The sequence below is a fragment of the Lacerta agilis genome, chromosome 12 (genome assembly GCF_009819535.1).
Source record: "Lacerta agilis isolate rLacAgi1 chromosome 12, rLacAgi1.pri, whole genome shotgun sequence".
Lineage (NCBI taxonomy): Eukaryota > Metazoa > Chordata > Lepidosauria > Squamata > Lacertidae > Lacerta > Lacerta agilis.
Window position 1 is genome coordinate 45,153,600 of NC_046323.1, and position 144,179 is coordinate 45,297,778.

Below are 144,179 nucleotides of genomic sequence, written 5' to 3' on the forward strand. Positions count from 1 at the left end.
GCTGGTTTTCTAAAGAGTTTTTTCCCCAGGGGTTTCCAGAGGTTTAGAAGATGTTTACAAGCTTCATATGTGATGTCCGTCCCCTCCAATATACACAATTTCACATATACACACAGTACCCGGGGACATAACCCCTGCGTTAAGTGGGGAGACGCCTGTATAACATCCATGGGACTATGAGCCTATCCAGGAAAGTCGAGGGTTAAGGAAGCACATCTCATTCCCTTTCCACATGCTAGCGAATAGATTCTTGGGAAGTGCTGGCAAGTTACAAGGTTCTCCAGATGAAGAATATAATGGTGGAATTTGGAAAGGAAGAGCAGCAAAAAAAATAATTAAGCTAAATTATTTAGTACTGAGCTAGTATCTAAAGTGTACCCCATGGGTCTAAGTCAATCTGACTGCCATCTGATGCCAGCTAAAAATGTCAGGCTAGATCAGGCATCCTCAAACTTGACCCTCCAGATGTTTTGGGACCACAGTTCCCATCATCCCTGACCACTGGTCCTGTTAGCTAGGGATGATGGGATCTGTAGTCCCAAACATCTGGAGGGCCAAGTTTGGGGATGCCTGGGCTAGATCTTTGGGAAACTGGCTGTCAAGGCTGATTAAGCTGCGGATAAAAGCCACAAGTAAAATGTGGTGAAACTAGAAAGAGCAAGTTTTCAGTAGCAATTCTTACCGGGAAAAGTATCACCACAAGGTGACATTAGCTCTTCATTTCTTTAGCGTTTTGGTACATGTTCCCATGGTAATGACACATAGTACCATGAAAGATGAGCTGCAAACAATGTGCTCCCTCCTGATTTCCCCATGTGGGGTCATGATAAGAACAAACAACCAATAAAGAATGAAGGGGAAATGTCATCTCATGCCAATATTTCTCCATATAAATGATCATATAAACTCACCCTAGTATTCTTCGTTAGTGATTGAGACTTGCCATATATTTTGTGGTATTATACCACCAAGGGCAAGGATTGGGACCCTGGGGCCTGCCAGATGTTGTTTTGACTCCAACTCCCATTGGCCTCAGCCAGCATGGCTAATGGTGAGGGATGATGGGAGTTGTAGTCCAGCAACATACGGAGAAACAAAGATTCCTCATCCCTGACCAAGAGGATGGAAGTCAGGGGCCAGTTATTCCTCCTTATTCTTTGTGATCCATGGGACATTAGAACTATTAAAAAAATCTATTGTGGTGTGGGGGTTGTAGACTGCAGCAACATATATTTTATATATTGTTCCCTAGCTAATTAAACTTTATGTTTAGCCTCTATAGTTCAAGGTCCTAGCATTGGGGGGACGGGACGCTATTTATAAACTCACTTAAGTTAAGCATATCTCCTTTATGCTCAACATTATAACAAAAACTCTTTTGATAGTTTGAAGGAGTGTTAAAACACAATACTGATACAGGGAGGATTGGTGCAAGTTCCCATGACTCGTCTACATCATGAGAATGAAGTAAACAACCTCCATTTCACAGTCTTGATAGAAACACTATTATTCAGCAGGTAAATATATTTCATAAATTAAGGTTACCAAACCTAAAAAGCTCCCTTGCCCAAATTAAAAACACACAAACCCCTGTAAAAACGACAGATACTGTATTTCCCATTTAGCTATAAAACCATTATTTCTATTCCAGTATCACATGTAAATTGGCTGCACCTTTTTGTTAGCAAGGACATGAGCTGAAGTATACTAGGAAATGTTGCAAATTTAAGTGAAAAGGGGGGGGGGAAACGAGGGGGGGAAATATTCCACTGATAGTATTCACTGGCTAACTATCCATTCCAGGTTTCTGAAAGTTTATGGACAAATAATACACAGGTCAGGATATATGTATTGACTTACTAGCATCTTTATAAAAAAAAAAGTTGAAGAGTTACACCAAAAAAAGAACATTTATGAAACTTCTTCCACTCAACTTTGATAAGACAACATCGCCCCCTTCCCACCAAATAAGCTTCGATGTGGCTGAATTTGCAAGCGCAGGAAGAGGTTCATTTACATTTTGTTTAAAAGTCCCTTATTTACATAATACATTAAATGCAATTCTTGCATTTCACATCTTATTTCAAATGCATGATACAGAAAGAACAAGATAATGGTTGCAACAGATCTTCTACAAAAATTAAAACTGGGGAAACATTGTACAAAGGACAGGGCCTCCTGTTCTTAACTGGGATTTTGCTTTTGTGGATAGCACGTCAAAAAACAGAAAAGAAAAGGGGGGGGGGGAGAGAAAAGAAAAGCCACACTGTGATCCTGCCAACACATCCGGTTCCAAGTGAGCATTAATATATATCAATCAAGATATATTATTACACTATCTTAATGATAATTCAACCCAGAGGCTGGGTGCCTGCCACCCAGATCACAGATTTTTCGCTGCTAGGGAAAGAACTGCACGCTTCTCCATCTTTCTATAACCAAACAGGAATGTTCCTGTGTTGAAATGCTGTGTACACACACACACACACACACAGACACACACTGCATACACTATCGCCTGTAACAGATGAGGTCAGACAAATGTGTCTAGACTTTACTCACACAAAAGCACAAACCGCATTAAGTGCCATACCACTGTCTATTTCCCATGGACAGTGAGGTTTGAAACCTGTAGACAGTTGAACAACAAAACCTCACAATTTCCTTAAGCGCAAGTCCCGTTGACACCAGCAGATCTGAACTGTAAGCTTGCTCCTTAGGCACCACGAACGCCACACATTTACAAAGCCAAACCAACAAAGTCTTGCTCACTACGGGCCTCAAGCTCATTACAGTTGCCCACATCCCATGCTGTTCAACCACCACCTTGACCAATCCGGGTTTTTTGTTTTTGCGAAGTCTATTATTTGTTACTGAGAAGCTGTAGCTGCACAGTGGGGTGAAGATCCAAGCTTTGTGAATAATTTTAAAATCATCCCTAAAAGGCAGGCTTAGCATCTGCACATGGACCTGCGATGACTTGGGAGGTTAAGTACAGTCCGTTCAGTTATGATCAATGCTTGATGCCTGTAAACCTTTGAAGTGCTCTTGAGCAGAGGGAAACTAAGCCATCCATCACGAACTAAGACTAAGAAGCAAAAACGAAAGGCATAAGACAGCAAAGGAAAACAAAACTCACCCCCCACAGCATGGCTCTGTGGAGCACTTCACAAGGAGCAGGAGGGTGCTTACTAGCTAGTCATTAAAAACACAATTAAAATGATCAAACTTTTACTACTGCAGCACCCTAATTAAGCTACTCCTGCAATATTTCCAGAGGGGAAAGAAAGCAATTTTGCCATTAAACGACATGACAATATTTATAGCTTAATTGCTTCATCTTAGTTCAGAATTTGGTTTAAAAAAAAAGTTCATAATTTCACATAAAATGCAAGCCTCAAATAATATTTTAAAATGGTAATTCTTTCTCCTGCTCTAACATTTTTATTCTAGCCGACACGGACGGACACACACACACACACACACACACACACAACGCTTGTAGTTGCTTTCTAATTACAGATTATTATCTGTAATTTTGCCATTCTGGCAGTTGCCTAATATATTAGCACTGAAAAATATTTCTAGAATTAAGGAAGCTCTCTCTCTCCCCAAAAGACACCTGGGTACAAAGGAGCTTTTGGTAACAAAAAGATCCCTACCTTTGGAAGAAACAAGCAGGATACAATGCAAAGCTTTACTTCCTACATAAAACACAGTTTCCTTGAAGTCTGCACTTAATTTCCATCCCATGGAAGAAAAAAGTCTTTGTAAGTTCAACTTGTACAGTTCGACAACCTCTGCCATTATGCAGCCTTTGCTGAAAATTATTATACCAAGAAAATCTCAAGGAAAGATGCTAATCAAAATAATGGTACCATTCATAACAACCTGCCACGAATGAATCTTGTTTCGTTGAATACTACTAGTAGTGTTACATTGAATGTAAACATGTACAGGTTCCCACCCCCACCCTGACGTCCTGCAATCGCCTTTGAAGGCAATCTAAGATATAATAAAAGAATGCTAATAGTCCTGCCTTTCAGATACTCTGGGAAGGAGAGACTTGTTATCCCAGGAGAAGAAAAGGGGAAGGTTATTCCTACAAGGTGATGTTGGAAAGGGGAAAAGGTTGAGAGCATGCACAGTACTTCATATTGTTGGCTTCACCTCACTGGGAATAAAAGCTTTCTGGAATGAACTCTTGGAAAAATACCAACAAATTACACATCCCATGTTTTATTCTATCTACTTAGCTAAAAAATATATATATTAAAAAAATCCAGATAGGTATGGACACCATCTCATTCCAACACCCCACATGGAAGATAAGAGCAACCATTATCAAATATTCTTTGCTATGAAGAAGCATAAATTTTTTCAAAGTTAGTGTTCTTTCAATCTGAGTCACTGTGATCACATAGTACATTTCTTGAAAAAACACCTGTGTACACACATTTGTGCACAAGGACACGAGACCTATAGCTCCATGTGTCAACACAGTAAAAGAAAGCCAATACAAAACTCTCCGTTTCTGGATCCTTGTTAACTCTAGCTTCCACTGCAGTAACGCTGCTGCTGTCTGTAGTGTCACAGAGTAGTCTTAAGTTTCAGGGGGGGCACTGCAAAGCTGGCATTGGAGATCACGAGGAGATCCTGCCTCGCGACTTCCTTCAAAGGAAGCCACATGTAGAAGAACAGACCAGTTGCGTTCAGCAGGTCACTCCACTATCAGTGCCACGTTGATGTGGGACAAATCTATCATATGCCTAAGAAGAAGGTCAACAGACAACGGTCAAGGGACACGCTTTCTACAAAGAGCACAATAGCTTATACCATTAAGTGAAACTAAGGAACCGTACTTTCTGCACATTTCTATCACAAGTCCAAGACTTGTTTCAGACATAACCATGTCTGTCTAATAATCCATGGTTTGCTGAATGACATGCAAGCCAGGCCCTCCCTCCTTGCCCCCCATTTAGGTGCCTGACTTCAGGGCTTGTTAATCAAGTTTCCTGTGACATCCAAACAGGGAAACTGTGGTTTAAGTGCTGCTTGTACTATAGGTTTCCAGGCCAGACATCATGGGAAACTGGTTTAGCTGTGTGGAAGGCCCACAAAGAGAAGAAACAGAGGATTAAATATTTATGATCATAAATGTAACATTAGAACAGCCCTACTGGATCAGACTAAAGGCCTACCTAATTCAGTATCCTGTGCCTCACAACAGCCTATTGGAAGTTCCCAAGGTGGACATGGCTTAAGTGAAAAAAAATATCATCTCTTAAGAAGGCAAAAGGGTCTTGTATAGTGGCTTGAGTAGAATGCATCTAGGGTATTTTAGATATGGCAAAATTAGAATTAATATTTACCTGTGAAACTTCTGTTGAAATTTCAAAGCATCAGAGGGCTCTTTAAATTTTGCTATGGCCTTCCGCTGTTGAGGAAGCATCTGTAAACTCTATGGAAGACAAGAAGAAAATCACCTTATATTGCTTGCCTTTTAAAAGAACATCAGAGCTTTGAGTTATTTCCCTTCTCTAAAAGGTGGAATCAGGCTGCTACAGAGAATCTGAACATCATGGCTGGAATCTTACCACCACTGCCTCCAGCCAACAAGCTCACCAGCCATGCACTCTCAGGCTTGCTGGTTGATTGAGAAATCCCATCCCTTATTCCCCTGGCCTGCCCCTGGCCGTCCAAACATGCAGCAAAAACAGGCAATTTATTGAGGCCTTTAGCCTGAATGATCATATAAAGCAGGGGTAGATATGTCAAAGGCACTGGTAGTCTCTAAAAATCTGATGCTGGAACTGAAGACCAGAGTCCCAACAAAAGCCTGTTTACACATACTCAGGTTTCTTGCACATACATACTCAACAGCTTCTCATGCCAAGTTTAAAGGGTGTTCCTGAAGTTGTACTGAATTTTGGTGACCTGTTGTGTTGCATGGGGTACTTACAAAGAGGCAACTTTGGAAGCCTTTGAATGCGGGTCTAAGAAATTGTATATTTTATGAGTTTTGCCCAGACTTGGATTCTAATCATTTGAAATACTTATGCAGTCTCTATATAAAGCCACCCTAATCAAGCTTCTGGGATGGGGAGAGGGCAGCTGTTTCAGAGAGAATCAGGGTAGATTCACACTATCCCACCCTCCAACTTGCAGAAGCAGTTTAAATATATTATATAAAAAACAGTAAAATTAATGAATATAAAACAAACAAGGCCCAAAGGTATCATTTTATCTGCTATTCTTGAAATGAATAAACATACAGTTCTCCCCAAAAATGGACAGTTGGCGGCCTCCTTCAATGAACCTGAACCCAGTGGGTTTATTTAGGTGTTATGACAATATCCCCGATTCTGTGGCTGGAAATTTTTGTGGTGTTAACGATAATCCAAGTGCATCCCAATCTGTTAATGACTGTATTTAGAGTAGGCTGGATCTAAATACTAACCCCTCTTCTTTACAACAGAGTAAACAGGCTTAAGAAACTGCAGAAACACAGATACACCATAGTGGAGGTTCAATTTTGGTGGAACTCCTACACCAGAGCTTTCCAAACTGTGTGTTGGGACACTTTAATGTGTCAGTTGCAGCTTGTAGGTGTGTCGCACAAACGCTCCCTGTGCTCCTCCCGGGGCTGGAAAGGGGTTAGTTTAACCTCCGGTTTGCTAGTAAAACTGAATTACCATGTCGCGAAAAGATGCAGGTCTAAAAAATGTGTCACCAACATGAAAAGTTTGGAAAGCTCCGCCCTACACTACAGAATAATTAGCCTTATAATTAATCCTCCACCACTCAAATCATTCTAGACACCAGTTCTCCATCTTTCTGTGGAACAGTCAAAAGAGAGCTACTGCAGAATTCTGCTAGTTTTGAAATCTGGGCTATACATCTTGTAAGAATAGTCCTGTTTTCAGAAGGCGACTTGCAGGTTCTCCTAATTATTACTATACTGTAAGTAGCAGACACAATATTGCTTGCATTAGCAGCAAGTCCTATGTCTTTGGAGGATGCATAATGCTACTGTTTCAACCTTTTCCTTTGCTAATTTCAAGTTCTCAGAGGACACTGACAACCCATCAAAGTCAGGTAACCAATGGCTGCTTAGTTAACATGTTCAGAACATGTTGAACCCAAGACCAATTACTGCAAGTACCGTTTCTTTACTACGGACATAAAACAGAGAGTGTACACCCAGGTTTTAATACACTATGGCCAAAGCTGGACTACAAACAAAAAAGGCAGAAATCTTTAACATCTCTAACACCCATCTTGAATACCAGTCTGGAAAGCAGCTATTTATTAACAGGACTACCAGCCATCAGTTGATTACAAGAAGCAAACTATGACTCAAAAAGTATCAGCAAAAAACTTACCGGTACATAAATATTTGCATTTAAAAATAACTACCCAATTGTCTCAGGGCTTAAAGAACTTGAAAAATATTCTGCACAGAAACACATTTGTTCCTTCAAATGGTGTGATTGAGCATAATTTCTCTTTGCTACTCAGAAATAATGAGGAATACAGGGCTAATGAAATTCAATTTTCAATTAACTTTCTTTGAAGTGGGCTTACACTCATCAAAATCAAGTAAGCAATTATTTGTCAGGCACCAAGACTAGTTGCAAATGTTCTACTCATCCATGTAAAGGTAGATTTACAGGATTACTTCATGAAATAGCACACTGCAACTTGGTGTTTGAATGATCAGCTGGCCACTTGAATATTTGAAAACCACCACCACATTTCTAATATGCGAAATAATCTGGCATGTCCATTTATTGCTAAATAATGATAGACAAACAGGGATGAAAACAATAGCTTTAGACATTCTAGTATACAAACAACAATTCAGGAAAACAGTGCAGCATACAACCAGTTACACATATTAAGTGAAATAAAAACAATTGAATTTGCTTGTATTCTTTTGTACAGTGTCAAGAAAACTAGGCAATAGTTTTGGTAATATGTGGATTTGGTAATATGTGGATTCTGCACTGCTATCTTTAAACAAGTTCTGGACAATGACTGTGTTCAGGTGTAACAATAAACCATAATATAACATGACATGCATTAACTGCTTCCCTCACCCCTCTTTCATTTGCAACTAACCAAGGTTTGTGCTATGTCCAAACTGGGAACTGTGATTAGTTTTAAATGCAGCTTATCTGAACAAGCCAGGATTTTGAACCACAGTTTGGAAGTTCAATTGTTTCATAAAACCATGGTTAAACAAACCACAGTTCTGTTCTGAACATAACAATAAACTGCAGGAACTGGAAAAGGTAAGGCAATGCTTCCAATCTCCTCACAGCTGCCTTGCAGAAGGAGAAGGGACGGTATGAGAACCATTCATGTGGCAATAAACTATAGTTTAGTGTTATGTCAAAACACAACCATTCTCTCAAAATATGCATTTCTGCTGAGTTCAGAGAGCAAGTGACAGCGTTTTGGAGTGAAAAGAAACCAGTCAATTAGTTGTTTATTTTGCAACACCATTATCTGAAATGTCTGCTCCCAATGGGCAAAATTCCTACAGGATGAACTGATGTTCCAGAAGGTGAATGAAATGTAAAGATATTTCAGTTCACACTGCAATTATATCAACTTCTAAAGCTCCTCCCAAGTGGTTCTATCAGCTCTTCCTGATGCTGGCTATGGGGTGCTTGTTTTAACTCTTAACATGATACAGAAATGTTTATTTCCCCCACTGCAAGTAACCTGTAAATTGGTCCTGAGAGACAAGGGTTTTTTGTGTGTGTGTGTGTGTTTTTACACAACCAACACTCACTTCTACCTGAACACTTCTGGAATGAATACAAGTTTCTTTATGAACCCATTCATAAACAAATGATCACACATTTTCATGGGAATCAAAAACATGGAAATCACAATCAATAATGAGTGTGTGAAAAGAACATGTAATCTGTGACCTAAATACATATCATAAGAAAAATCAAAAAATCAAATACCAGTAGTATCCATTGGTCTTCATAGATAAATGAAAAATGCCTTTTATCTTATTAGGATTTTTAAAAAGCTCTTAAGTAATAAATTTATCAAAAGCCAACAAAGCTTCAACTTTATAACTGAATAAGGCTTCTGAAGCTTGCCATGAATCCTTACAGAAAGTTTAATGAGCACAAAACAAACTGAAACCCCCCTTTTTTAAACTCTTAGACACCCACTTTAGCTTAGCAACTCTGGTAGAGGGGTTCTCTTAACATCCTTATAAAATGTATTGATGGTCCTTGTGTTCCTTTATGTAACAAAAAATAGACCGCAGCTTGAACACTGCAACAATGGGCATTAGCTTATTCTTATTCTTATTAATGAACACCTCCAAATCCTGGTACTTTTATAGCAAACACTGTTTAATCTTAAATTTTTACAACAGGAACCTGAGTAAACAAAGTTGTGGCGTTCGGCATCATGACTGAAGCTGGGCGGGAAATCTCAGCAATAACTCGTGGAAAACTGATCGTGGGGGGGGGGCAAAAGCTGTTTCCCCAAGTCTGCACTCTTTCACCCCCCTACCCTTTTTTTCCAGGTACGTTCCCCATTTTTACCAGCAGGAACACTATTCAGTACGCTAGGCCATTTCCCCATCGCCAACATATAACTAGATGAATGAAATTCTTTGTAAAGTCAATGCTCGCCACTGTACACCAAGTTAAAGAACATGCTTACAAAAGGAGAAGCCATTTGCATTTAGTCAAAGTATCTAGGTTGGGATTTTGTCTCCCACAGAACAGTCACTTATGGTGGAGAATTCCTTCTTCTCCCTGAAGGGAATGGCATGCTTAAAGGTCCACGTAAGTCAACAGGAGGGACAAGTAACCATAGGAGGTCATTTCCTCGTCAGCGACATGCAGCAATTCCTCCTGTGTCAACTGGCGCTCTCCCCTCTCCTGAAACTTCTTCGGCCCTGCTAATAACTGATTCTCACAACCAAGTTGGGTGTCTCTCTCTCAACTACTGCAGGATATCCTCCCAAAGCTTTAGCCTCCAGCCTCCTGTGACAGCCAATTAAGGGGGGAAAGAAGAAGCTATATTTAGCTGTTGCACCATTTTCCAAGTCAACATTCTATATAAAACTCTCTGTACAGACAGAGCTGGTAATATTATGGATTAAACCAGGGGTGAAGAACCTCTGATTGGGGGCAGGCCATATGCGGAGGTCAAACCTATTTGGCTACTGGGGCTCTCCTCCAACACATTACTTCATGGTCAACCCAGGGCCACTTTGCACAAAACTGCTTTGCACAAAACCACCCCAAAATCAGAAAGCCAAGCTGAGTGTACAGTGGCACATACTTCCATGTTTTGAGTGCCTGGGGTCTCAGGAGAGGGAAAGATAAGTCCTAGTCTTGGGACTGCTGGAGGGCATGAGGAGCCAAGTATGTAAGCTGGCCATCCCACTCAACTCTGGATCTGTTTTGTTCAACTATGGTATCCAAACACTTTAAGGGGAGCTGCCAGTGAATTTTCACTTCAGGCTCCCTGCCTCTTCCATCTCATGATCCTTGCACCATACTGCCCATTGTGTTAATTATTTGGGGTTTTTAATTAACTTTGCCAAGTTTCTCAATGACATTAGCTAACAAGACTTAGAATGGTTTCCAAGTCAGAGGCTGAAGTGTTTAGTGCTAAGCACTTCTGATAAGAAATGTATTATTCTTTCAGATTTTTGTTTAAAGCTCATTCGTTGTTAAGTGAACATTTGATTCCTTGCACAGATTCTCTCTCATTTACCTCTTGCTGCCTGAAGGAGCATTCTCTTTCCTATGCATTTTGAGCTTTGTTTTAAACAGTGCAACTTGCACAAACAATGTTTATTTTCTTTATTTTAACTCAAGTCTCCTTATGATTTAAAGCAGGGGTTGGCAAACTATGGTCGGCAGGCTGGATCCGGCCCACGGACGTTGCGTGGATCGGCGATTCTGTTTGTTAATTTTTTTCCGTTAATTTTTTTCCCTGGCAACATCCCCCTTCCCTCTCACACATCACAATGCCTCCCCCCCCTCCCTCCTGGCTTCTCCCCACCCTTCTCCCTGCCCTGCGTAGTGGAGAAAGGGGGCTGGGCTGAGCTGGCTGAGGACCATTTCAGGCAGCGCCTTTCTGGAGCCAGCCAGCCCTTTCAGGCTGCTCGTCCCTCTGCCACCACTGACAGCCTCTACCGCTCACAAGGGCAGGCACAGGAGCCGCGGTTGGCAGAGCGCAGAGCCGACTGGCTGCAGCATAGGTAGGCAGGGGGAGGGGAGGGGCTGGGGGGGGTCGCGTGCCCGGTCCAGCCTGCCACAAGGTCTGGGGGACAGTGAACCGGCCACCTCCAAAAAAAGTTTGCTGACCCCTGATTTAAAGGAAGAGTGTACCATATCAATTACTTTTTAACACTCATTTATTACTTTCTTTTCCAGGAGACTCTGCTGCGAGTTCCTGTGGTCATAAGCCTGGCAAATTCAAACAGGAAAATTAGCAATGTTTTGAGTAGAATGCTTTGTTTTGCATGATGGAGAAATTAAGATAAAGTTCTTATACTAAGTAACTTGATCCAACTATTAGCTAATAACTTACTGTACCAGCGTCTGCTTTGGGGCTTCCAAATACAGGTGCTAGGAAAACATATAAAATGGAGTTAAGTCTGCATAGCTTGGTTACATTATTATAGACTGTTCAAATTCCACTTGTGGGATACTGTTCAAGAAGCATCATTTTAACCTTCAAGCACTAACCAAAATAGTTGTTCTCCTAACATTCCATAGAATACAGAGATGTACAGTATTTTGTATATATAGCACCGTGTTTCAAAATGACTCCACAAGAGTCACTGGTGTAGGTTTCAGCTACCTGTGAATTGCACACTTCCCTTCAAAGTGTTCTCTCCTAAAGTTTCTTTTCAGCTTTAAGTATTTGTGTACATCTTTTTAGCAGAAACCTCCATCTATAAAGCCAGTTTCAAACAGTCATTCACCCACTAGCACAGCCAACCAACTTTGGCTATCAGCTGCTTGGGGTCATCATGGGCCTGGACCTGGCCAGCCCTATTCTGTTGGCAACCGTCTGCCTCAGGAGACTTTAGGCATAAAGTCAAATAGCTGAAGAGTTGCAGTACCTGCTGTGGCTGTAGAGACCAATACAGGAGAGACATGTTTTATTGCAGGTGGCACAAATGAAGGCGTCTGGTTTTGCTGCTACGGGTGCAGTGTGGAGTTTCACTGGTCAGCCTTAAGACCAATGGTATTCACCCCTTCACTCTCCCTATTTGTTGAACTTGCAACCTTTTCATGGAAAGCATGTGTTCTACCACTGAGCTATAACCCCTCCTGATACAGGATTGCCTGGCCCTGACTGAGAAGGATCCTGCAATGGGCCTGTGCACAGACCCAGAAATTTCTGCATTGTAAAGTCTTCCCTCCTCATATCCACAGAATAATGAAGAATATCCTACTGTAGTGTGACAGAATGGAAGGGCAGAGCAATGCAGATAGGAGCTGGCTTGAGTCTCAAAGCAGGCAACACCCATGGTTTCTATGGTTTCCCCTGCACCAGCCACAATGGAAGAAGGTTGGTTGTTGGCAGCATGTCTAGTGGGGGGCTGCACTCCAGCAACTATACTAGGAATCCAGAAAAGGCTGGAGTGGATATCTGGGGAAAGAGATGCCCCCTGTTAAGCCAAGAAAATTGGCGGCCACATTCTCTCCCCCAGTCCTCTGACTGTTAGTCCTGCCCACCTCTGCTGTCGCTTTCCACCTTGGTAGTTCTACCATTCTTCCAAAGCCCCACTCTGTCCTTTATTTTTTTAAATAACCATTTATTAATTTTCAAAAAGCAAAATTCAAAAAAACCCCACAATATAAAAAGAGTATAGAAACAAAACAAAACAAAACAATTATAGCAATTCATATCATAAATCTTAACTCGATTGACTACCCTCCACTCCCCCTCTTGGTTCCTTGTGAGCGGTAGAGGCTGTCCATGAAGAAGTGTGCATGCACACGAAAGCTCATACCAACAACAAACTAAGTTGGTCTCTAAGGTGCTACTGGAAAGAATTTTTTATTTTTATTTTATTTTTTATTTTGTTTTGACTATGGCAGACCAACACAGCTACCCACCTGTAACTGCCATCATATTAGCTTATTCATGCACGTTCCTAGAGCCTTATATTCTTAATAATCCAGTCTTAAAACCTTAAAAGCCCTACTCTGTCCTGGTCTTCTGCTGAAGGCCAAGAACAAGCTATCGCTTCTCCACCCCCACCCCCAGAAAGCTTCTGTCCAAGAATACAAACTGAAAGCTCCACACACCAAATTACCCCCAGTCATTCTTTCTATCATATTCAGGAGCTGATTTCAAAGAAAGGCAGAGGGAGAGTTCTTGTAAGGACTGGAATGGACTTCTGTGGAAGGTTGGATTTTGCTTACTGGTCTTTTGTTCAGGTACTGAATATTCCTGCTGGACTGAGCACAAACCTTGTGTAGGAGTGGGGGGGGGAATACAGAGTCCACCAACACATGGGAATTGTGTTTTTATCTTGTATTTTTATACCATGAACCACCCAGAGATCTGCAGATGAAGGGTGGTATACAAATTTATTTAATTTATTAATTAACAAACAAACAATGCAGGGGCGGGGGGAGATGAGGCAATCTGTGTTTTAAGTTGCTTCCAGGCAACCTGCAAGGGAGCTGGGAACAGTTTTTCCATTTCTAAAAAGTAAGGTGTAAAGACTCAGGTTTGTAGGGATGCCAGGCCACTTGTTGTGCGGCCCCTTTTTCACTTGAGTAGGAGGTGTCAGGCAACACTTCCTCAATGGAGGACAAAAGCACTCTGCGTGTAGTCAGAAGCACTTTTTGTATATTCCAGTTGGACAGGACCAGCTGGGTTATTTGTGGATTGCACTCTCAACTGCAACCAGTTTACTCCTAGCTCAATGCATTCTGGAAACCAAAGGATAAAATGCAGGAGAGATGACAAGGCACTCAGCATCGTCAGCATTCACCACCCCAAACTTCTGGCCCATCTTAATTCCTGCAATAGACTTAATTATCTGAAGCATTTTTACTAAGCACTTGCACCTAGAAAAGGCTTTCAGGGCGGATATGATACTCCTCACCGTTAAGTTGAGAATCTAGAAGCCACTACAGAAAAGGAAAAAGGATTTGGAGGGAGTAGGGTAAAAAGAAAAGTCAAGTACTAGTTTTCAGTTACAAAGTTCTTTAACGACCAACTGGAATGGGAAGTTAGGAACAGACTTTGAGAGACTAACATAAAGCTGATGTGGAAAGCAGTTATAAAAACATGGCTAAACCGACTCAGGATGAAAACCAGTCTCTTTGGCAACAGAGGAAATGCAGAAACACACAATAAGTGTGTGTGTGTGTGTGTGTGTGTGTGTGTGTGTGTGGAAAACATGCAGGGACTCTTCACTGTTGCACAGAATACAAAGAAATGTAGAAGTCTCCAAAGTAAGATTGTTCATCAGTTCAAATGCAATCTTACTCTCATGCCAACGTAAGGTTCCCTACAGCATGTGATGATACATCAATTTTGATTCAAACCCATTTTTAATTTACAAGCTGCTCACTTTAAAACAAACAATCCTTACATTACCCTAAGTGAGCACTAGGTTGTGCCATCACTCTAAGAATGCCAAATGGGACACATTGAAAAAAGCACCGTCAGTTTTTCTCCCCTTCCTCAAGCCACAAGGAGTCACCTTTAATTACATTCTTAAAGCATACCTGTCATGTTTAAAACATTGTTCTCTTTAAACACACTTCAACACAAAGTTTGGAAAAATAACTAAGCCACTTACAAAGAATCAATGATTAATGCATCAATCTATGATGGTGTCGTGTATTCTCTACTCTAGCATGTCATATTAAGCAGTACATTAGTATTTTAGGGAGTGAAAAGGTGGAATATTTAACATGAAACTGGATTTCCACCTTTACAAAGCTAGTTTTATAACAGTATTGGGGGGGGGGGGGGATACTGTTTCCAAAGAATGGAGGAGTGGTTTTCACAAACATGACACTGTGATGATAATCTCATAATATTCCCTGGCAGTGCTGCTGCAAAAAGCTGTCAGCCTTGAATTCCAGAGATTCCAGAGAGGTAACTAATGTTTCAGGTCAGAGGAACCTTCCCCAACCTGGTCACTCCCAGGTATTTGGGCTCCAATTCACATCAGACTCAGCTGATGCTAGTTGGGCTGATGGGAGGGAGTTGCAGTTCAAAAGGCCTGAAAGTAACTGGTTGGGGAAGGCTGGGGTGGAGTTTACTGAGTCAGCATAACACTGTAACAACAGGCTACTATGCCAGTACTCATCTTTCGGATTAAGGTGGAGAGGCTCAAGAAATCTTTAAATGGATGGTCCATGAGAACCTAGAAGGGGAACAGTCATATTACCTCAACATTATAAGGAGTTTAGTACACAGCAGAGGATTCTGAGAGTAGTAGCAGATTATTTCCCTAGGGCAAAACCATGTGATTTGAAAAAAATCTATCCAGACACTTTGCATTATAAACTGCACTGCACTGCACTGATATAGTGTTAAACGAGCAGACGCTATGAACTGGTGCACTCATTCATTGGTGTGGGGAACATGTGGCCCCCTAGGTGTTGCTGGACTATAACTTCCATCATTACTGACCGCTGGTGTATGGGAAATCCACCCAGAAGACAAAATGTATATCAAGGAGAATCTGAAGAAGTGTGCATGCACACGAAAGTTCATACCAAGAACAAACACAGTTGGTCTCTAAGGTGCTACTGAAAAGAATTTTCTATTTTGTTTTGTATATCAAGGAGTTAGTGATTCTAATATGGTTACCCTTCCTGCCTCTGTTCCTTCCCCCTCCCTTGCAGCTGTTAAGTTTTTGAAGGTGTGAGAACCTTCTCTGATATCCTAACGAGTTGGGAGGAGGCTGCCTTAATCAGTCTGGGAGGATAGTGCTGGGAACCTTCTTTGATGTTGGAAATTGTTATTGGAAAGTGAGGCATGGTTTGGGCAGAGTTTTTTTGGGGGGAAAGCTCGTGCATGGACTTATTGGCCGCCAGGCCGTGCAAACTGAGGCTACCTGGGGGAGTCACTTTGCCACTTCTTGAGGACTTCCAAGTGGCAGATAGAAGTGCATGCCTGATATGTATATATTGCTTGCTGTTTAGGAATAACACCATCTTCTCACTCACTTGTGTTTTGTATTGCTTCTGAATCTCTTTTAAAAGAACCACCTTGCATTTGGCAAGACAGCTGCTCATGTTTGCTGTGCCTGATGGGAGTGGAGTCCAAACAATACCTGGAGGGCCAGAGGTTCCCCATTCTGGTTTTTTGCCCGTACTTTCCTCCATCACAATGCAAACTTGAAAGTCTACTCTCCTAAATACACTTACCTGGGAAAAGTCCCATTTAATTCACTGAAAAATGTTTCTGAGTAGACATGCATAGGATCACACTGTAAATTGTGCAAAGTTGTGCAAAAGGCCATAACAAAGCTTACTACAAAAAGAAATAGCTGTATGGATTGATCATGTTCCCAATGGGTTTCAAAAATATTTTTTAAAGGGGAAGCTGTTTGTATTTTGAAATGCATTGCTGGAATCTGCAACTGTGCTGGAGTACAAGTTATTTTATTATCCCTCCACCAACAACCTTGATGAGCTTTGGGAGAATTTTTCATCTGGCAGCAAAGGAACCTCTATAGGGTTGAGGCAGAAGGTACAAACCATGGCAACTATTAGGGGTGTGAATCAGCCCCATGTACTTCCTGAGGTGTGTAAAAGGTGAACAAAGATTATTTGGGTGATGCTTTCACAATCCTGAGGCAGAATGCCATTAACAAGGTATCAGGAGTGGGTGATCACAACTGCAAATTGAAGCATTTTCCATTGCAACAAAATGTGAAGTGTAATGCCTCAGAACTACAGAGCTGGTCCTTTCTATACAACTTTCTTCTGTAAGGAACAATCCTAATCTCCTAGTATCAACTAGGGCTGTTACCTGGTTTGGCGATTGAGGAAGATGAAGAAAATTTCTCCCCACCCCTCCTGATTTTGGGGGGTGGGAGCAAAAAAAAGAGAAAAGGCTGTGCTGCTTTTCTTGCCTCCCCCAAAATCTGATGATATAGTGCAACAAAGCAGCTCCTCCTTAATTCCCTCGCTTCCTTGGATGGCCAAGTGGGTGGCTAGCTAGCACATCTTGCTCAGTCCACACACAGAGACAAGGAAGGGGAGAATAAGAAGTTGCTGCTCCCCTACACTACACCATAAGGTTGGAAAAACCCTCCTCCTCTATGAAACAATCTGAACATACACCCCACCCCTCCACCAAATACTGACCAAATGCTCTGCTCCCAATTCCACTTGCAATTGTGGAAGGCACAACCAAATTCTCCATTTCCCAATCTGACCAGGGGAAGAATTTCTTTCCAGGTAGACAATATGACTACCAGCGAGATGCAGAGTGGGAATAAAATGGAGGGGGAGGGGGAGGGGGACATTTTCTTCAGTAAAGGGAATTCTGACTTTACTGAAAGCAGGACCCAGCCTTATGCTCTTCTTTCCTGCTCCCTTCATGGCATGTAGGTGAACTTCTGATCTTGAAGATCCCTTGCAGGATCATCTTCAGCCCTGCCTGATGAAACTACTTTCTTTAGCAATTTCACTGTCCATGCTTAGAGGATATACTGCAAATCAAACAACAGGACTTTCCTGGTTTCGGTGTCTACTTCGAGTGGTGGGGAAGTGGTAAAACCTAAGTACCACTTATGATCCTGCCACATATGGGGGTGAGGGAAGAAGTCGTATCCAAAAAGTTTCTCTTTAATGCTAAATCTTGTTCATGATAAAGCAGCAGAGCCCACCATCAGCCAAAAGATGTGTTATCTAACTGAGCACCCTCTTTTCTCTGTTAAAAGACTATTTTCTCTGCACTTTTTGAGGACGCAGCATTTTCCTGCGAGTACGCTGAACCCTTAGCAAGAGCAGCTCTGGAACAACCATGAAAGGCATTTGTGTGACACTGCATTGAGATGAACGACACTCTGCTTGCTGCATCACAGTTGAAATCATTCTTTTATCTAGATGCCTTTTCCTTTCAGACACACAGGGTGGGGGGGGGAGAGGCATCCTTAAATATATGTAATTAACTGCTAAAAGCTTCCTCCTCCTCCTCCTCCTCCTCCTCCTCCTCCTCCTCCTCCTCCCATCAAAGACATTGAGCTTTGTAAGATGAAAGATTTCTGGCACAAGTAACACAAGCCCAGGGTGATTTACCTGAATAGGTCCTACCGACATCAGCAGGTTTTTCAGTTGGACATCCGTGGTTGATGAAGAAAGCCCTTCAACTGACACAATGCAGGGCTGTGGTTTGCACTCTACCACTCGCAGATTCTGTTTATTTGGCATCAAGCGTCCTCGGCCCATCTGGCCCGCAATGCCTCTGCCTCTCCCGTGCGTAATGACCTGCCAAGAACAAAAGTAAGCTGCATTTTTTGATTTACTTGCTTTCGCCTAACTGAATCTGACAGATAACGCGGAAGTTAGTAATTCACTTAGAAGGAGATGATGAAAGCAGAGACCGATTAAAAGGTGTCATGTTGCTGCTGGCAAATTGTACACACACAAGCTTGTTCATTGGACTGACAGCCAAACGGTTCAGATTCCCTGCGTGCTATAAATGTGCAAATATGGAGACATGTCAATGTAACAAGGATTTCCTCTCTGGGGAGAAGCCACAGCACCAGAAAAGTTATGCCACTGTTTCCCTTAAGTTTTCATTCGCCTCCCTGGCTTTCTGATTTCCAGAGGTGCCACCAGCCCTCCAAATTCAGAGCTTGCAAAGACAAGTCCAATGCTAAGAGGGCAACACCCTGATGCACAAAATGGCAACAAAGTTATATAGGTTTGCATAGCGGAGGAAATGAGCTCTATACTAACATGATGGGTGCTCATTGTGGCAAAGATCATGTTACGTTCTCCTTAGAACCACCATGAAGATTAAGACAGTTCCAGGTGATATAAGTCTACTTTAACACTAAAATGACAATACAAAAAGTTGCAAATACTTGACACGCCAACTCTCTCTTTACTACTTCTCTAACAGCTGGCATGTTTCAACTGGTTCAGCATCTGAATAACCGTGGGAATTCATTCCTGGCTATTCTTTCAAACAAATTGCAAAGGTGATTTTAATACAAATTGTGAATCCATACCTTCTTTGCCTGATGTATCCCCGGGATGTTTTTCAGCCCCTGGGGAAGTGAGTGGATCTGTGCCAGCTGGTGCTGATGCGGTTGCTGTATTGTTCCTTTGGTCAAGGTGACCTTCCGCACAGGCTGATGTCTTTGATCCAGGGGCTGCTGTAGCCGGTGATGTGGCACTTCTGAGTGAGAAAAGCCAACGTTCTCACCACCCTGTGGGAAACAACACCACACTGGTTCAGGCTCCACAAAATGCAGCACACATTTTCTGCAAAGCTACTACAGCGTTGAGTGTGATTAGTCTGCACAGGCACCATATTCTGCTAAAAACAGAAACTGGCTCAAAATTTTGGGTTATGCCGAGTGGAAATAGAATTATGAAATGGGGAGTTGGCAAAAAGCCACCACTGCCCCCCCCACCCCACCCCCGGCATGATGACAGGTTACTAGCTACAATGGATGTCCAGGGATGTCCAACAGGTCGATCGCTATCTACTGGTAGATCCCCGGGAGGTTTTGGTAGATCACGGTCGATTGCTGGTTCTCTTTCCACAGTTAAAAACCCCCTCGCCCCATCCTCCATTGTTGCCTGGTCTACAGAACGGAAGACAGAGCTTTTGCAGTGAGGCCGATTGTTTCCTTAGTGATCTTTTGGTGAGCGACTTTTCCCCTTTCCCCCTAAAAAAGCTGAGCAACTTTTCCCTGAACCCCTAAAAAAAGAGAGCTTTCTTTCATTTCTAAAAAAAGTTCAACTGTGACCTGAACCCCTAAAAAAGGAACTTTCCCCCCAACAACTTTCACCTGAACCCCCCCCCCCAAAAGGGGCAGATCACTGCCAGTTTTTTATTCTGAGAGTAGATCGCAGTCTCTTAGGAGTTGGCCGTCCCTGATCTAAGCTGTGACTTGCATGGATAAAACAGAATCACATCCACATGCCAGATTAGTTTGATGACAGTGGGGGCTGCCTACTGCATGCCTCTTAGGCTATATCCTCTATCTAGGCTCATAGTTGCTTTCTCTGGGTAACACTCGCCAATTTTAGCTTCCCAAATGCAGAAAGGGACATTTAAAATTAAAAAAGTAGTTACGATTAAAGGTACAATGCTGAGGAAAGAAATCATGTTGGCATGTATTTATGGTTCACATAATTCACTTGGGAAATTTAGTAAAAAAAATTGCTGCTCAATTAGGTAAATTCTGTAAAGGAGAAATAATTATGGCAGAAAATTATATTTACAAAAAAAATCAAATGAGTACCAGAAACAAAAACTAGAAGCCCCATTTACAATACCAGAAGAATGAAAATAACGGTAATTAATTAAAAATGGCAAATTTCCTAGCCCAGGTGGTTTATCTGCTGAGCATAATATTGATCAGACTGTTGTTGTTTTTGAGAAACAGTAAATTATCTACCATCATAAAAAGGTCAAGCAGTATGATAGAGAGAGCTCTAGATAAGAACCTAAAGTCTATATTGTTATTTCTAAGTGCCAAAAGGGGATTTGATAGACTAGAGTGGTGATATCTGTTAAGAGAGTTTGAATTGTTTTAATCTGGGTAGAAATTTCAGATCCTGATTCAACTTCTATATCAAAAACTGCCAGCACAAGGACAGCTTATCTCTTGGGTCAATTTTTACTGTCTACAGCAGGAATGGGGAACATTTTTTGCTCCACAGGCCAGATCCTTATCAGAACTAGACTTGCAGGCCAAATCTGCACTGTTATAGGATGATGTTGGTTATACTATGTATGTGTCTGTATAAATATAATTTATATTACAAAATGTAAAAAAAAATTATGGGGTATATATTTATAAGATAAGAAAATAAAAGAAAATATTGCTTAAAAAAGAAAGAAAGCAATTTAAGATTAAGTGGGCTATCGTGTTTTTCCTATAAGGAAAAGCTAAAAGCTTTTGTGACTTTTTAGTTTACAAAAGGGGAGACATGATGGTGGCTTACAAAGCTGCAAATGATATGGAGAAAATGGCTAGAGAATTCCACTCCATTCAAAACAGAAGAATTCAGATGTCCAATAAAACCGGCTGGCTGTTGATTCAGGTCAGGCAAAATAAAGTCAAATTCACTTCTACAGGATTAGTGATAGCCACTAGCTTTGCTGGCTTTAAAAGGAGTTTAGGCAAGTTTATGGAAAATCAGTAACTACTAGCCAGGTTCAGGGGCATACTGAGCACCAAATATTGCAGGGCACACGGCTAGGGGGGTTGTGCTCTGCTTTTGAGATCTCCAGGAGCATCTGAATTGCCTCTGATGGAAGCAGAATGTTGGACTATCCAAACATCTATTATTTTCTCATTATGGTGTGTGCAAATCTTTTTTTGCCATGGCACTAGATGATTCACAGAAATCCATCTGTCATCAAGTCCAAGCTAGGTGAATTCACCAAAGGAACTACTTGAGAAGGGTGTCATTCTGTTGCATGTAGATTAAAGTATCATTCCAAATATTGGGAATCAATTAAAACCAGTGTTGTCCTAGAGGGGATGCAAACCTTTCTAATGATGGTGATTTATTGAGTTTATATACCGCCCTATACCTGGAGGTCTCAGGGCGGTTCTAAGAGTTATGTTTATGTACATTTAACTCTGCCAAGTAGACTTGAAACTTTTGCTTAGCCTTTCACTTACTTAAGCCTTTACCAGTATATTAACATGTTTTATGTAGCCTCTGGCAACGACAGTGCCAAGGCTGCATTTGCACAGAACCAGATAGTTCCCATCCTCAACCATTATCTGCTAACAGAGCAAGCCTTAGAACTGAGCCAATAACCAAGTAATACATTAGCACTATTTTGGTAGATTTGCTGATCTTCAAACCTTGAAAGCCAACTTTCATTTTGAATCAAGACCAGTATTTTCAGATGACCTTTAATATATTCTTATTCTTCATATGCAAAGTGATGAACAGAATTAGGTGTGAGACAGTACAGCTAAAAGGGCAAGCGTTCTAGTCACAGCCAATTCTTAAACTGTTGATCCGCAAAATACCAGATCCTACAGATTTAAAATGCGAACAATGGGAAGTCAAGAAACATATTTTCATCCCATTATTATATCAAACAGTATTGTATCACAAGTAATTTACAAAAAAACAAACAAAAAACACCACGATCCTTGCCAATTTTCAGTCATGGGTATAAGACATTCCTAAGCTAAAGATGTTACACACTGACATATAGCTTAATATTATTAACTTTCTATTATCATTTGATTCTTAGAAGTCACCTTGAAAGTCCAGCTGGATTGTACAAGAAAGAACATAAAAGAATGAGGTCCAACCTTCTCTAGATCAATGGTTTATTTGCAGAAATCTAAACTAATTACCTCCAGAAACTTAAGAGACCATGCATTATTGTAGAGACCATGCATTCTTTAATAAATAAGACCTATGAAGGAGTACCAGAATTTTGTATGCTGTGCACTCTGCCATGGATACCCTGACAGTTTCACAATGAAGATGAAGTTTGTTTGCCACTAATATTAGCCAGACAAATTTATTTATAACAAATGCTTCGAGGATGTCCTGATAAAAAACTGCCCCATTGATACTGTCAGAGCTTCTTGCAATTTGACAGATCAAATCTTATTTTAATTCTTAAAACCCCACGAATGAGCGATATCACCAGCAAGCATTCTGTAGTGAGCAAATTGATTAATCCCCTTCTATAGAAATCTCAACTCTTGATTACACCTATCAGGCGTTAAGCAGCATTATTCCAGAGTGACAACACTTGACAAATTCCCCAACCATCTCTCTCAGCCTTTGTGGCCCTTCTAGCTTGTATTAACCCTGATGAAAAATTAATTTTCCTTATCTTTGACTAAAACCCAAAATCCAAATCCGCCAAACTGGCAACTCTTTCTGTAAAGGTATTATGAAAACCTCCAAAAGATTAATTGCATGTCTTCAGGTGACATTAAATTAATTTCTATACTCATGACAGACATTTGATACTCCGTACTGAGAGGACAGATAACATTGTAAGGATACACAGAAGGACAGTAGTGGAGTGTCCCAGGGCAGCCTCTTATGAATTCTCCTTTCGATAAGGCCATACCTCACTGTCATTGGCACTGTTACCGATCTTGCAGCCCATAGACCTCACTGCACAGGTTTCTATTAACGACGACAATGCTGTGTTTATCCATGTAATCTTTTCTAAAGCTAATTCAAAAATCACCCAACAGTGAGGGGGATGTGTTTGCCGGATAAAGCATTTAAAGGAAATAAACTTGGGTCGATTTGTGAAGAGTCACATTGCAGGGACACAGGCAGCAAAAAACTGCTCTGCAGACGTATTTTGTGAAGATGAGCGAAACAGGAAACCTTACACCACAGGACCCTCAAACGCCCGCATTGAGAGAAAAAGTCCTTTTTCAACAAGAGCCTGTTTATAAACATTTAAAAACGTCCATTTCTCAGCCTTTGCGCCCTCTCTCTCTCTCTCTCTCTCTCTCTCTCTCTCTCTCTTACCGAGGGGTAAAATACTCTAAAACCAACTTGTTGAGCAAGTTCATTAGCAACTATATTTACCAATTGGCAGCTCTATAATCAATGGCAACACTGGCATGAAATGGGGCAGTATGCTCAAGTGGACTTGTCTTCAGACATTCAGTTAAATGGGGTACGGAAGATGGAATTCAAAACCGAATGGAAGTTCTGGGTAGAAGTGAAGTTGTACGTCCGCCCTCAATAACTTTGCATATTGCACTGAATCTTGGTCTCCTGTTTGACTGCTTAATTTGCAAAAAGAAACTAATCGTACAGTGAATGAAAAACTAGGGATTGTTTCCAATGACAGAAAGTGCTTAAGCCCAGTGAAGGTTTCCATCAGAGGAACAGAGAGGTAAACCATTTCCTGTGATTCCCCCTCTCCCATGCTACTGTGCATGCTGTTTCAAAGCTCCCCCATACCCCACAAAAGTCTCTTGAGCAGATTTTTTCGGGGGTGGGGGCATCAGCAAGTATAATCTCCCTTTCCATTCTGTTGACAGAAGCCTCCACTGTATCATTGTGTCTTCCATCAGCAGAGGGACACCACCGCAAAGAATTAAAAAGTTTAGAGAGACCAGAGTCTTAGAAACAGACAACACATACTGTATTTTTTGCTCCATAAGACGCACTTTCTTCCTCCTAAAAGTTAAGGGGAAATACCTGTGCGTCTTATGGAGCAAATGGTGGTCCCTGGAGCTGAATTGCCCAGGGGCCAAAAGAGGATCATGCTTTTTATTTTACAAAGAGAAAAGGGGGTGTTGAAAGGACCCCGCTCAGCAGCTGATCAGCAAGAGATCGGGAGAGAGATAAGAGTCCCGGCTCCCTTTCAGCCCCGCCCTCCTTTGTTGTATGTGCTGCAGAGGGAGGTTGTTTGTTTCCCCAGCGACATGTGACTGGCTGAATAGATTATCTGTCTGGAAACTGTAGAAAAGGTTCCCTGCAGAAATGTGAGTTCAACCCCATAAAAATGGGGTTTTTCCTCTTTGCTTTTCCCCCTTTGGAAAAGGAGCTGCAAAACCTTTAGCTGATCCTCAAAAAACCAGGGCTTTTCCCTTTGCAAAAAAAGCCACAAAACTTTTAGCTGATCCTCAAAAAAAACAAAACAAAAAAACCAGGGCTTTTAGAGGAGGAAAACCAGAAAAAAAAAAATTTCTTGTTTCCTCCTCTAAAAATGGGGTGCGCCCTATGGTCCGGTGCGCCCTATGGAGCAAAAAATACGGTACTATTTTTACTGCCGGGGCAGGGGGAGGGATTGCAACCTTTTTGTAAACCACTTTGAGAGGGGGAGGTTGCAATCAGCGTATGAATTTTATGAAATAAATAATAAAGAAACCAAGTTTATATGGGGACATGGTCATGATACCCAATTCCTAGGAGGTCTAAATGCAGAGAGAGACAGGAGCTGTGGCTCCATTCCAGCTTTTTTCTTCTGCCTGCAGCTCTCTATGCCTCTCTCCTCTCTCCTCTCTCTTTCTCCTTCCTCTGTCTGCTTGCCTATGTTGCTTCCCTGCTTGTTTTGGAGCCATCTTCTCTGCTGCAACCATCGCCAGGAAGGCCACCACCACCAGAGCCAAGCACATATGATTGAACTCACGCAAGTAAAATGCATGTGTGCTGTGGTCGTACTGTATACATAATGGTGGGTAACAACATTCAATTATTTGAATTATAATGACTTTCTGGTTTATTTCTCATGCCAATGCCCCTAGAACACCTATGGGGAATTCACTAGCAAGACTCGTGTATTCCATACTTTACCTGGGCTCACATACACTCACAATTCTTATTTCCTATAGGATGGCTGAAGCAGGAGAAGATAGAAGCAGGAAAACATAGAGTGACTTGTTTTTCTTTTCTATTTTCTGGTAATGTTCACAATAGCATTCAATTTAAGCGTACTACTGGAAATTAATGTTTTGTTGTTGATGTACTTGTATGCTGTGAGCAACACCATGCACACAAAGCCCAGTGCAGCTCAGGGCACTTACATGAATGCACAAAGGTGCTATACAGACTGTTTTACACATGTTCCTGGTATTTCATAGAATCATAGAGTTGGAAGAGACCACAAGGGCCATCCAGTCCAACCCCCTGCCAAGCAGGAAACACCATCAAAGCATTCCTGACAGATGGCTGTCAAGCCTCCGCTTAAAGACCTCCAAAGAAGGAGACTCCACCACACTCCTTGGCAGCAAATTCCACTGTCGGACAGCTCTTACTGTCAGGAAGTATTTCCAGCATAATCATCCATATTTTTCCTTTCTGAAGAGAATTCATGCATGTGAAAAACATGCCCTTCAAAGGTTACAGATATAAGGTTACACTGATGAGCTGTGAAAACCACAAAGATGGTCCTTGCTACAATATGTTATCTTGCCTTAGGAGGACTTTAAACGTTTAGCAGCACAAAACACAATAATTTATAAAACGCAAACATGCATGCAGCATTAGTGACAGGTGAAATGTTAATTTAAAATTGACCAAATTCACCGGTTTCTATCTAGCAACATAATGGGCAGAATAATGATGACCCAAACCCCTGCAATACCTTGATTGCACAAAAAATGGACGATAAGGATTGCCTCATATTTTGCTTGAAATATTTGTCATGCACCCCAAGAATCTGTATATAAAGGAATGGGGAGAGCTAATGAAGTGATGATTTCTTAATACATAACTCAGTACAGTGGTACCTCAGGTTACAGACGCTTCAGGTTACATACTCCGCTAACCCAGAAATAACGCTTCAGGTTAAGAACTTTGCTTCAGGGTAAAAACAGAAATCGTGCTCTGGCGGTGCAGCAGCAGCGGGAGGCCCCATTAGCTAAAGTGATGCTTCAGGTTAAGAACAGTTTCAGGTTAAGAATGGACCTCCAGAACGAATTATGTTCTTAACCCGAGGTACCACTGTATCTTATTTTTATAACTGAAACAATTAACTCATAATTTGGGGAACACTGAAAACTATCACTGAGAAATATTAATACCTTCAGAGTTTCAACAACAGTTTACATTTGCCTTGGGAAACAGATTGTGTATGGTAAAAAATAATAAAACTCCAACTGGAATGGTGGTGGTGGTGGGGGGACACACACCCCTGACTTCTGTGAGGGCAAAATGAAATGGCTAAGCGCCTGTAGTTCAGAAGTTATGATGACAGACACTTCCTCTTAACTAAAAAGGTTAGCAAATTATACTATGCAGGAAGCAAAAAAGAAGTACGATTCTAGAATCTAACAGTTTCTAACCAACTTTGCTGAGATGTAAATGTTTAGCAAAGACTAGGAAGTCAGCAGTTATATTTGTACGCATAATTTAAAGCTGAGGTTGGGTACGAGGTTGATTTTTTCCCCTATAAAACATGACAAATCAGTTGTGACTTAAATGCTTGGCATGCAATCACAAATGCATTTCTAAAAAAGATACCAAAAGTGTAGCCGGCCTTTCCCATCCCTGCCCTGCCCTCTTTCCCAACCTCTTCTGGTATCCTCTGTGATAGAACGGTTTTTTGGATATTCTGAGGTGTTTTCCAGCTGGGACCAGGATAGACTCTGCTTTCCTTTCCTGTGATGATGGAACGGCTGCTAGGCCATGGAGTTGCATGAAATTTCTAGGCAGGAGCTCTCCTCACCTGGCTACATAGCAAGAAAGACAATTTGGCAGAGACCCTACTGTAGGTTATGCAGCATGATGGTTAATCCGGCCCAGACAAAAGATGCCAGTAATCTATAGCCCTCTAGCCCACAATGCATTTCCCAATACTGAAGTGCCCGCCAACTTGATATTTTATTTTCTTCCATACACACACATTCTCAAGTTATAATTAAAGTTTGTGGAGATGAAAACACCTGGGGAGGTTGGGGGGGGAGGAAATTGAGATGATGCATGGTTTCAGTATTACCCTTTTCAAAGGCCTATCCTAATAGGCCACTGTACTTTAAAGAAGCCATCTCTCTACTTGATTCAAGTGTAGCATTACTACAGTGGTACCTTGGTTTGCATACATCTTGGATTACAAACATGTCAAACCTGGAAGTGCATGTCCCGGTATGCAACCTTTTTTTGGATTATGGACAATTTTTTTTTTAGGCCCCATTGGCAAATGCATGCCTTGGGTTACAACCTGTTTTGGTTTACAAATGGACCTCCGGAATGGATTATGGTTATAAACCAAGGTACCACTGTACTTTCTCTAAGAAGTTGGTCAATTTTATGGGGAAAAAATTAGTTCTCCTTGCAATTGCTATTAATTGATCTATATCGGGGTGGCCAACTCCCAAGAGACTGTGATCTACTTACATAATTAAAAACTGGCAGTGATCTACCCCCTTTTGGTTGTTGAGCTTTTTTGGGGGAGGAGGAAAGCCCCATTTTGGGAGGAGGAAGGCCCCTTTTTTAGGCATTGTTGAGCTTTTTTTAGGGAGAAGGAAAGCCCTGTTTATTGGGGTTGCGGGGCAAAAAAATATTGCAGGTGTTCTGGGAGGTAATACCAAGCATGCAGGGCAGCAAGGGACAAAAGGAAAGTATTTTGAGGGAACAGACCTTCGGATGGCACAGCTGGAGGAGCAAAGTTCTGGCAGGAATGTATGAGTGGAGAGGTATGAGTGGGCAAGACCATGGAAGCCCTCTGAAGTAAACAGCACAGGGCTTGGATAGGATACAGTTATCTAGGCTTACAGTAGTAGGAGCTGAAAAATACCTTGAAGCTCTTAAGTAGCACAGTTTCAATTAATGGAAGTAAGGTAGGTCCTGAGTACAACTGCAAAATACAAAGTCTGAATGAAATCACAGCTAAGCTGTAGTCCTCCCCTCACTAACAGAAATGTGAGTTGTCTCCAATATTGTTGTGGATTTCTGTATAATAGAATTGATGTTATGATCTATGAGATCACAATAAAAGGGCTATAAAAGTACACATTATTTAAACATTTTTATTGCATGAGATGAGCAATACAGATGCAAAAAAAGCCAAAGTATACAATAATTGAACTTTTTTGAACAGTTCTCATTTTTAGAAAGCAATGCTTGCTACCCAACTGAAGCAAATTTCTCTCTCCTCCCCCCCATCCCTTCCACTCTTTTCACTCCTAATATAAATGTCGATAGCTCATGTAGAGTGGAATGAATAGTTGTGCTGTTTCAGCCTTTGGAGACAGTATGACTACCAACAGTTGAAACAAAGCAGAGTTTCCATATACGAAAGACCCACTAGTGCAGTTCTCCACAGAGACTAAGATGTGTTTCTTGGTCCAGTATAAGACTCAGCATTTTCAGACGACAGAGGACTAGACATATCACTCTGAGCAAGGGAGGTCAGTCTTTGGCTAAGGAGAAATCACCCAACAACAACATAAGATGGTTGAACAGCAGTTAATGTTAAGCATTATGTAATTCCACAGTAGTCAATGGGTATCATCCAACATGTACACATTAAATTCCATCACCAAAAACGAATATAGGGAACAATAACCACAAACCTGCTTCATAAGACCGTCATCACTACTCCGCCATACTAGTTTATACTGTCACAATTAGTACTAAAACCTCAAATCTTAGTGCTTGCTATTCCACAAGCTAATGGATTTATTTATAGTGAAGGAAATACTAGAAGAACTGCCCGTAAGTCAGCCATCACTAGCCCACGATGTAAAAATATGCCCCTCAAACCCTTTAACTGCCATCACATCTAGGCACTATGATGACAGAAGCTTCCTCTTCCATACATGATCCTTTAAGTTTAAGAAGCAGAGGAAGAAATAATTATTAATAGCATCAGTCCACCTAATTCAAGGAATGGGCAAGTAACTTCATATTGGCTAGAGTAATTCCCTGGGATCAGCTCTCATCCCCAAACATCAAAGCTTCTGCCAGTTAAGAGTCTTTCTCTCTTGCAGTGACCTATTTCTACAGGATCCCCCATTTGCCCATGTGGGGTTCAATTCTGAAGCACAAGCTTGTCACAAGTGCTTCCTTTTGCATGTGTTGTGTTTTAGTATCACTGAAAAAAATGTTAAGCGGGTACTAGATCTACCATTTTCATGATTTATGAGGATGCATTTATGGGGATGCAGGGGAGAAGCCAGGCAGAGAATAAATGCCATCTGCATGTACAAAGGGGATTTCGGTAGCAAGGTGATCAAAGAGTCAGTGTGATGTAGAGGTTGGAGTGTTCAACTAGGACCAGAGACATGCAAGTTCAAATTCCTACTATGCCATGAAGCTCACCTACGGCCAGTCACTTTCTCCACAAGGATGCTGCAAGGATAAAACTGGGGACTGCGGGGAAAAGCAAGACCAGGCACCCAGAGTCCCTTGGAAGAAAGGTATAATAAAAATTGCTAATATGTAATTTTGTTGTGCTGTCACTTGTGTGCAAATCATGTGAACCCCTTTTCTGTCAAGTGCTGCTCCAAAGGAATGATGCCAGCAGCACACATTACAACTTCTCTAAGTTTAAAGGAAAGACCAGTATGGCTGAGAGGGAAAAATACAGAGTCTAAGGACAGAAGAACTGCACAATGAAAGCAGAAGGAAGGGGGGGGGAGCGGATACTGAGCCTAAGGATGTTTAGTCAAAGAGGATCTGGAAAGTAGGCGGAGCTGAGAGACAGAGGCAAAGGTTTGACAAGACTAGGCTCTGTTAAATACAACTCAACACAACTCTGTTAAATACAGCTCAAATGAATAGTATTTAACTTCTTTCATGGGTTTTAGTGGGACTTGGGCCCAACCTAGACAGACAGTAGAATGAGATGGTAAAAGTGGTTGACAAGAATTCAGACTGCAGGTGGGGGATATCTATTGTTGAATGTTCCCTCCTATTGAAACTCAAATAATATAAATATAAATATAAATATAAATATAAATATAAATATAAATATAAATATAAATATAAATATAAATATAAATATAAATATAAATATAAATATAAATATAAATATAAATATAAATATAAATATAAATATAAATGTATATCAGGGAGAAAGTTTCTAGCACAGCCGATGTTGTTGAGCTAGTTTTTTACTTGCATAGTGTTTTATGTATGGGCAGATTCATGATTCTACACTTGCAGTCTGAAGTGGTTCTATACATTCTACTAAGTTAGGCCTCTTTCACCTTAACTCCATTGCATGTGCCCATCAGGCTTCAATTACAAATAAATTCTTTTAGAAGGGGGACAGAGTAGTTGGTAGAAAAATAGGCAGGCATTGTAACAGGCTGAGTTAAGCAGGAAAAGAGTTGGGGAACAACCCAGGGATGTGAGGTTGTTTCTTGTTTAAAGAAAGCAGCCTGTGCATTGTCTATTTCACCTATTTTAATACCCACCTAAACATTCAGCTGCAAAATCATTTAGTACAAAGGGGGGGGGATGCAACAGCACAACCCAGCTCTGAAAAAATATCCACTGCATACCAGGTACAGTATGCAATTAAAACTGACGCAGACCAAACATTGGTAACTCCCGAGTGATGAGGCTGGGCATTTACCCTAACCCTGAATACTTGCAAAGGGCTCACCAGTCCAAAAATACTGCCACTCTCACATTGCACGCAAGAAGTTCAGAGGTCATGAGAGATTTCCTGAGTTGCATACTCTACATCTGCTAGATTAACGGGGGTCCCCTACTGAGAAGACCTTACCAAAGAGGCTCCAAAATAATACAGTTGCACTGAAGACCAAAAACAGTCCCTAGCAGACAATGCAACAAGCCTGAAAAGGAAGCAGCAAAAGCAGTGAGTCATAGCAGCCATTCAGCCAAATAGTAGCCCAATTCTGAATGGGCATTATCTAAAATCTTCTTCCTTGGCAAAGACTTCCTACTAAAAACCTGTTGCCAGCCCAAAAGGCAAGTGGCATGATATGAACACTCCTCTGAAGAATGAGTCACAGCGACTGAAGAGCATAGTTTCTTATTTATCAAATCAACAAATAGTAGTATGAATGCAAATTTAACACCACAAATTCTCTTTAATTTATGGTTACTCTGGAAACTTCAATGTATGCCAGACAAAGAGGATGACACACACAAAGATATTTCGGAGAGAGCTTTTACTACAACATTGATATATGCACCCAAGAAGCAGAGGCAAAGCAGAAGCATTGTTCTGAGCAACCAACAGCGAGTTGGGAAGTTGACTTCCTAGCGTAAACTTAACCCAGTGTTATCCCACCATATTCTTAGCAAGTGTCGGCAAATCTTGTGTGTCAAAAGTCAATCTGAAAGTGTCCGTGTTGTGTCACTGATGTCACAATGTATTAAAAAAAATATTCCACTGTGAATGACAGCATGAATTTGCTAAGATTAATTATGCTTTTAAATTTACTTGTGCTCTGCTAAGTCAGTATCTATATTATATATGTTTTATGTATACTAACAGCTATGTCCTATCCCATGGGTAGGCAAACTAAGGCCCGGGGGCTGAATCTGGCCCAATTGCCTTCTAAATCCGGCACACAGACAGTCTGGGAATCAGCGTGTTATTACAAGAGTATAATGTGTCCTTCTATTTAAAATGCATCTCTGGGTTATTTGTGGGGCATAGGAATTCGTTCATTCCCCCCCCCCAAAAAAAAATATAGTCCGGCCCCCCACAAGGTCTAAGGGACAGCTTATAGATTTGAGTATTCATTACCTAGGCAAAACAAAGAAGTTCGTTAATGATCATATTGTACAAGTCTTCATCAAGTTTGTATAAATCTGCATATGCACAGAACCAATAATTCTGAGGAAGAGAACATGATGCTTTCTGTAACAATCTATCCAGAAGTAAGATTTACTGATTTCAGTGGCGCTCACTCCACAGCAAATCTGCAGAACTGGAGCTTTACAACCTGTCTAGAAGTGCCCAGTGTCTTGGTGGAATGGGAGGTGGGGGTAGAATAATGTCCTTTTTCCTTGCCACACCAACTCCCTCCAGAGACAAAGGTGCTGGCAGCCCAAGGATCTGCAAGTCTCCATCAACATCTCTCCATCTGATGTCCACAAGGACACCAGTTTAGAAGGCGAGAGAGTGGAAAAGGGGCTCTCTCTTCTAAAATGGCACCTAATTAATCAGGGGCACTTTTTTAATGGTCTGGAAGGTTAATAGATGAACCTATTTGATTAAACACTGCAGCCCTCTTTTAAAAAAAAACCTTCTAATACACAGTGTAAAAATGTAAATGTAAGTGTATATTTTGTGCTTAGCTTCCATGGCAAGTCATCTTTGGGCCCAAAATGCAGTAAGGAAAGAGGTTCTCCATTTCTATATTTCTGTTTGAAATGTTAAAAGCATCCTGCAGATCAATGACTAAGTGATCAGCAGAATTTCTGCTATGTGTGCAATTTGCATAATAGCTCTTTCCTCAAGGCAGGAAAAACTGACTTTTGACTTGCAGGGAACAAGTATCCCTAACCAAATAAGAAATAAGAAAATTCCTACATAGAGAATATGGTTACAGGGGACAGCAAACACAGGTGGGATTGCGCACACTTGTGTTTTGCCTCATTCTCATTTGCTACAACAGGGGTAGGGTACTGGAATTACACAGCAAACCAGACCTTTATCTCCCCTATCCTGCACAGGCCAAATATGACAGGCGGGTGGGAACACCACCTGTTAATCACCCAATGTCACAATGATGACAGGTGATGGAGTGCTTTGATGTACCACTGATCAGCTGATCACTGGCAATTCAAAGTGCTGAGCAGGGATCTTTGCAAGCCCATTCAAGGACTGGCTGGCTACAGAATTACCCAGTGGGAACTCAGTAGTGCAGCCAACCCAACTGGCATGCTCTAACTGCCAATCAGTAACATCTCTACCCGTCCCTCAACCATAGCTGTCAAATTTTTCCCTTTTCTTGCGAGGAATCCTATTCGGAATAAGGGAATTTCCCTTAAAAAAAGGGAAAAGTTGACAGCTATGCCCTCAACTGACATCACATATGATGTCAAGTGTGCGACTGGGGCAAGTGGTTTGGAGAAAACAGCCTTATGGGCCAAATTGGGATCTGTCCCCAGCTTAATTAAACCCATAACTTGGGGGTCCCCACCCCTGTGCTACACAATAGGAAGCTTTGGTGAGCTGAATGGTCATTTCCCATGAATATCTGTGTGCCCCAATTGTGCCACCTGACAGTTTATATGTTGCATGCCAATCTACCACCTTATACATAGGCTTTCTATGTGAAAAATAGGGAAGCTGATATAAATAATATGTTTCATGACCAAACGTGAGAAGGGTAGTGCTTTCATAATACACTTCTAAAGGAGAAGATAGCTGAATAATTATGACTTTCTTCAAACTTCTGAAAACAATGGATTAAAGATCACAACATCCAGCAAATGCTGCAGTTGGCTTTGCAATAACATGCAACGCCACAGCTGTGCTGAAAGCACCAACATCAATATTCTTGTCAATGAGTTTGAACAAAAGCAAAAATGGAAACACGCCTTCAACAGGCTGGTAGTTCTCAACACTTTCAGAAGTGCTGCAATACCAGAAGATCAATTTACTGTTCAGCCAGAACATAATATAGCTGACCTAGATGAGTTCAGATTTTGATGGAACACTTACATTCAAAACCTTGACCCAAAGGAAGAATACATGGATGCCTCAAAGGGAAATCACCAAAACATGCTCTAGGCAGGACTCAGAACTAGACACTCAGCAGGATTTGGGGTGTTTACCTTACAGAGCGCTCTGACAGACTTAATCTTTGTGTAAGCTTAGACTAGCAAAATTGTCCAGACTGTCTCCCTTGCTGCCAATAACTCCCCCTTTCTCTGTGCAGCATGTGGAACAAAGTAACATGGTTGTAACTTTCTGACAAACTATTGAAAATTTAATCAAGCATCTTGATCTGAGTTTTCATGCTTAGTATCAATTTTCTGTACAAAGGAATGTAGCTACACACCTGCCTGCACTGGAAAATTGGCTCACACCTATTTAGAAGTTTAGAGGAAGATACAGCAAGTCCCTTAGGAACTCTGCAAAGCGAAACATGTCTGTGTATTGCAACAAGAGGAAATATATCACCCAAATATCTGTGTAGCTAGATACCTAGCCAGATAAATTAGTCCTGGTAATATCCTGCACTCACCTGCTTTTTACTCACAAGAGTAGCTAGTGGAGAATAAGCAAAGCACTCCATTCTTCATTTCCCAGCCTCTCTTGTGACTAAAAAACAGACTAGCAAAACACTGTACTAACTAGAAATGAGCACTCTCTGCCCCTTTCCCAATGGTCTAGTGTTTTATGCTAGTTATGCAGGAGACAAAGCCTGTCCTGCATGTCAAGGCTCCACCATTAACCTGCTGTGTTTCTGTGCTGGACAACTAAGTGGTGATACTCCTTCCTGTGGATCTAACAGGTTGTCAGCAGCACCACCAATTGTTCCAGATCTACCCGCAGCCTCCCATGTGCCCATGCAAGAAATGTAGGAGTTTTACCTGCTCAGTAACTAATCACAGCAGTTGGAAACCTCCAGCCCATGAGCCTACCGGTAATTAGGCCCACCTCTGAATTTGGCACAGGAAGCCATTTTGGGCAAACCATGCCCACCTGGGCTTTTCCAATCTCTTATTTCTGAACTTAGTGTTGTAGTCCCACAGTATTTAAGATCAGAGATAAGTGTGGCACTGTGGTGCTTAAGATTAAGATTGAAGATAAGCACCTGCTTCTAACTTTTACCCTCAAGGGGCATGCAGAGGCCTATCTCCAATCTTAGAACTGTGGGACAGCACTAAGATAGGATCTATGTCTGTGCTGATCCACTGACGTTAAATTTGCCATCCTATGAGGTTTGGTAATTAGTAGGTTGGTGGCCCTGACCACCCTTCAAAACTGCCTGCAGGTGGTGGGCTTTGCCATCCTTGGTCTACCATAAAAACCCAGAAGGAGGAGAGAAGGAGCACTCTACTCTGCTGCCAGCTCTCTCAGTTGCAATGATGGATGCATAAGAGAGAGCTTCACTTCCTGTGCACCCAGTATAGAAACCCAGCAGGCTGCTGGAGAAGGAATGAAGCACTCCATGCCTCTGCACTGCTTTCTATGTCAAGTGGGGAACGGAGTGCTTCCTACCCTACAACCCTATAATGGGTTGTCAGCAGAAGGGCCAAACACTGGGTTGTTACCCACGCTGGAAGGAGGGAAGGTGAATAACCCCCTACTGTCCACCAAATAAATGCAGAAGGTTGCTAAAAGAGGGGCTGAACACTCTGTTTCCTTTCTGCAACCTCATGCACCTATGTGAAATTTCTAGTTGCCTATGGCGACCAGGCAAGTGGTTGAAAAAAGATTGTATATATCTTTTACACTGAATAACTGCAACAATTTGTTATGGAGACTTCTTGCACTGGTATATATGATTTCAACAATCCTTTAGTTTCTACCAGTTGGAATTAAGATTGCCTAGCTATTACTATTGATAAAGAAAATAAGCCTGTCAAAATCTTGTAAACGAAAGTGATTCCTCAAAGGATCACTATAATCTGAGCTGGAAGAGATTCCCATCTGATACTTTAAGGCAGGATATGTTGGCCTCAATCCAAAGCAGCTCTATGCACGTGAAGGCTAGGACCATGCATACTCAGCTGGAGCTCTCTTTGAAGTTCTTGCCACAGCATCTCACACTGCCAAGGAGGCATGCCAATCTGCAGTTTAAAAAGCAACTTGCCTCTTTAGCAGTGGGAGATGTTGCAGCAAAACATTTCGAAGAAAGCACTGCTTTCAGGCAGATGCCTCTCCTGTGCACAAAGCTTCTTTGTATTTCAACCTCCATACATAAACCGTCCCTCAAATGCCTGTCCAGCCTTTACAGGACAATCTCCAAGGAAATTCTACAGCCTCTCTGGGCTTCTTACTCCCCTGCTGAACTGATCTTACAACTAAGCTGTACTTAATAAGGAACATCTTAAAACAACTTCTCTGCACTCTGAACTATTTCAGTCTGAATCCTAACAATTTAACCATAGTGGTTAAAAAAGGTGGAAAATACAGCTAATTATTTTTCTGGAAGAAAAACAACACCACTACATGAAACAAACTAAACTAATTTCAGCTCACTCCTTATGTTATTTCCAATGCTGTCCAACTCCACAAAACTGGATGAACCTTTACTAAAGGCTTGGCACTAAATAATATCCCAAAGAATATTTCTGCAACAGGAGCAGGTAACTTGTTTTGGCCAGTAGGCTGTTTGGCATATCCCTGCCTGTGAGTGGACTAGAAGTCATGTTTGCTATGAAAAGGACTGCACTACAGAGTCTCATTTTTTCTGTTCAGCATTTGATACACACATTAAAAAAGCCTTAGCTCAGTTCTACTTAGTCTTGTGCTGAGGTTGTTTGCTGACGCACAAAACAGGACAGCACAACCTACTTGGGGAGGGGTGGAGAACTCCATAGTGAAAGCTTTCCTGGCTACTATCCTGTGTATTGCAATACCAGCAAAATCTGAGTCAGGGCAGAAGCCTGAATGTAATTTTATTGTGAACTAGTTCTCTGCTACTTGAAAAACAATGCACACAAACTTTGCTATTCTTGTCATTAGGAGACAGGGAGGGAGGGTGAGGGGAGAGAATATGGTTAAACATAAACATAACTTCCCTTCAACTTAAATCCATTTCCTCATTTCTCACATTTCAAAGTCCTTCAACAAAGTTTCTTATTTTCTTTCTAGGAGATATACACAGCTCTTACGCTTTATTCCTGAAAAATGCTGCATAAACCGCAATTTATAACTCACTATTTCCTGGCCTAAAGGGGGACTTTACATATTTGCTCCTTTCCCAAATGGAAATTATTCCTCAATTAATTGTCACTTTCCCTAAGGTCTGGCATCCTGTTACATAGTAATCAGGTAGTGACCTAAGTACAACTAAGTAGAGAGAAACAGCCCATAATAGGCTTCTGTTAAAGGAACAAAGGAGGGAAGATCTTCTGGCCATAACCACAAATTGTTAGTGTTCGGTTCATCATCCACTGCCCTTTTTTGGCTGTGGTTAGTCACCAAATGTTTTTGATTTGGATCAAAATCAAATGAGAACATTCTATTAAGTCACCAGCATGTGGTCTGCCTCCTTTATGCTACTTGTGCTTACCCTGATCACTTGATCATTTGGCGATCAGTTCAGAAAGATCATTCAACATTACAATAAGGGGAAACGTACATGTAGGATATTGGGGGAAATGATTTAAAATAGCTATACACAGCTGTGACGGTTCAAAATTAACAGGAATATTTGAAAGGTGGGTCGTCATCCCTCAAGCCTGTGCTTATCAATCTCCATTTTCTTTGGGCCTTTGCAAATAACACCAACAGGACAGACAGGGACCACAAAAAACACAAGAAAACAAAAGACAGACAAGCCTGGTAACTTACCCCTCCTGACAATTTAATCACCCTGACTTTGGTGCCGACATGGGGCCCATCTCCACTACCACTGTTTGCCCGCTGCATGACAGTTCTTTTCACCCCAGGCTTCAGTTCCTGAGGCTGGCCTTGTACTGATGCCACACGAGCAATCTGGGATGGGTTCAAGTGGGCTGCAGGAGGCTTTGTTTGCAACCCTTTATATGGCAGCTGGAGCTCATTTTCAGGCATTGTCCTAGTCTGTCTTAGCTGCTTTACTGTTTTTATTTGCTGTCCTTGAAATTGTGCATTATCTCCAGCCTGCAGAATATTTGGGGGCTTAGGCTGAAAAGCAGGGGGGGTTGGAGCTACTGGGTCTTGCTTTTTAACCATCAGCCTGCATTTCACATTTTGGCGTGGCTGTGCACCAGGAAGGGGAAGTAATGCATTTCCATTGGTGGGCAACTGTGAAGTTTCTTCCTCCTGTTGTTGTGTTGAAGACTGCTGCTGCTGCTGTGCAAGCCTTTCAAGCAACTCTCTTTTTCTAGCTCCAGCCTGAAGTTGCCGCCTGAGCTCCTTTTGTTTCAAGATCTCTTCTCTTAGGCGTTTCTGTTCTTCTATCTTCAAACGGTAGAGTCTGGTTTCTTCATCTTCATCAGGAAACTACAGAACATCAAAGAAAACAAGTCAAATTTGGTTTTGCTTTTAAAAGAGAGAGTGCATTGATGGCATACATCCCCAGGAGCATTTTAAATCAACTGAAATATGGTGCTAAAGCTTTTAAATGGCATAGCTACCAATGCAAGTTTATTACTAGGCAACCTATGAAGAGTCAAAAAATACATGACTCTAGTTTGGACTTTACTGAATGGAAAAAAAATCAGAATGCTGAAACTGAAGCCTTCTAAATCGGAACTCATTTAGAAGTTGCTGAAACCAATTAAACTATTAATATAATTCAAGATCTCAAAATATTGTTTCAAATGGAAGCTGTAACAATACAGAGGCAGCCCACTGTCACATGGGTTTTATCTTGCTCTTTTCTGACAAACTAACAAAAGGTAGGGTGGTAAATGACCTGAAAGGCCCTGATTAGAACTATTGATTTTTCTTACAGAATTTTCAGCCTGATCTGAAACTCATTTGTCACACAATAATTGGTTATAATGAACAGCACAAGTCAATCTCTCTGACCTTGAACTCATGCACTCTCTTCAGAATTAAAATGTTGCCAAATGCAGTGTTGGAATATTAATGGTATATCAGGAATGCCTTTAATATTCTAGCCTTAAGCTTTTCTGAAAGTATTATACCCTTTGTGCATCAAATAACCTTTCTAAGGGGCCTAAAATTCTGGCAGAAAACACATTCTTATAGGAAGCTACAGGGAAATCAAGAACATCAAAAGAAAAGCTGCTTCCAAGTGTTGCTCCTGAGTTTGCAAGTTTCAACAGGACAAACGTTAAAGGATAATATAATAGGCTAAGAACTGTTCCTTATTAAACACTACAATAGTTCAACCCCCTAAAGCACCAACCCAATATGCTTTATTTAGTATACATCTTGAAGAAACCTCATTCGGCACACAGCAGCTTAGATCACCAGCACTAGGAAGCAGTGAAAAAGTGGAAGATCCTGCACCATGGAATAAATGTAACATTACTTGAACTAGTTTCACTCACATATAATAATAATAATAATAATAATAATAATAATAATAATAATAATAATAATAATAATAATTTATTATTTATACCCCGCCCATCTGGCCGGGTCTCCCCAGCCACTCTGGGCGGCCTCCAACAATCAAAATACAATACAGAGTCACAAATTAAAAACTTCCCTAAACAGGGCTGCCTTTACTTTCACAAAGATTCTCTTATGCAATGTTCATGTTTAATTGGCAGGTAAGATGTTCAAAAACTCATCAGCTGAAAGTGTATGCAGGAGAAACTGGAACCTATCAGTTACAATTTGCTAGACTCGTCTTAATATCTAAGTTCCCCTAACAATCTGAGCAAATAGGTCCCCATTCCCATTTACCATATTTCTAACTCAGATTAAGATTCTACATGACTCCATGGCAAAGTTGGCATTGAACCCAAGGGTACCAGATCTAACTCTCTGCCCACTGGACCACACTGACTTTGACCATCTGAAACAAACTGAGAACATTGAAGATAGCCATCCATTCAAAATGCAATTAGCAAGCTTCCCATCTCGCAGGGTAAAGTACTTTAGTCTAAGTTTTACGGGCCAATTCAACCTAAAGTGATCTATTTCACTGAGTACAGTTACTCTATATTCTGTAACAACTGATCAGAAAAAAAACATCTGCATTCAGTAGTTAGCATTTACAGTGACAAACCATTGATATTCATCATTCAAGCCTATCTGTAAGGGATAATAACAGGAATTAGCGGCTATATAGTTCTTTAGAATATTCAAAGCATTGTCTCAGTAATTTTTACAACAATCCTGCAAGGTAGGCTCAGTATTATGTCTATACTACAGGAGAGTGACTGAGGATAAGACACCGTGTCTCATTTAAAGCGAAAAAGCTCAGTTTGCGCATTATGCTAAGTCAAACCATGGCTTAGCATAAACAGTTGAATGTGCAGGCCTCACAGATTGTGGCCACTCTGCTCCTCTTACTGTTACTGCATTGAGCTCAGCATGTCTAATGAACCCAAGTTCATGGTTTAGCTCTCTCCATACAAACTATGAATTGTAACCAAGATTTGTCATGTGGGTTACAGCTAGTGCTTGGTTTGGTACAGCTAACCATGAGCCTAGGTTCATTTAATCTGCTAAGCCAAAGCATGACTTAGTCTGGTCCAGCACAGCAGAACCAGCAGATGAGCAAAGTAGTCACAATCTCCTCTCAGGGAGCCTGCACAATTGCTCTGTGCTAAGCTATGGTTTGGCTTAGAGTTACATGCAACTGAGCTTCTAGCAAGTTCATTGCAGATTCCCCCTAGGGACTTTTAATAGTACTTTCATAGTAACTTGGTTCTCCAAAATCACTCAAGTTAATGGTATTCAAGAGCTAAATAAAAATAGGCAAATGACTGCAGATTCTTGTTTCCACAAAAACAGAACTTCATTATTTAATATTATCACTGCATCTTGCCAACAGACAGGATAACATCGGGGATGGGTTATCCCATGACCTGTGGTCCACATCTGGGTGGCTGAGGGTAAGAGTTTCCCATATACCCCATTCCAAATGGACTTCTCCTTTAGGCTCCATCTTCTCATTCCAGTAAAGTGCACACTTGACTCTCAAGACTGGTGACAGTGAGCTCCAATTCCTGATCATGGCTTACAATAAGAGAATTTTGCTGTAACAGATGTAAGTGTAAGTAACAGATGTGCCTTATGTTTTCAGTAGATGAGGGAATCACCAACATATAAGTGAATTGTGTGTGCTGGTAGAGGCGTTTCTTCTATCTCTCCAGTTTACTCATCTGTGCCTGCCTGGAAACTAGTATAGATGCAGAAAACTATGTTACATAGACAGACAGAGGAGAGGCCTTACCTCTGGCTCAGATTTGATCTCCGCTTTAGGCTGTGCCACTGGAATAACTGCTCTAGGCTTTGTCTCAGTCCTTCCCTGTTGGTTCTTCACACCAGCAACAGGCCTTGCTGTAGGCATGGTACTGGTAATGGGTTTTACTTGAGCAGCAGGTGCTGAGGTTCTTCGGTTGTTAGCAGCCTCAATTGCATGCAAAGGTGCTATTGGCAATTCCCGCAAGTTACTGTTCCTTGGAGCAGGTGACTGGAGTTGCTGATTTGGACGCTTCACAATGTTTTGTGTTGGTGTGTTCTGAAAAAAATAAATCAACATGAGTTCTTTAGCGTGCAGATTGTCCTGTAGCTTAACTGATAACATATGGAGATTCTGAATCACCTTTCTTTGTACAGTCATTTCAATAGCAAATGCAAATTAGTACCCTCTGCCATGCTAATGGTACTAACAGCCTTTGATAAGCTTTGAGGAATGGAATCTTCCAAAGGAAGAGCAGACAAAGCGACAGAACAACTAGTCAGGTGTTCTGCGAAATTATATTTTCCCCCAGAACTGAATTTTCTGTGGCAGTGAAGGTATCAACCCTGCTGAGGGCCTCAAGAAACACAGGTGAACACAAACAGAGGGACAAAGCAGTGCTAAGTGGTTTGAAAATTCTTTAGCACAGCAAAGGAAAAAGTCAACCATGGGTTGACAAAACTGCAAGATTTGTGACTAGAAGTGAACAAATGTGGCCAACTTCACCTTCAGACACAGCCTTCCTTAAATAATGTTTCTAAGCGTGTGTGTGTTCGTGCACACACACACACACACACACACAGCCAGTCCTACACATCCTTGCCTTCTTTTCTTTCAAAACCTTGCAGGCAAACTACATGGCAAAGCCTCTCCTGAACTGTCATCACTTCTTTGCTACACTCTCTACTGCCAGTTAACCTGCTCAACACCATCACTGCAGTTTGGAAGCCAATCCTTGTCCCTTTCCTGTCTCACTTTGCCCCCATGTGTCTTAACTTCATTGAAGCATTGACAGGACTATTTCTGCTTTCTATCTATCACTGCTATTACTAAAGAAGTATCACAGGTATGGCTGCAATGAATCATTTGCCTGCTAACTACTGGAATCTTCAAATTGCCCTCCCTTGGAAGGGGAGAAAGAAAGAACCCTTAACATGGCCTTGTGAAAGCTGCCCATGGAAATCTCTTTTCCTCTGTGCTGTTTTGCACAGCCCAATAGTAATAAGATTACTTGGCCTCTCAAGCTCAAGATAACAATCTCAAGACACTGTCCAAATAAGAATGTTCTTTTTTTTATCCTAATACTAACCAAGGGGTGGAGTGGGGTTAATGGGTTGTTTTTATTTTGATTATATATTTTGTGGTTTTATATTCTGATTTTGTTCTGTGAACCACCCTGAGACCTCTGGGTATAGGGGGGTATATAAATTGAATAATAATAATAATAATAATAATAATAATGCCAAGGCAGCCAAATTTAGCACAGGGGAAGCGTCATAGAGGCTGTTCAAGAGATAAGCAACAACACTAATAGTGTTACACCATACAACAGGGGTATCTAATCCACAGACCTGCAGGTAGCTCTTCAAGAGGTTTGTATTCGCCCTCAAAACACACACACACACACACACACACCAGACCTCATTTTTTAGAAAACTACTAGGGTTTTTGTTATTTTTTATTACAGGCAACAACTGGGGTTTGCATTCCAGGTTATCACACACGTCAGTGGAGTGCACATAAGCCCGCCCCGCCCCCTTCTGGGTCCGAAAACAGCCTGCAGGTGCACAGCCATGTGTTCTTTGACCATGCGCCAAACGGGAGTTGTCTGCACTGTATTTACATGTAACTTACATGCCTGGCCTTTACCAGACCTTGTCGCTGCTGACACTGCATCCGATTGCTGCTTGACTGCTGCTGCTGCGCCTGCATGTGAGGTCTAAACTGGGATGGGGCAACAGAAATCAGAGGCTGGGGGGGCACTGCAAGGAGGTGGTGCTGCTGCTGGTGGTGTGGTTGATGCTGCTGGTGGTGTGGTTGATGCTGCTGGTGGTGCTGCTGGGCTGTTTGTGGATGCTGCTGATGTGACTGCGGATGCTGCTGATGCGACTGTTGATGCGGCTGCGGGTGGTGTTGTTGCGGCGGCTGTGGGTGCTGCTGATGCTGTGGCTGCAAAGGAGGGTGCAAGGGACCCTGCACATTTTAAAGGAAAGCACACATGAGCTGCAAACTCAAAAAAGGCCTGCTCCTAAACATTCAAGATCTAAGTAACTACTAGGACATAACCAGCACTCTGTATATAACAATTACTATGACCAGCAAAGAAAAGGCCTTTATTAATAAGCACACCACCACCCAATTTGAGTCTAAAGTTAAGTTAGGCTAAGTTAAAGTGTTGTACTGAACATAAGCATTATGTTTCAGCTGTTCCTTTTTAAAAAAAACAAAAAATGAAGAAGTCTAACTGGAGTCTGAACATTTTCTACAATTACTAAAGCACAATGCTTAAACTTTAAAGAAAGCTTAATAAGTGAAAGGAATGCACGATACCAGGCATTGTGTACTTATTAGTATCCTCAAATGAAGAACAATTGTACCAGCAGAGGGTGCTCTAACCTTTGTGGTAAGCTAATATGGCGGTTTTCTAGATGCATGCTTAATCTATTCACTGTACAGGAACTTGTTTTTAAACAATAGATTATTTTCATATTTCTTCTGGAATAAATCAATTTAGGGAACCATAGAATATTGAACAAAATGTTGCATTACAAACTTTTCTAATCTCATTAGCTGTGAACAGCCTTGCAAAAATCAAAGCAGTTTAATATCTTCACTTTGAAGCACTATGCCAATACAAAGTTGCCACTAAACCTTGTAATTCAATTAGCACTGGGCACAGGGGGATAAATATGTTTTCATGCTTGGCACAGCAATAAAAAGGCACATTTAAATTTCATCTATATTTTGTACCATCAATTCAAACATTAAACATTCAACTCTGTGCACAGGAGAACTTCTCAAAGGTTTCCACACTTTCCTGCATAAGCAACAAACGGTTTGAGGCTCTTAAGGACTAGCTAAGATGAAAAAAGTAAGCACCTGCACAAACTCACTTTATTCTTAGGCCCACAGCTAAAAAGATCAAGAGGGAGGAGGTGGTCAACTAAATGTGTTTGTTACATGCTTTAAAAGTCTCTAAAGGAGGGGGAAAGGATACTGCAAAAAAAACAACAACCTGGAGATTAATTTCCAAGCACTCATCAATACAGTTACCATACTTTTTGCAGCACTTAGGGAACGGCAGGTCTAGGTTCTGCCCTGCTGATCAAAGCGACGTAAAAAGGGTGCTCGAGTAACAACTTTTGGGCAGCTTTGGAGGCATTGCACTTTTGGGAACTTAGGTTAAAGCTGCCACAATATTTCTAAATGCAGATGCCTAGGAACTCTTGCTTTCATTTCATACCTGCATGTTGGGCTGTGTGAGAGTTGTCAAAAACGGCTGCCCTGGCACCTGCATGAACGACTGCCTGGGAGGGAGGAAAGGTCGTGCATTTGCTGCTCCAGGCTGGTTGAAGTGAAGGACTCCCACGGGGCCCTGCGGATGAATGTTTGGCCTCACCATCCTCTCTCTGGGAAACATGTGCTGCTGCCCCTGCTGGTTAAAACCTGGTCCAGGCTGACTGAAAGGGTGCGGGTTTTGGTTGGGAATTTGGTGGGCGCTGTTGAGGAGTGGGGGTGGTAGTGGAGGAGGAGGGCTCCGCTGCTCAAACAAGTGATGGCTGGGAAATCTTGGCTCTGTCAGAAACAAAACATAGTCATAAAACCAATCTATCCATGGAGCAAACTGAACAGCTGTCCTAGTCCTCACACCTCTGCTTTAGGTAACACTCACATAGGAAGCTACAGTATTAGTTTAAACCAGTGTCCCCCAACCTAGTGCCCTCCAGATGTTTTGCAGTACAACTCCTATCAGTCCCAGCCAGCACAGGATGATACAGCAGAATGGTGGGAACTTGAACACAAAACATATGGAAGGCACCAAGTTGGGTAAAGCCAGGTTAGATTACTGGGTCCATCTAACCCAATATTCTCCTTCATGGATCACTGCCTTGTTGTGGCGAAGGGGCTTGAATAACTCAGGGAAGCTATGAGGTATGCCATGCAGGGCCTCCCAAGATGGACAGGTCATAGTGGAGAGTTTAGACTAAATGTGATCCACCTGGAGGAGGAACCGGCAAGCCACTCCAGTATCCCTGCCAAGAAAACTCCATGGACAAAGACAACAGGCAGTGAAAGATAGGCATGTCTGGCGTGCTCTGGTCCATGGGGTCACGAAGTGTCGGACACGACTGAACGACTGAACAACAACAACAAACCCAATATTGTCTGCACGAACTGCCAATGGCTCCTCAGGATTACACGAAGAGGTTCCTTTAGCATTATCTGCTCCTTTTCATTGGAACTGTGCCACCTTCCGCATTCAAAGCATGTGATTTGCCACTAAACTAAGATCCTTTCCTCCCAAAACAGTCTAGACTGCACAGGTGTTACAAAGGGGGCGGGGAGAGATACATACTTTTGCTTCTTTTATCACTCTGTAAGAGCCTTAAGATACCTGGAGTGGATACCTGGGTTAGAGAGGACCCACTAGGTCCCTATAGTTCAAAACCCTTCTCCAAAACAGGAGGAACACTCTCACCCCAATCAACCCACAAAATCCAGGTAAGTCCTGCAAGCAGAACTATTCATGTCTTCATGGGAAATCAATAGTTAGAAGTCCTGTTGTTTAACTGAAAGCAGCCATCAACAACAGCTAACACAATTAAGGGTTGTACAATGAGTTACAATGGAAGAGAAATCCAAGTTGCGTCTGTGAAAGTTTTCACCACTTTTTCAGTTGACATCTTAGAAGTTTTCTTCTTACATATATGTTACAATAATATATAAGCCAGTAATCATGACTATGTTAAGAATTTACAGGAGACAATCAGATAAGTGATATTGTGGTACCTAACTGCTAAATCCCAAGCTCCAGATATAGGAGGATTTGCCAGCTTCAACAATGGCCTAGAAGTGACAGGTGGGAAAGTGACCGCGTGTAAGTGTGACAATGGGAAATAATTAAATAATTAAATTCAAATTGAGAAATGGCAGGAGGAACCTGGAGAGTCCTCGTGGTTTCTGAGGACACTCTTCCTGGAGCCTGAAGAGGGCATTAGTGAGGGCAGAGGACGCCCCAAAGAGATCGGATAAGCAGCGGGAATTTGTTTATGCTGCTCAGCCTCCCTGCCTAACAGCTGGTGTGTGGGGCAGCGCAGCAGTAGCAGCCGCTTTCCTGTGTGTCTTCCAGCCTCCTGCCAGTGCCAGAGCTTCAATTCTAGTAGTGGATATTTTTGGAATACAGTATTTTTGATATGGTTTGAAGAGAGCAGCAGAAAGGGTGCTCCCCGCTTTATCCAATTTCACTTTTACACACGGGGACCCAGAACGTAACCCCCATGTAAGTGGGGGGAATGCCTGTAGTTAAGACAACAAGCTGCCGCTTCTGATGCTAGACAGGACATTACCTCCCATGAAGAAAGGCTCTCTATCCTGTGGAGGCGGTGGTGGCAGAGGCGGTGGTGGTCCTCTCCATTGATCCTGGAGGGAGAGTCTTGGGGCTTGATTGAAGTTGGTAGGAACAGGTCCAGGGGGATTCTGCTGAAACTCTGGAGGACCCTGAATAATACAAGGGGACACACGAACATAAATGGAGGTTAAAATAATCCCGAAGCATTTCTTCTATAACTCATTTATTAGACTAATTTTATTCCTTTATCATCCTTCCTCTCAACTGGAAGCCCAAAGTAATGTACATTATCTGTAAAATAGAGTAAGTACAAAGTATTACATGAAACCCTATAAAAACTTCTTGCATAGCCTAACTATTGAGAATATTTATTTATTTTATAGGAAAAGATTAAAATACCTTTCTGTAATCTGTATAAATTGGCAACCCTACTGAGTCATATCTTTCACTGTGGCAGTGAACATGGAACCTAAGCACAATATCTTTACAATGAATTCAAAATGTTTTAATAATCACAGCAGCACCACAGGAATGCCATCTCTTTTCAAGCTTAGTGAAATCCATGCAATTATTGACCTTCTATCCCATTAATCCAAAAGTCTGAATGTCTACTTTAGAAAATGCTCCTGACATTTATCTCTTTAAACCATGCTATTCTTTGCTATCTATTTAGTACAACCTAAGCAACCAAAATGAAGCTACTTTAATTTTCTGGATGTCATAAATTGATTCTCTCCCCCCCCCCCCATTTCTGAAGTAAAGAAATCATATTTCCAGAATAACAGGGAATCAACATTTCACAAAGCACATAACCCTAAATACTTAAGCATCTGAAGCATTCGTTACAGACAGGATACAGAAAAATTAACATAGATTTGCCACCCTTGGTTTCAAATAAATGCTTCAGACTGATATTCAGCTATTTCACAATCAGCAAAGGAAGGAGCCATTTAAAATATAAGCTCAGTAATTGATTTTCCCCCTTTTGATTCTATGAACGAACATGCCATATCATCTACTAAAAAGACAAGGACCATTTATGACACAAACACCCATTAACTAAATTAGTGGGAAGTAATATTATGTTGTCACATCTCTTCTTACAGCACATTAAACAGTCGAGAGTATTCTCAACTCAGCAGTGTTTTCAGGTAAGCATCTAAAAATCAGTATTACCCACAATCGGTATGTTTCCTTACTATTACCGTACAGGCTTAAAAACAACAAGAAAGATTCCTGGACAAATTTAAGGGCTGCAAGGAATACAGTACAATTAAATCCCACTTCAACACACACAAAGTTAGCAGGGAAAATTGTTCTGCATATGAGTAAGAACTGGACTATTAAAATTCTAGTGCATAATTTGTGTGCCAGCTTTTACTCTGGTTCCCCTACATTTCAAGGAGCCACGTTCTACACTGGATGCTGCTCCAGCACACAGGATGGTGACAGCTCCCATTACAGAGCTCGAAGGTGGTGGCATCCCCTGCTCTGAAATCTACACTTCTGTTCCCGTGCTTAGCTGCCCTTTATAAATGTACGCATACAATTGTCCATAAATTAGTCCTGTTAGCCCAACTACAATTTTTCATTTTACGGGGTTTTTTTTTAAGGGAGCTACATTTTTAAATGAACTAAACACAGACCTAAGTTACAGAAAAACAGACTTCAACTACCTACACACGTACACACAACCTGTCTCTCATGCGCTAATCATTTATTTACTTGTACCATTAAATCTTCTCCTATCTCTTTCTGAAAACCTGAAGCACAGTATACACCACTAGGAAGTCTGCAGCACACATTAGCTACAGATGTGTTGCATTAATAGGGGGAAAATACAAGTACAGTACAATTCTGTGGACTGTGAAACGTTTAAGTAGCATTGGGTCCATGGATATACCATGCACAATTCTACAGTCACAGTTAAGGACACCAACAAATATAATATCAAAATAGCTTACTTCTTTCAGAATCTGAACCAAGGTTCTTTGATAGGTATTTAACTGCTAACATTTTACACTCATGTTAAATTTAGAAGTCAGAATGCTATTTTTTGTGCTCAGCAACATATGTACCGCAAATCAAAAGAAAACAAGCATACGGGAAACATAATAAATTCTGATATGCACAGTAGTTTCTCCTTTTCGTGGCCTCACATAGGCAGTTTCAAAGAGCCACAAGGTGCTAAAAGTAACATTCATTTGTAAGCGGATAAAATCGATCTTGATTTTTTTATATGGCCTAAATCGTAACACTGCAAGAATGTGCTTTGGGATAATGCATTTTGGGCATTTGATGCTGTTTATTTGTGTCTTTTTGGGTTTTTTTTTCAAACCTACCAAGTAAACTGAAGAGGGTCATGGCTTTGCAGAATACATATGGTTGTGATCTTAACCAGGGAGAAAGCCAGGTACTCCCGGCACTGCTGCTACCCTACCGCACTCATAATCAAAAGCACAGTCCAGCTGCACAATCCCACAGGTCTGGCTTTCTGGACTGAGAGTTCAAAACATTACATTCAACAGTGTTTGCTACAGGATATTCACTTAGAAAACTTTAGAGCTTGAAGGCTGCAAGCACCTTATGCTCATTTAAACAATGGCTCATTTCAAAGCATCTGACATTTTATAGTAAAAGCATTTATAGACTACCACACATTAGTATTTAAAAGGCCTCACTTTACTGCCTTGGGTTCCATAATGGAAAATAGCCAGGATATAAATGTAATGAAATGAGTAAAAGCATATACAGTCTCAATCATCCTTAAACCAACCCTGCAAAGTAGATTAGTTTGTCCCCATACTGTAAGTGGGTCGGCTACAAGAAGACATAGTAGATTGCCCAAGGCCATGCAGTGAGTTTATGGCAGAGGCAAAGTAAGCCAGACAAATCAGACCTAGAGCTCAATCTCATAGCCACAAACTGTTTGTAGATAACAGCTTTCAAACCTTGAAGTTGTGAAATTAGGGCTGTCACCTTCTTAGTTGGTTGGTTGAGGCTTTTTAAATTGATTAAATCTGTTTATGAATGAATCAATAATTTCTTGCAGGAGGGAAGCACATATTTTAGTTGATACATGTAGTGATCAGAGCAGGCATCATCCTAGAAAAGGCACAAAGAAGATGTGTGCTATCTAAGGTTTTCGTACAAACATGCATTCTTAATAATCCGTGTGTATTGCCCAACTGATCAGGGACAACATTTCAGTCAATCAAAGAGTTTATTGTTGCTTAAGAATTGACTAGAATCTGCAGCCTTGCGTGACATTTAATAATGCCAGCCTTTGCCTATCACTAATTAGGTGTTGCAAGTTATGGCTAACCAATGCCTATAAAAACGATTCATCAAGCATTGTTCAGCCATTCTTCTTTGCATATGTACTTCCATTCTGCATCATATCAAAGGCTTAACCAGAATGTTATTGATTACTTTTGCAAAACCTCAACACTAGCTAACTTCTGTCTACAGTTTGTTATAGAGATCTGAATGGCTCATTGAGCATGACTTCCACATATGCAGGCAATCCTACTTTCTGAAAGAACATGAGATAAGGTTACCCTAATCCTGTCAAAGAATTACACTATTTTGCTTTCCTTTTTATCCTCTCAAATATCCCCCCTAGTTAAGAAATTAACATTCTCTCTCATACAATTCTTACAGAAATTGTACTTTTACTTTTCAGCATCTCTTGTTAATTACATGATGTTATCTGTTATAATCTATTCATGAACCACAGATAACTTTGGCTACCAATAGAAGAGAAAACTTAGCATAAATTGCTTAGCACAAAGTTAATCTTATAAAGCAAGGCATAAAGAGGATCTAACAGCTATTATATGACTTATCAGCTTTCCTAAAAGGGTCACTCTATACTTTTTTTCAAAGAGACTAATTAAATACCTTAACAATGTCATTGAAACTTCATGAATCTTTCAATAAATTACACCCTGTCTCTACAACATGTTTTCATTTATTAATCTCACTTAACATGCAAAGAGGCTAGAAGAAATGCCACTGACACCAAAGTAGGGATACTCTGTTAATTCTTATTAAAAATTGTATAAATGCAAAGAATCAGTGACTATAACCTATGACATGATTAAAACTATAGTCATCTGTCACAAAATGTTAATCCTCTTACTTTAGCATCCACTGGACTTTGGCTTTTCTTGAGTAAATGACCTTAGTTCAATTCAATCACCATGGGGTAAGATGCATGCAGAAATGTAACACGCAGATCCTTTCAATGTAAGATTGGCTCCACAGCCATCATGTTCTCAGCAAACCACCATGCCCAAATGTGTGGTGCCTTCGGGCTTCATCAGAAGCTTAATTTTTTTTTCATTTGACTGAGTTCTGCACCAATTAGATGCATGTTGACAACAAAAAGGAAGCAGGGTCCAGTCTCTGGTTCTTATACCCAAGGGTGACATATGTGGAGGAAGAAGCATTTTAAAGTAGGTGAAATTCTAGATTGCTTTTTGGGATGACAAGCATTCCCATTTCTGGAGGGGAAATGACTAAAACCAACCACCTTCAGAGATATGCCATCTGAAGATTTGGAGCATGGAGTCATTAATATTTAGATGAATTTGAGCGCAGTCTCTACACACAAACTGAATCAGGGGAGGTTGTACAAGTGCTGGAATCTGGAGGCAGCGATGCGCTGGATAAAGCCCAATAAACTGAGGCTGAATCCTTACAAGACTGTGGGTAAGATGGCTTTGGGGTCTTGGAATTAAATAGCAGCCAGTTTGGATGGGGTAGCTCTCCCCATAAAATGACATGTGTGCAGTCTGTGGGTATGCCTAGATCCTAAGTTGTTACTGGAGACACAGGGTTGCCTCAGTGGCAAGGAGTGGCAATGCCCAGCTCTGACTGGTTAGCCAGCTCAGGTCATTCTTTAACCAAGATAATCTAGGTACAGTAGTTCCCAGCTAGAGCATTGCAATGGGCTCTATGTGAGGTTCTCCTGCTCAGAAGCTGCAGCTGATGCAGAATGGTGCTGCCTATTTGTTACCTGGAGCAGTAAGATGGGATCACATTACACTAATCCTGAGCGCAGTGCAGTGTTGGTACTAATACACAAAGCTTAGGATCTGAAGAAGTGCCTTCTCTAGTACTAGTCATCTTGGATCTTGAGATCTGCTCAGGTGGCCTTGCTTACTGTACCCTTCATGAGTATGGCCCAGGGGGACACTACATGAAGCTAGGCCTCCCCCAATGGCCAGTTGTCCCCATATTATTTTACTTCTGTGACAGCTTAAGACTTGTTTTTGCTAGCCTTTGGAGCATAGTATGAGAAGCCCTACTGTATAACTATATTACTGTTATACGGTACTGTACACTGTATTTTATTTTAGAGTTGTGGTTTTAACCTGGAGGAGGTGAGTATAAGGAGGTTAAAAAGCTGGAACTGGCTATAACTTTTAAAATTATTACAATGCAATAATAATGTATAATGAAGAGCTCAGCTATCATTTTTTTTAAAGAAATGTTTCTGAAGTTGGGCACTTTTTGGTGTTGCATTTCAGGAATACTGTTAGCCATTCTGGGATTGTGTGGTAGGAATAAATAAAATATTAATACCAGCAAACATTTTTGCTGAAACTATGCATTGGGGGAAATGGAAAGATTATATATTAGACCTCACTAGAATTTGAAACCAGGAGTTTGTTGGATGGTGGAGGGGAACAAGAGAACAGAAAATATACTTCTATCCAGGATTCACCAAGCACAATGATGTGTCTCTTCTTTTGTTGCCAGCACTTCTTACTCATAAGGTATACTATTTCCAAATATGGAGGTTCTCAGGGCAAACATCCACTAAAAGGTATCCTACATAAATTTGTATTCTTTTTTAAAGGCATCTTATAGTAATAATAGTGGTAGTAGTGGTGGTGGTGGCAGTAATGCTTCCTGTTTCACTGTACAGTCATACCTCTGGTTGCGAACGGGATCAGTTCCAGAGTCCTGTTTGCAACATGAGCAGTGCGCAATCTGAAGCGCCGCATCTGCGCATGTGCACCTCACGATTCGGCGCATGCGCAGACCACCAAACCCAGAAGTAACCCGTTCCGGTACTTCCGGGTTCGGCGCGTTCGTAACCCGTGACGAACGCAACACGCAGTGTTCATATCTAGAGGTATGACTGTACAAGAAATTTGTACATGAATCATTACCCTTAGCAGTTTAGGGTCCTGCACTGTTCCTGCTTAAATTCTATTTAAAAAACCCACACAAACCCACAAGCTAAACATGCCTTTTCACAACATCCTATTCCATACTGAACTACATTTTTCCTCAAATCATTAGCAAACATTCCTGCATACTGAAAGCAAAGATCCCACCCCCCTGCAAAAAAATGCATGGTATATTACGGGATCTTGATCATCAGGGACCCCTATTATATTGCTGGGGAGGTTTATAATCCACCCCCAGCACCTGACTATTTTAGACACACTGTAGATTGTAGGGCAAAAGTGAGGTCACATTTATTTCAATACTTCTGTAGCATAGTGCTTTTGTGAATTTTGATGTTCTGGGATTTGTTTTTGTGTGTGTTTGTAATGGTTGCATCTATCACGTGAAAGAATGGACAACTGTTAATTCAGCTTCATTTTACCGTTTGTAAGATCAATAAACTGTTGAAAAAAAACACAACAAGGGAAAGGGTTGCTTCATTTTAGAAGTCTTCTTTGCCGCTCTTGTTTAATAGCTGTTACCATCATATTTCGCTTCTGCTGCTCCTCCTGCAGATGGGAATTCACTGATATGATTAAATTTGATGGTATGATAATGTATGGTAATAGTGATTAATCAGAAGCCCACTAGCAAATGGAGGGTGTTTGTTATTATGTCACCTGCATTTTAAATTGCATTTTCCCTCTGCCAGCCTGACACTGTTTGACAGCGTATAGAGTGGGGGTGGGGCTGGAAATCTTGCACTACATCTGCTTGCTACTACTTATAGATTTGATAAGAGAAAACACTCATCACTCTGTCACTATTGTAAGTGTTGCAATTATAGGGCTGCGCAGACAAGTTGTGAAAATGGCAAGTCCTCATAAGGAAAGCTTGCCAGTAGATGCTGAGGAAGCTCAGTTGCACATCTGTAGGGGCTATAATAGGAGAGAAATGTAATTTGATTCAGCAGTCTCATTCAAACATGATTTGCATGAAATGCTGTATAAAGCTCTATCCAAGAAATGTCAATCACGACCACCTGATACCTTGTATCATGTTAAAAAGAAAACAAAATGCTTTCCAGACTATGTGGGATTCGCCACCGCTGCTGCACAGTAATAGAGTGAAAATTTCATTTACTGCTGCTCTTCTAACAACACCGCCATAGCAAAAGCACAATCATTGCTGCAGCAGCAGCGCAGAAGGGTGTTCTCCCCCCACCCCACCCCCATTTGATATCTAACATCTAAACAAATATTATTGCTACAATCGCATAATCAGTAATCTCTCAAATGCTCAAAATAATGCTGGTCACAAGACACTCTTGAAAACTTACTTATTATAAAGACCTATTCACAAATTATATTTTATCGGAACATCTGTATGTGTAAAACAGCATTCCCCAATTCTGTATTCTCCTGGTGTTTTGTACTACAACTCTCATCTACCCCAGTCAACACAGCTGCATACTGAACCAAATACAGGCTTGGCTCTTGGCTTCCATAATGTGTGGAAAAGGTTCTTAGACAAGTGAAAAAGCAAGCCCCTCAACTACTAGAATGAATGATTTATTAAGTCTGTGGTCTTTCCCAAGAGGAATTTATCTTGATCAACCATTTCTAAGGGGGCTAGGGAGGAACATACTGCTAGTCATTTTGGATAAGGTCAAGAACTTCTTGTTTTATTATACTACAAGAATTAAAGGTGACATAGAAGAAAAACCCCTAATTTAAACAACTATGTAAACATATGCTTATATGATGTAATGAAGAGACACGTATGTGGCACTGGGAATGCAAACATGCAAAAAAACAAAATAGTATTGAAATATGAACAATCTACATAATTTCTGTGAATTGCAGTAACTTGGGCTTCCTAAAATTTTCTAAATGTACTGAAAGCGGCTAGTGTCAGAACTGTGCTCATGGAGTTTGAAAGAAAGTTCTACCAGTCTAAAGGCAAACACACGTCCAATTGGCTGGTCACTATGACATGTTATCCAAAATTAACAGATCATTGTTATGGACCCAGTTCAGGAGATCATCTAAGCTGCAAAAGAAATCCTCTAAGCTACGTCCTGAGGCTCTCTTTCTGTGGAATGAAGAAGGAAAGCTTCTACTCCCATTTTGGAAGAAAAACTGCAATTCTGCACTTTGTATGAATTCGGGGAGCTGTTATTTATTCTAACAAAAGTTGGTCCACAAACCAGCAGGCGGAACAGACAGGGACGACTACAATTTCATGAGAGAAACATGGAATCCTGACTTCCAAACTAGTAAGCTATTTGCTATTAGAATTCAATCCATAATTGACAGGCTACAGAAAGGAAGGACTTTTTTCTACTTTTCTTCAGTTTAGGCTCAGGAATGATGCCACTTTACTCCTCCCTCTCCCCTCAACTTCCGGCAGCAGTGCATGTCAGGAATAGCAAAATGGCAGTCCACAGATTAAGGCCGGCCTCTCAAGCACCTTCTGGCCTCCAAAGGACCAACCAAATGTATTCAATGTGTGATTAAACAACACATTCTACTAGTTTTACAATGTCACCTGCAATCTGGAAAAACAAAAATCACCATACCACCAGCCTGACGTTTCAGGAGATCTTTCAGGAACTACATTCGTTCCACAGCACTTGTTTCCTCTCAATAGCATCATATCAGCAAAGCTCATGTGCTCTGCATCTGAATACCCTACAAGGCAATGCCAACTCAATTATAGAACTGGATTGTCCATGGGTCACTGTTTGCACCTCTGAACAAAATACGAGCAGCAACCGAGAATATGAACTAGTCATCCTTGGTCCCCCACAATAATTTATTCTATAGGCATTATGCAGTTCATCTAATAATGGCTATACATATATTATATTCTTTAAAAAAAACCTTTCAAGTTTTGTTGACTGACATTATCTCCAACTTGAGTGTTTTTTCAGAATGAAATAAGACTGATGTGTAACAGCTATCAAGTTCCTATTTCAAATGAGCAGTTGCTCTATGAAAACATTGCCTTAGTTTAGTAAAAAGTAAGGCTGACTCATTCCTCATATGCATCTATTTTCTGTAAAATTAGATAAATGAAAAGATTTCAACCACAGGATTCAAAGCATTTTTGGCATGGTGTAATACAGATTTATGCAGTAATTGCAATGACTATTAGCAATCCCTCACAGAAAAAAAAACAGACACAGTAATTGATTATGTAAGGAAAAATAATCATCCTATTAAAAGACCATGGATGGTACAAATCCACTCTCACATTTTGAGATGTACATTTTCTACTTTCAACTATTGTTTTGTCTTAGAATCTACAGTCAAGCAGACAGGCTCTGTGTATATTGACAATTATTTATAGCTAGTTTTCCTAAAGCTTCTTTAAATATTCAAAGGGAACTCAAAACACGTGGTCCTTCCACAGTCTGGTAACAATACCCAACTGGGAATTTAAGAGCATGGCATCAATACACAACTGACACCCAGCAAGATCTCTCCATACCATCATAACCAGGAAAGCTTGTGCAAATGCAGTACAGAAGGCAGGGATGGACTGGGTGAATCAATAAACTGACTTCCTGGCATTATGTGAATGGCTGGTTCTTGGATCCATTAATTAGTAGCCAGTCAGTTTAGCATGGAGTAGCAGTCCCCATGAAAGAACAGGTGAGCAGTCTAGGGATACTCCAAGATACCAAGCCATCACTGGAGGCCCAAGTAGTCACAGTGGTGAGGAGTGCCTATGCCCAGCTTCAGCTATTGCACTACCTTCAACCATTCTTGGATCAGGACAACCTTGATACTATAGCCCACATTATTCAGTAATCCAAACCGGTTGGATTATCAATATGCTCTACATGGGGATATCCCTGAAGATGTCAAGGACTGGCAAGGTGGGATTATATGACATTGATCCTGAGGAGTAAGAAGAAGAACTAATGTAAGAGAAGTAAATCAATCAAGGAGAAAGAGAAAGTGTATTTTAGAAGCCAAAAATAAGAAAAGGGGGTAGAAATAGCCAGTGTCAACTCAACATCTGCTATTAAATGCTTAAAATAAGAACAAAACTAGTACAGATCTTTATATTTTCCAAGCACAACACATTTAAGTATGACCTTTTTATTAAATTAGCATTCCTCCTATTTGTATTGAAAAGACTGTAATGAACAGGAAAATCATTTTTTTTAAAAAAAATCATTGCACTTTTCTATTTTAACACTCCCCATTGGAGAGAGTGGCTCGACAATTTTACAATTAAACAAAATTAATTCTGCTCTCAGAAATTCATTGATCTTAAGCTTCTAACAAACATTTTCTACTGCACAGATCATTGTCAATATTTACAAAACCTTAAAATTATATTTCACTGGCACCACTTTTATTTGCCATATTAATATTTCTTTGCAAATGTATGCTTATCCATATCAGAGAAGAAAAAACAGCTGCTACTCACAGGAAATCTCTGGGGTCCTACAGCAGGTCTTGGCTGGTTTGGGACTGGCAGCAAGGGCACTAAAAACAAGGAGCACACCTTTTAAATCAATTTGTTTTAGCCAAGACTCTAGGCCATTTTTATAAGCAGTCATATTCATAGGCAGCTGCTTCCCCGTTCTTCCAAATAGCTGCAGGCAGGAAAAATTTACTAAGAGCATTCAACAGGGCAATTGGGATTCAGCTAGCATAGGCAGCACAAGAATTTTGTACAATTAAACAATATACATGTGAATGAATGATCAATAATAAAGGTAACTTGTCATGTTGGTTCTGAAGTAGGTGTTACCCAACGACTGGACTCAAAAGATCACAAATAAAACAAATAAAACAAATTGGTACCACTTCCAAGTATCAGATATTCAAAGAATCTGGATGATTTTGTAGTTCAAATACTGGAATGAAGGAGCGAAGCATGTTGACATTTTAAAGTCAGCATTCGATACACACACACTTGCTGGACTTGCCTGAATTAAAAATGTTTTGATTTAATGGAAATGTTTTCTATACGCTGGCAGTAAACGCCAAGGCAGTACAGTTGTACTTTGGATCTCCCGAACAAATCAGCTCCCCAAATGATTGCAACCCGGAAGTGAGTATTCCAATTTTCGAATGTTCTTCTGGAAGCCGAACATCTGACGGGGCCTCTGATTGGCTGCAGGAGCTTCCTTCCTGCAGCCAATCAGAAGCCATGCTTTGGTTTTGGAAGTCGATTGGACTTCAAAGAACAGATTCCATTCGACTTTCAAGGTACGACTGTATATATATGACTGAATAGACACCTTTCCCCTACTTCAGCAATGCCCCATCCCTTTCATACAAGCACACCCCTGCATAAATGAAGGCCGTAAAACATTACATGCAGAATAATCACAGAATTTTATTCTGGGAACCACCCTGAGACACACACCCCCCCAGGTATAGGGCAGTATATAAATTATAATCATCATCATCATCATCATCACATGTGAACTATACCTACAGAACTGGAGGGGGCTGCTCTAGGACAAAATTAAGTTAAGCGGCTGTTTATAGTGTTGCTTTCTGACAAAATCTCACCTTGTACAGGCGTTACTACAGTTCCTTTGAAGTGTGGGTTTATATGTATGTTTTTTGGCTGCTGAGATGTCACTGGAGGAGGAGTCATCAGCATTCTTGGTGTTTCTAGCTGGGGTGGCATATGCATCCCTTGAGGCGGAGGTGGTGTATGAAGCTGAGAGGGAATGGGTAACAGTCCCTGCATCTGTTGCTGTTGCTGTTGCTGTTGCTGTTGCTGTTGCTGTTGCTGTTGCTGCTGCTGCTGCTGCTGCTGCTGCTGGAAGAGATTCCTAATGGGCTGTTGATGACGAAATATCCTTTCCGAATGTGTCTAAAAATAAAACACAGAAAATCACGTTTGCTCAAAATTCTATCGCCTTAAAAATTTAAAGAAAATAGAAGGCATCCCCTGAGAATACTGACTACACTCATGGAAGTTTGATATTCACAGGCTTATGAGCCATGATAGCTAAATGGAAACTCCATGTACACAGGAAGCCCATCTTCGGATTCCAATGTGTGGGGAGGGAGAGGCACCAGCAGGAGACAAGCCATTGCCATCAAACTGTATTTAGCAGCTTCTCAGAAAGTGGTGGCTTTCAACATCATGGTTATAGTGGCTGCCAGTCCCATTCCTTTACGTTCTCCCACCAGAATGTTCTCCCACTTAAAATGCTACTACTGCAAACATACCCAGCCTCGTATCAACTCTTGATATAAAAGCTACAGCAGCTTTCTGCACTACATGGGAGCCTCACTGGAAACACAGCGAAGTTAAAAGCAGTTTCTGACATTGGTCCTTGGCTACTCCTAAAATAGCGCTCCACCCCCCCCCCCCAAGAACCTGGGGCACATGATCTCTCAGAAACCTCAGGATGAGGCAGTGGAGGAACCATGCTCATGTATATGCTCTGCCAACAGTGCTTGCATTCCCAACAATAAATGAACTATTGAATTCAACCTTAAGCAGCTTAATGCAGCCAGTATTTTCAACAATTTTGCTTAAATAACTAAAATTCACCAACCCTGACCACCATAATCATTGTGTTTGGATACCGTAACAGATGTCTGGGTCGACAGCAACGCAGGCCTGTGATCCTTCATTCTTCCCCTTTCATTGTTGTCTCTTCTTTGTTCTCCCATCCCACGACACATTAAAGGCCCTCCTCTCCTTCCTCCTCTTCTTGAGCCATAACGCCCCTGCTTCATTTGCCTTTCCCTCTCTTCAAATTCAAATAATGCTGCTTTGGCTTCTGCAGAAAGTTCTATCAGATGAAAGAAGGGGGCACTTTTAGATATTTACCAGGAGGATTAAAAGGACTAATTAAGTAATAATTTTCCCCCCTGCAGCCACAACAAAATTGCACAGCCACCCACCACCCTGATTATAGGGCACACACATTACTTTTACCAGATCTTTTAAATTTGCAAATAGAAATGCATCCTTTAATTTTAGCAAGAAAGAAACATTTTATTCTTGCAAGAGTGGCTTACAGCTATTGAATTTCTTAAAGCAGACTTCCACCAACATCTCAAATCAGATTGCAACTAAATTTGTTTTTTGGAATATAAGCACTTGCATGTCAGTTTGTTGCTCTTTCAAGATCCATCTGCGAAACTATTTTTATTTTTCCTGTCTCTCACAATAACCTTAATGTGGCATACTATAGATAGCAGAGATTGTACAGCTATTATCTGATCAGATTTCATTAAACATATCAATAAAAGGTGTGCTTTAAATAATATGGACACAATAGATTTCCAGAACAGGTTGGAAAATGTGTATAAATAAAATGCATCAGGGTGTATCATTGAAATGGATCTTATAATTGATCCCACTGCAACTTCCTGGATCAACATCAGTAACCACCACCTCTATTTCTTTAGATTTAGGTATCACTACAAGGTTTCCCTTCCAGTTGAAGCAAATCTTAAGAAATTTAATCAGAATTGCCTTAGCAGAAAGTCAAGCATTTGGTTTTCTTCATTTTCTCAGGCAAAAGGGTTGTGGGGTGCAAATCTCTGCAAGCAGTTTTAAATAACACACAAAATGTGTGTTACACACATAGCATAACTGTAGTATGCTTCCATTTTAGTTCCCAAATGTTGACAGCAGCCCTATACATGGTCTGCAGGACATCTCCAGCAGAAAAGAGCTCTACAGCTGTATAGAGAAACAATTTCTCTGGTTCCTCGGCAGAAGCTAAGAGAAAGGTCAAACATCTAATCTGCAATAGATGGTAGAAGACAAACCTGACCCTCAAGCTGTGAACATGATTTGATAGAACTAACACAGCTTCCTTGCCTGCCTGCAATTTCTTGTTGCCTACGGCTGCCTAGCAAATGTTTATATGGCCTGAAGGAAAATGAGGCCACCACCTTGCTGAAGGTCTGGGTCTGGACAGTGTCTGGATGGGGTAACTACCTGGGAACTACACATATAGCTTGAGGGATTCCATTACAGACAAAAGGCAGGATATAATTGTAAGAAAATTAATTAAATGCAAGGCTTTGCTAGTGCTATTTGAGCAAGTTAAATGCCTCAATTTTACCACCATGGAGGAAAATACTTTCCCCTTCATTCAAGGAAAAAAATAATTCAACTTACTTCAAGCATGCCTTTTTCTATAATCACAATAAAGGTTCCATTACATAGCAGACTGCAATGGAGCTCACGGCTTAATTTTTAATTTCATTTTGAAGTTGTTACTTAAGGCAACAGATTCAGAAATATATTTTGGGCTGTTAAATAAAGCAAAGTCTGGGCAATACTAATGCTCAGTTTCTAAACTCTCGCTGCTCATTCCAACACACACACACACACACACACACACACACACACAAAATGCTTAGAGGTTTTCTATTGAGTAAGCAGTGTAATAATTTTGTTAAATGCATATAAATAAAAATGGAGCTTGGCTATGGAACTCACAACTCTGTACTTCTCATACCTGAAAGCTTTCCCCTTTTGTTTTTTGTAGGAGGAAGTGGGCTTGACACCACAATTAATTGCTTCATGAAAGCTTGCTTTATGCAACCAAACTGGAGCAATCTGGTACAGTATTTACAACTGTGCTGTACAAGCACACTGACAACCTTGCTATGCAGTTCTATTACTTTTGTCTTTTGTATTTTACAGCCTTGACAAAGCACAAAATGCTCCAAATGTCACTCTCAACTCTGATCTGATCCTGTCCCACAGAATCAAAAAAGTAGGTTTTCCAATTCTAAGAGCAAGAAGGGTGTGCAGTTGAGTGCATAGCTCCCATGCACTTGTTACACAGCATACCTCCTCATTAAGCACTTCTCTCCCAATCAAGCTCACTTCTAACATCAGAGCACAGCTTAGAAAAGTGCCTGGGGAGACAGACTGCAGGGAGCCAGGCCACAAACAGAGAAGGGGACGACACCCCCTGTAAACTAAAATTGGAAATGTGTGTGATTGCAGTAGCTTCACAGCCCTCAGATCCATACAGTTAGATTTATGTCCTTCCCAATCCCAAGAAACGCAGATATACTACTATACAGCCCTATTCATTTATTTCAAAATAGTCTGTGAGGGTGTGGACAATAAGGATGCCCCAACTTGTAGGGGCACAGAACAGAAAACCTGCTCTGGTGTGAGATCTTCATATGTCAGAAGGACTGCCCATTGCTTCCCAACTCCCCCAAAATGATCTGATTAAATGTCTCCCTCAGGAGGTTGTGGACTCTCCTTTCTTGGAGGTTTTTTAACAGAGGTTGGATGGCCAGCTGAGATTCCTGCATTGCAGAGGGCTGGACTAGATGATCCTCCTGGTCCCTCTATGATTCTATGAGGATTGCTCGGGAGCAGTCCACATGTGCTAACACATCTCTGCTAGGGCAAGGAAGCAATTGCTTCAGGGGTGTAATGAAAGCCAGCTCTCCCCCCCCCCCAAAAAAGAACCATCCAGGAAGGAGGGAGAAAATGGGCCCTCCATTCAGAGTTTTTGTTTTGTTTCGTGTTTGTTTTTTTACACAAGTTGGAGAGAGAGGAGAAATCAATTCCTCAAGTATCTTTTATCCTCTGCCTTCCACCCATAATTCCTTATTCCTACTGGTGCCCTTCTCAACTGATATATACAAGTTTGCCTATGAGTATTCATTCATTAGAAGCCTTTATATTCAGCTTCTCCTGCACTTGGGGTATCTCACACCTTTGAAAGCAGGTACCTATAAAACCAAGGAAACATCCATCAACAGCAGGCATAGGCAAACTCAGCCCTCCAGATGTTTTGGGACTACAACTCCCATCATCCCTAGCTAACAGGACCAGTGGTCAGGGATGATGGGAGTTGTTGTCCCAAAACATCTGGAGGGCTGAGTTTGCCTATGCCTGATCAACAGCGTATCAGATATCCCTGTCCCAAGGTTCTGCTCCATGCTTTGCTTCCTGGTGCAAGATGGAGCATGAAGAAGAGTACCGGATGAAGATCTTAACTGGATTGGATCACATATGCGAAGTGGTATAAGACAAAGCTCTGTACCTAACATGAAAGAGTACTCTCAAAATAAATTGTTGAATTACTGAGAAATCTTACACCTTCCCATGAGAAATGAGAAGGGATCCAGAGGCCTTTATGTGATCCACTGCATGAGGACTTTTCAGCTACCATTCCCACTTCAGAGCCCATACGCTCTGATAAGATCCTAAGAGGAGGCTGTTGGATCAAGCATCCTGTTCTCACAATGGCCAACCAGATGCCCATGGGAAGCCTGAAAGCAGGACCTGAGTTCTCCCCACTTGTGATTTCCACCAAATGGCATTCAGTCATGCTGCCTCCAACCCTGGAGGTGAAACACAGCCGTCATAGCTGATATCGTCCACGAATCAGTCTAATCTTCTTTTAAAGCTATCCAAGTTGATGGCCACCACTACTTCTTGGGGGAGTGAATTCCAGAGCTATGTACTGTATGAACTACTTTCTTTTGTCTGTCCTGAACCTTCCAATATACAGCTTCATTGGATGTCCACAAATTCTACTGTTAAGACTTTTTTTAAAAAAAATCTGAGGTTCAGGGAACACTCCATAGCAGTGTTGCAAGTAGCTACTACTAGGAGGGGGCATGATCAGTAACACCCCCTCCCCCCTCATGCCCTCTTTGGGTCATAGTTCCCAAAACATATTTTATATGCAATACAATATGATCTACCCTCCTGAAAACACTTTCAAGCCAAGAGATTTCCCTTTTCATTTGCAAAAGCAGCACTTAGGAGATGCCTCTGCTCCATTCATGAGAGGAAATGTTTAACATATTTTTGCCAGCAGACACCCAATCTTGACTGTAGAATTCTTTCACATACACCTAATGCAGTGAATCAGCAATTATTTTTCTAGTGCCTCCAAATGTCAAGATTAATTTTGCTATCCTTGGTAATAAAATGGTTTCAAACGACATCTTTAATCAGCAAGTAAGAATGCTTCCCTCCAATAGAGACAAGCTGTCACGAAAGGTCACCAAAAAGTGACAGGATGGAAATTACGTTTGTAATTTCCACTGAAATATTAATTTCTCTTTTAAGTGTTTTTTCAACTTATGTCTAGATTTTAAAGTAAAGAAATGTAGCTATACAACCAAGTTTCATTTCTATACCCGTAATTCCTATTAAGAGCAATCAGTACTGAAAGGAAAGTAATATTTATTACGCCAGTTCTACTACATTTTTTAGTCCTATTAGGTTGATCCCTAATAGACATCAATTATTGCAGATCTTTTAATGGCTCCAGCTGACAGTGGTTTTTCAAAGAAAAACTTGGGTGTAAGATACAAAATTAACTGAAAGACTTGTGTAAAATACGTTATTTAGAACTCTTGGCAAACTGCTAATCAGTTTGTTTCATTTTTCATTCAACTTTTCATTTTTATTAGCTTTAACATTTTTATGCTATAGTTTACCGGAGAATATACATCAATTAAATGACTATATATATTTCTATGTATACTAAATAATCCTTCTAAGCAGGCACCACACAGGTAAGAAGCATTTACTAATCTCTCAACTACTTTTCAGATTAGAGGAAAGAAACTGAAGGGGCAATTGTGGATGTTTCTCAGCACAACTGATTTCTGCTAGTAAATATCGCAATAACCTCCTTTCCCAGCTGAATTATGCCTAGATAGCAGCACGAAAACACATACAAACACATACCCATTTCCACAATCAGAAAAATGATATATTTATCTACATTATCCACCTACCTGTTTCCTGAGATTAACTAAATGTGCTGGTTTTAGACAGACACCAAATGAGTCAGATTTCTACTAGGAACAAGATCTTTTTAGCTGTGGTGCAAACATCAGGGAGACCAACCAAATTCAAACACTCCACAAGTTTCAGGTGTCAGTCTACATCCTGGTTCTTTCAGTTCAACTCAAACTCTGCCTTTTGGTGGGCTGTATGCATTTTCATCTTTTATTATTGGGAGGAAGTGCTTATGTCATCTTGGGTTTTAGGATACAGAGGCAAGAGGAAGCTGAGTATAGTCAGACATCCACTCTGGACTTTAAGAAGGCTGATTTCAAAAAGCTGAAGGAACTACTAGGTGACACCCCATGATCACAAATACTCAAAGAGAAGGGAGTCAAAGATGGATGGAAGTTTCTTAAAGGTAAAATATGGGAGACACAAATGCAGACAATTCCAACAAGAAAGAAAAGTGGGAAGCATCTGAAGAAACAGCTGCCCCTGGCATACCAGTAGTACATGTGAAAAGCATTTAAGAGTTTGAGTGGACCATAACCTTAAAATGAATCAACAGTGTGATGCAGCAGCAAAAAAGCTAATACTATTCTAGGCTGCTTCAATAGAAATATATTGTCAGTTCCACTCTATTCTCCCTTAGTCAGACCACACCTGAGGTACTGAGTCCAGTTCTGGGTGCCACAATTTAAGAAAGATATTAAATCTGGGGTGTGTGCAGAGGAGGGCAACCAAGATGATCAATGGTTTGGAAACCAAGGCTGATGAGGAACGGTTGAGGAAGTTGGGCATGTTTAGCCTGGGAAGGAAGAGAAATCAAATTTATCAAACTATTTGATAAATCAGGACCAGATAATCCCATATGGTTCATAACCTAGAAACCTGATGTTATTCAGCCCAATGCAACACTCGTCTCTAAATCTGTATTATAACACCTATGAATATGAAACTTCAAGCCCTGGCTACCATATCCGCAATGATTCCTGATTCACGTACCAAACTCCTCTAATTGAGACTTGGTGAGTGCACATTTCCTTTCCTCAAAAGCACACTACTTTGTCCCACCTTAAATAGTTTTATTTAAATGGGAGCAGAGTATTGGTTTTGTTTGTTATTATGGTATGTATTTTTGTGTTTTTATACTGTAAACCACCCTATGGTCTTTGGGTGAAAGACGGTATAAAAATAATAAATAAATAAATAAATACTAAATATAGTAAGTAAAAATACAGAAATACCGTACAGGGGGCAATACTAATGCATACAACTGTTGACATGAATATGTGAACTATAGAGCTCCTTCCTGGAGACTCCTATTTGCATGTCTCCCTCCAATCAATCACTGTGTTTAAATGCCTATGTTACTTTCATAAGAGACCTGAGACAGTGATGCACCTTAAAGGGGTACATCTATTATTATTATTATTATTATTATTTATTAAATTTGTATACCGCCCTTCACCTGAAGATCACAGGGCAGCATGAAAACATAAATACATAATCAAACAAAAACAAACTAATAACCCGCCCTCCGACAAACATTTAAAAGGCCACAGAACAGTTAATCAGCCCAAGGCCTGACTGCAAAGAAACATTTTTTCCTGGCGCCTAAAAATACGTAATGATGGCACCAGGAAAGCCTCCCCAGCGACAGCATTCCACAAATGGAAAGGAAAGGCCCATGCTTGTGTTGCCAATCTCCAGACCTCTTGTAGACGGGGCACACAAGGAAGGCCTCAGATGATGATCACAGAGTCTGGGTTGGTTTATATGGGGAGAAGCAGTCCTTGAGATATGCAACAGAAAACACACTCCTGGGGTTGTCGCATCATGGGATATACCAGCATGTTCTGTTCTCAAACTACACAAGGCCTTTGTATTGATTCTGAAGCTGAGAGCATTTCAAAAGCAGACTTGTTTGCATGTACCTTTGCAAGATGGCACACTGAGACTGTAAATAATTCAGTAGCAATCCTGCCGGTTCCACCTCACTATGAATGACAGCATAAATGTGAGAGTTCTTTCAGGAACCATCTTTAATCAGCCAAACCTTCTAGAAAAGTGTGTTGGTGAAAAGACCTGCTCCCATGCTGAGCAGACATTGCGTGTCACCCTAGAGATAACACGTTTGTTCCCAAATTAGGAATGAGAGATACATCTAGACATAACCAAAAGTATATTCTTTTACTTATGTAATACTGACATGAGACCTATGGCTTATCAGACAGATATTCACTTTTCCAGGACATTTAAAAAAGTATTTTCCTTTTAATAACTTTGTTTCTTGGACACAGTAACAGTCTCAGTCACCATTACTAGAGTCATCCAGTCTATACCAAGGAATGAACAGCATATTCCAAAAAGAATTACACTTCTTGCAGTATTGTTTCCTATTAGGAGTTTTTATTTTTTATAATTTAGGCCTTCCTACCTTGTGCCTAGGGAAGCGGGTGGCGCTGTGGTCTAAACCACTGAGCGTAGGACTTGCCGATCGGAAGGTCGGCGGTTCGAATCCCCGCAACGGGGTTAGCTCCCGTTGCTTGGTCCCTGCTCCTGCCAACCTAGCAGTTCGAAAGCACATCAAAGTGCTAGTAGATAAATAGGTACCGCTCCGGTGGGAAGGTAAACAGAGTTTCCATGAGCTGCTCTGGTTCGCCAGAAGCGGCTTAGTCATGCTGGCTACATGACCCGGAAGCTGTACGCCGGCTCCCTCAGCCAATAAAGCAAGATGTGCACCGCAACCCCAGAGTCGTCCGCGACTGGACCTAATGGTCAGGGGTCCCTTTACCTTGTGCGTATTGCAGCAACCAGATAAAAACAATTATCAACCTAATAAAATATGGTAACACTCAACGTTAATTATAAGCATGACTGCCATGCAGACTTAAAATAGATCATGTAAAAATGGCAGATAATGGGAGCCTTTGGTGCAAAAGGTCAGTGCATCTGGCTATTAATCAGAAGGCTGATGGTTAGAGCCTACCCAGGAACTGCTGTTGGCAGGATTTCTTATTTGCAGGGGGTTGGACTAGATGACCCTTGGGGTCCCTTCCAACACTTTGAACAAATCACTTTTATATCTATGATAATACACGGCCTTTTGAAATTGGAAATATCAGTTATTTGCTCCAGAAGAATCTGGATTTTTTTAAATAGCTTCTGAATTAATGCAGTATTTTCCAACCTTTATGAAGTCACAACCTTCTCCTAAAAGCAAAGTAGTTTAAAGTGGGGAGGGAATAGAGGAAATAAAAAGAAAGCTCCAGCTGTTCTGCTATCAAACTCTGGGGCAGAATTACACGGCCAATAAACAGAATAAATTAATCCTGCAAAATTAGTAATGGATTTACGATAGCTGACACGTGCTTTCACCTAATGTCCAAACTTGAATTTCAGTTACATACACAGACAATGTGCAGCTATAGGCTACTGTTACATGAACAAGACTGCATGAGCCTCACTTTTAAAGTGACTATAGTTACCCACTGTGGCCAAACTTGGGGGGAACTGCAGTTTAATAAACCATAAGTTTGGGCATAATAGGGAGCCATGACTACTCAAAAACTAGAAGCATTATCTTCTGATATCCTCATGACTCAAGGCTCATGCAGGCTCATTCATACAAGTCTAAATTGGCATTAGAATTAAACAGGTCCATTGTGCATTTTTTAAAAGGCAACACAAAATTGAAATGGTCGCGAAAATATTTTTTGTTACTTGCCACTAAAACTCTATTACAGACCAACTTACCATCCACTTTGGTCTGTGTTTCTCTTTGGTCACTTTTAGAGTAATGCTTACAGATTCATATTAAACTGTACAAATAATGTGTTAGTTTGTTTAATTAAAAGCACCTAAATTCTAGTGCCATAACAATAATGTGTTAGTTTGTTTAATTAAAAGCACCTAAATTCTAGTGCCATAACAATAATGTGCTAGTTTGTTTAATTAAAAGCACCTAAATTCTAGTGCCATAACAATAATGTGTTAGTTTGTTTAATTAAAAGCACCTAAATTCTAGTGCCATAACCACTATCCCAAAATCTTACCCAAAGTTTCTGGAATGTTTCTTCGCTCTCTCGTTACATCTGAAAGTCTAATGATTGTTCCTTCTTTCCGTTCAGTTTTGAAACGTAATCGACCAGATTCTTCATCATCTTCCTCTTCTTCATCAGACTCTTCTTTGGTTTCTTCTTGAAGCTCTAAGTTTTCAATAACTGCCTATTATCACAGGAGGATAAGTGTAAATTATTGGCTGGGTAGGTTTTCAATATACCGGTACTAGAGTGAAGTTACTTTACAGTGGCTATCTTTGCACATAGCACTAAATCATGATTTAGTGTTAAGTGTTTGACATTAACCCGAGCAAAGTCTGAGACTCACATGCTTCCTCCTCCCACATGTTCCAATTTCCCTTTCACATAAACTTTACTTGTTCTGTCATGTGAGTCCACAGATTGCTGCTTAAAAACCCAACTCTGGTCAATTTAAAAGCAAGCCAACTTATGAAGACAGTGTGTATAACTAACTAGTTTGTTTTAAGCTACCGTCTCTGGTTCGTACAACACATGATGATATTTGCTTATTCTGATCCTGATCCTACTTCTTGATGTGCTGCAAGAAAGCTCAGTACCCTATAAAACAGAAGATTTAACACCATGAACGGAATCCTAGCTGCCTGGTGTTCCTAAGCACTTTGTGAACACCCACCACCATTATTTGATTACAATATTTCTAGACCAGAAAAAACAAAAGGGGAAGATGTTTAGTATTAGGTGTGTACAGTTAGGAAATTCAAGACAATATCCAATGCCTTATTGGACAGTTTTTGCCACATGCTCAAAAATGAAAAAGGAAAACTAATATTACAGGCAAAAATAGTTAGATCTTGGGACTCGAAAATTCAGAAAGGATGGGACTCTGGAGCTGTTTAACCCACTGAAAGAAATGGAGAGATATAAATGCACTGTAACACAACATGTAGGAAGGGAGGAGGTGCTTATTACATACACAGTACATTCATTCACCATATGGAGTTGAAATGATTTTAAAATGATAAAAAAATAGTGGCATATTCAAATGCTGTATTATTCTATTATTTGGACTCAACCAGATGCCTCAGCACCTTAAGTTCAGTCACTTTACTTTCTAGGCAGTTTTCAAGCCCTTGTAATTCTATTTTCTACCATTGTAACACAAGTATAGCATGCTGCATTTTGTGATACAGGAAATGCTTTAAGCACACTTAAGAAAATACAACTCACCATGGGCTTTAAATGCCAAGTGAGCCAGTGGGTTCTGAGGAAAACACTAACTTGGGTGATGAGCCTTTATTTAAGATCATGAAGAAAAAAGCTAACTGCCTGTCAAACCATCTAGCTAAAGCTCCAACTTCCTAGTTTAAAAGAAACTGAGAACTAGGATGAAGAACCTTAAATCCAAAAGGATAATATAATCCCCTGCCTCAAATACTGGCGGAGAAAGCTAAGAGTGGCAGCTAGTCTCTTGCAGAAGAGGGGGAGAAATAAAATGCGTCAAACAAAAATGAACTTATTGCTCAGGTAATAATTGGTCTTCTCATGGACGGCTGCCCTAAGTCATTCTGAATTTCTTGTCTCCATCTGCTGGCAAGATGTCTGTTCATCCAAAGTTCTTGAAGTGTCAAGTGTCAGAATTCTTGTGGCATATAGTATATGGCATTTTTATTAAAGGTTTGGCCTTGCTTAAGGCATCAAAACCCCTTGCCTCCATGGCCCCTCCAACTCTGAAGTGGATAAAATAGGTCAGGAAAAGAGAACTTTCTAATGACAACTCTTTAGAAGACTGGCTAACTAAAATCTTGCTTTGTCAATACAGGTATTTCAACTGAAATAGGAACCACTAGTTTAAATTTAAACCACTTTACAAGCAGATGGCCAGTGATGTCTGTTCGATGCAGATAATTCCCTCCAATGTTTTGAGAGCCTGAAGAAAATTAAATTACAATTGTACATAAGTGGCTCTAGAGAGATGAGTCAGTTCCACCAAAAGAGGAAAAAGTAAACACAAATCAAGAGTTGTTATCACCATGTACAACTTATCAGTTGTGCAGCCCTGCTTGTAATTAGGCTTATTTAACTACAAAGTGATGCCAAACAGGTTTATTTTTGGCCAAGAGTATACTAGTTCGTGTTTCAAAGTCGCTTCAGGTGTTAATAAGAGAATAATGAAGAGAAAAAGCATAAACTACTCAAATCTCCAGGTCTTGTCTGCAGGGGAGAGGTGTGTGTTCCATCCTTTCCCTCCTCTACCCTGGCCTGCTGCCACAAACCCATACCACAGCTAGCTGCCAACACTCCTAAAGATAATGTTAACATACAAGCTAAGGAAACTCATATATGAGAAGAAAAAGTGGGGCTGGCCAGTGAGCGGTCCCATGCAGAACTACAAGTAGCTTTGAGATCTGCCAGAAGAGGAGAAACACACAACAGTAGGAGTAGCAGATGAGGAGGAGCTGAGCATTCCAGGCGCACTGTATACATGTCCCAAGGCCCTCAATGATAATGGCAACTGCTGTCTGTAGCTTAGAAATGTTGGCCATCCTGACAAACAGAGCTGCTCATAGCTTAGACAAAAGAACATGTTTCAAAAGGCAAGGCTAACAAAGAATCATTGAACAGCTTCTCCTCCTATCTTTTCCAAAAAAGATTCACATGAGGACTGTCAAGAACAGACGCAACCCAGACAAAACCACTGACAATTCCTGAAATACTTTAAAACCCCTTGTGCTAAACAGTATTTTGCCTTTAGGATTTCACTTCTTCAAAAGTACCTCTTCCGGCTCATTTGGCGGTGTCTGGGTGTCAGCAACCTCCTCCAATTCTCCTTCAGCTACATATTCTTGCTGTTCAATTGCTTGCTGCTCACTGTAGGACTGCATATAATCTTCATCCTGAAATACCGGTAATTGCATGATGAAAATGTTTTAATCTTAAAATGCTTCTGCTTGTGGGAGGAAAAAAAAAATCCATCTGAAGCTACCTGGGTCTCTTGGTCACAACTGACTGTTCTGTCAGAGCCAGTCTTAACCAGGGTTCCTTCTTAACCAGAATTTAAAGCTGGTTACAAGGAAAACCGACTGTTAACCATGATTTTAATGTAGCACTGATGTGATTAGGCTGAATAAGGAAGGGAAGAGGGAATCTGAGCATGTTAGTTAAAGGGCAGGGTGAGGGAAGAGATTGGGAACATTTATGTTTGGTACTGGCTCAAAGTGGCATGCTCCAAGTTCTAATCCATGTTGTAGGTATTAACATCTCTTGCGCAAACAACTAGTTTAGGAGAGTATAAACTATGAGTGGGAAACCTGTGACTCTCCAGATTGGACTACAAACTCCATCATCCCTTACCATTGGCCATTCTGGCTGGGCTGAGTCTAACAGTTGCCACCAGCCCTAATTTCAACACAAATTGATGGTTTCAACACAGTAAGTTAGGGTTACTATAACTATTATAGCTATAAAACATTATGAACTAAATTAACAGTAAATAGCACCGATTCCTTAAGATGTTTTTCTTTTCCAATTTTAGAGAAGGCTCTACTCCATTCATAAGCAGTGCAGCACCACTATAATCCAACAGTTTTGCCAAGAAGTATACTTCTTTCTCTTTAATATCATAACATATGCCTACGGAGTAATTTCTAGTAACTCCCAACTAACTAGGTGCTTTACCACCTTGCACAACATTTTACTACATGTTTTACAAGAAATAAATGAAGCAAGTTTAAAATATCAATGAATCCGTTGCTTCTTTATAATTTTTTTGTACACAATATTTTGGACAAACAGATAGTTATATTATTTTCAACTCAAGTTGGGAAACCGCTTCAGCAACTTAAACTGAAACAATTATGCATATGACATTTGGTGAAGTAACCTCCAACCTCTTTATTCAGCTTTAGACAGTTCTCAGTTACAAAAAAAAGAGGAGGGGTGGAAAGGAGCAAGCAGGACATCAATCACTTTGGAATATTAGCACCTTAAAGATGTCTTTAGCAGGTCAATAATCTTTTCACCTTCGAAGGACTTTATCAGATCGTGTCTAAAGCCTGGATAAAAGCTTTTGCATTAAGTACTTCTAACAATTGGCACTGTCTCCCCACCACACAAAGCTGTTTTTTTCCTTAAGGATACAATCCTCAAGGTCATGATTCTCAACTGCCTTCCAGAATGACAAAGGAGCATTACCTACAGCCAAACAAGCTGTCAACACAAACTTTGTCACAGCCTAGATAAAGAAACTGGCAGACAGTGATAATAGGTCTAATTTTCCCCACATCCCTAGGGAGGTAAACAGATTTCAAATCAGTCTAAAAACCTAGGCATGTGGAGCAATGTTATCTCAGATAATACAATAGAAAGAAACTCACTGTAAAATCATCTAGAGGTTCATTGATTTCGAGATCTAGCACTCCATCATTATAAATCTCTTCTTCTCCCTGATCTTCCCCATATTCTATTTGGTCTTCTGTCAGCTCAGCCTCTTGGCCTTCATACTGCCCTTCTTCTGTGTATTCCCCAGAATACTCTTCAGGCACTTCTGATTTGCCATAGCCCAGTTCATCCTCCCCTTGTTCATACTCTGAATCTTGCTCAACCGACTGATCATTAGCATGCTCCGCGAGTTCAAAGGATGTACCTACTTCAGATGTAGCATTAAGACTAACTGTGACACCTTGAGTGCTATGGTAAGAGTAAAAAAAAAGGAAAGATGAAAAATCAATTTATTAACCACAGTATGACAGCAGGATGTGTGCATGTACATTCTATACAAGATGCACATAGATCATACAGTGTCTGCATTCAATAGCAAAGTGCATAGCTCACACATCGACTTGACTCTATGCCACAAACTCATAATATGCATACTTATACCACAGCTTATCATCAGCTGCAGGCTATTTGACCAGAGGGATCAAACCAACCAGATGGTCTAACAGGTTAGGCTGACAAGAAGTACAAGGTAGCCAAGCAAGCTGCAGTTCATGTTAATTCCCAGACTACCGCACACTATCACAACACTCGCTATTCATCAGCCTGAGCTACATTAATGCTGCCAGACATCAATTTGGACTTTCATTCACTTTTATTTCTTACAATGAAACAATGCTTTTAAAGGGGTAGGGCTGTTTGAATAGACTTTGAACTGTAATTTGCATTGTCTGCAAAAGTTCTATTTTAAATGTGTCCCCAAAGTGTCTTATCTAGAATTTGAGGATTCAGAAGAAGTTAACCAACAAATTCTGCAGTAAAAGCCAATGACTTAATTTAGCCAACTATAGGATCTCCCCCCACCTTAAAATGCCCTTAACTGTCCAGAAGTAACAATCCTCTAGTTTTCTTGCCTATCTTTCAAAAAACTATGACACGTTAAAGACATAGAGATGAACAAATTAATGCAGAAGATTGTATGGGACTGAATGCTGAAGTTGTGCACCAATGCAAATTATTAGGATTTCCATCCAATTAAAAGAAAACCTAGTTGACCAGTTAACTCTACAGATTAACTGTAATCCAGTCAAATTGTTAGGTTTGTGTATGAATAAAAACAACCTTTCTTAGGCAACAATCATATAATATGTAATATCCAATGTTAGCCACTCAGAATAGACCCAATGAAATCAATGGACTTAAGTTCATTATTTTCAATGGGTCTATTCTGATTATTCACACTTCACTGGATATCTCTCTAGGTGTTTAAAATTATGCACGTTACCACAGGTATCACCTAAGGACAGGCCTTGTTACCTACACAAGGAAATATGGGGCTTGCCATCTGAGGTTTTCAGAAGAATTCGCTGCTACAGAACATTGCAGTGATGTGGGATGGAATTTTTTCCAGTGCTTTATTGTTTTTACAGAAAAAAGGTTCATACATTCATTAGTAACAATGAATGGATGACAACTGCATATGTCATATTAGATAAGCTTGGCAATTTCAACATTTTCAGCTTTGTTCACTAAACACAAGTAAAATAAACATGCTAACTGATCACTCTCTGGGAATTTAGAAAAACTGTCAATGCGGACTGAAACATTTCAAATGCAAATTACCCTGTTATTATATACAAAACTTTCAGACAAATCCACACAACTGCTTTTTAGCTGATAAAATATTTTTATCTTTAAATATTTTAGACAGTTATATATTGCAGGCCTAAAATTTAACCAATTATTCAATTGGAATGTCTCGTTAAAATTAAACTCTTGTTGGCTTTCAAGATGGAAACCAACTTTTTTAATCAGCATAATAGCACTGCTGAATGCATCTGAGAAAACAGACTCTATATAGCAGCTGTATTTTCTTCAACTTTTAAAACTCAGTCTCAAATGTGAATTTCTAGTCATACTCTTCCAATGTAAAAAGTAACTTATTTTCTCTTCCCAGTGTGAAACACGTGCACATCCCTATTCTGGTAAGACTCATTCAAGGGATCTAGAAACACAATTACATTACTGGGCTGAAGCAGTAAGAGACAAACCTGAAATGTTGGTCCTCTTCGTTGTCACTCTGTAGAAGATCATCATTCAATTCTTCATCTGACATATCTGACTGCGTCTAAATTTTAAATTTAAAAAATTGCCCTTGAGATAACCCAATATGCAACATTTAAGAACACAGAAAAGAAAGCTGCTCTCTTAGCAATGAACCTTTTACAAAGAATTATCAGTAAGCAGCATTCTTTCATGATTAACACTGTTCTACGGCTTTACTCTGAACAGCCCATGAACCAATTGATTACCGGTAGATATCTTCAATATTTTCAGACTCAGGGCCCACTTTTAACCCAAACATATGCATGGTGGTACCGACCCAGGCTGCTACCCACAAGTGGATCCCAACCCACCAGTTGAAGACCATTGGATTAGAAGAAAATAGTAGTAAAAATTGTATTTAAACTTGGGCTACATGAAAAACTGATGAAAATTCGTATTTAAAAAAATCAACATACACAAGCAATTTCAAAACTCACAGCAACAGCCTGACTTTGAAGAAGGAAAGCACATTTTCCAATACTAGGGCTAGACAAAGTAATAAAAAATCAGTGTGGTGCAGTGGCAAGAGTGTTTGATTTAAACCAGGGAATCCAAAATTTAAATCTCAGCTCAGTCACAATACAGTAAGCTGACAACTTACGTGGGGTTACATTCCAGGTATCGCGCCTAAAGCCAAAATTGTGTATAATCCAATCACATCAGGTGCGATGGTGGGTGGGATTGTCAGAACAGTTTTTCCTCCACGTCCACCCCGTTTCCACCCCCCTTTTCCATTATTATTATTTTTACCAAGCACCTAAGGTAGATCCGCACAAGGTAGATGTGCATAAGTTGTAGGCCTACTGAACTCAAAAGGCATCTTTGGGCCAATCACTATCTCTAAGCTTTACAACAATTTGTTAAGGAAGGTTAAGGCAGAAGGGAGAGACTTGTGCACGCCACCCTAAACTCCTTGGAGGAAGGCTGGTATAAATAATAAAGTGGTTTGAAAGTGATAGCCATGAGATCTTACAAGACTCCTCGGAATCAGAGCTTTCATTTGAAGAATGCCTACTGCCTATGAAAAACATGCCAGTGTCTCTGTTATATGCCACTCTGAGTATAAATATTTATAGAATAGTGGAATGGAAATGAACAAGAGGCCACACAAAGGGAAGATAAAAAGAATCTGGTTTTTGCACAATCGTATATCAGGGTTTCTAACTTGATCTCTTGACCAATAGGGGTTTGTAGTACCAAAGTTTGAGGCAACACTGCTGGCTGGAATGTTCAGTTGGCAAGACAACAGGCCAGAAACTGTGCCATGAAAACTAAACACCAAACAAAACTGAAAAAAGCCAACTATTACTGCTGAACTTAAAGGAAAAACTCCTCTCACAGCAGAATATTTAAAAAATGTGACCTTGGGACAATAAAGTGGGTTTTATTGGGCAGGAGTGGTGGTGAAGCACTTAGGATTTAACAAATGTATGTATGTTCAGCTCTCTCTTACTCAACATCTAAAGGCTGCTATTCTAAAGGTTATTTTGTTATTTTATGTGCTTATTTATAAAATTTGTATACTGCCCTTAATTCAAAGATCTCAGGGCAGTTCACAGCGTATAAATACAAAATAAAACCATAAAAGAAAAACAAGAAAAACAAGAAAACACACCTGCAACACATTTAAAAGGATCTAGGATATAAATCAGCCAAAGGCCTGGTTGAAAGGCTAACTGGGAAAGATCTCGAGACAGAAAGTGTGTGGAAATTGGAAGGAGTTCAGAGAACAGCAGCAAAATTGCTAAAGGTTGGATATGCTGTTATGCTGCTCTGAACACCTTCCAATTTGTTAATTGTGTTGTCAACATTTGTTTCCATCTAACAGAAAGCAGGTCAAGTAACCAAAAAAGAGGCATATCAGTACAACTTGTTTTAAAGGACAACATATACAATTTTATATTAAACCAAAAAAGACAATTTTAAAAGCAGGCTAAAAAAAATCTTTGAAAAAAGAAATCGTTTGATCATTAAGTAGAAAATTAACAAAAATGCAACAGGGATGAAGAAAGTGAGGCAACAGATCTACTACTGTTTGCTTTGTTTAATAATGCTGCAAGGAAAATGATAGGGAATCTACCACATGATAGGTTTAAGAAGCAGTATGAACAAACCGCATCACAAGCAAGGCTAGATCAGGCATGGGCAAACTCGGCCCTCCAGATGTTTTGGGACATCTCCCATCATCCCTAGCTAATCGGACCAGTGGTCAGGGGTGATGGGAATTGTAGTCTCAAAACATCTGGAGGGCCGAGTTTGTCTATGCCTGGGCTAGACAGTACTAAACAATGGGTTAGAAGACCAAACCCAAGTTAGCTGAACCCACTGAAGTCAATGATATTAAAGTCAGTAAGAGAGTGGGTACTTGCCACAAGTGTTTATACTTTGTGGCCCACAATTTTTGCTATCCTAGTAGCCAAACTACAATAACCCTTCCTTTGTTGACCTTGCACTGCATGAGATCAAACACAATCCCCTACTCTACTCTAAGCCTTAGGTTTGGAGCTAGAAAGGGATAACTTGCTAGTTTGTGTGCCTAGACAACTCCAAAGCTGGGAAGGTGGCTATAATGCATTACAGGCTAGGGTCCACTTGCCACAGCAACCACAGAACCTTGTTTATAATGGATATTCCCCTCCTCATTTGATTTACTACATATACAGACCTTGTCTCAAAGAAAAGCATCCATGACTAATACCTACATCAAGTATAGCAATGCATACTTTGGAGAACACTGGTATTTTTCAGTGCAAAGAAAACACAAATTGCTCAATTCATGACTCTGCATAAAATAACAATATGCTCATTTTAATTTTGCCAGCCCACAGAAATGGAAAAACAGCTATTAAAAGGAGCCTAACAAGCTTTCCACCTCCAAACCTCTGGAAAATTTTCTCAGCCCTCCTCTGATTTCCATAATTTCACAAAGCACCAGGAGACAATGGAAGAGTGTGCCTTCAGGGGTAAAGTAAAACCCTTGAGAGAGACACGCTTTATTCCAAGTGGGGCAGATGAAGGTGTCCAGTTTTGCTGCTACGGGTGCACCATAGAGTTTATTCTCTCTGTGCTCCTCCCAGCGGTCATTTCTCCTCTGGTCACTTCTGTTGATACATGAACTGATTGTCTGTTTCCAGTCACTGCTATAAGGGCCAGAAAAGCCGAATGCTGCAAATCTGATGGTTTTCAATCCTGTATTCAAATATCTATTTTTTTTTTTTGCACTTGCCTGGCAAGATCATTGATACTTGGTATACAAATTCCTGCTAAATATTCAGGTGAGAGTTTAAAAAGAGCTATTTGTCATTATTAAACAAGAATATTGCATACTTCAAGTTTCCCCTCAATGCAACTGCTCTATATAACCAACCTTTGGCCTTATTAACAGGTCCTTCTAGCAGTAGCTTCTGTATACATTTATGTTCATAACTGCCCTCACACCACTTTGTGAAGCAGGAGAAACTGCCAATCATTCCATACATGAAAGAAATAGCATTGGCTGGGAAACCTGGCTTTGTTGAACTCTTTTCAGGCTGCCATATACAAGAACATGCTTGAAGAAAAACACAATCAGGTTACTGTCAGAGGTGCTCCAATACACTCTGCAAAAACAGAAAACCAGCAGAACTAAATGAGTTAATGTATTTTTTTATATATTTATGCATACAGCTTACTTATTTACCTTTTTGCCAGCCAGCAAATCTTCTCCTAGCAAGTCATCGTCTAATTCACTGGAAGAAAAGATCATTCACAAACTTACAATGAGCTTTCTGAAGCAAGGATTCTAAAAGCTGTGGTAGTAATTCATAAAGTAGTCAAAGTTATAGAAATGAGGAAGAAATTTCAGGGTTGCCGTATTTTAAAAAAAGCTTTTTTTTTAGGAAACCACCAAAATCAAAACTCTGCTGTTATGGGAGCCTTTCATCTGAATAGTGAGGTAAAAATACTTTAAATAAATAAACAAACAATTAAATTTACTTTTAGGTGACTTAAAGGCTAGAGACAAATAGTTACATAGTGCTTCATGATGATTCTAAAAGAACTTATGGTTTTTACTTTACCACAAGTTATTACATATTGAATCCTCCAAATCATTTTTGCCCACTGACTCTTAACAGAACTGAAGAACAGCAAATTACCGGTAAATAGAAAAAAATGCAAAACACATTTTGATGTTCATCTAATTTTAAAGAAAGATTAGCAGTCTCAAAACCATAGTTAGTGCTTTATTTAACTCCTTTCGAGAAAAGCTACTTACCACAACATAAACCACTCATGGCAAGAGTCAGGGAACTTACGGAGCATAAGGAGTGTCACAAAGGAAGACTGCCAATCTTCATATAATGTAATTCGAACACATTTTCCACATTATCAACATTGCTAGGGGTTCTTTTGGCTCAAGTTTGTGGTCACCAAGATATTATCACACCTTCTCCCCGATAGCTCAGTCTAGTTTTGCCATATGTTGGAGCAACATTCAAGCCTGTCTTGTCTTAGTTATCTAGACTCTGTTTGGAGCTCTCCAGGGTGCTACTTGCCGTGACTGCTGTTTTAGGACTACAACCTCTGCTTTCTTTGCCTGATCTTACTTGGTCATGCTCACTGGCCTCTGACCTCAAGATTACTAAACCTTGCCCAACTGGAATCCAGTCTCTCCTTGACCTGGCTTTGTTGACTGGATCCTGAACTGGCACTAGCAGTGCATGACCTTGTATCCCTGGACTACTAGCACACACATCCACTCAGGCTAGAACCCTTACCACTGACAGAACACCAGTCTCCTAATGTTTTCTCCTGAAATTAAACATGCATGGGAAGAAATGCTCATTGCTGTTCAGGACAACAGGTCAGGAGGCCATTCATCAAAACCACCCTAAAGATACTGCATTAGAAAAAAGTGAAAGTTCACCTATACAATTTCCGAAGAGAACACTTATATCTAAGTGAAATCATCTATTTGAGCTGAAAAAGCAACAGTTTGAGTAACCTACAATTCCTATTCCTTCTTATCAAAGATTATCAGCAACTTCCTTTCTCCACATCTCCTCTGTTCCCACCCCACAAAAGCAGTGGAAGCATTTGCTCTGTGCAGGTGCTAACTGGGAAGAGGACACCAATATCCTTTCCAAGTGGCAAGAAAGAATTCAGCTATGAAGCAGTAGTAACAAGATATAAAAGCAAACTCCCATTCTAATGGTTTTCACAGTGCAAAACATTTGAAAGAAAAAAGAACCATGTTCAAATGGGTGCCTGATCATATGCTGTGCTGCAAAGAAATAATGTGCTGCTGCACTCATGTCTTGGCTGCTGACTAAAGCAGCAGGAGTCACCATTGCCAGCACTCTATCTCAAAACCCCTACAGAGTACCAGAAGAGGGTGGGGCACAACTATTACAGGCCACTTGAACCTACCTGTACACAATGATAACATTTCCAGAGACTCTTCCCTAGCTACAGCCACCATCTGCAGCCTTACTCCTCCTTCCTACACTATATAGATCTGAAATAGTACCAGAGTGGCAGCACTAGTTGCAGTTGCTGCTTTGGTGAACAGGGTCTTGCTTCTTAGCTGAATACTGGGGACAGGGCTCTCACTGTGACGGTACTCTGCTTGTGGAACATTCTTCCCTGGCAGATTTGCTTGGTACCGATCCTGATGTCTTTTCAGCGTCAGCAAAGACTTCCCCCCAACCCACAAGTTTTATTTAACTCTTACTGCTTGTTTTACTGCTGTTGTTTAATGCTGTTACCTGCTTTTTTAGTACTGTGTTTTACTGTTCTGTTATTTATTTTAATTGTACTTTGATAAGTTTGTAAATGTTTATATTTAAGGGCATCACAAAAACATTAACAAAAAATAAATATGTAACCTGTTGTGTGATCTACAGCAGGGGTCAGCATACTTTTTCAGCAGGGGACCGGTCCACTGTCCCTCAGACCTTGTGGGGGGCCGGACTATATGGGGGGGGGATGAACCAATTCATATGCCCCACAAATAACCCAGAAATTCATTTTAAATAAAAGGGCACATTCTACTCATGTAATAACACGGTGATTCCCGGACCATCCGCGGGCCGGATTTAGAAGGTGACTGGGCCGGATACAGCCCCCGGGCCTTAGTTTCCTACCCATGGTCTACAGGAATGATAATGTGTTAGCCACTTGATATTGCTAGGAGCTGTTGCGTTCAGTTTGCCTTAAGATCTAGGGGCACCAACAATGCAGTTCTGTACAACTTGCCTTGTATAAGATGCTGCTGTAAGCCAATGCAGCACAACCCTTTGCTTGCATCACAACAGCCACAACAGAAGGTAGTCCTGGGTTTGAGGTCTCTAATATTTGCCACTAGCATTAATAGGAAAAATAGCAAAAGTCAATTTAGATATTAAAAAATGTTTAAGAAGATTTTTAGGAGCCTGTTTGTATCCAAGATAAAACATGTTATGCTTTAAAGAAAAAATATTTTTCCCCGTTGAATTCTCTCTTCTTAACTAAACTACATTTAGTTATGAAGCAAACTGCAAGAGCAAGTCTTACCCTGCCAATGTTTTATGCAACGTTCTTCATTATACTAGTCTTGTTCATGTCTCCAGACTAAGCTCTTCACGACAGGTGTACATTTATCCACAACTATGCATATGACATGAACACAGCAGGCGGATAACTTCATTAGTGTATGAATTTGCACTTTAAAAAAGCAGGATACAAAATACAAACTCAAAACAAAATGGAATTCCATATAATGAACAACATTTTTAAAAGGGCTTACCTGTCCCAGTCTTCATCTCCAGTTCTCCTCCTCCAAGATCTTTCTGCACCAGGCTTATCGAATTGATCAAAGTCATCATCTGTAAGCAGAAGACATTTAGAGATTTGCACAAGAATACAGAAAGAAAATCACAGATCATAAAACAGCAGTGCTGACATTTTTTCTCCTTAGAACTTGCCAATTGCTCTTACAATTGTTCTTCTTTGAGAAGAACTGAAAAATATACTAGATTTATTAAACTGAAAGGGATCCTACCAGTTTGCTAGTAGGCCTAAGTACCATTAATCTTCTCAATTCCACTAAGTTATTGATGTTGTTCACTGCCACTGCTTTTTGCTTTCTTTGGTCTTCTGATTGCTTGTTATTATGTTGCTTTTATCAATTGGGACTTGGGTACTCCACTGCAAATCATCTTAAATAAATGTTAAGCTCTTTTACGTTACAATGGTAAAAACCACAGCACCATTTATTAATAACAAGACTACAGGGCATATTGTAAAGATAGGGATCAGAATGACTATTTTCTATGCTTCTGTGAAGTGGTACATGTCTCAGCTGATTTTTGCATTTAAGATTTCTATTAAGCTGCCATGGACATTAAGTTAACAGAAAAACCTGATATTTTTAAAATATAGGTTTAACATTAAAACTCTTCCAATTCCTAGTTTTCAGTAACTCCTTCCTGCTGTGAAAGACATTCCATGCATGTGCAGGAAACTGACAGAAAGCCTATTCTTTTTTCTGCAAGCAAGAATATGGATTTCAGAAGGCTTTCCTGCCCTGAAATGTTACCTCTGTACAAAAAGTCATGTGACAACCTCTTCAATATGCAAAAGCCATTATTACTACAGTGGTACCTGAGGTTAAGAACTTAATTCGTTCTTAACCTGAAACTGTTCTTAACCTGAGGTACCACTTTAGCTAATGGGGCCTCCCACTGCCGCCGACACCGCACGATTTCTGTTCTCATCCTGAAGCAAAGTTCTTAATCCGAGGTAGTACCTCAGGTTAAGAACTTTGCTTCAGGATGAGAACAGAAATTGTGCTCCGGTGGCGTGGCGGCAGCGGGAGGCCCCATTAGCTAAAGTGGTACCTCAGGTTAAGAACAGTTTCAGGTTAAGAACAGACCTCCGGAACGAATTAAGTTCTTAACCAGAGGTACCACTGTATTTGCCACACACTGCACCCTCCAATTCACCCCCCTCCCTTGGACGCAGCCAGGTTTAATAAGCCACTGAGGCAAGAGTTGAAAAGACAAGCGATAGGCCACCCTGCAAGTTGACATTCAGACTCTCTTATATCAGCTGAAGATCTCATTAATTTCAAGATTAAAAAAAGAAAAGAAAAAGAAAGGCTACCCGACAATTGTTCATATAAAAGTGAAGAAAGCAGTCAAAGTAATACCTTCATCCAAAAATGAATCTAGGCCCCATTGTGCAAAAGGTGGTTTAGGTAATCAGTGTCTGCCAAGCAATTAGTTCTGTTAAGAGCAGTGGTTCTCAAAGGGTGTGGTGTGTCACACTGGTGTGACAGGAGAGGATAGCAAGTGTGATGGGAAGATTCAAGGAATTTTTTAAAAAACATTAAATATTTCAGTGTAGTATATAGTATCAAAGTATATTTTTTTATTTGCAGAGCATGGGCATCTTTTCAAAATGAGAGCAAAAGCATCAAGTGATACTGAGGACAATCCTAGTTGTGATCCAAAATCGCCAATTGAACAGAGTTCTGGGAGTTCTGGGAATAGTATTGGCTATTCTACAGTTCTCCACAACATATTGTTATGAACACAGATTTTCAGCTCTCATAAATGTGAAAGATCAGAAAAGAGAAAGGTTTATTTGTGTTGATGAGGAGATTAGAATATGTCTCAAATTAAACCTAACTTAAATAAGATTACCTGGTTTATAATTTTATTTTGGGAATGTTTCATTTTCTTAAGTACCGTATTTTTTGCTCCATAAGACGCACTTTTTTCCTCCTAAAAAGTAAGGGGAAATACCTGTGCGTCTTATGGAGCGAATGGTGGTCCCTGGAGCTGAATTGCCCAGGGGCCAAAAGCAGATTGTGCTTTTTATTTTACAAAGAGAAAAGGGAGTGTTGAAAGGACCCGCTCAGCAGCTGATCAGCAGGAGATCGGGAGAGAGATAAGAGTCCCCGGCTCCCTTTCAGCCCCGCCCTCCTTTGTTGAATGTGCTGCAGAGGGAGGTTGTTTGTTTCCCCAGGACATGTGACTGGCTGATTAGATTATCTGTCTGAAAACAGTAGAAATGGCTCCCTTTCCTTAAGATTTTTCAGAAATGTGAGTTAAACCCCATAAAAATGGGGCTTTTCCTCTTTGCTTTTCCCCCTTTGCAAAAGGAGCTTTGCTTTTCCCCCTTTGCAAAAAAAGCTGCAAAACCTTTAGCTGATCCTCAAAACAAAAACAAAAACAAAAACAAACCCCTAGGGCTTTTCCCTTTGCAAAAAAAGCTGCAAAACTTTTAGCTGATTCTCAAAAAAGGCCTTTTGCCTTTGCAAAAACAGCAGCAAAACCTTTAGCTGATCCTCCCAAAAAAAACCCCCAAAACCCCAGGGCTTTTCCCTTTGCAAAAAAAGCTGCAAAAACAAAACAAAAAACAAAACAAAACAGGGCTTTTAGAGGAGGAAAACCAGAAAAATATTTTTTTTTCTTGTTTCCTCCTCTAAAAATGAGGTGCGCCCTATGGTCCGGAGCGTCCTATGGAGCGAAAAATACGGTAGCTGCATTGTTTCATACTTTCTGAGTGTCCCATATTCATATTATATAGTAGTTGTGTTCTATTTTATAAATCAAGCACTGCTAGGAGTTGCTTCTTTTTGTTATCTATTTTAAAAATGGTGCAGTGCAAGCAAATTTTTATTCAGAAAGTGTGGCCCAGAGAAAAAAAGGTTAAGAAACACTGGTTTAGAGAGAGAAAAGTCTCTAGGCATGCTAACAATGAATAGTGGGGGTTGGTGTATAAAACAATTTTCCAATCCAAGGAAGATTATGTAACGCAAGAATGTTAGAAGTTTCGCAGTAAATGTTTCAGTTGTGTGTTTACTTGCTAAAGCTTAGTAAGTGTTAAGGCGGCATTCAGAACCATCAATTAGAATTGCAGCATAGTTTTGTGGAAATGAGTAATGTACATGATATATCTGACAGCAGCATTCAGGGAGTACTCTGACAAATCTTAAGTTTCCAGACAAGTAATGATATTAAACTGCAATCACAATTCATAATTTAAATCCAAACTAAATTTTGCAAAAATAAGATTTGGCCTTCCAAATAAAATCTAATAGTGTAATACCAAGACACTCAATTGGAATTCAGTATTTCCTCAGGTCAGTTTGCCACTATCTCTTCTCTGATACTACTTCAAGACCCTTTAACTGTCATTGCTTCAGTTGCTCTCATGCAAGTTGAAAAAACTCTGAGGGACTCTAGGATGGTTTCAGATAAAGTAACTATACATTCTTATGATGGGAACCAAAACCAAACCGATTAAAATGTTCAAATAAAGTTTCTGATAGCACTAACATTTTAATATTGTTATGAGTTGTGGGGGTGGGCTACACATGACTGAGCCTTCCTTCTAATTCCTGGATCCAGCACAAATTCAATTGCTGGAATAGCCAGGCCAGCTAAGGGAACATTTATACAATGGAGTGTTAGTTAGAAAGAAAAAAGGCCAGAGCGGAGAGTTGAGTGATGTGAGTTAGAAGCAATGCAGCAAGCTGGAGAAAGACTCAGAGAGATGTTTGATTTCTCTATTAATCCAAAATTGTGGCTATGGGAGAAACAAGGCTGTCCATTGGTGACTCAGGTTGTATATATGTGTAAATAAACCATATATCCTAAAGACATCACAGTCTCTGCTGTTCCTCATTCAGAGGAAAACAAGCCCTGGATAAGTGTCTGGAACCTCTCGAATCTTGCCTCACACAGACTGGGGTGGAGTGCAACAATATGTAAAGAGAGAAGCAACCCAATCAGAATAATATCAGATCATTTAGTCCTTACTCCCAACTTGTTCAAATACTCTGTTTCCAGACATGGTATTAAATCAGTGCAGTCCACAATTGTGACCTGAGATTCTCCCCTATTTCAAGGAACAGTCTTACAAATCAGATTAGTCTCTCCTAATTTCCTAGCTATAGAAACACACCCATAATTCATCCTCAAACCTGCATATGTGTCTTTCAGCATTGACTTCTGGTGGCCCACGCTCCATCAGAAGTGAGCAGCCTGTGGTTACTGGACTACAACTTCCATCAATCACAGCTGGCTGCTGGCCACGCTGCCTGGAACTGATGGGAGCTGGGAGTCCAACGAACATCTGAAGGCTCACCTCCCTGATTAAGGCAGTTGGGTCATTCCATGAAAAATGAGCCTGATAAGAATGCTAGATGAGCGCTGGACTTTGGTGAGGAAGATTCCAAACGTGCAGTCTAACCATTTTTTTAAAAAAGCTAAAGACAAAAGAAGTTTATTTTATGGACCTTCTTTTCAAAAGTCCACCCACATAGTCTTCACAGAAGTGTTCAAGTTAAAAGTTTTCTGATAATTGTCCCACCCGTGACAGCATTTTTTCCTTAATTTTGTATTGTTAAATTTCTTAAACTTAATTCCTGATTGCATAGTTGTAACCAATAAACATTGATTTAAATAGATATGCTGAGTTTATCATTGATTCACCTCCCAACTCAGAGTTTTTCCATAAATCAAACTTATCTCAAGCTCCATGTCCTTTTTTTGTCCCACCCGTGACAACACTTTTAACATTTAATAAAATTGTCAAAAATATCCATAAAAATAATTAAAAATTAGTAAAATGTTCAGCATCTTATTAAGAACATAGTTTAAATTTTGGTTGTTAATTTTTATGTATATTTACATTGTTACACATGTGTGAATACCAAAAAACATGGTCAAAGTGTCCCACCCGTGACAATGGAATGGCCCAGTTGTCAACTCCCCGGGCAGCTCCAGCATCAAGCGTCCTTTTCATAAGAGCATCGTACTTTGTCACTCCCCACCCCAAATAACTACTCCCCCCGTCTGCCAGTTCCCAGATACCACAGAACAAACCCTGCGCGCTCTGACCGATCTCTCTCCCCCTCTCGACGTAATCTGTAGATTAAGCAACCCCACCAGCACAGGCGAAACTCGCGGGGCCCTCTAGCTGTTTCCTGTCAATTTATCAACAGAGGATCATCCCACGACCGCCACTTTAGAACCCACGATCGGCTTTTGCTTCCTACAGGCCTTACTAAATAACACACACACACACCCCGCGCGCAAAACATTGAGGGGGGGCGGGGTTAAACCCTATGGAAAACAGTAGGACTTCCTTTCCGAGCAAACGACGGGGATGACAGGGGCACCTGCTCCACCCGCCCTTCGAGATCAGAAGCCCCCCTCCCCACTCGCACGCTCTCCCCGCCCCGCAACTGGGCCCCGCCGTTTGGATCCCGAGCCAGCCGCGCCCCCTCGGCCTTAGCGGGCGGAGAATCCCCCTCCCCGTACCTGCTCCTCCGTCCCCTCCTCCTCCCAAGGCAGCTGCCATGGCGTCGGGCCCCTGCGAGGACACGGTGCGAGGACCCCCGCGCCCCTCCTGCTTCTCACGGCCCTGTGAGGGAAGGAGGGTGGGTGGGTGAGCGCCCGCCGCCGAGGAGCTCGAAGCAAGCTAGCACAACATGGCGGCCGGCGGCTGAGGGAAAGACGACGGGAGCGGGTTGTGGCGGGGGGAGCGAACGACGCCACTGACGCCGCGTTGCACTCCGGGATACTGGAGGACCAGCTGCCTCCTTGAGGCCGCGCGCCGCTCGTTGGTTAACCCGCCGCAAACACGCCTGGGGGGGGGGGAGACAGTCCTTGCGAGCCTGCGCAGTTTCGGAAGTAGGGCGGAAAAGGCCGCTGGTGGGCGAGGGCAATGACGCAAAGGGCTGGTGGTGCGTGCGCAAGGAAATGGCGATCCCGCCCCCCGCCGGTTTCGCTGACAAAAAAAGCTGTACAGGAATACTCATGCGCGCAGAGGAAGCCTGGCGGTTTGAAATCTAGGCAGAGCAGCGGCGTGGCGCATGCGCAGAATTTATTAATTGAGTTGGCGCTGCAGGTGGGCTTTTTCCAGGGCAGCTGGGAAATAATCCAAATTAATCTTTCTTGCCGCTGCCGAGTTCCCTAGGGCCGAAACAAGGAATATATGCTTGGCAAATGAAACCCATAATTCTTCCCATTCCGTCTTTCGCCCCAGCAGATCCGTGTCCTGATACTAATAGTAACAGCGCCGGTGATGAGGATGAGGATTTCGCTAACGCTCATAAACAAGGGTGCTGGTCGTGGGAATGCGCTCGGCTGCGAGTTGACGCCCTCTGTCCCGCCGAAGTGAGGCTTCGCTATTGGTCTCGGCAGCAACGCGGGAGTCGCCTTCCCGCATCCCGCTCCAACTTACCCATTTTCGCCTCCCATTCCTGTTTTACGAGGGGGTTCTGGTTCGTTTCGGAGGAATTTAGGCTTCAAGCCTCTGACCTCGGGGGAAAGTGGCCGCCGACACGTTCTCATTGGCAGGAACCCTAGACCACCGACGGCAGCGCCGGGTGGCTTGAATTCTGCCCTCCTTCGCCTGAACTCCTGAACCTGCCTCGCTCCGAGTCCGCTCCCGGTCAGCCCAGCTGTGACTCTCTGGCCGTGGATCTCTAGGGCTCCGCAGCTCTGCTATCCTCCAAAGACCCTCTTTTAGGCAGCTGCCGTGCTTTCCCTGGGGAAAAGGAGGCTTCGTCATCTTGCGATGCCCTACCTGTTTGTTTGTTCCTTTCCCGACTGCTTTTTAAATGAGTGTTCCAAGGAACGTGGACTCCCTCCTTCAACTCTGTTAAGGACTCCTATCAAGACCTTTTTTATACCAGCCACTCAGTCTTCTCAGTGTGTAAAGTCAGTGGGTAGAATAAACACAATTAGGGGTACCATGCTGGATTGGTGTTTAATAGTTCTTGGTTTTGCATTTGTTTAAATACCAATTAAAATGGTAATAATAATAATAATTAATGGGTTGAATAATATTATCCCAGATAAGTAATGATGATGATGAAGAAGTCAAGGCTATCAATGGCTACTAGCTACCGGTATGCTCTGCCCCCAAGGTCTGAATACAAGGTGCTGGAAACTGCAGGAGGGTCTGTGGGCTTCTGGTTGGCCACTGTGAGAACACATAGGCCTAATCCTGCTTTTCTTAGGTTGACCCCTGTTTTTAGTCATTGTGCTGGAACGGCTGGCTGGAATGGAATGAAGTTAAATTGACATGAACTGCATTGTTCATTGTTGTGTATTATTTCACAATTGTATATAGGGTTTTTAAAAATCAGGCACTGTATGGCGCCTTTACTTATTTTATTTTTTATTTATTACATTTGTATACTGCCCCTATACCCGCAGGCCTCAAAGCATTCTGGGAAATGATATATAATAGATTGGAAAGAATGTTTAAAATAACATTTGTGGGGAATACCAGAGTTGTTGTTTTTTTGTTAGGCATTTTAGGTACAGAGATTCCGAAAGAGCAGCAAATACTATTTATGTATGTAACTACAGGAGCAAGAATACTACTGGCCAAGAGATGGAAAGAAGACAAAGTTCCAACCAGAGAAAAATGGCTGCTGAAGATGATAGACTGTGCCAAAATGGCAAAATTGACCGGGAGAATCAAAGACCAGGATGAGAATAAGTTTAGGAAAAAATGGGGGGGGGGGATATAGTCTATTTAAGAGAACATTGCAAACAGTTAAAAACTTTGGCAGCATTAGAGTAATACTTCTAAAAGACAAAATATACTGGAAAAGTTAATAACGGATAAAGCAAATGGGGGGGGGGAGTTGAATAAAAAGGGATGGACAATGGAAACCAGAGACGGGCGTAGGGAAGTCAAGGGATTCTGAGAATCCTAAATGTAAAGGTGACTGATATGTTTAAACTGAAATTTGTTATGTAAAATTTAATTTCATATATATACACATACATATACATATACACACACACACCCGCAGGCCTCAGGGTGGTTCACAAGATAAAATCACAGTATGAAAACATAAAATGCATAATAATAAAAACAAGAACAACCCAATAATCCTCCCCAGCCTTCAGAAAATAGTGCATTTTGAAAGGCGGCTATTAAAACTTTGCTGGGTCCCAATCTCCCTTTTTTACCATTGCCTCCTTGCGGGGAAGTGAGAGCCCCGTCTCTGTAAACAGAGCTTTCCATCAGTCCTTCAATATCACCTACTGAACTGTTATGTAGATCTCTCGACTCATATCTGCTGAGCCCCTACCTAAAAATGGAATTCAGGCATGGAAATGTATTGTTCTGAAGCCCCTGCTAGCTTAATCCAGAGGTATAATACATGTGAAGTAACAGATGAAGTCACCTTATGCGGAGCCAGCAAGCAGACCACTGCTCCACCCAAGGCCCTACTACCTGAGATGCTTTTTAACATTTATTACTTATCATTTCTTGTGTTTATATCCCACCTCCAAGGTGGCATACATCTCCTCAGTTAATCCCCACAACCACCCTGTGTGGTATGAGGCTGAGAGACAGTGACTGGCCCAAGGTCATCTGGTGAGCTTTATGGCTGAACCTTGGTCTCCCAGGTCCTAGTCCAACACTCTTTGATGGTGGGGACTGAAACAGAGATCTACTTGCAAGTGTGCTGAAGAAACACCTAAGGGGATCACTTATAAAATGCACCAAAGGAGGGACCCGAGACCCTGAATATATCAGTGCTATGTCTTGGGCAACCCAATCAGGTGGGCAGAGTATAAATGATAAAATTATCATCCTCCCAGGTCGTGTAAAATGGCACCTGCCTTCTAACAGGGGGATCCAAAACAGTTTTTTCTGCTGCAACATTGTACAGTCGTACCTCGGAAGTCGAACAGAATCCATTCTGGAAGTCCGTTCAACTTCCAAAGTGCGGCTTCTGATTGGCTGCAGGAATCGGAAGCTGCGGAAGCCCCGTCGGACGTTCGGCTTCCGAAAGAATGTTCAAAAACCGGAACACTCACTTCCGGTTTTCAATCATTCAGGAGCCGGAATGTTTGACACCCAAGGCGTTCAGGAGCTGAGGTACGACTACTTTTTACATCCCACTACCTGCTTTTAAAGTGATTTTAGGTGTAGGTTTGGAACCAGGAGTAGGCATTGTTGGGACCTTATGGGAGCCAATGCCAATCACTGGTGTGGAAGCTTTTTCAGCCCAAAGGCTGCACTCCCTTCTGGGCAACCTTCTGAGAGCCACAAGGCAGTGGTGGGTAGGGCCAGAGATGTTGCCTTTTTACAGTAGACTGATTTCTGCACACACATCCATCAGTGTCTTCCATCTAGGAAAGCAAAGGCATTATCTGCATTCAGGGACACTTTCCAGCCAGGGAGAAGCATTCAGGGTGCGAAGCAGGACCAGTGAGGGATGTGGTCTAGGGAGAGCTCTGAGGGCCAGACGGACAGGCTAGGAGAGCTCCGATCAGGCCCTGAGCCTGAGGTTCCCCACCTCTGCCCCGGAGCCTCCTGGCCCTGCTGCTGCCACTGCCTGTACATCAACCCTCTCCATGCGTGCGAGCGAGACCAAGAGTGAAGAGAAGGAGCAGCCTCCTCCGTTTGCCTTGTGCTTTCTTCTTGAGTGGTTGTGTGGATTGGGACCAGAGGGCAAATGAGGATGGAAGAAAGGATGTGGACCTACTCAGGTGGCTGCCCCAAAGCCTGGAGTCAGCATTGTGACCTGTTCCTGGAAGTAACTGTTGAGTCTATGGTAGCAGATATGAGAGAGACCTGTGCTAAATTCAGGACATAAGGTTCTCTGCTTATCTTGCCAAACCATCAGATTCATTTATCAGCCGCTCTCCACATTAAGCTTCACACCTTGTTTTTAATTAATTTGTTCCCTTCCGCCAACAAGTGAGGTAACCCATCCCCTTACACCTCACGCTACAGTGCAAGAGAGCCCAATAGAGATGCCTCCTCCAATATAGACACAATTTTTTGAAGAGCTATCTTGAATAACCAATTATTGACTTCATTGTACATTGTACTAGGATTTAATTAAGCGATAAGGCCCATCATAGTGGGGTCCTTTATCTTCCCGATAAGGATTTGTCAGGCTTACCCCCAGGAGGTCTTTATCTGAAAGATAAGGTGAAGGTACATAGGTGCCTCCTTGTTAGTTTAAATCCTTTAATTAAAAGGACCTTTTTGCAAAAGTTATAGGTTATTGTCTTTGCCTCTACTCCTGAGAAATGCAAAATAAGATGACACATTGAACTGGACAAACATTGTCGGTGAAAACTTTCAAAGGAGTTCTGTGCAGCTCCCAGGCTTGGCCCAATAGGTTATATCAATTCCTTATTATCTAATTACCTAATTTTCAATCATTTTCAAGGACCAATGTTCAAATATCTCTCTCTCTATATATATGTCTGTGTGTGTGTGTGTGTGTGTGTTTATCAACTTGATGGTTGGATAATGAAGATTGTGAAGAATGTCGGTGACCTTCATTGGTCAAAACTGGTGGATTCGAAAGCTGACTCAGCAAGGGAACCCCTAAAATGCATTGACTTCCCAACAGTGCCCTATGTAGGAAGGTCTTTTGTATCAAAGGTAGAATTCTACTGGTTTCAACAGAATGATTTACCAGTTCCTCCCAGTGTTGCATCAGATAAAATATCTTTCATCCTCTGTGATGGAGTCCTCTAATGCAGGGGTGACCAACTCCCAAGAGACTGTGATCTATCACAGAGTTAAAAACTGGCAGTGGATCTACCCCCTTTTTTGGGGTTCGGGTCAAAGTTGTTGAGTTTTTTTTAGGAAGGAGGAAGTCCCATTTTGGGGGGGTTCAGGTCAAAATTGTTGAGTTTTTTCAGGGAGGAGGTAAAATGTTGAGCTTTTTTAAGGGGAGCCACAGTTGTTCAGCTTCTTTGGGGGGAAAAGCTGCAGCAGCGAGGCTCATGTGACTATGTGTCTGTTTTTATCCTGTGAGAAAGCCACCAGTTCTATTAGCTTTCCCACACATGTGTTGTTTTGTACCTTTTACTTTCGTTTCTGGCTCGAGAGATGCCGGACACGCAAATGCACAGCTCTGACTTAATGAGCTGGCAAGCAGAGACATACTCTGCATCTTATCTACAATAAAGAAGTTTAGCCTTAATGGCTTGTGTGTGTTGTTCTTCACGCTGGGGAACAATCGCATATGAATGTGCCCCTGGACTCGAGTAGCCAGGAGTGCACACAGGCTTCGTCCCTACCTGGGGGTCAGTCTCACAACTTGCCCCCGCGGGACGTTTGCTAACATGGACATGCCTGCTCTAATGGAATGGAAAACTGGTGAATCCTATCCCTGACCTAAGACCAGATCCCCCACATAATTGCCACTTAAAGGTAAAGGTAAAAGGACCCCTGACCGTTAAGTCCAGTCACAGACGACTCTGGGGTTGCGGCGCTCATCTCGCTTTATTGGCCAAGGGAGCCGGTGTTTGTCCACAGACAGCTTCCAGGTCATGTGGCCAGCATGACAAAGCCACTTCTGGAGTACCAGAGCAGCACACGGAAACACTGTTTACCTTCCCACCTGAGTGGTACCTATTTATCTACTTGCACTTTGACATGCTTTCAAACTGCTAGGTTGACAGGAGCCGGGACCGAGCAACAGGAGCTCACCCCGTCACAGGGATTCGAACCACTGAACTTCTGATCGGCAAGCCCTAGGCTCTGTGGTTTAGACCACATTTCCACATAGGTTATCCCATATCCCACATGTTTTAGAATTTCAAAAGCTGTGGAAGTAAACAAGATGCCCACAATCCTACTAGTTGTAAGTGACTCAAGTGAGTTAAGCCACATTCTATATGAGAAATTAAAGCCCCTCAAAGCATCCAAGCAAACACACAAGGTAGCTTTTCCCCTGCACTGGGATAACTAGTTCCTTGAGATGTTGGATCTGGCCACAGAGTAACACATGCCTTAGTTACATCCTAGTTGGATTACTGTAATGTGCTCTATGTGGGACTGCCTTGGAAAAGCGTTTAGAGACTTTGGCTAGACTGGAGCTGGTTATAGAGAGCATGTTGCTCCCCTGGTTAAAACCAATGAAAAATAACAACAACTTCACTGGCTACCAGTCCATTTCAGGGCAACATTCAAAGTGCTGCTTGTGTCTTAGAAAGCTCTATATGGCTTGGGTCCAAGCTACCGGAAAGATAATATCTTTATATACAAACCTGCTCAGTTGGCTGCTAAGATCCTCAGGTAAGTAAACACCTTCTCTTGGACCCATCAACATCAGAAGCACAGTTGGTGGTCACACGAGAGGGAGCTTTTTCTTCTTTCTTTTTAATGGGCCACAGGTTCTTCATCCCTGATGTAAAACCAAATGCAAATGTCATGGCTTAGTTGGGTACTGAGAGATCAGAAGTATAAACATACAATTATAGGCTTCACGTTCAAATCCAAGCTCCACCTCTGCATTCATTTTCAAGGTGGCTTTGCTTGTAGTGATACGTAAGTTGCCAGATGTATAGGCTGCTTGTGAAATGAATATTTTAAAACAGATTTGTAGCCTGTGATTTACATGCTCCTTTGAAGCTTTCACCGATAAGGAATGCAATCATCTGGCATCAGTTTATTGATTTAGAGAGACAAAAGAACAAAGAACAGAAAGAAGAATTTACCCTGATGAATCTGTATTTTTCAACCTCAAACAGGAAAACATCTTGCAATTCCTGCTAGAATAGCTTTGAGACAGCAAACGCATCCGCTGCTATAATAGCACCATTTGATTGTTACCTGTGGGAGTAACCACAAGCATTTATTTGTATCTGTTAAAAGTTAGAAAAAGATGAATTCATTATGCTGTTAAGCTCATACAGAGCGTCAGATCCTTCTGTCTAGAAATAAGTTCAGTCAAATAATGAGGAAATAAAATTAGGAAAATTAGGTATTTCTGGAAGCCAAGCACAATCCATCAGGAAATTGTCTGGTGCAAGTTCTGATGAAATGAATGGAGGTTCACAACAGCAATACAACGTTTGTGTCAGGGCTGTGCACCTGAGTTGGCTCAATTCCAAACTGGTTTATGCTGATTCGGTCTTCAACTGAAGTGATTCAGGATACAGAGCCAGGTTGGGTCAGCCCTGGATTGGCTTGGGTCAGGGTTGACCCAAGGTGGTGGATCAGGCCCCAGACTTCCTGTACAAAACTTCCTGCATAAAACTCCCTTCCCTAAAATGGTCCATCATATAACAAAGGCATCTCTAGCAGGCAATCTTTATTTGCAATGCCCAAGCAAGAAGATTCTCTGGCCCCCGTAAGTAGATTACTGCTAAAAGTAGGGGACACGGGTGGCACAGTGGTCTAAACCACTGAGCCTCTTGGGCTTGCTGATCAGAAGGTCGGCGGTTTGAATCCTTGCGACGGTAGTAAACTCCGATTGCTCCGTCCCAGCTTCTGCCAACCTAGCAGTTTGAAACCATTGTGGCGGGAAGGTAAACAGTGTTTTCATGCGCTCTGGCTTCCGTCACGATGTTCCGTTGCGATGTTCCGAAGCGGTTTAGTCATGCTGGCCACATGACCCAGAAAGCTGTCTGCGGACAAATGCAAGCTCCCTCAGCCTGAAGCCATAGTCGCCTTTGACTGGACTTAACCGTCCAGGGGTCTTTTGGTCTTTTACCTATTTTACTTTTTACTGCTGAAAGTGTTCTCACTTGGATGTTTTTTCTCTGCTGTCAGAGGCAGCATTCCTCTGAATCCCAGTGGCTAGGAATTGCATGTGGGGAAGAGGTAGGGTTGCCACATTTGGTTGGGCAAAATAAAGGACAGATCGGGGGTGGGGATTGGAGGCCCCACACTCTCTCATGCCACCATGGGAAGATGGCGTCCTGGATTTTGGCTTCAGAGCATTGGAGGATATGTCTGAGTAAACATACCAGTATATATGATGGTACTGTAAAGGTAGTATACATATACATAAGTCCTAAACATGCTCTAAACATGTTGTATGTTCTAAAACAGCTGCTTTGGCTGCCAGTTTATTTCCTGGCCCAATTCAAGGTGCTCACATCAGGGCTTAAAGCCCTAAATGACTTCGGCCCGAAATATCTGGGAGACTATCTCCTTTGCTACAGACCCTCCTGGGTGTTAAGATCAGCAGAGGGGGGCTTCTTGGTATTTCTACCTCTCCCAGAGGCTTGAGATGGCAGCAGCCCAGGAGAGGGCATCCTTGGTGGCAACCCATAAGTTGTGGCATTCCCTCCCCACAAAACTGTGTCTGGCTTCTTCACTAGATGGCTGAAGATTCACCTCTTCACTCTGGCCTTTGACACTTGAGATGCTGTGCTCTTGCAATAAAAAACAGGGTGGCCTGGTTTTTTCCAGGATACTTGCAGGATATGCTCAGTAGAAAGCCCTGTTGACTTCAGTAGTGCTTCCTCCCAAGTAAGTGTGTTCTGCAGCCTAGACTTTCCTTCTCCATGCAGCGCATAGCTAGTCATTCTGGTTCTTCTCCACCCAAACCTTTCCTGCCATTGCAGAGTGAAATTTTTCACAGCCCTTTAGAACCAGGGAGAGGCCGACAAAACAAGAAGTCATGAAGGAAGCAGGACAGAGAACAACAGCAACAAGGCTTGTTAAAAGACCATTGAGCAGCACACCCGCGTATATGCCCAATGCAATAATTGCCATCTCGCTCCTAACAGCACACGATAATGGCATAACACCAAATTTCAGACATCTGAGCCTCACCAAGGGAATTCCCTGCAACAGATGTTTACAGGTGGGTGTGGTTATAAACAACTGCAATCCAAGTCAGAGAGAATTCTCATGACTACAAGGCACATGTGATTTGCACAGAAATATTTCTGAACGGGCTCAGAAGCTAGGACCAAGGCTCTCAGCTCAACAGCAAGAAGATGAAGAGGAAGAGTTTGGATTTGATATCCCGCTTTATCACTACCCAAAGGAGTCTCAAAGAGGATACCTGTAATCTTCTCCTTTCCCCTTTTCCCCACAACAAACCCTCTGTGAGGTGAGTGGGGCTGAGAGACTTCAAAGAAGTGTGACTAGCCCAAGGTCACCCAGCAGCTGCATGTGGAGGAGCGGAGACGCGAACCCGGTTCCCCAGATTATAAAGTCTACTGCTCTTAACCACTACACCACACATCAGGGCCTGCCTCAGGCCCAACAGGTGTGAGGTGTGTTTCTGTGGCAAAACAGCTCCTGCTTCAATTGAAGCTGGGGATTTGGCGACCATAACTCACATCCTAGACTACACCTCCTCCCCTTTCTGAACTGTTGTGCATTTCACTCACTCAACATGACATAGAGTCAGGTATTTTGACTATGTAAGTTACAACAAAAATCAAATTTATAAATTTGGCAGCTCCTACGGTATAGGGTGGCGCTGTGGGTTAAACCACAGAGCCTAAGGCTTGCTGATCAGAAGGTTGGCAGTTCGAATCCCCGCAACGGGGTGAGCTCTCATTGCTCGTCCCCAGCTCCTGCCCACCTAGCAGTTCGAAAGCACATCAAAGTGCAAGTAGATAAATAGGGATCGCTCTGGTGGCAAGGTAAACGGTGTTTCCGTGCACTGCTCTGGTTCGCCAGAAGCGGCTTCGTCATGCTGGCCACATGACCTGGAAGCTGCACACTGGCTCCCTCGGCCAATAAAGGGAGATGAGCGCCACAACCCCAGAGTTGGACACGACTGGATCTAATGGTCAGGGGTCCCTTTACCTTTACCTTTACGGAATAGGAAATATAGGATAGGAGTCATTCTCTTACCTCCTAGGTGATCTTCCCTTATACTTGGTGGAAAGTCCCGTTGTCTAAGATAGCAGAAGCAATCATTTTCACAAAGTGCCAGCAAGTATATTTACCCAGCACAAAAATCACCTCATACCCAATAACCCAATAACGCTTTTCACTTGATTTTGGTGAAAACAAAGTGTATTTAAGAGCTGGTTTTAGATAGAAAATACAGTATGGCAATTTGGATGATCTGGTAATCTGAACTCCAACTAGATACCTACGCTCCCAAGTGAATTTGGTTAATCTTATTTTAAAGCCATCAAACTTGGTGACAATAACGACTTCCTGTGGGAACTAATTCCATTGTTTTAACTATGCATTGTGTGAAGAAGTGCTTTCTTCTGACCACCCCAGATCTTCCAATGCTCAGCTTCATTTGATGTCCACAAGTTCTAAAATTATGGGAGGGGGAGAAAATATTATACATGTCTGCTCAGACGTTAAGTCGCAAATACAACAAAGCATTAATCCCAGATAAATGTGTACACGATTGTCATCTGGATCTAGCCCAATGTTATTCTAGAGTAGTGAGTGAAATCACAACTTTCCTGATATATTCCTAGGAAGTCTCATAATGCCACTATATAATTCAATAGTACTCCTGTGTTTAGGAAACTTTGTAGTTATGGTGGCTTGTTTTAAAAAGCAATTCAGCAGAGATGTAGAAGGAAGATATAGAATCATAGAATTGCAGAGTTGGAAGGGACCCAGAGGATCATCTAGTCCAACCCACTGCAATGCAGGAATCTTGGTTAGATCATATATGACAGGTGGCCATCCAACCTCTGCTTTGAAAGCCACCATCGTTGTTAAATCATTGAGGCCTGAAAATCAGTAGCCTGAAGCATACAGTGGTGAGTTTCAGGGGTCAGTTTGGATGATACCCTGGGTCCCTTCCAAACCTTTGATTTTGTATCTGTGAGCTTAGAATCTGTAGCATGGGGCTTGCTTAATTGGTCAGACCAGCTCCTTTGTCAAGATAATTTCAGTAGGCACTCACTAAAGTACACAACAGCTGCATCTTAAAAGGAGTTGCTCTGTTGCCATAGAGGCAAACAAGAGGGCTTTCCCCCACCTCTCCTGACTGCATGCCACCTCATCCTAGAAGGGAGAACAATAGGCAGAGTGAGGGGCTATGGATGAGAGAATGTGTGAGAGAGTTGGGCTGGTGCTGGAAGCTGGAGACAGAGACACGTCTTGCTCTGAGCTAAAGGCAAAGCTGAGTTTGGGGCTTATAATAAATAAATAAATAAATAAATAAATAAATAAATTTATACCCCGCCCTTCCCAGCCAAAAAACCAGGCTTCCCCAGAAAGCAGGGGTGCCAACTTGACTAAAATAGGGGGGCCCAGGTAAGCCCCACCCCACATAATCAATCACAAGGTGTGGAGCACACACACCATTTGAATGGCAATGCCCCTCACCTTTGGGGGGGGCCCTGGACCCCTCAAATATTTTATTGGGGGGACTGAAGAGACCTCGTCCCCTACGAGTTGTCTCCTGTGCCAGAAACCCACTGGGAAAGAAAGACCTTTTGGGGAGTGAATGCTGTGAGCCCCTCCATCATATGCTCAGGTTGCATACATGAGTAAATAAAACCAAGTATCCGAAAGACAGCACAGTCTCCGCTTGACCTTCTTTCCAAGGAAACCAAACCCTGGGCAAGAGCAGGCATCCCTGGAGTCTCTCACTGCTCAGAGATCGGGGAAATAAACAACAGTATTTTACAGCTGATGAGCAAGACCCTTTTTGCTTGCCACTTGCTGGAGTAGAAGTGTGTGTATATAACAAACAACAACACACGGCGGACACAAACTTCTTAGACCTGTGACTGACGCAGCGTAAGAGTTGGTCAAGTATTTTGGGTGCTCCTGGATTTTGGGGCCCTGGGTGTCATCCTTGATTCCTCTACTTTATTACCTGGCTGCATTCTAATGAGCCTCCCCACAACGTGCTCTGGAAATCTTAAAACAGGGCCATGTGTCATGCAGGTGATTTCACTCACCATGGCAACTGGAATTCCATTCTTTCCCCTGTGCTACCTGCTTGGGGCACGAAAACAGGAGCTTTCCATTGGCTACCTGGCACCTTGTTTTTCCCCACATGGTGCCCTGTGATTGGTGCACTCCCCCCCCCCCCGCCCGCTGCTTCACTTTATGATAACAGAAGTGCTGGGAGAGCAAAGAGGCCGGTGACAGCTGCATCAGTGACAGACTCAACTGCTTTACTGAGAAAGAGAAATGAGAAGATCGTTGTGCTGAAGAGGGAGGAGGGGGGGAAAAAATCTCTGGATGAACATCAGCTTCTTAAAAGTTACCCAGTCTGAAACTTACATCCATACATATTGCAGCTTGGGTTGAACAGAGGCTGAAATCTTGCAAAGTAGGTAAGCTTTTAAAATCCAACTGATGACTCTGAATAACATTTTATGAATCAAACTCAGGAGCTTTTGGCTTATCTTCAGAATGGTTTTGTTTCGTTTGAGATCATTGAAGTCCAGTTCAGTTTGGATTAGAAATATAGGGTAGAGACTTTTTACTCTAGGGTATTTTTGCATCTCTGTAGGTTTGTTAGTCTTTGGGCCCAGAACGATGCCCTCCTTCTGCCCCCATCCTCACAACATTTATTTAATTTTAAAATGATATTTCCTGCCAGCATGACTCCATAGAGCCTTGAGGGAAGCTATATTCAGGTTCCTGTATTATGTTGTATTTGCTAAGGGACATGGCAATAGAAAACACTAATTTATTCTGCATCCTGCTACCAGGTAGCCTACCATAGCTCGTTTTAAAAAAACAGCTCCTCTTCCTTTTCCCTCTCAAAAACAAGGTAAAGTTTTTAAAATGTCTGAACCCCTAGGGTTATCCTGGGTTCTTTAAACAGAAAGAAACAATCACACGTATATTTACAGAAGTACTAAGTGAAATCTAAGATCAAAAAATGATAGCCCTTGATTTCATGGGGCAGGCTACATTACAAACTAGAATGCAACTCCCCCCCTCCCAACGTACCTTAGTTTTGCATTTCAATGGCAAGGCGACATTTGGACTTTTTTATATAAGAAAAAGTTAAAAGGTGCTTCTGCGAAGCACATCTTAGAAGGTAAAATTGTGTATAAGTTAAGAAGTTCATCAGTCCCTGGACTGAAGTATGAAAAGCTAGGCAAAAAAATATCCCAGTTTTTCTTTTCTACTAACTAGGTTCGAATAGGAACTTACATTTACCAGCCTTTGAAAAATCTACTCTAAATTTGCAGCGCTGCATGCACAATGTCGAGCATTTATTTCCCACCTCTTTTTATATGAGATTATGGATGGCCCCAGCACAAAGAAGCATAAGGCAGAGTGAAAAGTTGGGTGCTATGTGATCACAAAGTCTCTCTCCTTTCTCCAGTGGAGGCTGGTCCATTAGAGTGAATGGGGCATGACCCCACCAACCTGTGCTCGCTTTGGCAGCACATATACTCAAATTGGACCCCACCAACTTCAGTTTGTACTCACCTGCCTGCCTCCTTACTTACAAGACACCCAAGGGGTGGTGAAACCTATTACCTTCCTCTTCTTTAATCTCTGTGTTGATCTTATAGAACTCAGCAGGGAAGGGGGTACAATGAGAATTAGTTGGCTCCCTCTGTCATTGGCTCTTGCTCCACCTCCTGTCTCTTCCTTGCCTTCCACCCTACCAGTCTCAATGGGCACCAGCCACCACTGCCTTCCTCAATGGGTGCTCATTGTTATCTGCCCAGACAGTGTCAATAGATGGGAAGGATTTTCCTGGACCAAGTTTAATACCTACTCTCCCCACGTCCTTGAGAACATGGTCCATACTGTTCACTATGAGGGCTCTAGTCATCTGTTAGATTATGCTGATGCAGTGCGGAAGTGTTGCGTGTATACACACACACACACACACACACACTACAGGGTGAGAGAAGAGGCCCCATAACACACCACACACTTTCAGTAAATGGCTCTTCAGTATGTGTTGTTGTTCTTCATCCACCACACTTGCAGTTCTATCATGTTTTTGTCTGTGTGTTGATCGTGGAATGTATTAGTGCAATGAGAGGTAGGTGGATCTGTTCAAGGAAGGGATGTGGCCCTCCAGATGTTGGGGTTGCCAGCAGAGCTAAAGGTCAGGGATGATGGAAGCTGAAGCCCAGCAGCATCTGCAGGGCCACAGGTTGCCACTCCCTGATTCAATGGTTCATATCCAGCCAACACAAAAGACAAATCAGAACTTAAGAGAGAGAGGGAAACAGTGGAAATCTTTCAGAACCCAGTTGCCAAAGGCTGCCTATTACATGGCAAAGAGAGACCTCTTCAGTTATTGGCCTGGTGGAAGAGTCACTGCTTTGATTTAAGTGTTTTAAATAGTATTGTGGGACAGACGTGTTATCACCCAGCTCCACTCATACAGAGCAGGACGCCTGATAAAGGCAGCTGAGCACCATCCAGGGAAGAAGGATTCTTCTCCAGGGGAAAATGTGAACTGTGATGAACCACCTGGGACCCAGAAGGAGAGTGAAACTAACTCACTGCTGTGCAGGAAGTGGATGAGGCTTTTACAAAGGAGCAAGGCCACACAGAGAACCCACTGTTTCCGCTGGTGGCTGCACAGACCAGCTGAGGTCTCTTCATATATAGAAAAGAACAAGGAACTGTCCATTGAGGACTTTCAACCAACGGTGCTGAAGCTAAGGCATGGCTTGGTGTTGTTCCAAATAACTGGAACAAAGATACTTTGGAGCTGCTAGTCAGGACTACTAACTTAGAACTCCATACGAAAAAGGCTTTAGGACATGGTTATAAGGACGAGGAAAGTTGCTAAGAGTTGAGAGATTAAGCAAAATCAACAGGATTGCACCCCCCCTGTCCCTCTGCCAAGAAAAGTAATCCATTGGGCCATCCGAGGTTGATTCCATCCCAAACCTGAACCAGCATCCAGTCTGGAATGGGTCCCAATAATCACTTTCATCCAAGAGTATCTGCAACTGATGAAGCAGTGATTATCATAAACCTCTGGGTGCAGGGTGAGTTCCCCACCCCACCCCCAATGACCACACTACTGTCTCTGTAAAGGTAGCAGGTGACACTAGATTATTGCTGACTAGTTTGGGTGGGAATTGCTCCTTGTCTGCTGAGGAAGCAATCTGTTTGTTTTGGAACTTGGCTGAGACCAGCATGCAGGCAACCCCCCCCCCCCACAACTGGGTCCATGCCTCATTGGCTTTGCAGAGTTGTTATTCTTTGGTTTATACACGGTAGAGAAACTGGTTCCAGCAATGAAGTTTAGAAGGGGGAGGGGAGAACAGCTGCCAAGGTATCCTGGAATTTGAATCTGACTCAGTTAGGAAAGCCCCCAAGAGCAGATGGGGCTTATTGGCTCCCAGTATGTTTCTGAGCACAATTCAAAGTGTTGGTGCTGACCTTTACAGCCCTAAACAGCCTCGGTCCAGTATACCTGAAGGAGCGTCTCCACCCCCATCTTTTTGCCCGGACACTGAGGTTCAGTGCCAAGGACCTTCTGGTGGTTCCCTCGCTGCGAGAAGCCAAGTTACAGGGAACCAGGCAGAGGGCCTTCTCGGTAGTGACACCCGCCCTGTGGAACGCCCTCCCACCAGATGACAAGGAGAAAAACAACTACCAGACTTTTAGAAGACATCTGAAGGCAGCCCTGTTTAGGGAAGCTTTTAATGTTTAATAGACTATTGTTTTTTAATATTCTGTTGGAAGCTGCCCAGAGTGGCTGGGGAAACCCAGCCAGATGGGCAGGGTATAAATTATTATTATTATTATTATTATTATTATTATTATTATTATTTGTATGTATGAGATTCAAATAACATTTTGCAAACATGCAAATAGTTAAAAGGAACCAATTATGATCATCTGGGGGATAGGGGACCTTGTCAGTACTAAAGTCTTGCAACACAACAGTACAGGATGGCTTTCTCTGCCCTCACCATAGGTGGCAAAACATACAGATCTGCCAACTCTCACACTTCACAAAAGATTCCTAATTGAACTCATTTATCTCCTGTTTTCAGCTCTGATGCCTCGAGCTGGGCTTGCAAAACAGTTTGCTACATAGTTCAGGTCCTTTGCAAATCCATTAGCCCTTTGCACTACAGCTCAGGTTCTTTGTATGGAGCTAAGCAGGAAAAACATTGCTTTGCCGTGTGATGCAGCAAGCTCAGCTCTCAAAGCTTGAAAGATATCTTAGATTTAAGTCCTTGTTTATAGATGTTGTAAGGAACATCCAACTCAGAACTCCCAACACGAGATCATAAGAAGAGCTCTGCTGGATTGAGTCAAAAGCCTACCTATATTCAGTTTCTGGCACTGAGGCTCAAACAAGCTGTGGCAAGGCTGAAACGGTGTGCTTAGCTCTTTTCAGCAAAGGAGATGCCAGGTGTGGTCCAGGGGGCATTTAAATATCAAATAAGGACGTGTTTGCTGCTGTAACAGAAGCGCAGCACTGATACAGAGAAATCTCTCAGACAGAGGGAAATAGATCATCGCGACGTGACAGATCGATTATGTACAACACATCTTGTTACAGGTGCATCTTACAATACATTGCATAGTGATATGGAAAGATGGGCAGACTTTTTTGCAGTGTGGTTAAAGCATGTGACAGAAGGATAATGTCTTGGAAATTCATCTAACACAAGACCACTTCTCAACGGCTAGCTGGTTTGAAAACCCATTTCAACGTTTGTGATAAGAACATGGCACTATTACAAGAGGCCAACTGGATCAAACCAGAATCCTGGGTGGCCAGCAAGATGCCTGTTGAAAGCCCATTAGCAGGGCCTGGGTGCAATTTATGATTCCTAGCAACTCGTATAAAGAGGAATTCTGTCTCTGACCATGGAGGCAGACCCTAGCTATTATGGCTAGCAGCCATTGATATAGCCTTATCTTCCATGAATTCGTCCAGTCCAAGTTGGCAGCCATCACTACACCTTGTGGTAGTGAGTTCCAAAGTTTAACTGCGTACTTCATTGTCCTAAATCTCCTACCATTCATTTTCACTGAATGGCCCCAAGTTCTAGGGTTATGAGAAAAAAAGAATAATTTAGGCACATAGGGAGCTGCCTTATACAGACTATTGATCCATCCAGCTCAATAATGACAACATTGTTTGGCAGTGGCTTTCTAGGGTTTCAGACAGGGAGTTTTCCCAGTCCTATCTGGAGATGTCGGGGGTTGGACTTGGGGCTTTCTGGGTGCAAGGCTAATGCTCCCCCACTGAGCTCTGGCCCCTTCCCCACACGGTGCATAATTTTACCCACCTCTAGGGTATAAAAAAAGGAGAGTAGGCAAAGTCATGCACACAACACCAGCACTCACTTTTTAATTTGAAAAAAAAAGTGAGTTATAATGCTATAACCATAGGGGATCTGCTCCACCTCCTTGATCATTTTGTGTTTAAAAATGGTATAGAATTGCAACTTATCTATATAGGCTTCCGCTAAATCAGGCTTCTCCTAATGTACACATTATTTGATTGGAAAACTGCTTCGCAAAATTCAGAAGGTTGCGGATTTTGAACTCTAGTCTGCATGTGGTTTTGCAAAGTGCAAATGAGATCAGCTGCCATTGAAATTTCTCCTCATCCCTAACACCCACGGTTGTTATTTAACCCTATCTGAGTGTGCCAGGATTGGGGCTATAAATGGCCACCTATAAAAAGGACACTTGTGTTTTGCTAATGCCCTGTCTATCCCCTCAGATTGGGTGCGTGGGGAAATGGCTGTGTCTCCAGGGACGCTGTTGCTCCTGCTGCCGCTGCCGCTGCTTGTTCTGTTCAGCGATACCGCTAAAGGACAGCGAGACCCAGAGCTGTTCTGTGGAGGTTAGTAGCCCAGCTGGGTATTTCCTCCTGTGCCTCATTGACTTAGTGCATCGCAAGTGCTATGGTTTCCTGGAATAAGGTCAGTTACTGCTAATCCCCCAAATCTCTCACCTTTGCGTATTAGCTCATGGCCAGCTCTCAGCAATAGGACGGCTATTTACATGGGGTTGCTTCCCATTCTGCACCAGCAGCATAATGGGAGACTGTGGGCTGCCGGATCCAACTTGCTTGCAGTAGGCTCATTTAAATCAATGACCACGTATTGGATTCAAAATTGTTTTTATATATTTCATTGTTTTGACTGTTTTTATGCGTGCAATTGTTTTCTATTTGGTTTTATTGTATTGTGACAGTGCTCTGAGGCGCTTTATGGGAAGCGATCCATAAATCAAATAAGCAATAATACAAATAAGGCTTCTGTTGATTTCGAATAGTCTACACTGAGTATGTCTTCGTTGATGGCTCTGCCTGTCAGAGGTGGTGATGCTTCTGAAAACCTGTTGCTGGAAACCACAGCAGGAGAGCGCTCTTGTGCTCAAATCCTGCTTGCAGGAATCTGCTTGGCCCCCCGTGAGAAAAGGAGGCTGGACGAGATGGGCCACTGGCCCAATCCAGCAAGCTCTTCTTACATTCTCAGTTGGATACAACCCCATGGTTCAGTATTCAGTTAAGTTTTACTCATATTAGACCCACTGAGATTAATGGACCTAAGGTTCCTTCATTTCAGTGCGTCTACACTGAGTAAAACTTAGTTAAAGCTGAGTAAAATGCTGAATACCACTCCATGTTTAGGGTCCCACCCTTTGGTTTTCATGTGGCTGCTTCTCCCACTGCTCCAGCAACATAATGGGAAGACCCTGTTTAGGGGCGCAGAATTTGGTTGTTTATTTTGCTGCCGTCTCATCTACTCCTCCCACATACTGTAATCCCCTTTTGCATGCATTTCCAGGGCAGTGGCAAGAGATGCGCCAAGGAGAAGCATCACCAATGTTGCAGAGATGCCTCAAGAGTGGGCCTCGCAGTTGATTCACACATGGAGGCGCATCACACGCCATTATTCATATGCTGTAGGCAAGAGGTTGCATGCTTGAGGGCTCCCTCATTTTAAAATCCCCACAAACACGGCTAAGATGGACTCCCTTCCCTGGCCTGCTGATTTTCCATGGGCAGGGAGATTTTGATGCAGGGAAGCATTCAAGAATAAAGTCAGTCACCCACCTTCAATCTGCAATGTCTCCATTGCTGGGACACTGTACCGTAGGAGTTCTCTGAATATGCATGACCAGCCTGGGTCTGAGTAGTTATTCTGCATGACCAGCCTGGGTCTGAGTAGTTATAAGGAAAGCATTGCCAATGAATAAAGCATGAAAGTTTAATACTCCAGTGGTACCTCGACTTACGAATTTAATCCGTTCCGAATGCACATTCATAGGTCGAAAAATTCGTAAGTCAAAAAAAGCGATTTCCCCATAGGAATGCATTGGAAATGAAAAATTCGTAAGTCGAGTAAACTGCATCTAAAATTCATAAGTCGAGTAAACCCCATCTAAAACCGCCAACGGATGTCCTTCGGATGTCGAAAAATTCGTAGGCGTGCGGGCACTTTTTTCATTCGTAAGTCGAAAAATTCGTATGTCGAGTAATTCGTAAGTCGAGGTACCACTGTACTACCAAAAGTAAGTGATACGTTCATATTGACCCTTTTATTTGTGCAAATAAGGCTGCAATCCTATATTTATTTCTCTGGGAGCCAGGGCCATTGAACACAGTTAACGTTCCCCGTGTTTATTTATTTGATACTTCAGTTATAAACAGCTCTTAATATCAAACCAGCTTGAAGATATTGAAATCCTTATAGAACTTGTCCTTGCTGGCTGGCACAGTGCATTCTGCGTAACCTAATACCTCCATGCAGGGAGTCGGTCCGTTCAGGAGCACCCATGTTGCCCTCTCGTCCTCCTCTGCAATTCCTCCTGGTTCTGAAACAACAAGGCTTTGTCATCTATTGACAGTTGCACGCAGGAGGGGAAAACTCTCCATCTGTGGTCGCCGAGCAGAGAGACAAGTGGCTGTGTCTTTTAACAGATGGCACAATGAGCTATAAGAAACGTGCGTTCCCCCCTGAGACGGATAACCTGACACGAAGTAGTTTCAGCAACATATTGAAATAAACCCTCCCTTATGAGTGTCGGTGGCTGCAAAAGCCGCCGCTCGTCAGTCCCCCGATCCCTTGACAAAAGTCTTGTTTGGGTGATGCAAGCGCGGAAGTTTTGAGAGACAGACCGCCTTGTGTTTCCTGAAAAGTAGCAGAAGGAAACAAGGTGGCAAATGATGTGACTTACAGATGCGCACTGATTTAAAGGGACCAAGAGCTGTAGCAGCCGTCGTTTCTCCCACCCAGAATGAGATCTACGTAAGAAACAGAGGTGTTTTCCTGCTGTTGTTGAAAGCAGGTTGCAGCATTTTCTTTCTTTTTCTCCAGTTAAATTTCAGTGTTCAGTGTTTCCTATGCCACCACCCCACGGAAATTTAACCATCTCCTTTTGCCACACACTGGTTTGCTGCAGATGGAACTTGGTGGGAAGGGAATGCTGTAGAATTCCCATCTGTTGCAATGCATAAGGAAGGATGGAAGACGATGCTTTTGAAAAGATTATTGTGTCCAGTTAGTTCTTTTTCATTGCTATTTAATTCCCCCCTTAGGATAGGGATGGCGAACCCCTTTTGGCCCGAGGGCCATATTTAAACATGGCCAATCTTCTGAGGGCGGCATTCCAATGTTGGGTGTGGCCAAAGCAATCAATAACAATCCATTCAGTGAAATAACTGAAAATAAAGAAAAAAAACAGTGCCACCCAGAGAAACATCCATGAGCAAAGACACTTCATGGATAGGGAAGGGAAGAAGAAGAGAAGAAGAAGAAGAAGAAGAGAAGAAGAAGAAGAAGAAGAAGAAGAAGAAGAAGAAGAAGAAGAAGAAGAGTTTGGATTTGATATCCCGCTTTTCACTACCCGAAGGAGTCTCAAAGCGGCTAACATTCTCCTTTCCCTTCCTCCCCCACAACAAACACTCTGTGAGGTGAGTGGGGCTGAGAGACTTCAGAGAAGTGTGACTAGCCCAAGGTCACCCAGCAGCTGCATGTGGAGGAGTGGAGACGCGAACCCGGTTCCCCAGATTACGAGTCTACCACTCTTAACCACTACACCACACTGGCTCTCAGAATCAGGATCGCACTTGCTGGCTCCACCCTCAAGTCTATGTTTTCATTCTAAGCTGCCAACAGAGTCTAGGCACGTAAGATCTCCTCCCATTTCTCTTTCCCCTCTGACAGATCCTGGCAGGATCCCGTGGTGCACCTGATCCAAGTGGAGCTCTGTGTCCGTGGCAATCAGCTGAGAGGGAGCCCTGCTTGCCAAGGAACCATCTTCAAGCTCCCACTTGTTTGTTTACCTGTCCACACCTGAAGTCATGTATGATGTTAGGGGCAAGTCAGGTGGACCTGGTTTGGGGAAAGGGGGCATGTGGGCCTATTTAGGACCCCTACTAGGCCTAGTTAGGCCCCCGTGGGCCAGAGGGTCCCCACTGCTATTTTACCCCATAGCCACATTCCCTCATTGCAGGCTTGGATGCCTTCTCCATAGCATAATGGTTAATTTGCAAGAGACCCAAGTTGTTTTAATTCATCGGCCTTTCGGGTGACTTGGGATTGGCTATGGTTGCTAGGACCTTTACAGATTTCAGACTAGGCAGATTTCCGCCTCATGCTCAACAAGAGGGCTCTGGTTCTGTGTAATCTTATTGTTAACAGCCCTGCTTTGCGTGTCAGATATCAGCCTGCAGGGCTGCCTAATGAAGCCGGGCATCCCACTGATTTATTGACAAATGCCACGGCATAGAATTGATCCAACTTTTCCCTTAGACTAAAAATGTTCCACCAAGAGGAGCATTCAGTGCTGAGCAGCAACAAAAGTGCTTAAGACCAGCCAAGGAAGTGGGCTCAAGATTCAGGTCATAATATACAATTTGAAGATTGGGAAAGGATGTGGAAGGCGAATTTAAAATTGGGGAAAAAATGGAAAAAATGGAAAATTGGTTGAGAGATATTTCATAAAGGATGTATATATAGAAAAACAAATAAAAACTATTTTTTTAAAAAAATACCAGCCAAGGAACATACAGGGTGGAGCAGTGTGCCGTGAAGCAGAGGAGCCAAAATTCCCCTCTAGGAAACCTCTCCAGCCAATTCCTTTGCCACGGCACCACCTGCAGTGGAAGGTCTGCAGGTTGCAACCAGTCCTGCGTATTCACTTTCAGTTCATGCAAGGGGATGGCAGCCAGTTACGGAGTCTACAGGGGCTCCCTAGAAGGTGCCCAACACTGTCTGCACACTGCAACACTGCAGGGTAATATCCGTAATGACAGTCAAGCTTCCCCTTGGGGATGCTGCGCATTGGAAGGCAGTTGTTTGGCTTTCCAGATAGGAGTGTCCGAATCCAGTCCAGGAATGAATGAGAAAGGTAAAATTAATAGCCTCTCTCAAATATTAAGGTGGGCAACCACCACCTGTGATAAAGGGATAGAACTGTGTCTAGGATTGCACTGTGAATCGGGTGTAAACTATCTGTAAAATATGTTATTTCAGGGCTGAGGATCTGCAGTTTTTGTGTGAACGTCTGTACTGTGTTGCCGCTGGTGCCGAGTTTTAGATTTCGGACCGTCGGTTTGCCATTTTGGAATCACAGAGTTCTGCAGAGCCTGAAAAGCACTGAAGGATGTGACCTTCCTTAAAAAAAGCAAAAAAAAACCCACCTCAGCTCCCTAATGACTATTCTAATAGTAAAAGGTGGATATTAAAAGTAGCTTGTGGGGTAGTGGCTAAAGTATCAGGCCCGGCCTAAGGAGATTTAAAGTTCAAAACCTCCTCAAGGCTTCCTGGCCTTGTTCACACTTCACAAAAGGAAGCCTCCAGCTTGTGGCCAAATTTGGCCTGCCAGGCCATTCCCACCCCCCACCCCCCACCACAGCCACCCCCACCTGCCTCATAGGAGCCAATTCCTAGGAGCTGAGGTCCCTTCGCCCCCCAATAAAATATCTGAGGCCCCCCCCAAAAAACATAAATGGGCATTGTCGTTCAAATGGTTTGTGATAGGTTATGGGGGGTAGGGCTTACCTGACCCCCCATATTTTATTCAAGTTGGCACCCCTGCCCCCACCTGATGGCAAGTATGGGGCAGGTAAAGCTGTGGCTGCAGGGGAACAATGGTGTCCCTGATTGCTCTTCCACAAGTGGGATTTGTGCCTGCTGCCCTTTAAATGTTGTGAACTACCCCGTGATCTTCGGGCGAAAGGCGGTATACAAATTTAATAAATAAAATAATGAATCTGGTGCCAAATGTAAGCCCCTCCGGGAATTTTGTGTTTTTAATCTTTTGTTGGGAACTGCCCAGAATGGCTGGGGCAACCCAGTCAAGATGGGCGGCATATAAATAGGAAAAGTTTTATTATTAAAAATTATAATGGTTCCGCTTGGAAGTCCCTGATCGGAGCTGAGTGGGCCCTATCCCTGCTGATCGCAAACCCGGCTGAAGTGCCCAGGGGGAGCTGATCCCTGTCAAAAGTGGGGCAGGAATCTTTGGCACTGTAGCTGGAATGTAAGCCGGGCTCACAGGTGGTGGATTTAGGGGAGCTGAGCTGAGAGGGCGCCTCGACAATAATGCAGAAAAGAAGGCGAGAGGAGGAGGGTTGCTGAATTTTGATGTCTCACGGGGTGCCACTGATATTTGAAAGCCCCAAGTCCGCCGCTGCAAGGCTGCAAAGGAAGACTCAAGTGGGGACTTGAACCATGTGACTTGTACTATGTGACCCCACCCACCATCAGCCAAAAGAGCCTCACCTCTCTGTGCCTCTGCCCTGCAGTAAATCACAACAAACTTGTTGTTATTGCGTCTTTCCAGTCTGGAGGGAAGAAAACACCGAATCCTGGCTTAGCATTATGCCCGAAAAAAAGGGATTGTGGGGTTTTCACTGCCAACAAAACGCAACGCGCGGCTAAGGTTTGTTCTCAGCTTACTGGTTGTGGGTTTCTGGAGCAAAAGTCTTGGAGCTCTGCTCCCCCCACCCCCCGCTCCGTGTCCCCCTGCGCTGCATCACCAGGTACCTCCGGAATTTGCATTTGCAATATGATGCCTTTGTGTGGATATTTGCTTTGGCAAATTCAAGGCAACTGCTTTATTTATCAAAGGAATTGCCGGCCAGTGAAGAAATGTGTGACAGCAGGTTACACGGCTGCATATTTGGTCCTGGGAGTGAGTCAGGCATCGAGGCAATTATCTTCCATTCAGGATGACAACTGAGAGACGTGCTCATTCTGTCTTGAGGAATAACCCTGTTATTTTAGTATTTATTTCCAGGCTTCTGAACCAGTGCTAACTTGTCAGGATGCAAAAGCCCCCTTTGCTTCTGCTTTGGTTTCCTATCTGGGCTGGATTATTCAATTACTGGCTGTTTGGCCTCCTCTCAACCTTTCTAAATCATTTCCAGCTCCCACACAAGGCCTTGGCAGGAGTTGAAAGATGGTTTCAACTGAAAATTTCACAGCTTCATCAGCCCTTCCCGGCCGCCTGATCTCCGGACTTAATTAATTTTAGAGGAGGACTGGAACAAGCATTCAGATGGAATGGGCTTCATCTGTTTTCTGGGGGGCACTGAGGCAGTGGGGCAAAAGAAACATGCAAAGCGCCCTCTGCTGTTGGTGCAAGGGAGTACCAGAAACACAGTCCCAGTTCTGCATCAAGCACCACCGATGGTTCCCAGTCTGTGCCAGAATCCTGCCCATCTCAGACCCTGGGCAGTTTTCTTTGGAGGCAGTGATATGGGAGCCCACAGAGACATTTGACACAACTGGAGGACCCAGAACAGCCTTCTCCAGCATGGTACCCTCCAAGAACTACAGTTCCCATCCCGTGCTGGCTGGGGCTGCTGGGAGCTGTAGTCCAAAATGTCCAGAGGGCACCTGGTTGACTAGGAGTGCCAACTTGACTAAAATATTCGGGGGCCCAAGTAAGCCCCGCCCTGCATAATTGATCATGATGTGGTGCTCGTACACCATTTGAATGGCAATGCCCATCAACATTGGGGGGCATCCCCCTCAATTATTTTATTATGGGGGTGAAGACCCCTCAGCCCCTAGGAGTTTGCTCCTATATGATTGATAAAGGCTGATCTCCAAGAACCAACCAACATCTCAAGGTAGCCTGGAGTGCCTCTGCGCATGGATGGTATGCCTGAACACCCCAGTGACTCATCTGAGCGCAGCCTTGATTCCCAACTCTTCCCCTTCACCACTCAGGCCTCAAAGGCGACAGTGGCAGCAGACTGAGTTCTTCAGGACTTGAAGCACAGAGTTCTTCAGGACTTGAACCCCAAACCCTGAGATTGAGAGTCTTGACCCCATCTTAGAATCATAGAATCATAGAGGTGGAAGAGACCACAAGGGCCATCCAGTCCAACCCCCTGCCAAGCAGGAAACACCATCAAAGCATTCCTGACAGATGGCTGTCAAGCCTCTGCTTAAAGACCTCCAAAGAAGGAGACTCCACCACACTCCTTGGCAGCAAATTCCACTGCCGAACAGCTCTCACTGTCAGGAAGTTCTTCCTAATGTTTAGGTGGAATCTTCTTTCTTGTAGTTTGAATCCATTGCCCCGTGTCCACTTCTCTGGAGCAGCAGAAAACAACCTTTCACCCGCCTCTATATGACATCCTTTTATATATTTGAACATGGCTATCATATCACCCCTTAACCTTCTCTTCTCCAGGCTAAACATACCCAGCTCCCTAAGCCGTTCCTCATAAGACATTGTTTCCAGGCCTTTGGCCATTTTGGTTGCCCTCTTCTGGACCCGTTCCAGCTTGTCAGTATCCTTCTTGAACTGTGGTGCCCAGAACTGGACACAGTATTCCAGGTGAGGTCTGACCAGAGCAGAATATAGTGGTACTATTACCTCCCTTGATCTAGACGCTATACTCCTATTGATACAGCCCATCTTCTTTCCTGCTGAGCTCCAGAAGGGCAACACCAAGACAATAAGACAATGAGATGCTGACAGCCAGGACCACCCTCTGGACCACTTTTCACTAGGAAGGCTGGATGTTGCCAATGAGGGCTGGCAGACCAACCTCCACTGCTATTGAGCAACGCAGTGCCCAGCTCTTTTATTCTGGTCACCCGCGGTCAGCTTGCCCTGCGTTCCTTCCAGCAGGAGAGGAAGGAGAAGCAAACTTTAAGGTGGCGTTTAGAGGGCTGCTTGAGCAACTGAACATCATTAAAGAAAGTAAGTGCTTCATGCAGCGCATAGTTAAATGTGGAACTCATTGCCACTGGAGGCCAACTTAGAAGATGGCTTTAAAGGAGGACGGAACAAATCTATGGAGGAAAAGGCTATCAGTTGCCGCTGCCAATGATGGCTCTGCTCTGCCTCAGCGGTCGGAGGAAGTAATATCTCTGAATACAAGTGCTCCGGTCCTGCTTGTAGGTTTCCCACAAGGATGTGGGAACAGGATGCTGGTTCAGGTGGCCCATTGGCCTGATCCAGCAAACTCTTCCTATGCTCTTCTTAATGTTGGTGCAAGGCTGTAATATCCTTCCCTGCAGACCCTCTTGGATATTAAGGTTGGCAGGAGAGGATCTCTTGGTAGTTCCACCACCCACAGCAGCAGTCCATATCCTAATTAACAACAAGTATAAATAAATCCTGACTGAACATAAACTTGATCTTAATTTGTCAGAAATGTTTTAGCCATATGGTTATCCTGAGGCTCCTAGCTGCAAGAATGTGTGCGCATTTTAAGAGAAAAATACACAGAGTTCTCTGAGTTCATTAGAACAGCTAATACATCTTGAAAGCGTGAACCTAGCAAGCTGTTTCATCGCTGGAGAGCTGCAAAGGAGGAAGAGGAGGAGCCACCTTTCTTGGCAGCAGTTAAGAAGTCTTTAGTGAGATTTGTGTGGAGCTCTTGATAGACAGCTTTTAGGATAGAGTTACTTTGTCTGACGGCAGCTATGTATGTGAGGAGTTAACCCTTTTTAAAAGAAGGTACAGAGCTTGTATCAAGGTGGAGAACCTGTGGCTGCCCAGATGTTGTTGGACTACAACTCCCATCATCCACCGTCCTTGAGTCTTGGCCATGCTGGCTGGGGCTGATGGGAGTTGGAGTCCAACAACATTTGGAGGACTGCAGGTTCCATATCCTAGACTTCCATGCTTGTGGGATAAAACAGGTATAACTTCCAGGGTACAAAAAAAGGCCAGGCATTTATAAACCACTTTTGTTTTTAACTCCGATAGCATTTCTGTATAAATGAGAGCCAGGCAGCCAATAGCAGCTCTGATTTGTAGCAAATTGTGATTAGCTGACTAAACAGGGGCCCTTCCTTGCAGGAGCAGCCAAGGGCTCCCCCCAGGCACTAAACAGATGAGCTTAGTTGGAACAGACTTTGTTATCTCTTGACACTTTATTGGGAAATCAGTTTCTTCTGTGAAGGGGGGAAAAGGGTGTTTGTATTGGAACAGATGGTATTCCCCTTTGAAAGGTGCCAAATCTCTAACTAGACAGGAAACAAAATCCTCCCCTCCACTCCAGGAAAGGACTGCCCCACTCCCCATAGCACCTCTCCCTTCACCACAAGGTAGAACTGCTCAGTTTAATATATTTGCTTTAGGTGCTATATATTTGCAAAGATGTTGAAGTGTTTCACTAAGCTTTTAGGACAACCTTCCCCATCCTGATGCCCACCAGATGTTTTTGGACTGCGATGTCCATCATCCCCAACTAAAGTGGTCAATGGTCAGAGAGAATAGGAGCTGTCACCCAGCAACATTGGTCAAGGATCAGGTTGGGGAGAGCCTAGCTGCATCTTAAACCTGCATCCCAAGGGTCTTGCGTCCAGTTTTGCCGAGCAGCTCGACGTCAGAGGCATCTGCTTTGCATGCAGAAGGTCCTGGGTTCAATCCCTGACATCTCCAGGTTAGGGCTAGGGATGCCTCCCCTGCCTCCTTCTGGCAACTCCTGCAGCCAAGCTGGTGCCAAACATATTGCTCTGCTCTCCTTTGGACCACATCAGCAAGGCCGAGAGAGGGGTCTTGTCATCTGGGCAGCCCAGGACCTCCAGACACATTGTCCAGGCTTGTGCCCCAGGGAGGTCACCTCTGTGCTGCTAACACAGAGGTTTGACTTCACCCCCAGAGGCGCACTCCATTGTCTCTTGAGACAGATCGATACGCCAACAGTCTGCAGTGACAATACCGCTGGTGTCAATCTAGTTTTTGAATGGTTCATGGAGTGTCATGTAGGAAGCTGTGTGCTGTGTCACACCATTGGTCCATCAAGGGTCCTGTTGTCTATATTGGGGGGGGGGGGACAGGGAGCCTGTGGGCATCTACAATTCCCACCATCCCAGAGCTTTGGCCCTGCTGCCCAGGAGTGATGGGAGTTGGAGTCCAGCAGCATTTGAAGGGCCACATAGGTACTCCATCCCTGGTCTACATTAACTGGCTGTGGCTCTCCAGGATATTTCCCAGCCCTGCCTGGAGATGCCAGGGATTGAACCCAGAAACGTTTGCATGCAAAGCAGATGCTCTACCACTAACCTGTTCCACTTGCGTCACTGGACTCACTTTAGCCTACTGTTGTGTGTGTGGGGAAGGCTTATGTGCTGGTCCAGTTGGTCACCATGTAGTTCCCTCCTCTGGCCAGAGGTGGGGGTGGTGTACAGGCTGGCTTTCCCAAGGGTCAAGTCCCACTGCAGGCTTGATCCTTGACACACACTGGGGCTCCAAGTTTCAAGCCACTGTAAGCACATCACGCAAGAGGCTGCACCAAACCCTCCTCTGCAAAGGCCAGTTTGCAACCTGCAGGAATTTCTTTTTCTCACGGGGAGCCATTCAAAGACACGAAGCGGTACAGCCTGGTCTAAAGTGCTACAAGCTGGAATTTCGGCCATTCCATTCTGCTGCCTCGTTCTGTGTGATGGGTAGATCAGGTCTGAAGGTTCTGAGCTAAGGAGAACAAGGAGGAAGCAGACATTCACGCTTTTCCGAATCTTACAGTGCAGTTTTGCAACCAAGAAAGGTGTACAAAAATGTGTGTGCTTGGGTAGCGTCCACATATGAATTCATATATTACTGAAAATAGCATACAGAAATGTGTTATGTTATGTGAAATTGCTTTGTGAAAAATGTTTATAGTAGGCACAGTTGCATTAAAAAATGTGTATATTGGGAGAAATTCGCACCGAAATGCTGGTTTTCTTCTTTCTTTCTTTCTTTCTTTCTTTCTTTCTTTCTTTCTTTCTTTCTTTCTTTCTTTCTTTCACATATATATGTTTTTATTACTTTTTTCAAACACAATAACCTTCAAATCAAATACTTTGTTTCGTAAGCTGACTCCCACCCTCACCGCCACAGCATTTTTACTCAAACCTTTTCTACTGCCTTATATCCTATTACCAAAAGTTCTCTATTACAATTATTTTTGAAATGTTGATTTTCATGAGGTGGTTTTTTTATAAATAAATAAGTGATGTGATGTGGAAATGTGGTAAATAGAACTGAAGGCTGGAAAAATGAGAAACTTGAGAAAAACCAGAAATCAATAGATCCAACCATCCGTGGCTGACCATCACCTCCATGGGACAAACAGCACCTTTGGGTGCTGGTGGATTAAAAACCACTTCTGCTGTGCTACTCCCTGAAGTTACTTGCTTCCCCCAACTGCTTTGCATTTAGAAAGAAACTTCACAAGCCATGGAAGACAGAATCCCAGCTGTCCCCCCTGTCTTGTCTCCTTTGGCCCTGAAACCAGAAGATGCAGGCGGGGCAAATAAATTGTAAATAACTTTTTAAAAAGCAAACAAACACATTTACGAATAATTTGTGAGTGGGACTTTTAATCTGCCTCTGCATTCAGCCCGACAACAAGGTCACAGCACACAAAGTCCCCAGGTGCTGCCAACACAGGCGCAAGCAGCAATTAAAAAGTTGGCTTCTCTCAATGTACGTCAGCTAGCCCTTGAATGAAATGACTGTCGTCATCTGTGCCGTAGACTTTTCAGATGCTGCGCATGAGACTATTCTCATGCTCATAGCTTCTTTCCAAGAATTACTCTCAGGAGGAGGTACTATGGAGACACCCAGGCCCAGCTATATATTAATATTTATAGTGACAAAGTGTTATTCTCTTTCTGTGTGCGCGTGCGCATATACTTTGGAATGCACTTCCATGTAAACAACACTAATATTTCATCCACCTCCTTCCTCCCCCCCCCCATGCATTCTACTGGCAATTCTTTTTAATAATATGCAAATACATGATGGAATAGCCTGGGGAAAGATGCCCCACCTCTGTACAGAGGCTTGGGAGTGGGAGAGACCCCAATTTCGAAGGATTATTTGTTGCGGGGGAGGGGATGTTAAAGACCATGCATTTAAAGGAATATTGAGCTGCACCATTCCACAATGGAATTATCCACCCTTCCTCTGGATGCAGCTGAATCTTTTCCAGCATAGCCCTGGGAGCTGTAAAAATAAATGTTTTGGCTGATCCAAACACTGGATTCGGTGCCTCTTGGTGTGCTATTTCATGGGCAGAATTGGCCATACAAGCCCGGTTTGCATGCCTAGCTGGCGGTGCTTCTTTCGCTTCTTAATTCTAACTTCTGCATTAGGCTTTTGTTTTAAACGGGGATGAGAAATGATGAAGAGAGTCCATAGTCCTTAACATCCTTAACACCTGTGAGTCCGCAGCTTGCTCGCAACCCCCCCGTATTGTATTTCTCATACAGCCACAGCTGGCAGAGGTATCTTGTTTTGTGAGAATTTCATTCCTCCTTTTTATGTCTTTAAAACATACACACACACATATAGAGGGATATATTTCTACCCCCATAATTTTTTTTCCAGAAACTCTGGATATATGTTCTGTGTCTAAAAAGTGAATTTTTAATATTGCTGGCAAGTGGGAGAGAAAGATGGTCGTTCACTATTGTTTATCCCCAACACCTGGTCATTGCTGGGATGGTGCCTCTGACTGGGGAACTTGGAGGCAGATCGTGTTTAAAAAGCTTCGCAGAGTAAAATAAAATGAAAGAGGCCTTCAATTGTGCCTGGAACTACTTAGTATCTAATTCAGTTCATTCAAAATGGGGCAGATATTTATGAACGTATCAAACTTAGGACATAGCATACCCTCCCACATTTCTCCGATGAAAATTGGGATGTTGTATTCCATAAGAATACAGTTAGAACTGGATATGGAACAACTGATTGGTTCAAAATTGGGAAAGGAGTACAACAAGGCTGTATATTGTCTCCCTGCTTATTTAACTTATATGCAGAATTCATCATGCGAAAGGCTGGACTGGATGAATCCCCAAACCAGAATTAGATGGCTGGAAAAAATATCAACAACCTCAGATATGCTGATGATACTACCTTGATGGCAGAAAAGTGACGCCTGCTTCTTGGGAGAAAAGCAATGACAAACCTAGACAGCATCTTAAAAAACAAAGACATCACCTTGCCGACAAAGGTCCGTATAGTTAAAGCTATGGTTTTCCCAGTAGTAATGTACGGAAGTGAGAGCTGGACCATCAAGAAGGCCGATCGCCGAAGAATTGATGCTTTTGAATTATGGTGCTGGAGGAGACTCTTGAGAGTCCCATGGACTGCAAGAAGATCAAACCTATTCATTCTCAAAGAAATCAGCCCTGAGTGCTCACTAGAAGGACAGATCCTGAAGTTGAGGCTCCAGTACTTTGGCCACCTCATGAGAAGAGAAGACTCCCTAGAAAAGACCCTGATGTTGGGAAAGATGGAGGGCACAAGGAGAAGGGGACGACAGAGGATGAGATGGTTGGACAGTGTTCTCGAAGCTACTAACATGAGTTTGGCCAAACTACGAGAGGCAGTGAAGGATAGGCGTGCCTGGCGTGCTCTGGTCCATGGGGTCACGAAGAGTCGGACACGACTGAACGACTGAACAACAACAACAAAATTCCATAAGAATTTTATTATTTATACCCCACCCATCTGACCGGGTTGCCACAGCCACTCTGGGCAGCTTCCAGCATATATAAAAACATTAAACATTAAAAAAAAACCTCCCTATACAGCATGGGTAGGCAGACTAAGGCCCAGGGGGCCAGATCTGGCCCAATTGCCTTCTAAATCTGGCCTGTGGACGGTCCAGGAATCAGCATGTTTTTACATCAGTAGAATGCGTCCTTTTATTTAAAATGCATCTCTGGGTTATTTGTGGGGCCTGCCTGGTGTTTTTACATGAGTAGAACGTGTCCTTTTATTTAAAATGCATCTCTGGGTTATTTGTGGGGCATAGGAATGCATTCTTTCTTTTCTCCCCCCCCCCAAAAAAAAATATAGTCCGCCCCCCCAAGGTCTGAGGGACAGTGGACTGGCCCCTGCTGAAAAAGTTTGCTGACCCTTGCTATACAGGGCTGCCTACCACCAAGCCCCAAACTGCAATCCTCAGCGTTCCCCGTGAAGGCTGAATTTAGATTGGCGAACTATGTATGGTTTTAGGCATTTGGGGCCCTCTTCAGTTACACATGAGCCCTGCTGGATCAGGCTAACCGCCCATCCAGTCCAGCAGCCTGTTCTCACAGATGCCCAGGGGAAGCCCGAAAGCAGGGATGAAGTGGAACAGTAGCATTCTCCCCACTTGGGATTCCCAAGCACCTGGTCTTCAAAGGCATGCTGCCTTCAACAGTGGAGATAGAACACAGGGGATAGTGATGTGCGAAATCTGCCTCTGCGATTGGTAGGCTGCACGAAGTCTATGATTGGACAGGCCTCACACATGCACTCCAACATTCCACATGAAAATAGGGACATTCTACTCTAAAGCAAGAGAAGGTCCTTGTTTTCATGCAGAGTAAGTGATAGGGGTTTGGCTTCTGCTCTTGTCTGCTCTGTACTTGTATCTCTGCCTACCTATTGATTGAATGTAGATTTGGCTGGAACCAGATGTGGTTGGTCTGCAGTTCTCATCCTCCCTGACCACTGGTCATCCTAGCTGGGGCTGATGCAGCATCCAACAGCATCTGGAGGGTCACTTGATCTATAGCTTCTGGTTTCTCCATTACTATGCCCTCTAGGTCTAGATTTGGGCGTGGTTGTGCACACATGGACTGCAAAAAGATCAAACTTATCCATCCTTAAATAAATCAGCCCTGAGTGCTCGCTGGAAGGGCAGATCCTGAAGCTGAGGCACCAGTACTTTGGCCACCTCATGAGAAGAGAAGGCTCCCTGGAAAAGACCCTGATGTTGGGAAAGATGGAGGGCACAAGGAGAAGGGGAGGACAGAGGATGAGATGGTTGGACAGTGTTATTGAAGTGACTGGTATGAGATTGGCCAAACTGCGGGAGGCAGTGAAGGATAGGGGTGCCTGGCGTGCTCTGGTCCATGGGGTCACGAAGAGTCGACACGACTGAACGACTGAACAACAACAAGTGCACACAAAGCTGAGTGAAGGATTAGTATCTCTCCTTAAGAAGGCAAAGAAGTTCAGTTCTAGCAGAGAGGTTTCTATTCCTAACATTTGAACAATGCTGGCATAATGTGATAATTTTCAGATGGTCTGATTGCAATAGTGGGTGCCTACGCAGCTTGTGGTCTATCAGGCAAATGCAGCCAATGACTTGTATTATAGGCTGTTTACTTGACAACCTCCCTCCTTTCATGGTGCCAGACATGCAACAAACCCCTAGTGGGTCGGACACAAATAGGTGGTCACTGTTAGAGCCGTCCAGGGTCAGGATTGTAAGCCACCATCCAATTAGAAGGGCCAGAGGTAAGTACATAGACCAGATACAGCTGGACACAAAGTCCAGGGCAGTCCACAAACATCAGAGGGGCCTGAGACAGGTACACAGACAAGGCTAGCTAGAAGATCGGGTCCCAAAGGGAAGGGACTTCTTAAAGCAGGGGTAGGCAACCTAAGGCCCATGGGCCAGATGCGGCCCAATCACCTTCTCAATCCGACCCATGGACGGTCTGAGAATCAGCATGTTTTTACACAAGTAGAATGTGTCCTTTTATTAAAATGCATCTCTGGGTTATTTGTGGGGCATAGGAATTCGTTCCTATATATTTTTTCAAAATATAGTCCGGCCCACCACATTGTCTGAGGTACAGTGGACCGCCCCCGGCTGCAAAAGGTTGCTGACCCCTGGCTTAAAGGATAAGGAGGAGAATGAACTGTCTAGGATAGATGAGCAAAAACAGGAAACTTCTGTTTGGATAGACCCTGTTCCACTGCAAAAATGTGCATGCTGTATTTTTACTACTGCGGTTTCCACAGTGGTAGTGATGTGTCCTTTTTGTATGTGTGTTTCTGTTTCCCACCCCAGCTTGCAAGGCCCTTGCTGACGAGCTGGCCTACGACATCAAGAAAATAGGTCCAAAGAGGACTGTGAATTCGGGGACATTTCGGCTCAACCCTGATGGCACGAGAGGGAAGAAAAAGGTAAGAGGGAGAGACATGGAGGTACGTAATAATTGCCAGAGTGTGCAATTACCAACCACTTATCCAAACAGCGGTTGGTCTCTTAATCTTCTAACCTTTTCCTTGGTAAGACCAGCAGCCAGTAAATTGCTTCTCTTTCCTCTGGGAGCCAAAGTAATCTATAGCTTGAAATTGAGGTATTTTTCCAGGACCTTTTATTTTTGGAGGTGGGCTTTTAAATGTTGAGAGGGTAGTATTGTTCCATTGCTAGGCTGTTTCTTTTTCTTTTTTAATATAGACAATCAGAACCATACAAGGCGCTGAGAGAGAGTGTGGAGGAGGGATGAGATGAAGTAGAAGTCTCTACTCAAGAGTCAGCTCTCATGGGCAGCTTTCCCCAGTCATGAGAGTCTTAAGATCTTATCCCTGAGCAATTTGCTCAATTTATTCTGCTCACCATGAATGCCTTCTGTTCATGCACCTCTTGAAGAACGTTGGTTCAGAAGTGGAAGCAAGGCCCCGAATTTGCCCCGGTGGGCAAGCGGGTTATGACCAGAGGCTGAACTCAGTTTATAAAATGGGTTGCAAATGGCTGGTTCATTTCAGTTTGTTAAAAATGTAAGAATAGCAACAATATGAAAGGAAATCAAAAGAAAATTACGCATGGCACATCATAACATTTTTGTTGAGACAAGCCTAACCAGACATGGAGACTGTTTACGTGTGTGTGTGTGTGTGTGTGTGTGTGTGTTCTTTATTGAAAGAGAAATAGTAATGTGTGTATACAGTGGTACCTCGACTTACAAAAGTAATCCGTTCCGAAGGCGCGCTCGTAAGTCGAAATCTTCACAAGTCGAAGCCGCCATCTCGGAACGGGGAAAAAATTCGGTAGTCGAAAAAAGCCGCATTCAGTTTTTTGTAAGTCGAGGTATCGTGCCGCCGCTTTCCCTTTGGAAGTTGAACATTTCGGAAGCGGCGGCCATTTTTTTGCTTCTGGAGGTTATTCGGAAGTCGAAAAATGCGGAAGTTGAGTCGCTCGTAAGTCGAGATACCACTGTAATTGTAAGTGCACAGGGTAAAATAAGACATGAAAAAATGGGAGGGAAGGGGGGGAGGAAAAGGGGGTGGGAGAAATGACACCCATATACAATACAAAACAGAACTTATAACTATTACAAGATTGTTATTTAACCTATTATAGTGTTTATAGAAATTAATTCCAAATATCAGTTTTCGCTTATCACTGATTTTAATTATTATTCAAATGTTTAAAATAGTTATATTGTCTCATTCTTTTGGTAAACTGCTTGAGGTTTCGTTTTGCTTTTTTTTTTACAATCAAGTGGTATATAAATTTTATGAATAAATAAATACAGTGCCAGATCTACAAATTTTGCCTTAGGAGGCAAAGGCCTGCCCTGACGTCCCTCACTCCGCTGCTGAGAGAGTGTCGATGCCAGAGGGACAGGAGATGAAGGCAATAAAGTCTTACTCCCATGATGTCATGGACTGGTTGGACACAAAGGAATGGTGGGAGGAACCAGCTGGGGAACCACCAAGGGAAGAAGGCTCAGAGGCAGGGGATTGGTGGTAGGACGACAATGAGTGGTCAGAGAGAAAGGAAGGGAAAGACTGCGAAGAGGGGTTGTCAGAAGCTGAAGGGTAACAGGGCTCAGTGAGGTGGGAGTGGCAGACAGAAGGCAAGAATCAGAGGCAGAAGTTGAAGCAGGGAGGAGGGAGGCCAAGATGGGTTAGGCTGGTGAAGACAAGCTCCCCTCCCCACTTGTCTCCCAGAACCAGAAGAGGCATGAAAAAAGGTGGAGGAGAGGTTGGCTTCAGGCAGGCACAGTCTCCGATTGCTTGGGGCCCAGGAGAGGAGGGGACTTTTTGGAGAGGTGAGGACTTTCCGTCTCGGCAACTGATTCATGGGACAAGACCTACTGGGGATGAGCTGCTGTGCTCATTGGGCACGACACTCAGCCAAGTGTCATCAGAGCGTGAGTCCTCCTTTATGTACCTGCTGGTTCAATGGGAATACAAAGAACAGCCAGGCCCTGATATTGATGCAAGCACTCTGTAGGCCTATGGCACATGCTTGGTGACTCCTTGGTGACATTCCTGGCCTGGTTCTGTTTATTAGAAGAGGTGGGGGGTCTCAGACGGGGAGTCTCTCCCAGCCCTACCTGGATATGCTGAGGACTGAGTCTGGGATCTTCTGCATGCAAGACCGATGCTCTACCCCTGAGCTGTGGTCCTTCCCCTAACTACCAGGTTGTACCAGGGGCCAGGAGCTATTTAAAAAAATATCTTCTGAACTGGGGAGGCAGGGAATGGTTGACAAAAGCAAAGGATGTAGCAACTGACTCTGTGTCTGCGTTGTTGGAGTTTGGTGTGTGTGTGTGTGTGTGTGTGTGTGTACACATATATTGCAGTGGGGTGTGGCAAAGCTGTGGATTCAAAGAATAAAGAAACTTAGGTTTATTATTCCTGACAAACAAAGCTGCTCAGAGTACAAGCTGACATGTGGCCATCATGGAGTCATGAGGTTAACCAAAGAAAGGTCTGATACTAACTGGCTGGAGGAGGAGGAAGGAAGGAAAACCTGATAAAAATAATCTACAGGTAGAAGAAGTCAGTGGGAGGAATAAGTTGCCTTGCTGTCTGCCCCTCCCTTCCCCACTAGGTCAGGTAACTTATTGCAGGTCTTGTTTTACTTCCAACATGAGTATAAGTTTGTGTGACTGGTATGCACATGTCTAGCAGATTATGTGTCCCCCAAAAGAGACTGCAATCCAATATTAAGTATGCAAAAGAGCCACGTGGGATTGTGTTTTTTCTCTTTGCGCAGGACCCACCACCTACCTGTCAATCCACCCCCTGTTTAAATGTTTGTTTTTTTTATTGGATTTTATACCTGCCCATCACCGTGAGGTCCCAGTGTGTGCTATAAGAATAAAATATATACGGATAAAATAAAGGCCCAGTTTCAACGCTGTATGGTGCAGACCTTCTGATAAGAGACCTACTCCTGTAGGGCACAGTGATTGGTTGGGCATATATGGGGCAAAGCACTCTTTGGGGTATCCTGCCCCAAGCTGTATAGGGCTTTGCACATTAGGGCCAGAACCTTGAACTCAGCTTGACAGCTAAATGCTGACATGCTGGAGAGAGTTTGGGTTACATCCAACCAAATTTTACTCAGAGCAGACCTACTGAAATTAATGGACCTATGTTGGTCATCACCAGTGATGTCGCTGGGTCTACCCTTTGTAAGGCTAACATTGGAGGCAATTCTGTGTTTATAGGAAATGTGCTCACAACCTAAAAAGTACAGATGATGTTTCTTGTTGTTTAGTTATTTAGTCATGTCCTGCTCTTCGTGACCCCATGGACCAGAGCACTCCAGGCACGCCTGTCTTCCACTGCCTCCCGCAGTTTGGTCAAACTCATGTTAGTAGCTAGGAGAACACCCAAAACATCTCTTTTGTTAGAGGCAGATGTAAGGCATTCTTGACACATCCCCATCTAGTTCTGGTGAGTCCTAAAACCTTTCTCTGGGCATGGCATTCTGTTCTAGTGTTTGGGTGGGATTGCATCATGCAGGTAGGAGATGATGAAACTGAAAGCTGAGAATTAAGCTACATCCGCAACAGGACTAACAACATCTCTTCAAAACAGGAAGCACCTTCCGCAATACATTTCATGTTGCCCAATGCCTACATCTGTGAGATATGAGGGGAAGACAGTAGTTTGACAAATCTAGTTTCTGCCAATCTAGTCACATCGGCCAAAGTGACATTTATGATTGTCCCCTCCAGATTCAGCATTCCGGCTAGGGAGATGTCTCATACCATCTAGTCCACGAATGTCTCATCTGACTGGTGGTGGCTCTTCAGTCTCTCAGGCAGATCTCTCTTTCCCATCACCTGCTGTCTGAGCCAGGAACTGAACCTGGCACTTTCAGAGTATGCACGCTTTTGCTGATCTATCCTTGTCCCTCTCTTACCTCGAGAGAGGATCAGGACCCTGGGTATGGCAGGACAAAGGCCAGTCTATGCAACCTGTCACTCAAGTAGCACCTTTAAAGCAATCTCATACTGTTTTGCCAATTAACTCTGCAGCTTCTTTAAAGGGGTAGAGGGGAAAGATATTTTTTATTCAACAGAATAGGACAACTCCTTAAACAGTAACAAAAACAAAACCCCTCCAACAGTAATCCTCCTTAAACCTTCTTACACGGTAATACAAAACCCCTACAGTACCACCAAGAAATAACCCCAAAGGAACAATTCCCCCCACCAGACATACACCAGATCTAACTGTGGGAAGCCACAGCCACCACCCTCTTCCTCCTGACCATATTGCCCTGCACTATCTGTTCCTGACTCAACTAGGTGGGCCACCTGTGGCAATTGGGGCTCCTGATGAGGGCACCCTCAAGGGCAGGAGTGCTCCTGCAAGGACTCACAGGAAAGGTTGGCTGCATAAGGCCAAACCTACACCTCCTCGATTTTTCCTTGCACATTTGACCATCAGAGGTCAAAGAGATAAGCAACTACTTGACATTCAGAAAATACCTGAAGGCAGCCCTGTTTAGGGAAGTTTTTAATCTGTGATATTTTAATGTATTTTAATATTATTGGACGCCGTCCAGAGTGGCTGGGGGGACCTGGCCAGATGGGCGGGGGTATAAATAATAATAATAATAATAATAATAATATTATTATATTATTATTATTATATTATATTATTATTATTCCACTACACATACCTTGTAGGGTCTCCTAACGTCTCCCTCAGTAACCTTTTTCCTTTGTAATGTAACTCTTTTGAGGTTCTTTAGAAATAAGTGTGTCGATTATGGTTCTTTCTCCCTCCCTCTCTTCTTCTTCTTCTTCTTCTTCTTCTTCTTCTCTTCTTTCTTCTTTGCTCTGTTTTTCCTTTTTATTAAAAACTGTAAACGGCAGCAGAAAATAAAGTGAAGGCATTGCCATCATGCAGCCCACCTGAGGTCAGGCCCACCTGCTGAAGACCACTGAGCAAAACCCCTGCCTGTCAGCCTTCAGCATCTGGGCCCATTGCACTCCCGCAGTCCTCATTCTCCTAGCACAGGAAATGTAGCAAAGGCCATCGCTGCTTGACATTCAGGGTCAAGTCGCAAATGGGTTGGCCAGTGCTTCCCACTAGTGGTGAAAGGGATTCTTCACTTTGAAGTTCAGATAAAATGCTTGAAGGCAGTTCAGTGGTACCGATTTTAAAAATTATTTGGTGTCCCAGAATTGCCAGAAAGTGTTTTTGTGTTTTTAAAAATTGTGGTTGCAGACATATAGGGATCTAACTCTATTTTTAAAAATTGTTTTTACAAGATGCGAATGAATATTCTCACCCCGTCCTTCACCATAAAGCCCCAAGGTGAGTTATAACAATTAAATATACAATTATAAAAACAGATTAAACCATTCCGGTGATAAAATGAGTGGATAAGGCTTCTTTAGCTGCTGATTCATCACAAAAAAGCACATTTAAAGCAAAAAAAAAAAAAAACAAGCCCACATAACAGACACACATGACAGCATCTGACTGTAATGAGCTACCAAATAAAACCAGTGTAGATTAATTCAACTCAAATTTGAACAAACAGCATATTTTGTCTTTCTAGTAAGTTGCTCGAAGTTGCTTAACTCTCCTAATTTATTAAACCCTTATCCCCACAGGAGGTATTCAAACAAAAACAACTGCAATTCAGACACATTTGAATCCAGGTATTTATTAAGAATAATGAACATTTGGATCTGCTGGGAAATATGAAATCCCCCTGTCACTTCAAATTCTACCACCCACATTCTATTGCATGAGTTTCCCAAAGGGCTCTCTTTTGGGGAGTGATGAGGCAAACCAACATTTTATCTTGTAGCATAAATTACTAATGCCAATCTCAGTTCTTTGAGTAGCAGTCCTTATGTATCCAAAACACCACCATCGCCGCACAAGAGGGAGGTGTCGGCATGCCCGCAGGAATCCAAGCCCTTGCAATAGCCACAAAGGAGGGAAGGAGGGAAGGAATGGAATATCCTGCAAGTGAGCTGAACAGGAGCACTCAGTACTCTGCATCAAAAACCCTAAGGGTGGGAAGAACCCAAATAGCCCAGTGGGGGCTGAGCATGCTTACTGGGCAAGAGGAATGCTCACTGACTGGTAGGTGGGGGTGGAATTGAGTGGTTGGAGTGGCCCTTGTCATGCTCCGTCACCCCATGAGTACTTCCTACACCAACCTCTCCATCCCCATTTCCAGTTTTCCCCAGTGTGTCCAGAGGCATAGGAAGGTCAGGTGAAGAAAATTTCTTGTCACCCCCCCCCTTGATTCCCTCCCTCTGCAAAAATGGTTTTACGTTATTTCATATTTTCTTACAAAGGAATAATAACATGTAAAAATAATATATAACTTTTATTAATATCCCGCCCTCCCCGGCCAAAGTTGGGCTCAGGGTGGCTAACATCAGATACATAACATTGGTATAAAATCAAACAATAATTAAATTACCTCCTAAAAAACATCTCAAAATCAAATTAAAGTCTAATTAGATGGCTTTCCACAGGGTTAGGGTTGGGAACAGTAAGTGCTCCACTGAACTGAAATTTCAGCCTTCACAACATAAGAAAACAGCCAAGTAAACAGCTATTTTGGTGGAGGAGGGTCAAGATATTAACTGATATGCATTAATTTCATATATAGCTATATAATCCCTAGTATAGTAAGATAAGACCTTTGGAGCAGGCATTTTATATATATATATATATATATAAAGTTTTTTATGAACCGCCCAAGTAGGGCAGTAATTGTTCCTTGATAATTTGTCACCCCCTCCATTATGGAAACTGGTGCGGACCGCCCCCTACACCCCCCCTTGCTACACCCCTGAGTGTGTCCCAGTCCCAGCTACACCCCTCACCACGATCCTCTTTCTCCTCTCCGTTGCCCTGCCAGTTGATGACAATTGCCCATTACACTTGCAGTCCATTGAAGTCCTCATCACGCAAACATCATGCGTCTGTGGTCATTGTACTGTGTGAACGAGCCAGAGGTGGCCATAGGCAAGAGACTCCAGGACACGAGCAGAAACTTCGTGGTCTGAGGCTAGGTTCTACCTTTGTGAGTTACCGTATACCTTTAAGAACACAACTCTACTCCCATGGAAAATATGATGTGGGAGTTGTAATTTTGGACTATGACTAGGGATCCCTGGATTCAAGACCCCAAACCAACCATGAATGGGGAACAGAAGTAATGCTGCTCGTGATGATGGGTTCTGTTCTTGGTATTCATTGGACTGTTTGAGGGTTTTCCCCTATTAGGGCATTTCCCTTTAAATGTTGCGTGTTCTTTCTTTCTTTCTTTCTTTTTTCTTTTTGTTCTTCTTGTTTTTGTTCTTTCTTTTCTTCTTTCTTTCTTCTTTTTTCTTTATTTCTTTCTTCTTTCTTTCTTTCTTGGCTTTTTGTGTTGTTGTTTTTTGTAATTTTGCAAATGGTAGAATTCTCCCCAAGTCTGCTCTCCCTGTTGTTCTCCTTAGATGCATGGCGCCCCCCTGAGGTGCCAGAGCTGACCTCCGGTGAGCTCTGGCTGAAAAAAGGGAGGTCATGGTGAGCTCCACACACTTTTTCTAGAAAAATCGCACTGCTAATAGTCCATGTCTCTTGTGCATGGGTGATGCTCTTTTTGACTACACAGCAACAGCATTCACACACCCAAAACACTTTACCTAAACGTAAGTCTAACTCTGAATATAACCGACCTGTATGGAAGACTCTATTATTTGAAAACAGAGACACCATATGTACTTTTGTTACCCAAGAATCCTTTAATTAACACATTTTTTTTAAAAAAAGAAATAGAGGAAATGATTGTTTTGTCCTTTGCCAGTGTTCTCGCCCTCTGTCCCTCCCTTCATTGTCTCCTTCATGAGTTGATTTTCAATGTTTAAATCATCATTAGACTCTGTTTTTTCAGCAAAGGACTTAATTCTTTAGAGATATGTGCCTGGTCCCCAAAGGCTATGATACGAACATGACCTTTGGTACCTGTAATGTTGTGCAAGAAAGCTGCCTTTCCTGACAGCTGTGGTGATAATCCCCTTTGTCTCTCTTAAGTGATAGCTGATAATCCGTGCAGAATTTGTTTGCTGTATTTCTTTCTCCACAAGGTTAAATTACCCCAAAGAGGGGGAAATGTGGAAAAATACAAGTTCCCCCCCTAAAAAGAATTTATTTTGGAAGTTGATTAATTGTTTCAATCAGTTTAGCTAAAAGTGAAGGGGGGGAGAGGAGGGGGGGTTCACAGGCCTGCTTTTGAAAATAAAAGTCCTTTCAACAGAGAGGCTAGAGTGAAATGTACCACAGTAAGTGTTCAGTGCGCAAAGTGACTTTCTTTGCCATTTCCCCCTCACAGCAATGTGTTTACCTGATAGCTGCTGCTAGAGGAAAACACACTTATTTTTTTTAAGGGAAGGACTGTAGGAATCAAATGCCCTTGACACACACTATGTTTTAGGTGTGGTGGAAATGCCTCTGCCATGCTCCTCACCGGCCAAAGGTGTGTGCAGAGAAGGGTCACTTTAACTGCCTGCCCGAAGCAGCTGAGAATTAGTTCCCAAGAACTATTGTTGGGTGAGTTTAAAGATGCAGATTCGTTCTGTTTTCTCAGTGTGATAGTTCACATAGAGTCCACGTCTGAAGACTTTTCTAGGTCATATATCTTGTTGGCGTTTTTTTGGCATTCACATTTGATGGCAAGACATTCCAAATGAGAATATTGTAGCAATTAATGCATGTCCAATTCTGTGTTTGGAATCTGAGGCTCTGGCGAAGAACGCAGGTTACAGATTAGTCTTAAAGTATGCACAATTTCTGCCCTCTTCCAGTCAATGGTATACGTTGCAAGGTCCCCTCCTGGCTTAGAATGTGGAAGAACCCCTTTGTTGCCAGTTCATATTTACGGATGGGATATGTATTCTCTTTTCCACCCTGTTCTGTTCTTCCACCTGAAGCTCTTTTCCTTCCATCCAGAATTGCATTAAATGACGGAGTCCACCGCACTGCACTTTATTGTATCCTCTCTCTCTCCCACCCACCCCCGGCTAGTATAGAAGGACGGATGAATGGGGTCATGCGCCAAGTCCCCTGCAGTTAACCATTATTTTGGTGAATAAAGGATGGTTAAGGTTGAGTGGAATGTCAGCAAACCTTTCATCCCTCTTCCTTTCAGCTGTCTGTGTTCATACCCACAAGCCATACAAAGTTTCCTGGCTTGGTTTTCACATACGTGGCCAGCTGGCTCCTTCTGCATAATGCCTGCGAGTTTTCTTGGCAGGGCCGGGCACATTTTGGACTCCATAGCTGCAGAGATTTCTACTTTGGTGCAAGTCACTTTAGGTCTGGCCTCTCTCCCTTGTGTTTTAGAAGGCAATGCCTGTGACCACTCATACATCGTTACAGCGCAGACGTTTGATTTCCAAAATAGTGTTCCCTTCAGGCTGAAGGTGGAATTGGATAGGGCAAGGCCAGGATGAGCCTGTCAGAATTAGGCCAGTCAGGTCTGAGTGGAGTCTACACACACACACACACACATCAAACTGATTCTGAAGAATGCTGGTTTTCCAGTACTAGCCAGCTGCTAGAACAGGCATAGGCAAACTCCGGCCCTCCAGATGTTGGGACTACAATTCCCATCATCCCTAGCTAACAGGACCAGTGGTCAGGGATGATGGGAATTGTAGTCCCAAACATCTGGAGGGCCGGAGTTTGCCTATGCCTGTGCTAGAAAGAAGTTTTATTTATAAAATAATGGTTGAGCATTTTAGATAAATAACACATTTCAGCTGTCTGTTTCTATCAGTGCTGCCCCAACATGACATAAGAAGAATGCCATGTATAAAAGGACTGGTTTCAAAAGGGGTGGCACATCTACACTGGGATGTAAAGGTAAAGGGACGCCTGACCGTTAAGTCCAGTCGTGGACGACTCTGGGGTAGCGGTGCTCATCTCACTTTATTGGCCGAGGGAACCGGCGTACAGCTTCCGGGTCATGTGGCCAGCATGATTAAGCTGCTTCTGGCAAACCAGACCAGTGCACGGAAATGCCATTTACCTTCCCGCCAGAGCAGTACCTATTTATCTACTTGCACTTAGACGTGCTTTTGAACTGCTAGGTTGGCAGGAGCAGGGACCGAGCAACGGGAGCTCACCCCGTCACGGGGATTTGAACTGCCAACCTTCTGATCGGCAAGCCCTAGGCTCTGTGGTTTAACCCACAGCGCCACCTGCGTCCCTTACACTGGGATGTACAGTGTTACAATTGTTGGGAATCTCCTGTACCCTTGATGTGGGTTAGTCTGTGCACTCCTTGTTCACCACATATACCGGTAGGTGCTGAATTAGAGAGCTTGGCCAATGTGCAACATTTGCTATGCAAAAAGCACCTGGGAATTACCACCAGAAATGGTGTTCGTGTGCTGGGGGAGCTGCAGGAATCCTTAATTTGCACCACTTCCAAGATGAGTAAATATCCCAGCTAAAATTGGATGTGATACCAAAAAATATGAAAAGTGGGAGAAGGAACTGTGGTTCTAGGAATAGGTAGCACTCCCACCAGACTCTGTGCTTACCTGTCAGTGGTCTGTCAAATCTTGGGAATGCAAAAAGACTTTCCTGGTGTGACACAAATAGTATTCCTTCCTGAATACCAGCTCTTCTTCCTTTGAAGTCCCTCAAAAGTGATTCCTCCTGCAGTTTCACAAACATACAGCATTCATTTTTGCACAGCTGTATCTTTTCCTGTGAGATTCAAACAAAATAATTTCGTAAAGGACATTCTCTGAGAATGACAGGCAAGCACCATCAAGCAAGGCCTGGGGGGGGAGCCTCTTTTGTGGGGGACGGTGCAAACACTAGGTTTACGTCTGGCTTGGCGGCAGTTCAGCAAACCAACAGACACCACCAACCCTCTGAAACGACACCAATGCTCTGTAGGCAGTACCTAAGGCTACCTCTGCATGGAAGCTTTTGGTGTTTCTGGTTTCGCTAAATAGGAGACATGGGTGTCTCATCACCTGCAAACAGGTACAGTGAATGTGGTATGGGAAAGCATGGGAGAGCCCCTCTGGACATGGTTTCTTCATGGGAATATTCTACAAGATGTCATTGATGCAAAAGTGCATTGATAGTGGATTTATACTAGACCATCCACACATTCCACTTTATTAGTTTTGCGATGGTTCCTCAGTGGTATTGCATTATTGCCACTTGGTTAGGCAACCTTGCACTATACAGCAACAAAAACAGGACCAACCCCATGCCACCCACCAATACAAACCTAGAACATTCGTGCTTTAAGACATTGCAGAATTTCAGCAGGAAGTTAAGGTACATGCAGTAACTGGAAATACAGACCCTCCAAGTGTCCCTATTTTCCAGGGACGCTCCTGATTTAGAGAAGCCATCCCGGTTTCGGATGATCCCAGAATGTCCCACTTTTCCTTAGGACGTCCCTATTTTCATTGGAGAGATGTTGGAGGGTATGGAGTTATCCAGCCCTGGAGCCATTTGAAGGCAATCCTGTATAGGGAAGTTTTTTTTTAATGTTTGGGGTTTTATTATGTTTTTATATATGTTGGAAGCTGTTAGAGTGGCTGGGGAAAGCCAGTAAGATGTGTAGGGTATAAATGGTAAAATTATCGTTCTGGAATGGGACATCCCTATTTTCATTGGAGAAATGTCAGAGGGTATGGAAACGAAGCAGTATGTCTGCCCCGAAAACTTTCGCAGATGCAAACAGTGTCGAAAGCAGAACTGCGTATCACCTCTTTGATTCCATCACGAGCGCATATCATTGTGAACGCACGATAAAAAAGACAGCTGGAGGGAGGGCCCTTTAAGTGTTCTAGATCAAGTGGTATTTTTGTTTCCTGTTCTAGAAAGAACCAAATGAATCCCTATACAAACCGAGAGGGTGCTCCTGAACCTCCTACTATAAAATGAAGAAACTGGGGGTAGAGCTATAGCGTCTGTGGGAACAGGCACAGTGACTTCCCTTTCGGCTGTCCTGTTCTGTCCCGCGGTCTGTCTGCATGGACGGCCCGCCCTGCCCACACGGGACCTTCTCATCTTCAGGGAATACAAATTCAGGGGCAACAGGTATGCCACATAGCTTCCAAGGACCACGAAAAGGAAAAACCTTTTTGGTCTCTTAAAAATAAAATAACATACTTTCGTGCCATTGTTTTAAACTAAAACATAATGAGATTTCTTTATTCTCAGTGCTGGGCTAGTATTATCTTAGTTGCTCCATTTTACATGGCAGTGGTGTGTGTGTGATTTTCCTGTTGCTGGTTTTACACACCACGTGCTGCCTCTCCCGAACTTCCTTGCTTGGGGGGCAGGTTTGGTCTAGCAGCAGTTCTTTGTGGGGATCCGGGAGTGGCACAGCCACACCAGAGACTGTCGGTTTTAGGCACTCGGAAGAATCCCGGGGATTCGGCACATCTGCTGCTCCCCCGAAGCCTCTTCTTGGAAGCACCCTGAGGAGGATCTCAAGATGTCAAAAGCACTTTCCTGTATTTGAAGGTTGCTTCAGGCCTCTTAGAGAAGTTCACCGTTATACTTCCAGGAGAGGAAAGTCAGAAGCAGGGTGGGTAGGGGGCAGGGAATAGTTTTGTGTTTTGATTGCTTTGCTTTTCCTTTGATTGTCTGCTTATTATTCACATGTTGGGCAATTTTAGAATGTCCATTAGAGAACGTAAGCAATATGTTAATCAGCCAATGTACAACGCACAGGAAAGGAGCCGCTAACTAAACTGATTTTTAGCTGAAGTAGACAGTGCTGCGTATAATTTAATTGGGGGAGGTAGGAAGTTATGTTGGACAATACTTTTTTTGGGGGGGGGGGTTCAGTGACTGAATACATAAGATTAGCTACAAGTTAAGAAAATGTACTAAATGTATTAAGTAGTCAAAGTTTCAACGATTTCTGCAGGGGGCGTAAAAAGGACTTTCTTCAGTTGAGATCAACAGGATTTAAGCAAACTTCGCTTCAGCTGCCTATTGTCACTTTCAGAAACTGGCATGGGCAGCCTTATCCTATTGGTTGCCACACTGGGACAATGACTCATAGGATCAGAAACCAGGAGGATCTTTGTGTTTCTGCTGTGGCTGAATCCCAGTTCGAGTCCTGGCACGGCAGAAGCCACCAATATCACCGTGGTGACATTGCTGTTCCCCATCACCCGTGTAGGTGACTAGCAAGACTTAACAAGAAGCTTTGATGGGAGAGGGAGCAAGAGAGCAAACCATTTCTGGAGCCATGTGTGATGTTCTGTGGACTTCCTTCAGTGGGCACAGCTGTGCTAAGGGCTAAAACAGTTGTGATGATAGCCACACAATTAGCAACTGCATTTCGCCCCCCCCCCCAAGCCGCAAAGTGAATAGCTGCAGGATGGGAGCTGGTGTCCCATCAAGGCGTAAATCCCCTTCTCCTTTCCCTTGGGCCTGATCTGGATTGCCTCCATAACTGCTATTGCCTCAAAACAACAATGACAAGGAGCCAACCCTAACCCTAATCCTAGCTTCTGCCACACACACACACACACACTGCCAGTAAAGGGTGTTTCAGGGGTGGGGCAGAGGGGGAGCTGGCTATGCAGCCTCTTGGAGAGGAGCCCAGTTTGGGCCCCTGTGTGATGATGATGATAATGATAATTTATACCCCGCCCATCTGGCTAGGTTTCCCCAGCCACTCTTGGAGCAACCAATCGCCCATCCCCCCTCTCCATGTATAAGGCGACCCCCCCCTCTAAACTTTTTTTAGAGTAAAAAACCCTCGTCTTATACACAGAAAAGTATGGTAGCTTTCCAAGGTTTCAGCCACTGTCATCCAGCCCTACCTGACGATGCTGCAGAGTCAACCTGAAACGTCCTGCCTGCAAAGTGTGCACTGCAGCCTTACCAAGATGGCTTGCCCTTCCAGTGGCACACCTTGAGTGGATTTTTAGTCACCTAGGAGGGCTTTAGAATTTTTTTTTTTTACAAATGCATCCGGTGAGCTCCCTGTGAACAAATTCACACTGCCCTATAACAAGAGCTTGATTCACTTCGCCAAGCAAGCTGTTCAGCTCTCCTCCAGAAGACCAGAGGAAGTATTTTATACTGTCAGACCACTCACAATCCATTGCGCTTGCTGTGGTCTGCAGTGTGCTCCTACCAAACTACAGTGGTACCTCGGTTTACGAACTTAATCCGTTCTGGAAGTCCGTTCTTAAACCGAAACTGTTCTTAAACCGAGGCGCGCTTTCCCTAATGAGGCCTCCCGCCGCCGGTGCCCTTCCACCGTTCAGATTCCATTCTTAGACTGAGGTAGAGTTCGCAAACCGGGACACTACTTCCAGTTTTGCGGAGTTTGTAAACCGAATCGTTCGTAAACAGGACTGTTCTTAAACCAAGGTACCACTGTATATACAAAGCTGGCATCTAGGAGAATCGCCACAGAGTGGGAAGACGTGGCTACAGTATTGGGAAGGAAGGCATGCTGAGGGTAGCTTTCCCTGGAGAAAAGTCAGAACAGCCAAGGAGAAGGAACCCGCAGGACTGAGACGGTATAAACAGCAGGCCAGAGGTGACTGGCGATAACCATTGAGGCTGGTGGCATAGAGAGGGCTGGACAGCAGATGTTTGGCAGACCCGGGATAGCGATAAGTGGCTCTAAGGGGAGGCAGAACATTGCTTGGCTGCAGTCCTCTGCACGTTCCCATGAGACTAAGTCCCACAGAACACAGTGGCCAAGCAGGCTTGGATGAAGCTCTTGTTATCAGTTGACCACATCCTTTTCTTCTAAAAGTACACAAAAACCACACACTGCCATATTAACAAGCATCATCCAAGTAATCAGTAAAAGAAAACGGGGAAGAAATCCACTGAACATGGAGTTTTTATTTTGAATAAAGATGCTTTGGGCCTTAGGTTAACATTTTTCAGGCCACAGTTCTTAACCAAAAGACAACAAGCTCTGCATCATCATACAAATACGATACATTTTGGAAAGTTGCTTGTCTGCTCACTATTCATTTGGACGCCTCTTAAGAACTGTAACCAAATTTTGCACAATGGTTCCTGAGATCAAGGAGCAGGTTTTAATCTATGTTTTACCATTGGACACCCTTTTGAATCAACATGATGTACTGATCCATTTCAGAACTTCTCTGATTTTAACCACTAATCTTGTTTACGGCACTGATATTTTCAGCGTCATAGATTTTCCAAGTGGCGTAGGGTACGAGGCTGCTAGTAAGTTATAAAAGATCAGACATTACTTTACAAAGTGTAGTACGAGTCCACCTCTGTGTTTTATTTGTGCAGGGGTTTGGTAGCAGCACCCAAGGCAAAAGATTCATTAAGGTAGTGGCACCCGCCCTGTGGAACACCCTCCCACCAGATGTCAAAGAGAAAACCAACTACCAGACTTTTAGGAGACATCTGAAAGCAGCCCTGTTTAGGGAAGCTTTTAATGTTTAATATATTGTTGTATTTTGACATTCTGTTGGAGGCCGCCCAGAGTGGCTGGGGACCCAGCCAGATGGGCGGGGTATAAATAATAATAATAATTATTATTATTATTATTATTATATTATTTAAAGCCCTAAACGGCCTCGGCCTGTATACCTGAAGGAGCATCTCCACCCCCATCGTTCAGCCCGGACACTGAGATCCAGCACCGATGGCCTTCTGGCGGTTCCCTCACTGCGAGAAGCAAAGCTACAGGGAACCAGACAGAGGGCCTTTTTGGTAGTAGCGCCCGCCCTGTGGAATGCCCTCCCATCAGGGGTCAGAGAGATAAACAACTACCTGTCATTTAGAAAATACCTGAAGGCAGCCCTGTTTAGGGAAGTTTTTAATTTGTGACTTTGTATTGTATTTTAGTATTCGTTGGAGGCCGCCCAGAGTGGCCGGGGAGACCCAGCCAGATGGGCGGGGTATAAATAAATTATTATTATTATTATTATTATTATATTATTATATATTATTATTAAAGATTCAATCCTTTCTATTTTCTATTTCTACTGGATAGCAACAAATCCATTTTATGCTGAGAATCATCAGCTCCTTGCTGGTAATTAAATGATCCAGTTGTTGCATTCTAATTTCTATGGCTTGTAGTAACCAGTGTTACTCCCATTGAAATTAATGGACATGACTAACGTAGCTTAATGAATTCAGTGGGTCTACTCTAAGTATAACGGAGTTGGACACAACCTTGTGTTTGTATCTCACGGTTGATCAGGTAGGACACTAGATCATCAGTCAACTCTTCCCTCCATATTCTGACTCTCATAGATTCCCACCCATCCCCCAACTCCCAAATCGGCCATCTCACTATATGCGGAGGGTAAGTACAGCTAAAAACAAAGGCAGATTGGTGCTCTGTTAACTTGATCGTTTTTATCATGAAAATCGTTTTACATGAAAGAAACAATTCAATATAACACAGCATACGGCGGTTGTTGTTGTCGCTGCTGCTGTGCTGTTTGAATGAGCCTAGAATTACTCGCTGGATATTCTGTCGCTGTTTCTTGGTGCAATGAGCGAGCATCCGGGAATGGACCACGGAAAAAAATTGTTTTAGGCTTGGCATTGGTGGTGGTCTCACATGAAGTGGAACGCAACTGTTGCCTATGCAGCCAGCTCTAGAGTAACAGAGCCTGCCTTTCTTCACTATCGAGGAAGGCTTTTAATTCCAGATGTTAGAATGTCAGTGTTTGTTACTGTAAATGAAGTTACGCTGATTAGTTACAGCACAAAAGCTAAAGTACCTTCCTCTGCTCAGATCACGACTCTTAATAACGATGATGGGGGGGGGCTTTCTCCATGAATTTGCCTCTCTTATATACATCTCTACACAAGTGACCACAGTTTTGCATCGGGAAAACTACTTTTTTTAAAAAATAAATACCGGTAAATCTGAGTGAACAATGTTCACAGGCTAAAACAGGGGGCAGGATTTGTGTTTCCATGCGAATGAATGTTTCCTGCTCAATGTCACATTTTCGTAATAGACTTGTGTTTTTTTAAAGCATAACTTTCTTGAAAAAATTTCCTGTTGGTGAATAAAGTCTCTCTCTGTGTGTGTGTCTCTCTCTTTTTTAATTAAGCAAGCCCAGGTGGTAGATCCACACAGCAAACACATTTTTCCAACCTTTATTATGCCTCGTTAGAATTCTCTCCTTTAAAAGGATTTCTAATTATATTGTCTAATAAAACTAAACCTTGGAGATCATTTGCATATTATATGAAGAAATCTCATACAACAAACTCACAGTGGATTCAATTAACATAATAGCTAATTATATATCCCATCAGCCTTTTGAGTAGTTCGGCATTCATGTTTCTCCTCTTCTAGCCTAGAGCAAAGGGGAAGGGGGACGGGGCTTTTTGGAGTTCTCACTTTTAAATATTGACTCTTAATAAATATCGGAAATGATTGGAATACTTTTGTCAGTTATAAAGCTTGTGATTAAATGACATGAAACACTTTTTTTTAAACACTTGTTTCCAAATTCCTGGAATCCCACTCCTCCACACAGTTAAGTCACTAACTTCTGAACGCTTGTTAGACGTGAACTTACTCATATACATGGGTGGCTGAACATACGTAAACATGCTTGCATAATTCATACATACTGCAACACTGACGGAGAGGAAGGCGGGGGAAAGAGAGAGAGGGAGGGAGGGAGGAAGAGAATGGCTTTCACATGGAAAATACTTGATTGGCACTCTGGATTTTGGAAGATGTCCATCTGTAGCCGTTACATTTTTATTTTTCTTATCCCATGCCCACAACCCAATTGCATTCTTGGCTGGTTATGGTCTCTATCAAGGCACAAATTTACAACGAGATTAGCAGAGACATAGTAATGAACTGGCTCATGAGCTTCCTTGTAATTGACTGTTATGAAGGTGTCATCTCTGCAGCCTGTAATGAATTCTCCATCGTGGGGCTTAAAATTGGCTAAAATATTCTGGAACTGATTTGCCTTTCTATGTGCACATGACCATGTGTGTTGTAGCAGATATTAACTTTCTCCCTCTCTCTCTCTCTCTCCTCTCTCTCTCTCTCTCTCACTCGCTTTCAGCATTTTTAAATATTGGAAAGATCACTTACTTCACCCCCCCCCCATGTCAGACATGCTTTGAATGATCAGCAGCACTGTGGGATTTTTTTTTAAATCTTGAAAATGCTTAGAGAAGTCCAGGAAGTGCTAAAATTTGCACAAACAACAAAAACCAACGGGGGTTAGAGGGTTTTTTTGGGGGGAGGGGGTACCATGTTAATTCTTGTTGTTTTGTGAAAAAAAATAACGATAAGCTAAAAGTTTGATACAAAGTAAGATGCCTTTCTCTTCTTACAATGAGGCTGCCTGGTTATTCATATTTTAATGAGCTTACTATCTCTGCGACAGCTTTTTGCGGAGGAGTGAGGCCCACATCTCCGGTGTGACTACAATGGGAGTTGCTTATTGACAAGTACCATTCAAAATCTCAGAGTCTCCAAAGAAAAGGCTTTCATTTTCTGCACATGCCTAAATGCTTCCCCTCCTTTTTTTATTATTGAGGCAATTTTAAAGCATCCTTACTTTGGGAGGAAGGATGTTGCACTGGTAGTGGTCGGGGCTGTGAGATATTTGTAGAGAAACTATATACCTCAGGGAAAGACATTTAGTTTAAATGCAATTGCTGCTGTTGCTTACTTAATCAACCTGGCTAGCTAAAGAGCTGGCAAAATTGTACCTATTTCATTTGTGGGATTTATGTGTGTGTGTTTTATATTTCTATATAATAATAGCACCCAACAATTCAATATCCCAACAGTTCTGGGAGCAGGGGGAGGAAGATAGTTCCACACTGAGTGAACTCTGTTCATTTCAGAAAGGGATGGGGAGGGAAAAGTGGTTTGAGAAAAGGAAATGTTTGTAGTAACTGTGATCAGCCACTGTGCCAGCCCTACTTCTTATCATTATTACTTTGCTAAATATAAAAAGAGGATGTTGGAATGCACATGAAATCCATGAGAGTCCTTCATTAGTTTGTGTTTTAAATCTCACACAGCGTCCGATAGGCTTGTTCTGAATCAAACTCTACATAAGTTGTATGCTGCAAGTATAAGATAATACTTATGTCTCTGAGCCAGTCTCTGTGTGTATGGCAACATCTGCACACACAGGCAAAGGGGGTAAACCGGGCTGTTTTGTTTGTTTCGTCTGTTATCATATTTGTTGCATAATTGGTTTTTTAAAAAGTTACATCATAGAAGTGCATTCCGTTGTCACAGGGCACAGACCAGCACATGGCTAAGCATGCGTAACTGTCACTGGTGTCAATGGGACAGGAAATATGCTTATGCTCGCATTGAGTTGTTGACTTTCGTATTTTCTGAAGTTCTAATTTGTATGTCTCTAGTCTGAATCCCCTTGCAGTCCATTGTGGGATATGCTGTTTATCCGAGGCGTGTTTTTGGTACTTCATTGGGTTGGATTTAACCAACCGAGGAATAGAGAAATACTGTATCTTCTGAAATAACTCCCCCCCCCCATTCCAAGCTTCGCAAAAAATACCCATCCTGATGTTACGAAAATGCTACAGATCATATTTTAATCAGTCTGCTGAGATAGAACTTGCGCATAATTCTTCCTGTCATATTTAATTGTCCTGCACTTTTATTTAGGCTTGAAAACTAACTATGCACCATAGTTAGTTTCATTTCCTATGTGCTATTTTGTATGGTGCCCTTTGCTCATAATCCAACACAGAGTTAAGCAAGCATTGAAAGCAATGACCTGGAGCACTCTTAACCCAGTATGAGACTGTAGCCATGGCAGCTATATGGTGGTATAGTTGCGTCAGAGATAATAAAAACTCCCCGAACTTTAACACTCATTATATCAATGCATCATGTGCTACTTTGGGTCAAATCCTTAGGCTCTGTAATAAGTTTTAGGCGTCTTGGAAAATGAAGGACATTGCAGATTCTAAAAGATGTGAAAGTAGCAGAAGAAAAGAAAAGCAGACAAGCAACTCCTTGTTTTATTACATCCATCTTGATTCTAAACGTAATAAAGGAAATAAATGGAAATTACTTCCAAATAATGTCAGGGCATTTGACTTTCTAACCCCCAAGCCATAAGCGGGGGGGGGGGCAGTGTTGCTGAATTGCATATTCCGCTTAATCTTTTGGGAACCATGCTGCTTGGTCACTGTTTATGTGCAAGTGTTTGTTTGTGTATGAGAGAGGGAATGAGAGAGGAAGAGAGGAGGGAAGTATATTCCATGTGTGCGCAGGACCACATTTTGGATAATCTGCTTAATTTACGAATTGGCCTTCAATATGGCGCTTGAAAATTTGCATCCAACCTTTGCAGGGGGATAAAACCCACACCGCCCACTCTCCCCGCAACTCACCCACCCCCGCCTTAATGAGCAGCATATACCTTTTTGTTGCTCCCAGTTTCCATTAAAAAAAAAGTTAAGATTCCAAACGCAAAACAGGGCTGAGGCTGAAGGAGAAAGTCTCATAAAAGGGCCCAGTTTAAGAAGCACAAGAGGTGGGGAGTGGGGGAGGAGGGGGGAAGGAGGGGGGAGGAACCCTAAGCTTTAATTTTAATTCTTCTGCCTTTATTTATCTGATTTGTAGCCAGATGGTGGTGAAGCAAGGAACTCCTTTGTGTAAACGGAGCACACATATGAAAGTGCTTCTGGTAATGTAATCATTGAGACCGGAAGGCTTCATACCGAGCCTGAAAAGAGACAATGGGAGACTGGATATATCAACATTGCAGAAATCGAGTTCATTTGTGATTCAGTCCCTTTGACTATGGTTGTCATGATAACTTCCTACTTTGATCAGCAGAGGGTGGAGGGGGGGGAGAGAAAGATCTTCTAAAGGCCCTAGGATGCAGCCCTGTTGTTTACTGTGCACTTGGCTTCGATTCACGCCCCCTTCCGGAAGAAGCAACAGGGATAGGCGCATCTTGCACCTTGACCTGTCTAGACGGGAGAGAAGTTTTTTGTCCCGGTTTCCAGGGATGAGGGCTGCTCTTTGACCCCTGCAGCACTAGCTGTTGAGACCCTCGCTAAGTACGTAGGTAGCGTCTAAATGTTTTCCCCCCTGAATTCTTGCTTAATTCTGAAGGAAGAGGCATGGGGCGAAGACATGGGCCAGCTGCTGGAAAATAAAGCTTGAAACAGTAGAACCTGGGAGAAGCTAAATTTTGTAAGCGGTTATTTTCTTTCTGCAAACCCCTGGGAGGCATTAAACAGCTGCATCTGAGGTTGACGAACAGCAAGTAAGACAGGACCAACTGAAGGACTGGTTGGGGGGAGGGAGAGAGGGAGGGAGAGAGACTTTTTAGAAACTGCTCCCGTTAAAGAAGCAAAGCTGATTCCAACA

At 42.5% G+C, this 144,179-nt stretch overlaps 2 protein-coding genes across 3 annotated transcripts in view; one reads left to right on the plus strand and one right to left on the minus strand.

Moving 5' to 3' along the window:
- Nucleotides 1-4,280: 4,280 nt before the first annotated feature.
- RBM33 (RNA binding motif protein 33) lies at nucleotides 4,281-88,096 on the minus strand. 2 transcript variants are annotated; one of them, XM_033165349.1, is made up of 19 exons: nucleotides 87,997-88,096; nucleotides 82,467-82,545; nucleotides 79,380-79,428; nucleotides 75,646-75,722; nucleotides 73,534-73,846; nucleotides 71,935-72,054; nucleotides 69,173-69,344; nucleotides 59,957-60,165; nucleotides 58,922-59,231; nucleotides 57,825-57,883; nucleotides 47,191-47,341; nucleotides 45,087-45,418; nucleotides 43,478-43,816; nucleotides 41,615-41,902; nucleotides 38,104-38,736; nucleotides 19,235-19,435; nucleotides 18,297-18,485; nucleotides 5,373-5,461; nucleotides 4,281-4,769 (listed from the first exon to the last, which is right to left on the minus strand). In XM_033165349.1, the coding sequence occupies exons 1-19, from the start codon at nucleotides 88,034-88,036 to the stop codon at nucleotides 4,721-4,723; spliced, it is 3,699 nt and encodes a 1,232-aa protein (XP_033021240.1). In that variant the 5' UTR covers nucleotides 88,037-88,096; the 3' UTR covers nucleotides 4,281-4,720. The 2 variants fall into 2 exon arrangements, with proteins under 2 accessions (XP_033021240.1, XP_033021242.1); XM_033165351.1 differs by lacking the exons at nucleotides 4,281-4,769; nucleotides 5,373-5,461; nucleotides 18,297-18,485; nucleotides 19,235-19,435 and adding an exon at nucleotides 28,992-29,062.
- A 17,956-nt stretch (nucleotides 88,097-106,052) lies between these two features.
- The window catches only part of CNPY1 (canopy FGF signaling regulator 1), a 46,669-nt gene continuing 8,542 nt past the window's right edge, over nucleotides 106,053-144,179 (plus strand). Inside the window, exons 1-2 of the mRNA XM_033165924.1 lie at nucleotides 106,053-106,175; nucleotides 122,604-122,719. Coding sequence (XP_033021815.1) covers nucleotides 106,070-106,175; nucleotides 122,604-122,719 — 222 coding nt within the window. The 5' untranslated portion in view covers nucleotides 106,053-106,069. The remainder of the gene's footprint in view (nucleotides 106,176-122,603; nucleotides 122,720-144,179) is intronic.

What these genes read in the sequence shown, in the direction of transcription:
- RBM33 (XM_033165349.1), bottom strand. Translation starts at nt 88,036, where the DNA reads ATGGCAGCTGCCTTGGGAGGAGGAGGGGACGGAGGAGCAG. An exon ending in AAACATTCCAGAAACTTTGG is followed by an intron (nt 60,166 to 69,172) that starts GTAAGATTTTGG and finishes TTCATCTGATAG; the next exon opens with AACTTTCTGCAGAAGCCAAA. An exon ending in TTTCAACAGAAGTTTCACAG is followed by an intron (nt 4,770 to 5,372) that starts GTAAATATTAAT and finishes CCTTCTTCTTAG; the next exon opens with GCATATGATAGATTTGTCCC.